At 41.6% G+C, this 144,179-nt stretch overlaps 2 protein-coding genes across 4 annotated transcripts; both read left to right on the top strand.

The window, feature by feature from the left end:
- The first annotated feature begins 6,541 nt into the window (after nucleotides 1–6,541).
- LOC121330132 (tau-tubulin kinase 2-like) lies at nucleotides 6,542–109,558 on the top strand. Of its 2 annotated transcripts, none has more exons than XM_041276421.1 (15): nucleotides 6,542–6,793; nucleotides 27,876–28,029; nucleotides 39,128–39,275; nucleotides 55,007–55,080; nucleotides 55,426–55,566; nucleotides 56,835–56,939; nucleotides 74,329–74,394; nucleotides 75,155–75,247; nucleotides 76,724–76,849; nucleotides 88,143–88,300; nucleotides 89,651–89,852; nucleotides 94,688–94,902; nucleotides 95,814–96,330; nucleotides 106,250–107,331; nucleotides 107,832–109,558. In XM_041276421.1, the coding sequence occupies exons 2-15, from the start codon at nucleotides 27,961–27,963 to the stop codon at nucleotides 108,292–108,294; spliced, it is 3,459 nt and encodes a 1,152-aa protein (XP_041132355.1). In that variant the 5' UTR covers nucleotides 6,542–6,793; nucleotides 27,876–27,960; the 3' UTR covers nucleotides 108,295–109,558. The 2 variants fall into 2 exon arrangements, with proteins under 2 accessions (XP_041132355.1, XP_041132354.1); XM_041276420.1 differs by having other exon boundaries at nucleotides 6,542–6,772.
- Nucleotides 67,076–72,201, top strand: LOC121330133 (zinc finger protein 449-like). 2 transcript variants are annotated; one of them, XM_041276422.1, is made up of 3 exons: nucleotides 67,076–68,758; nucleotides 70,134–70,198; nucleotides 70,813–72,201. In XM_041276422.1, the coding sequence occupies exon 1, from the start codon at nucleotides 67,204–67,206 to the stop codon at nucleotides 68,107–68,109; it is 906 nt and encodes a 301-aa protein (XP_041132356.1). In that variant the 5' UTR covers nucleotides 67,076–67,203; the 3' UTR covers nucleotides 68,110–68,758; nucleotides 70,134–70,198; nucleotides 70,813–72,201. The 2 variants fall into 2 exon arrangements, with proteins under 2 accessions (XP_041132356.1, XP_041132357.1); XM_041276423.1 differs by lacking the exon at nucleotides 70,134–70,198.
- Nucleotides 109,559–144,179: the final 34,621 nt, after the last annotated feature.

Genomic DNA, 144,179 nt, shown 5'->3' on the forward strand with positions numbered 1-144,179 from the left:
CGTGTTCATAAAACAAAACTAATAACAATGCAATATGTCACCATGAAATATCATTTTTATGTAGGAGCTATAAACCATTATATGACGTAACCTACTGTATAATGTATAGTGAATATGTATGCTTAATTTGTTCATACCTAGAGATTACTAACTTGCAAATCAACGACACAAGGCTTACATTACTCCTTAACATGCCATCTATCATGAGGTGAAGTGGCATTGTATTGCGAGTTTTTATGTAGGAGCTAGGAACCATTATATGACGTAACCTACTGTAAAATGTAAGTGAGTATGAATGCGTATTTTTCATGTTCATAACAAGAGACTGTTAACTTGCAAATCAAGGAGACATGGCTTAAATTACTCCCTATCATGACATCTTTAATGCAGTGAAATAAGTTATTTGTGAGTTTTTATGTAGGAGCTATGAACCATTATATGATGTAATCTATTGTACAAGTAAGTGAATTCATATTTTTTCATGTTCATAAGTAGAGATTGCTTACTCGCAAATCAACGAGACATGGCTTAAATTACTCCTTAGCATAACATCTTTCATTGGGTGAAATATTAGTGTTTTGTGCGAATGTCAAATATCCACCCGAAAGTCCAATATCAACCTAACATCACCGGGTCAGTTATTTAGCTTTTCTGTTTGAATAGTCGCTACACACTCTTAAAGGTAAACGGAAGAGGAAGGAGGAAAACAATTTTACCTTAGTTTGACGATTTATATCTCTTTGTGTAAAACACGTATTTACGTTTTTTTCACATTTAATGTAACAAAGTTTCAGACTTTTGTTACTGGTACAGATGGTAATTCGAAGTGATGTAGTTTTGCCGCTGCCACATGGTGAAAACAGCGAAACTCTTGGAGCTGTATAGAAACTCACGGTAGTTTCAAACAAGTTTTTCTAACTTGTACGATGAACTACCATTCTTCTCAATAAGCAACTTGAACTCTGCAACTGTTGAGGAGCTGGGAACAATTAAAAGGGTCTAATTAAGCAAATTATTTGTTCAGATAAGGGTCTCGTTAAGTAATTGAGAGCTCAGTTGGAATGAAAACCAGAAGACACAGGGGGTCCCCATAAGGTTGCCACCCGTTGTGTATAAAACGGAATCGTCCCGTATTGGTAACTAACTTGCTTGATTTTTTTGAGGATGCAACTTCGGTAATGGATATTTGCAAAGCATATGACATGGTTTATTTAGATTTCCAGAAAGCTTTTGACAAAGTCCCACACAAAAGATTAATTCTCAAACTGAACGCAGTAGAGATTCAAGGAAACACATGTACATGGATTAGGGAGTGGTTAACATGTAGAAAACAGAAAGTACTGATTAGAGGAGAAACCTCAGAATGGAGTGTGGTAACCAGTGGAGTACCACAGGGATCAGTATTAGGTCCTCTGCTATTCCTAATCTACATTAATGACTTAGATTCTGGTATAGTAAGCAAACTTGTTAAATTTGCAGATGACACAAAAATAGGGGGAGTGGCAAACACTGTTGCAGCAGCAAAGGTCATTCAAAATGATCTAGACAAGATTCAGAACTGGGCAGACACATGGCAAGTGACATTTACTAGAGAAAACTGTAAGGTACTGCACCCAGGAAATAAAATGTGCATTATAAATATCATATGGGAGATACTGAAATTAAATAAGGACTCTATGAAAAAGACCTAGGAGTTTTTGTTGACTCAGAAATGTCTTCATCTAGACAATGTGGGGAAGCTATAAAAAAGGCCAACAAGATGCTCGGATACATTGTGAAAAGTGTTGAATTTAAATCAAGGGAAGTAATGTTAAAACTGTAGAATGCACTAGTAAGACTTGAATATTGTGTTCAGTTCTGGTCACCTCGCTATAAAAAAGATATTGCTGCTCTAGAAAGAGTGCAAAGAAGAGCGACTAGAATTATTCCGGGTTTGAAAGGCATGTCTTATGCAGACAGGCTAAAAGAATTGAATCTGTTCAGTCTTGAACAAACAAGAATAAGCGGCGACCTAATTCAAGCATTCATAATTGTAAAAGGTATTGACAGTGTCGACCCAAGGGACTTTTTCGACCTGAAAAAAGAAACAAGGACCAGTGGTCACAAATGGAGATTAGACAAAGGGGCATTCAGAACAGAAAATAGGAGGCACTTTTTTACACAGAGAATCGTGAGAGTCTGGAATCAACTCCCCAGTAATGTTGTTGAAGCTGACACCCTGGGATCCTTCAAGAAGCTGCTTGATGAGATTCTGGGATCAATAAGCTACAAACAACCAAGCAAGCAAGATGGGCCGAATGGCCTCCTCTCGTTTGTAAACTTTCTTATGTAAATAAAATGTTACGTTCCGTTTCAAATCGATACGGAACGCAATTTGTTCCGTATTTTGCAATACTGAGTCAAATGTATTTTTCAAGTAGAGGAAGTCAGAGATCTTCGTCTCTGGTGAAGCATCAACTTCCTACTGGAACCGGCTCCATCTCAGTTATCAGGTAATTATGGGAGATGTAGTTAATTTGATTAACAATTATTCACTTTACACATACTGCGCGAAAAAGATCGAGTAGCGCGAGGCAGTTCTAAATCCTATTGGGTGGTGTGTGCCGCTGTCAGCTATGTAGCCTTGAAAGATAACCTGGCTGACCGATTTCTGACACGATGGCAAATTCGGTAACACCTCAAAAAAAGACAAAACGGATGCAAAAATATAGAGACAAATGGGAGAAGGATTTTACATGGGTAAACAAAATTCATGACAATATTTTCAAAGCCCGGTGCACTGTGTGTAGAAAAGAATTTTCTATCTCTCTCGGCAGAGTTTGTGACCTTAGACAGCATGAAGCAGGAGAAGGCCATGCTCATAACTGTTGAACAAGGAGAACCAATCAGGCTATTCAATCCTTCTTTGTTCCAGAGAGATCACCTGAAGCTGATAAGGTAGGCAGGCTACTGTTTTTATCCTTGCATTATTTATTCCTCTAGTTAGAGCGATTACAATTATATTATCTAACATTAGATAGCTAATGTTACCCACCGCAAGCCATTCACAGACCTGAGCACGAAGTTATGATTTTCTTCTGTAATGCGGTCTCCGGTCTCTCTTTTTTTTGTTTTTTTGTGGACTTTAAGTGTAATTATTTTATTTAATTACACATTGGGCAGTGGTGTTCTTGTGTAGTTTTGACTTTTGATCGTTTACGAAATATATTTTCTGGGTCGCTCTCACCACTCAAAGCGCACCACCAATTAGTAGCTAACGTTACTCTTAACGTTTTAAATGGACTTTATACTTGCGTGCATGCACTCATAATCTGTTCATCATTCTAAGTGTATTTTCTTGATGTGTGATATGTAAATAGCGTTTTAATGTATCGATCATTTTCTGGATTCTTCCAAAGATGTAGCCAATTTATATATTTGCATTTTAATAGTATGCATTGAACGTGTTGCTGTTATTATTTGCATTACACAATTTCTATTTAAATATTGAAATAACTAGCTAGTAATGTACATAATGTAGCTAGAGTGAAGTTTTATTCCTTATTATATATATATATATATATATATATAAGGAATAAAACTTCACTCTAGCTACATTATGTAATACTAGCTAGTTATTTCAATATTTAAATAGAAATTGTGTAATGCAAATAATAACAGCAACACGTTCAATGCATACTATTAAAATGCAAATATATAAATTGGCTACATCTTTGGAAGAATCCAGAAAATGATCGATACATTAAAACGCTATTTACATATCACACATCAAGAAAATATATATATATATATATATATATATATATATATATATATATATATATATATATATATATAAAATTTAAAATGTATTGAAATAATATTTATATACTTACATATATTAATACTTAAGATAAAATAATTGCCAGATACAGATTTTAATACAGAATCAGTGTTTATTAGCCTATTTCGTGTTATTTCTATTAAGTTAAGTATTTAGTGTAAGAGGTTTTTTTTATAACATAGGCTACTTTATTAACAGGTCACAGCTGCTGAGTTGGCTAATGCATACCACACAGTGAAGCGTAACTTGAGCTACAACAGTTCAGACTGTGCTTTGAAACTGGCACAGAAAATGTTTAGTGATTCATACATCTCTAAAAGACTTGCCTGTGGGAGAACAAAATCAGAATCACTTGTGAAGGATGTGCTTGCCCCAAAAGCAGTAGCCAGTGTCATCCAGACCTTATCCACCAATGGGAATGAGAAGCCACTTTCCTTTTCCATACAAACGGATGCCTCAAACCGAGGGAACAGGAAAATGTTCCCTATTGCAGTCCAGTTCTTCACTTCTCAGGATGGTATAGCAAATAAAATGATGGATTTTGTGGAAAATCCAGATGAAACTGCATATGGCATTGTGAAATGCATCACCAGCTTACTGGAGAGGTTTGGATTATCTCTGAACTCAGTTTCAGCATTTAGTGGCGACAACACACGTGTCAACTACAGAGTAGTTAGAGAGAGTGGTTGAGAAACTCAATCTTGTCAATAGATTGCAAGTCAACATGGATGAGCTCTATGATGAGTTCACCACAGTCAAGGCTATTTTGGAGAAGCTTGACGGAACAGAAGACTGGAAGCTACAGAACACTGCTCTCAACTGGAAGACTGTGTTTCAGACTGACAGCATTCCAAGCATGTTATCTGTGCTGTCATTTGTCCTCAGCATACCTGTATCAACAGCATATGTGGAGCGCATATTTTCACACATGCAAAACAAATGGAGCGACAGCCAAAACAGGTGTTCAGTAGAGCTTATCAAAAGTGAGCTCCTTTTGAGCCTCAATTTTGATGTGGGGTGTGCAGCCTTCCACTCCTTGATCATAGAGGACAAACCTTGAGTGTGTGTGAAATCCTGACATTTGTTTAAATTGCCAAGAATCTACAAAAGTGCCCAGGAACTAACATTATATATATGTTTTTGGCCAATAGAAAAAAGGAAAAAGCCTATGATGCTTTCATTTGTCAAAATATCTTAAAATACATGAACTAACAATTATTTTTTGAGAGGTCTACTGTGTCTGTGAGAGTAAAACAATAAAAATTGGGGGGGTGGGGGGTTGCATGGTGATGCGTTAGGGTCTGTTCCTTATTTTTGAGGTCATGAGGTGAACCCTAGTTCCCCAGGACCCAGGTTGGGAAGTGCTGCATTACCGCGTACTGCGGGACAAACACTAAAGTACATGCTGGTAAAAGACAGGTAGTGGACAAAAAAATGGAAACACCAATGTAAAGTCACTTAATAGGGCGTTGGGCCACCACGTACACCCATTACAGCCTGTATGCGCCGTGGCATAGAGTCTATCAGACTCTGGAATTCTGCAGGGAGAGATGCGATCCAATTATGGTATCCCGCTTTGTGGAGTTCTCGACGGAGCGTTTTTAATGAAGATGGCTGCGCATGTACCAGGTTGAAATTTGCAGTCAACTGATCTGCAGTTGCTCGTCTGTTTTACCTTGCACTTCGAATGAATGCACTGATATCATTATCCTGGAGTATGCGCTTCCGCCCACTGTTGCCCTTTGCTGATGTGATGTCTTTCCCTCGGAGTTCCGTGCCGACGTCACTTTAGACACAGTTGCTCGTGAAACGTCAGCAAGTTGAGCTCCTGCCAAACGTGCCCCAATAATGATCCCTCTTTCAAAGTAACTGAGGTCTCCTCTTGCAGCCATGCTAGCCACAATTATAGGCAGCCAGACTTGTCCAGCATTTTTATACATGACCATAAGCATGCTGGGATATTTGCAAAATTAACGCGTGAGCCGCACCTGTGTGGAAGCCCTGTTCTCAATATACTTGGTGTCCCTCATTTACCCAGGTGTTTCCATTTTTTTGTCCACTACCTGTATGTAGAGTTATTTTGAATAGCTTTTATCAATACAAACAGATAAACTTTTTTTCATTCTATTCAATAATTTTTATGTAACAAACTCCACCGTACAAGCACTTGTAATAACAGGGTGTAAAAAACATAGTTTGTGCCTATTTGCTCGATTACACGGTACTGTGTATGATTTAAAAACTACAAGTCTCAGGGGGCTTTAGTGTGCACATGCGCATTTTGCGTAGGAAAAGAAAATCGCACTGTCGCCTTGGAAACAAGGTATTTATTACCATGTCAAATTGCCCAAGAAAAATAGTGATAGCTATCTCAGTACCCATGTCAGCAATACTTCCATTTGGAAAAGCAGACTTTACATTTTTTTTTACATCCTCACAGCTACAGCAAACTGTACAATAATAATTAAATCAAGCTTTGCTTTTTTCTGTAATGTGCGCGTACGTGTGAAGCGTGAACGAGCATTAGCAGCGTTCACAAGCCAACGCCTCTTACTGAAATTGAAAGTCTCAACTAACCAATCATTATGTAACCTCGGAACCTTCCCTCGTTTTCTATTGGTCAATAGAAAATGCGCGGCCACATTGGAATAGCGCGCGTGTAGGTGAAACGGCTGTTGCGACGGCGGTGGGAGGCAAGGGGCGCGCGCAGGCCGGCGGTTGCGAGTGTAGTCGCTGATGTCACCATGGAGCTGTGGGAGATGCTGATGTGACAGCGAGGAGGAGAAAAGCGATGCTTTTTTAAAACCAGCATAAGCAACAATAAGCATTTCATTGGAACTTAGCGCTCTGCGGAAAATTGTAATTCAAATTGAAATGATGGGGTTTTCACATTGTCAGCGGTTGTAAGGAAAAGATCGGCAAGGTTTACCACACCCGACTCCCAGAGAGGTAAGACGGAGCAGCGAATGGGTAAGAATTACTCAGAATTTCTGTTTGACAACAAATAAAATGGACTCTGATGGAAACCCGTCTGATTTAAAGGGGTACGGATTTGTTTTCAGATCTTCCAAGTTCGTCTGTGAAAGACAGAATGCAGAGAACAGAGTGACCAGTGTTCTTTTTTTAATTGACTACTGTACTGTAAATCTGGCGTCTGTAAGGTGACACATAGCGCAAGGGACAAATAATAATACAGTAATGTTACCCGTGACAGTGGAATTGTTACGCATGTGTGCAGAACTGCGTCTCTCGTCAGTACCCGCTTAATTAAGTAAAAAAAATACAAACGGGTTTGGATTGTGCTTTTGTTATGGAAGGCGATGTTTAACTATTTCACAATGGCAACCTATGACAGACAGCGCAGGTAAAAACATAGACAATACCATGGACTCGCGTTGTGCATAGACTGCATGCCACTGTAAAACGTGAACAGATGACGCATACAAAAAATATAACAATAATCACGGAATGGAGCTGTGGCATATGTTACAGTCTTTGTGCAAAACGAATGCATATGTCGTCCAAATTACCGGTGTGTTTGGTTACATAGTCCGGACTGGACTAGAAGACTAAAAGCCTGTCTTCGTTTTCCGCAGTAAGGCGTCTAAAATTACAAAACTGTGCCAGATAGCCAAGTGCCAGGTTTTTACGATAATACACCGAATACGTGTTAATCTGTCAAAATTATATATGTTTTTTTGACATTATTTTTGTATATAAACGTTGGCATGCAAACAGCTGCCCCTTTGTAAATTAGGTATATTCGTTTATTTATAAATCTTGCTAAGGGGACTTGTGAAATGGCTGTCAGAGTTCTTTGAAATAACTGTGTATTTTTAAATTTTTTTTTTTTTTTTTACTATGACCTCTATGCAGCTGGCTTGCATTTCCTGTCTGCTCTGCATATTAAATATTCAACCCCACCATCATGTTCAATTTGGCACTGAAATAACTCTTTGGATTGTTTCATTTTCCGTAGTTTATCGTTGTTTACTGTTGTTTTCGGTTTCTTTACATTCTTCAAATGTAGTTTGAGCTGGATGCCCCACCCCTTCACACCTGCTGCCATGCTGCTGTCACTGTTTGTCAAAAAGTTCTGCTTCAGTAGTTTATAAATTACATAGTCAAGTGCTAAAGGCACATTTTTAGTTTCTTTGAGTTTTACAGTGCTATAGAATTGTATGGGCTTTAATTCTGTTCACACCTATTGATATGAGTTTGGTGAACCTGTTACCTAGTGGACACTAGCAGCCAAATCACAAAACTGCAAGTGCCACTATTCTTTTAAGTCATATGAAATGTAGAATGAATGCATATTGTCACATGTTTAGCTTCCACAAATGTCATCACTTGGTGAGTTCATACTGTAGGCTTCAATGAGCAATAATGTAGAACTACCTTACCTAAGGTAACATTAGGTAGTGCAAGTTTAGTGCTAATTGGGATGTGTAAAACCAGCTACAAGTTTTCAATTTCATTTTTAATCTATTTCGAGGCAACCTTTGTATTTTCTGTGAGTTTCATTGATGCCAGCTGAGGAGCAGTGCTGAAGACTACAGGTAGAGGTGGGGCTGGGGCTCCTGACTATCTGCTCAGGATTGATTTAGAGGAATCGATTGTCAAGATGATTTTACAGGAATAGTTTGAAAAGAAGCATCTTGCATTGTATCTCAGTAAACAAGCAGTGGGTTGAATGGGTTTGTCTTGTAGCAGTGAATTGTATTCTTGTGTTTGAATGGGTTGGATTTCTAGATATACTGTACATTATAAAACGTCAATTTTGGCATGTTTTCATTATCAATGGTACAACAACAACAACAATAGCAAAAAGTACAGACAGACAATGCCAATTTCAAACTCTGGATCTAGTGTGTGTCAACAACTATCCATGAAGAACCTACAGTGCCTGTCTGTGAATGACAAGGATCATTCATCATGTTTAGCTCGTGGTTAGTGTAGACTAGGGTTTGCTCCAAGCTTCCAGGATCATTTCTTAAATCCCAGGATTGGCTGTAGGAAAAGTCCTCTAATTTGAGGTTACAGCATCGGGATACTTCCACACAACAGGCTACCTGGTTTTCAACTTAAGTAAGCGTGCTCCATCTGAACAGATCACAATGTTTCACAGTGCTCTGTATAAATATGAGAGATTCTATGAGTGCCTGCCTGCCTGCCCCCCACGAGCCCATTCACTTCTGTTTATTATGCCTCAGTGGTGCCCAGCTGTCAAGCAAATTAAAAACAAACCCCTGAGGTACAGAAGACAGAGCATCTAAGTTTAGCACAATCCGGGGAAAAACACACACATAGAAACATAAAAATATGAAACCACAAGGTGCTGCCAGAGCAAATATTTGTAATTTTTCTTCTTCGTTTTGTATGGTATTTCGGTAGGGTACCTGGTTAATTATAAACTTGTGCTTTTTTAGCAAAGTAAAAATTAAGCAGTTTAGATTTGTGAGAACATAAAAAATCCATGTTTGTCACTACGGTATGAACTGTGTTTACTGTGATACGGTATTGATAACAAAACATTCTTTTGGCTTACAGTATGCAGTTACATCTGAAAATATCTGAAATTAGTGGTACATGCTAGTGGACTGTCTGATTCTTTCAGCATTGTACTCTATCTGTGTTTAGTGTGTCTTGTTTTTCAGTCTGATCACTGCCCCTTTCTAAACTGAAGCACTGGTCATGCAGTGAGTATTACACAAATCCACATTAGACCTTCAGGGTGAATACATGAATAAAACAGTACAGTGAAAAACTCAGAGGATGGCTAATTCGACCTAGGCAAGAGTTACATGAGATAATGTTAAGATAATGAAGTCCCTGTGGAATGCTGTATACTGCACATTGTTATTTATATATCAGTTTGTATAAATAATACCCTCAAATAAACAATACACAGTTCTGCTTTTGAAACCTTTTTTTTCTGTACAAAATATATTTTTTTAACTTTTTATTTTTATTTTTTATATTTCAGTATGAAAAATCCATGTCCATCACACCTACAGCCTGAATCAATTAACTATAAAAAGCAGCTTTGGGGTAAAACTAATTCATGAAATAAAGAGTGCCTGTAGTTTACATTTTTATTTTGATTCATGTCATGTGAACCAAAATGATAGTTGCTCCGTCTGGTTTTTTCTATTGCATGATTTTTATTTTCCTGACTTACTTTTTCCCAGAAAAAATAAAGTAATTAGGCAAAAAAGACAACAACAAAATTCAGAAAAAATAAATGTTTTACTTATCAGTACTGGGTGACAGAACATTATGCAGTTTATAGCTCAAGGATGGATTTTGTGCCATTCTGTGAAACGTACAGTATCTGCCATGGAGTAAAATATCACTGGTGAAGGGAAATGTTTCACCTCAGTCCTTACATAGCTCACACATTTTGCTCATCCATTTGTGAGACAGAGAAGACGGTTCCTTGACAAAGTTGTTTGACTCAAACTTTTATTTTCATTTGACTCAAAATTTTATTTTCCATTTTTTTTATTTTTTCAAATGGGACATTAATACCACTTTATTAGCTGAACCAATGCTATAATGTGGTAACAGCTTCAATGTATTTATTTATTTAGGTCTCATTTACAAGGGGGTCCTGTCATACACAGAAACAATCATACATAAAACAACACAATTAAGATGTTGTGGTCCAGTCTTAGACAATAACAACAAATAAACAAAAGAGCACTAATACAGCATTTTTTTTTCTTTTCAGTGTGGACTAAAATAATTTTAAGCAAATCCCTAATACACTCTTTATGACCAAAAAATGAGAGGTTATCAAATTCCATCCTTAAACCATGTGAAAAAGTGTTCCAGGTTTTTGGGAGTCGATAAGAAAAAGCCAATTCTCCTAATCGTGTCCGTAACCTTCGGACTACCAAACTACCAGAATCATGAGATCGCAAACTGTAGCCAGTATTGACCTTTGTCATGAGATTTTGTTTTGCTAGTCTGTGAGTGAAGGCTATAGTTACACTGACACCTGTATGTTATTTATGTCCTTGGCAGTGGATTTCGTAACCATGCAGTTGTGTCACTCGAATGACGTAGATAATCTTAGTGACTGCATGAGCTGTTTTCCCCCACAGGACATGAGCTCTGTAGGAGGCAGCTGTACATAAAAATGTTATACTTTTACATAGTATAGCTATATCATGTACAGCACATAATGTACCAACACCACAATTGTGATACAACAGTGAATTTGTTGTCTTTTTTATTTTGCATGTCCATTTATTACTTTTTTTTTGTTTTCAACACACCACATTTAGCTTAATCTGGCAAATATACAGAATATTTAATACACATTTGTGAACGGGCTGGCTGTAGGGTGACGTCAGGCCAGAAAGGAGTACACAGAGAAAAGCAGTACTGGGATGGAAACTGAGACGCTGTGGCACTCAGTGCGTTTATTGATTTAAACAAATAAAAGATTTAAACAAAAAAACAGGACACAGCACTTGAGACCAAAATAAATAGACAAACAAAACGGATTAACACTAAACAAACATTGGCCGTACACAAACAAACACTGTGAGTCCGAACAAACACATCAGTATCATGCTGGCCCTTCCAGCACGAATTAGCAATTATGTGCTTTAATTTACTTTACTTTTTTACTTTCTCTCACACCCATTCTCCACTCACCGAACACACAACCCTGAGTGAGTGAAAACATGCTGCTTTTATGAAGCTGTACCGAGTCTAGATTGCTAATCAGTCATTCAATTGAAGTCTTGGTACAACTGCACGTGAACTAATGAAGTGCCAATTTCCCGTGCTAACATATTATTACGTTTTACCTGCATGTGAAGTGCTGTGCAATCCTCGTGCCTAAATATAAATAAACATTTTAAATTCACTCGTGTTACACAGACCCATTTATATCCCATGCACCAATACCTATGCACAGGGGTGGACTGGAACCAAAAATTGGCCGGGAAGTTTGGGTCCACCGGCCCACATTTATGTCAGAATCAACATACCGAAATAATAATGTCAGCGCATGCAGCGCGCCATCATGATGAAGTATCGGTAAAAAATTGTTTTCATGATATAGAAGTCACTAATAATAAGCTATCCTGTTGAAAATATAATAGATTTTTTCCGTCTACAAAATATTTTTCTATTCATTATTCTTTGTCTTCGCACGTCTCTCTGTCTGCCACCGCTTTGCGGTCAGTGAATGCAACATTGTATTGGAGCTAAATTCTTTCGCCAGTTTGTCTAGTTTACGCACCACAGATTATATATCATTGATGGCTCTGCTCTGTCAAATTACAATTTTCTGTTTACAGTAATCAGTGGTCTAAGATCTAATTGCATATCAGATTATTTTAAACACAAGATTGCCGACAGTTGGTAGGCTATTATTTAGTATTGGTATTTACTGTAAGCAAATAATAAACATGGGTAGCTGTGGCAAAGTGCCCCACCCCTGGGCTATTTATTTGTGTTGTATGTTACGTGTAGTGTGTTAATGTTGGTGTATAGTCACTGGTACACGGGATATAAATGGGTTTGTGTAACACAAGTGATTTAAAATATATATTTGTATTTAGGTACGAGGATTGCACAGCACTTCACGTGCAGGTAAAATGTAATAATATGCGAGCACAGGGAATTGCACTTTATTAATTCACGTGCAGTTGTACCGAGACTCCAGTTGAATGATTGATTAGCAATAGAGTCTCGGTACAGCTGCATAAAAGCAGCATGTTTTCAGGGTTGTGTGTTCGGTGAGTGGAGAACAGTTGTGTAGACGGAGGTAATAAGAATAGTTAAAATAATACGTTAAAATATCAGCTCACTGTGTTTGTCTGTGTAGTTCGTTTTGTTTGTCTCTTTATTTTGGCTAAAGTGTCGTGTCCTGTATTTACAACCTTTTATTTTCTGCTTGTTCATTTATTAAATGCTGAGTGCAACCCCAAGCGCTCAGCTTCACCAAACTCCACCTCTCTGTTGTTTATTTGTTGATTTCTGGTTCTAGTCTGATGTCGCCCACTACAGCCGTCTTCGTGACAGTAGCCCACAGTGACGGGCTGGTGAGGTCTGTGGCAGGGGAGGCGGGAGCACGAGTGGAGAATCAGCACTCTAACTCAAAGTTAAAAAAGCAGACAATTTGAAGAATAATAATAATAATAAAAAAAACAAAAAACTAAGGAACTCCTCTCCTACCTAATTACTAAGGCTTCCTCCAAATATATTAATATGTCCTAATTGGTGTAACTGCGATAATTAAAATTGTCAAGTTCAAAATTCTAATTGCATCTAGCTCGCTCTGTATCTCTCAGTTTCTGTCATGCTCTCCCACTGTTCCGCACTCTCTCTCACACGCTCTCTCACTGTTTTCAATCCTCACTGTCTTGCACATGTGCAATACAGGGTCGGTGGCGTTGTCTTCCTGAAATAAAAAAAAAATTACTGTGCTTAATCCAATAAGAGAACGCTTTCAAGCACCACGTGTCTTATACAATTTCAATGGGAAGAAACCGAGATAGGCAAAACCCATGGAGGAAGCGCCACCATTAGAATTGCACCTGCAGAGGGGGATATATTGCTTGCAATCTCTATTTTTGTACTGTTAACACACACATACACACAGAGACTTATACTTGTATTGTTAATTGTACTATACATTTTGTGGTCAATTTTATTTATATATATATATATATATATATATATATATATATATATATATATATATATAATATATATATATATATATATATATATATATACATATATATAGTACATATATACGGAGGGACCTCCGCGGAGAAGACTACCTAATTGACTAGCCCATTTATTACCGGTCATCTTTCTTAGGTCATGTGTGGTTATACCATTCTCCACACACCAATACCAACCTCAGTAGGCCTAATAATAAACCATAAACTAAAACTAATAAATTATAAACACATATCTTATTTGTCAATTCTAGAAACCATCACCGACCTCACACAGATTGTGGTCTCTCAATAGGCCTAATAAAAAAAAAAAAAAAAAAAAAACCTGTAAATTCTAACACATTGGCTCATATTTAGCAATTTTAGAAACCATTAGCAGCACTCGGCGCCAGTACCAACCCAAAATTAAAATAGGGTTTCAGAACCCCAAGTTATATCTCAAAGTACAGTCAACTACTTCACCCAAATCCAAAGTAAATTAGTCTGTCCTACCTTACACCGCCAGCATTCGTCGCAGTAGTGCACACTTCTCCGCAATCCTGTCAATAACTCCATCACTGTCTATGTCCGGCCATGTATCTCTTTCTCTGTAGACATTAGCATGAACCCTTCCAAGTGGTCTTGGGATGTAGTGCTTCTCAGTCTATTCTTGACAAACTTCAGAGTGGAGAAACACCTTTCACATGCTACTTGTGTTACTGACAAAGCGAGGAGGAATTTGTAGCCCAAACCAATTACATGATAGGCATCAGTCAATAAATTGTATCGGGATAGAATGAAATAGCAATGAATTACAGTTTTTGCATGAAGTGCAAGTTTTGTTCTCTAGCTCCAGCTCTTCTTCACATGGTCCACTGTTTCCATCCTCCTAAGGCATCTTACTTGTTGTTTTTGACCCTTTATCCATCCAAAGCTGACATCTTCAGTCTGTCTCACTGTGTTACAAGGCTTGTCAACTCAGCCTGTAGAGTCTCAACAGTGGCTCTGTCGTCAAATTTATGCAATGCCGCTGCTTGAAGCCCTTTATCCCTTTGAGGGAAGTTTCTTGGATCAAGACATGCAAAATCTGAACAGGGTGCTCCATTTGCTACAAAACGACACTGCTTTTAGTGACAGTGTCCAGAATCAGATTGTGTGCCTTTGTCTTGTATTCTGAGTCTGGATCTGGTAAGGGCTCATCCTCTGCCAACTCACCCGGCATGGCTCTCTTCTTCCTGACCCATTTTTCAGGGAGGGCGGCCTGGACCTCAGCCTTACCATCCTGCTCCTGCAGCTTCTCATTGGCCCACTCCACAAACTTGTCAGCTGCTCTCTTAACACCATCAAAGTCCCTTACACACTTTTTCAGGCTTTCTTGGGTTCCCATAACGAACCATTGAGCAGTTAGGATGTCCATGCCACTTGTATGAAGGTTCTTGGAGGGGGTGATGTCCGCTCAAATATACGCAAGAAAATTTGAGCAGTGAGTATGGTCTCATATTTGAGGAGAGCCTCTTTGTATCCTTTTTCTTCACTCGCACAGTGGGCTTCATACTGGTATCTTCTTCAGTCTTAGTTAATGTGAGAACCAGGTCAATGAAAAACGCATGTTGTGGATTGCTAAAAGATCCAAATACCTTCCTCAGAGCTTGATCCTTGGCCCACCACCCCTATTGGAGACAGGCGTCAGTGGTATGTGTCTTCACTCACATCATTCCAGGTATCCATGCTTTTGTATGATTCACGAATGAATACTGCAGCATCATTTAATAGTGAAAAACATTAGTTTACCTACCGTAAACCTGGTTCCTTGAAAGAGAAGATGGCCACCAAAATATTGTTATGGCAAATGTGTACCAGAGCTGTCGCGAGGGAGAAAAGAACGGCAGCATATGAGGGGACGCATAGCCCCTGCCTGGGCTGCGATGGTGGAGTCTACAGGGGGAAACCCAGCCAGGCCCAGCTTCTCCGCCCCCTCCAGCGAAGCCAGTGGAGAACTGTGTCTCAACTGAACTGGCGCTGTGGGTGGGTGGTTCCAAGAGGAGCGCACTTCCTCCATAAAATCAGGAAAAGCTGGGAATGGTTGAGCTCGCGGAGCCACGTCATGCGGTCAAAAGATGGAACGGCGTCGCTCTGCCTGCACTGTCCAGGGGACCTGCAGGCACGTGCTAGTGATCGAGGCAACCTCAGAACTAGGGGCCGTTTCAGCAGGGAATTCAAGCTCTGCCTCGACCTCCATATCCGGAGGGAAAGCGGACTTCTCCCACGAGGCGGCGATGGAGAGCATGTCCTCGTCCGAGCAAAGCGCCTGGTCGATCCTGGAGAGGTCAGGGGGCGGTACAGTGACTGCGACTGGCACAGGGGGTGAAGGGGCGTAACATGGGGCCCCAAGTCCGGAGCTGGTGGGGCCTGTTGCCGCCACAAAAGCTCCATGATCCGGCCGATCTGAGCTTTCATGTCCATAATATCCCGCGCCTGCCGGGATTTCTTCACCTGTCTAGCCATAGGTGACGGGGAGCGGCTGCGGATAGCCCCCGTGCGACTCTCTCCAGGTGATTGTCGAGCACCGCGTGCACCGAGTGCCATGCAGCACCGGGTCTAAAGCGCACTGAGTACCGCATGCACTAAGTACGGGGCAATAGATACTGCGCACACCGTGCGCATCGTGTGTACCGAGCACCGCCTGCAGCACCAAGTAAAATGTGCACGCCATTAACAGTGAAGTCTATCCATTGATTTTTTATTTCCGAGCAGACTTAAAGGCAGCTTGAGTTTTTAGAAAATGAAGAACACAAGGCAATGCTCATGAAGTAGCAAGGTGGAGAGGAGGTGGAGGTGGGGAATTCGTTGTTCTATTTTGACAGAACCATTGCTATCTGGAAGCAGTTCTTAATATTCAGGATTAAGAGGAATGGTAGTTCCTCGTACAAGTTAGAAAAACTTGTTTGAAACTACGATGATGTTGAGTCTCTATACAACTCCAAGAGTTTCTGTTTCCACCAAGTTGCAGTGGCAAAACTAAATCACTTAAAATTACCATATGTACCAGGACCAAAAATCTGAAACTTTCTTACATCAGATGTGAAAAAAATACCTCTTTTACACAATGAGATATAAGTCGTCAAACTAAGGTAAAATTGTTATTCTCCTTCCTCTTCCGTTTACTTTTTTAAGAGTGTGTAGCAACTATTACAGCTAAATAACTGGACATCTACCAATCATGTGATTCCACATGTTGGTCAATGTCAAAATAAACCAGGGAACAGTTTGATATCCACACCATTTATATTAAACAAGCTATTTATGTTTTAAACATCACAGATCACAGGAAAAAAATTAATAAAAATTACCGTGGTTTGAACTTGCAATGTGATGTCCTTGAAGAGCACACGGCCTTAGCCTGCTGCTCCACTGGCATTTGTTGAAATGCATTAATTTTTTAAGCTTACATCCATGCCTGATCAGCTTTTGCTGAAAACGAAGGTTCTGCTCGATTCTAGAAATGCTCTATTTCCTGTTTGAAAATATCTGGTTTCCTGTTTGGTAGAATGTAGTGCTCCAGGCAGATTGTTCCCCCAAGTACTGATTTAGGATCAGTGAGAAAAACAAACGAAAAATACCTTGTCATTAAGTCCAGATAACGGGAAGGGAAACTGTACCTAACCATACCCTAACTCTAACCTTAACCTTAGCCATAACCTTGTGTGTGTGTGTATATGCTATTAGCACCAAAACTGAGCTAAAAGCAGGATCATTCATCTCACAGTGCCTACTTTCTGATGTTCAGTATCTTTTTTCCACAAAACACTATATACACCACGTTAAATACTCAAATGAGTTTCTTTCCAGAACTCGCTATACACCAGGCTTCTAATTTAGCAAAATCCAACATATCCACTGAGCCAATTGGTGTATAGTATCATAGTCGTGTGACCCTATTATGGCAGAGCCCAGAAGGAGTATAGTAACGTATTTAATCTTGTAAATTGTGATTTTATGATTAAACGATGAATAATTTGAAAAAATGCAGGGAAGTCAGTTTTTTAACAGGGTGCAGCAATGGTGAACAAGCATTCACAAATAATGCTTAGAAAACTGTCACTCGATTGGAACTGTGAAACCTCCTGTCATCTCCGTTACAATGCCAACCCCATTTAATAGTGTTTTCTTTTGTGTTCTCCTGTGTGGGATGTGAAGTTTATCGTTTTGAATTTACTGAAACACATTGCATCATTAGAAATAAGTGTAAAGTCATTTTACAAAAATGTGGAGATTTATACTTGGTTATGACCCTGACTGAAGATATCGTTAGCAAAGGGGGCCGGTTGTAGTAAGGATGTCAAACAATAGATCACATTTTACTAAAGATTTTAAAACTAACAAACAAACAATTACCATAATGAACACTATCATAGTATGTTGTTTAAAACATAATGTCACAATATTCATGATAAAGTTGAGTTCTTATTTATAAACAGTAACACATTTAAAGCTTGGGACTCCCTGTCTGTAGTTTGCTGTTGTTTACATTATCTTCAGCATATTTTAAGTGATTGAAAGCTGAATTTTTTTTTTTTAAATAGACATTTCTTATACCAATACAGTATTGGTAGTCGATAATCAGTTTTTTTGAAAACCAGGCTTTAATCACTGATAATAAGTGCACAGGCGGTGATTCCGTGAGTGCTGCGGGGCTCAAGCATTAATGGGGGAAAATAAGGTCCTGCACTGTGCAAATAAATTACCTGTTCTGTCAAATTATAGTGTGGATGCTGCAGAACTGTTATTACAGCATTTAAAAAGATAAAATCCATTTGTACAAAGACTCCCAGCTTTCTTGAAAAGATCTGCGTTTCCCTTGTTTTTCTTTTGTATTTGTTTTGCTCTCATTAGTATCTATAGTAGACACAGCATCCGTCAGTTCTGGCAGATTCTACTGTACTTGCTGAAGTTGTTTTCTCCCACTGCTAATTAAAAAAAATAGCCACCTAGCTATTTCATCCCGAGGGCTCAACCTGCGTCATACCTGCTGTAGATGCCTGTAACCAGATCCAGACTGCCATGCTTGATCGTATGTCTGGAGAGGACATTCATCTTATGGACTGTGGACTGCCCTTGTAACTTCCAGAGAAATGTACTGAAAAAAATGAACACCTACAAGGCTGACTGTAGTCGTACAGCTGGACTGGAAACTACCATACGATTCAAAATAGGCTGCAAACTGATGCTTCGCAAGAACATTGACATTGCCACTGGTCTCATCAATGGGGCAATAGGGAAGCTTCAAGCTGTTTCCTACTATCTGGAAAACACAAGTATGGTCAAAACCATAACCATCTAATTTAACAATAGAGTCACCCATACCTTTGAACTTTTACGCGCAAACTTTGAAATCATGGAAATTTGGAGAATACGTTGTTCGAGAGCAGTTCCCAGTCATTGGTGCTCATTCAATCGCCTTTCACAAATGCCAGGGTAAGACTCTAGAAACAGTTAGCATAGATCTTGATAACTCCATTTCCTCCTATGGACAAAGTTTTGTTGCACTTTCCAGAGTTACTTCCTTAAGCTGTGTCCACCTTATCAACTTTTTGACACCACCTGCATTAACCCTTTGCAGTCCATTTATTAAGCGCTCGTCAGGTACGTCAGGTCCAATTTATTTTCACATGCGCTGTTTATTTTACACGCTCTGTTTAAAATATTTTTTTCTGAGTAAAACAGGTTCAAAAGGCATTGAATCACAAAAAAAACACTCGGTACTCTATCTATAGCCACGTCCTACCCCTTGTTGTATTTTTCACATACCTCTTTATAGACGTGCATACTGATAAATCCTCTCCTGATCACTAATTTTATCACCAAACTCCTCAATAATGCGAACCAAGTCATTATTTTATTACTATAACATCTCAAAAAGCTCTGAAATTTTCTGTGATATTCTTTGAGCGCTGGATGCAGAAGCAGCTACCTCCTTTCTTATATCCATGTTATCTCTGTAATGCATAGAGCTATGAGATACGGTTTCGGTTTCATTCGGCTCCTATCGGTCTCACTTGGCCATTGAAAGGTTTTCTCTGCTTTTTCTGGAGAAAAGCAACCTGTGCCGTACGCCTTTTTGATGATGTCGGACAGGGTCCAACATATGACCGCAAAGGGTTAAGGCACTCAAACTGCAGTTGCAGAGTACAGTAGGCACAGAGAGATTTATTGCCCTAAGTTGATAAGCTTGAAGGAGACCAACAGGCACAAGGGACACAAGGTAAAAGATTGAGTGCATTTGATTCACTGAGCCATCACTAATGTTTAGGAACAGCAAAAGCCTCAATCTTCTAAGAGAACACTTGGAAGTTACACATGCATTCAGAGGCTTGAGCAACCCAAATTGCACCTCATGCTATGCAACATTGCAATTACTTCTTCACTTGCAGCCTGTAAAGGATTCATTAAATCACAGTCAACAAGAGGCTATCAGTAGCTTTGTTCACAACCATGAACACTTGCCATTCACTGCATCTCTAACTACTGTGGATGTTTATCACTTCTTAGGAGAACCCTTCAATAGAGGTAAGCAGCAAGATGTTGCAGGGTTTCTCACTAAATTGTCTGAAATTTGTCCTCAAGTATCTCGCATGGTTTCAGCCACCAATAAGTCATGACAGTCTATGTACTAGATGTTAGATGTACTGCTCATCAAACCTACAGGTCTTGCATGTTTACCCTCTACATGTACCTCTTGGTACAGATTCCATGTGTTTGAAAGAACTCATTTATAGAAATGATTGGTAAAATGTAGGTAATGCAAAACTTCTCCAAACATGAAACGTGAACTTATTCAGTCAGCAGGAAGAATAATTGCAATCCAAACCAGACAGGACCGTGACAAAGCGACACAATGCCAAGTTTACTGCTGTGCAGAAGAGCAAAATTACTCTGGACAACATCAATGACCAGTTTTCTTCCATTATCATACACCAACAAATGCAAAGGACATGGGTATGGCCTTTATCAAGAGATCTAATGCTTTACAGATGCCTTACATTGGCCTAACTTCATAACACCTCTATAACAAGGAGAATAATGGATGTTAGTATACTACCCTTTTTGCACTGACATGCTGTGGCGGAGTGTCCCGCCCCTTTATGTTTATAAATGTTTTCTGTTGTATGTAGTGAGTTTAATGTTGGTGTTTATGTATAAAATACACAGGATGTAAATATGGGTTGCAAGCACAAGTGTTTAAAATGTATATTTTAATATACCCACTCATGGATGTACATTTGCAACTAAAACAGTACAATATTTACACTTTTAATACTGTCCAAAAGTCCCTTCTACCATTATTTTATTTTCAAGTCTTTCCTCATTTCTCTTATATTACTCTACTTATTACTCTCTTGTCTTGTCTGTCTATTTACCATACACATTCTCGAATAGCTTTCCCTTTCTTTATTCATTATTTGATCAAGTAAAAAAAGAAGTGATATCTATAACATAAACGTAAAAAAACAAGTTAGAAAAACGCAACAGCCGTTTAAAGTGGTGATATCAAACACAAAAGCCCAAGTTAGGAGAAGCAATTGGGGCAACCTTGTGCAAAAATCAAGCAAATAGGCACAATTGGAAAGGTGCTGGGGCCCAACATTCACACAATTGTTGCTTCTAACTTGGCTTCTTATTTTCATCGCTCCACTTTACATTGAAATTCTCTTTGTACAACTTCAAGGGGATTGTGACCATTCCGCTATAAGCTCAAAAGTCACGTCTGCAACAAAAAACATTGACAATGCACAACCAGAAAAAAGGCTCCAACACCCCAGCCCTGGATCTGCAGTGCCTGCCCCATCAACTGTCACTTCCCACACACTTACCTTGCATTCTGATTATCCCTTGAACTCGTTGCCATTATTGGTCTTGTTCATCATTTTTATTGTTGGATATATATATATTGCTTCATGCTCTTTCACGTATTCTTGTATGTATGGGCTAAATGTCTGTCCATGTGTGCCCTCGTCTACCTGTGCCTTACCTGCATGTTGTCTGTGTGTCTTCCCAAAGCATACTTGTTTGTGTCTGTGATATCACTTCTCCCATTCCCTGTCTGTCTTTCTCTCTGTAGTAGTGCTTGTAAGGATAACGTTAGGTTATTACCATAACCCTGGTTCCCTGAAAAGAGAGTGACAACCATTACCGAATGGGAAGAGCCTCTCTGACTGTCAATCTCTGAGCAAATATACAAAAGCTACCCTATCAGGGCCCTACTGTGAGGGGGGAAGTCCCGCCCCCCTCCTATTGAAGAGGGACGTCCTAACAGTAGCACATCGCCATTTTCTTTTGAAAACAGAGGTCATCAGGGGACACGACCTCAAAGGGTAATGGTTGTCATTCTCTTTTCAGGGAACCAAGGTTATGGTTCCCTTTCAATTCAAATGACAACTATTACCGAATGGGAAAGCTGTACCAAAGCTGTCGTGGCTCCAGATTACTGACAGTAAAGCCCGACGGCGATAGCCTCAAATAATGGTAGGTAATGGGGAGTCTGTCTGTTTATACGCCAAGCATATTGCATCTGTCACCCAGTGCGCTAGACGTTGCTTCGATAGGGCCTAACCTCTAGAGCGGGACCCGTAGCAGACAAACAGCTGGTTGGACTGTCTCCAGGACACCGTATTATCCAGATAACAGCGCAGAGCCGGAACTGGGCATAGCGTATGTTGTCTGCGGTCCTCCTCTGACTTGAGCGGGGTAGGTCTGAAAGTTTCCAAAACCACTGATTGGTTAATATGGAATGAGGATACTACTTTTGGCAAAAAGGCAGGATTTGTTCTTAATGTTACCCGCGAGTCACTTCCAGTGAAAGCCATACATCTTTGTCAAAGAGGACCACTCTTGCCAGTCGAAACCTCTCCCAAATCTGTTTCACCACTTGAGGATGCAGCCTCCACTCCAAGCTGTCTGGAGCTCCTCTGGACAGGAGGTCAGCTGCCTTGTTGTCCACACCGGGGAGGTGAACTGCCCTGATTGAATGCAAGTTTCTGTGCGTCCAGGACAGGAGTCTGTGCGCTGTGTGGTGAAGGTCCGGTGAGCGCAGGCTGCCTTGGTAATTGATGTAGGCTACCACTGTGGTGTTGTCTGTACGGACCAGCACATGTTTGTGCAGTAATTGCTGGCGAAAATCTGATAATGCCAGGCTCACTGCTTGCAGCTCTTGTGCATTTATGTGCGCTTGCTGCCAGTGTTCTTTCCACTGACCTCTTATTCCTCTTCCGTTCCAGACCGCTCTGCAGCCCAGACTGGAGGCGTCTTTAGTGATCACTTCCCTTCTGTGAGGGGATCCGAGGGGAGATCCGAGGCGCAGGTTGCCGGGATGGAGCCACCACTCCAGTGTCTTCCGGCATTGTGTGGACACTCACACCAGCCGGTACCGACTTCGGACCGGGTGCACCTTGAGCGTATTCTCAGCAGCCCTAGTGGAAGGATTCTCGAGGCGGCTGCCATCACCCCAACAACCTTTGATATTGTTTGACCTGTAGGAGAGCATCCCCTCTGAGTAGGGAGTGGCCTCCAACGGCCCAATCCTGTCTTCTGACAGTGAGGCAAGCATGCTCACAGAGTTCAGTTTGATCCCCAGGAACACTGGACTGAGACGGTAAAGTTGCTCTTCTGTTGATGTATTGAGAGCCCTAACTTCGCCACATGACCTGACCTGTTTTGTGTGTGCCTCTATGCGTGATTTTGATTGCGCGCAAATCAACCAATCGTCCAGATTGTTTGGGATCTGAATACCCCGCAACCTGAGTGGAGTCAGTGCTGCATCCATGCACTTTGAAAATGTGCGGGGTGCCAGCGAGAGGCCAAATGGCAGCACGTGGAATTCGTACGCGTTGCCTTGAAAGGCGAAGCGCAGATATTTTCTGTGCGCGGGACGGATTGGGACGTGAAAATAGGCGTCTTGCAGGTCGATCGATGTGAACCAGTCGCCCAGTTGGACGGACTGGAGGACTGGCGATCTCCTGTCTCCTTGGTGAGGAGCCCACCCTTGAAGGGTGGCGGATCTATGCGGAATTGTAGAGCATATCCGTGTGTCATATTTGATAGCACTCAGGAGTCCTGGGTGCAGCCTTGCCATGGATCGTTGGATCGTTGGATCGTTGACGTTGGTCAGTCCTGTTGTGAGGGGGGGTTTGGTGGCAGCCGGGGACTTTAATAGGGTCTCCAGCATAGTTTGCTGAGCCCTTACAGTCTCTGCCAGCTCTGCGAAGCGCCGCTCGGCCGAGCTTGGGCGCCTTCGAGGCAACTGCAATGGCGAACGTCTGCGCCTGCTTGGGGAAGGGGAGCGGTGCCTGCGTGGCGACCTCTTGTCTCCTGGGGAAGGGGAGCGGTGCCTGCCCGGCGACCGTCTGTCTCCTGGTGAGCGTCCCCTTGAGTGGTACCACCTCGGCGGTGACCATCTCGCCTTCCCTGAGAGGTGCCTGCGCCTCTGTACCGGTGGTGGAGAGGGGGAGGGTGACCCGGTTGTGCGGGAGAGTTCCCTGTTCACTGTAGCAGTGGGGGTCCTGTCGACCTCTGCGGAGGCTCTTGGACCACTGATCTTATTCTCCCATAACTTGAGGAGAGAGACACTGCGGGGGATAGGGCTGCTCTCCATCGCTTTGTTCTCCTCGAACTTCCGACAGTAGAGCAGTCCAGTTCACCTGCCGTGCCTTGGCCACGTGTTCTGGCCCTAGGCACCTGGCGCAGGATCTGTTTGTCCTGCCTGGGCAGCTTAGCTAAGCACCTGACACACTGATGGAAACCAGCTGAAGACCCATTTGACTGCACCGACGTGTTTCCAGTTCTTGTTTGTTTTTTTTATTAAACTGCTGTGCTCACTGAGCAGCCTGCAGATGCGTTTTTAAAACTATTCACCCGTGCTGAATCAATCGGCACCGAGGCCGATGCTGATGTGTAGTGTGGTCGGTGCTGGGCTGTAGACGACCTCGAAGCTATTCCCCACTGCCGAATCAATCGGAACTGGGATCAGCGTCGAAAAGAGCGCTGTTGGTACCGGGAGGTCTGTGCCGAGTCAATCGGCGCCTAGGTCGATGCAGACGTGTATCGCCGTCGGAGCTGGGCTATAGACGGCCTCGAAGAGGTTCACCAGTTAAATGATTAAATCGGGGTCTCCTTACAGCTGCTTACAGCACCACAACAGCTCTCACACGGTGTGTCAACTACACAAAGCCTGATGAGGTGAGAGAGTAATGGCCGCTCGCTAATCCCTGGAGAGGGGTCGAAACCAGCTCTAGCCAGAAAACTGACGTGGGAATTATAACGAGAGCCAATTTACCAACGCTCAAGAGTGTGATTACCCTGGATTTATATTTTAATTTATTTTGAAACCAAATAAATCAGCTAAATTTGGAAAGTAAAAGCAGAAGCAATCTACGACCTGTCTCAGAGAGATGACAGATAAAATGGCGTTTTGCTACTGTGAGGACGTCCCTCTTCAACGGGAGGTGGGCGGGACTTCCCTCCTCACAGCAGGGCCCTGATGGGGCAGCTTTTGTATATTTGCACAGAGATTGATGGTCAGAGAGGCTCTTCCCATTCGGTAATGGTTGTCATTCGAATTGAAAGGGAACCAAGAACACTTCAGTCTGTGTTGAGCACTTACCTTGGCACATATGTGTCTCAGCATCTTTATTCTGGTTACAACCCAGCTGATAAGGGAATGAGCATTTCAATGGAAACTGGGGCAATCAAAAAAAGAAGCCAAATTAGAAGCAACAATTGTGTGTATGCTGGGCCCCATCACCTTTGCAATTGTGCCTATTTGCTTGATGCTTGACAAGGTTGCCCCAATTGCTTTTCCTAACTCAGGCTTTTGTGTTTGATATCACCACTTTAAACGGCTGTTGCATTTTTCTAGCTTGTTTTTTTACATTGACAATGTTTTTGTTATAGGTATAACTGTAACAAATCAAACCTGGTATTAGCAAGTGTGCTTTTTATTACAGAAATACATTGTACACCATCCAAATATTGGGATTTAAGGCAGAATGACTGGGGATGGGGAATTTGTTGTCTGTTTTGCCCAACTCAACCCTCTGTGTCCTACAAATCTATCAAATAGACAGAGTACAGACTGCAGTCTTAATATTTGGAACATGGATATGTTCTATTATTCTCTCAATAAAGTTCCATTACCTGTGCTTTTTAGTAAAAATTAATCGTTTTGACTTTTTTTTTTTTTTTAACCCTCTGGCCATATCCGAATGGTCGTTGAACAGGCGTTTGGGTTATTGCAAGGGAGGGGGCGGATACTACTGAAGCATACTGAAGTGAACCACAAGCTTGTTCCCCAAATTATTATAGCCTGCTGTATCCTCCACAATTTGTGCCAGGACCGTAAGGAGATGTTTAGGCAAGCAGAGGAACAGCTACCTCAGCCTCCAGCAAGAATTGCACAACAGAGCTATGAAGAGGGTCCTGCTATTAGAGATGCATTGCTGTCTTTATCTTTGTAGCCTGACAATGTAATTTTATTTTCTAACATTTTTGTTTCATTATCTTATTTTGTATCTCTCTTTATACCAATAGCATCCTCATTTGTGATGTACTTGCATGACTGCTTCTGCTTAATAAATAATTGGAATATTGAGTAGTATTGTTGATTTCCAAGAAATAAGTCGCGAAATATTCCACAACACATTTTATTTTGAGAGTGGGTTAAACAATGTTCGTGTTGTGCATTGTATGAAGCTGCCTCATCATATCCTCTTCCCTTATGGATATTAACACCAGAGTCTCTTCATTGCTCCAAGTGGAGGATGGACACAGGTTTTGCTCAGACATAAGTAACTAGAAGAAATTGCTTTGGAGTATAGTTATACACATTTAAACATTTTACTTAGTAGTACTTTACAATAAAGACGTTTTGACAGTTGTTTGGAAATCTATTTGCAAGTGTATTCTGAAGTACTGTACAGTAGCTGTAACCACCTGAATTCACAAGCCCATGATGCAGTTTATCAAACAATTTTAGTGATAGGTTTAAACAGAAACTTGGGTACAATCTGTACGATACTTTACAAACACATTTAGATCTGTGTGTGGTTAGCATTATGCAAAGGAATAGGGAAGAAAGAGAAAAAATTGGGGTTATCTGCAACATCAATCTAATAAAGGAAATACTGCAAACAAAACATTAATTTCCCTATCATCTTTGGACCATGGTAACTTACGTATTCATATATGACTTTTATAGCAGCTTTAGGAAAGGAATGAGCTAATTAACATTTTCACGAGAAAATTTGTGTTTACATGTGCAAGTGGGCTTTGATTTCACAGGCATTGGCTTTATCGCACAAGAAATTTTGACTTTCAAGGTAAAATACTGAGACTGTTTTTTGGGCTTACCCTGCAAAGTTTCACGCGCATTGTCCATTCACGTGAAACAAACCAACATGTAAACTGGCGTATTGAGACGTCCCATTAAAGATAACAAAACAGCATTGTTGTTTGTTGTATTCCTATTTTTTGAGTTGGTGTGCATTATATCAGAACCCCCTTTCTGAGCAGCATTATCACTCAATTACAACTCAAATGAACAGAGCACAGAGCAATCTGGGAGGAAAGGCTGCTTTGTTCCTGTAAACCCAGATACAAAGCAGGTTGTTGTCATTTGGAAGCCTGCCAGCAATCTGTGTGCTCCGACTACAAGACTACTATCTAAATTATACCCCAAGTAGCCTGCATATTATCTCTAAAGTCATTAAAAGAATAAGCTTTCACATATTATGCTTGCTTCGGAAAAGTTTTCTGCACCCTTTTCTTCCAATGAGACAACATTTAACATTTGGAAGTGAAGCTCGTCAGTATTTCTAGGTGTGTAAAGATAAATGGCTCATTCATCTCCAATGCGGTTATCGTGAGTGTGACATGAGGCTGAACGTTTCCAGTTTTCAAATGTTTTTTTAATGTCTGCGGTGCAGAGAATCAATAACTTAAACAACATATTGTTAACACCAAATGTCATGACAGTTGGATAAGTGGTTTTCCAGATACAGTATATGCAAACATGTAGGTGTTCCACACAGACAGATGCATGCATAGACAGAAAGACACCCCCCTATATCCCCAGAATATGATATTCTCAAGAACTTGAGATAAATAACATTAATAACAAGTTTCATGACAATCGGATAAGCGGTTCTGCAGATATATGAAAACCGGTGAAGTGTAACGGCTGACCGCCTCCACTATATCCCCTTTGCATGGCATTTCATCCCCAGTAGGGGATAGTGAATACATAAATACATGAAGAAACGGTGTCATATTTAACAAAGGAAACAGTGCTTATATATGTGTTTTCTCCACAGTGAGTGGCGGTTGGCTGACAGGCGCCCCCTAGAGCCCAATGCTGGGATCTTTATCTGGACAGCGCCTAAGGGAAGTGGTGACAGGATGAGTGGGGGAGAGGAGCAGGTTGACATCCTCACCGGCGGCGTCCTGGTCAAGGAGCGATGGAAAGTGGTAAGGAGACAGATATCATTTTCATTGATAAAAGCCTTTACTGAAGTTCAGTTTCTGCTCTCCCTTTAGATAACTTTCAAGTAGATTTTCAAAATGAAAGCAAAATGAAACATTTACAACTGGTCCTCTCTTCATAGTGATAATGAAAGAATAGAAATATTAAATAGATGATGAGATACCAGATAGGTAATGATAGCGAAATATTTTAATTCAAACTTGTATGTGCAGTAAATTCTACCCTCTACTGTAACTGCCCCGGGGATAGACATTAATCAACCCACAATAACCCAGTCTCTTCAGCACAATCCAGTTGCATTAATTTTATCTGTATAAAGATAATTTGACAATGTTTTAATTTACTGATGCAGTACACGCCAGAAAGCGAAATTGCATGAGAACATAAGAAAACTGAGTAAATAGCCCAACGGCATTCACCCAGTTCCTCGTATATGACTAATCTCGAACGTCAAGTCCGGTCTTAATCATCCCAATGATTCAGCATCAACAGCTAGATAACCCATTCTATCCCCTCCCCACTCTGTGTAAACATAAGAACATAAGAACATAAGAAAGTTTACAAAGGAGAGGAGGCCATTCGGCCCATCTTGCTCGTTTGGTTGTTAGTAGCTTATTGATCCCAAAATCTCATCAAGCAGCTTCTTGAAGGATCCCAGGGTGTCAGCTTCAACAACATTACTGGGGAGTTGATTCCAGACCCTCACAATTCTCTGTGTAAAAAAGTGCCTCCTATTTTCTGTTCTGAATGCCCCTTTGTCTAAACTCCATTTGTGACCCCTGGTCCTTGTTTCTTTTTTCAGGCTGAAAAAGTCCCTTGGGTCGACACTGTCAATACCTTTTAGAGTTTTGAATGCTTGAATTAGGTCGCCACGTAGTCTTCTTTGTTCAAGACTGAACAGATTCAATTCTTTTAGCCTGTCTGCATATGACATGCCTTTTAAGCCCGGAATAATTCTGGTCGCCCTTCTTTGCACTCTTTCTAGAGCAGCAATATCTTTTTTATAGCGAGGTGACCAGAACTGAACACAATATTCAAGATGAGGTCTTACTAGTGCATTGTACAGTTTTAACATTACTTCCCTTGATTTAAATTCAACACTTTTCACAATGTATCCGAGCATCTTGTTAGCCTTTTTTATAGCTTCCCCACATTGTCTAGATGAAGACATTTCTGAGTCAACAAAAACTCCTAGGTCTTTTTCATAGATTCCTTCTCCAATTTCAATATCTCCCATATGATATTTATAATGTACATTTTTATTTCCTGCGTGCAGTACCTTACACTTTTCTCTATTAAATGTCATTTGCCATGTGTCTGCCCAGTTCTGAATCTTGTCTAGATCATTTTGAATGACCTTTGCTGCTGCAACAGTGTTTGCCACTCCTCCTACTTTTGTGTCGTCTGCAAATTTAACAAGTTTGCTTACTATACCAGAATCTAAATCATTAATGTAGATTAGGAATAGCAGAGGACCTAATACTGATCCCTGTGGTACACCGCTGGTTACCACACTCCATTCTGAGGTTTTTCCTCTAATCAGTACTTTCTGTTTTCTACATGTTAACCACTCCCTAATCCATGTACATGTGTTTCCTTGAATCCCAACTGCGTTCAGTTTGAGAATTAATCTTTTGTGCGGGACTTTGTCAAAAGCTTTTTGGAAATCTAAATAAACCATGTCATATGCTTTGCAATTATCCATTATCGATGTTGCATCCTCAAAAAAATCAAGCAAGTTAGTTAGACACGATCTCCCTTTCCTAAAACCATGTTGACTGTCTCCCAGTACCCTGTTACCATATAGGTAATTTTCCATTTTGGATCTTATTATAGTTTCCATAAGTTTGCATATAATAGAAGTCAGGCTTACTGGTCTGTAGTTACCTGGTTCAGTTTTGTTTCCCTTTTTGTGGATCGGTATTACGTTTGCAATTTTCCAGTCTGTCGGTACCACCCCTGTGTCAAGAGACTGCTGCATGATCTTGGTTAGCGGTTTGTAAATTACTTCTTTCATTTCTTTGAGTACTACTGGGAGGATCTCATCCGGCCCAGGGGATTTGTTTATTTTAAGAGCTCCTAGTCCCTTTAACACTTCTGCCTCAGTTATGCTAAAGTTATTTAAAACTGGATAGGAACTGGATGACATGTGGGGCATGTTGTCAGTATCTTCCTTTGTAAAAACTTGTGAAAAGTAATCATTTAACATATTTGCTATTTTTTTTTTCTTCCTCTACGATTTTGCCATTTGTATCTCTTAAACATTTAATCTCCTCTTTGAATGTTCTCTTGCTGTTGTAATATTGGAAAAACATTTTGGAATTGGTTTTAGCTCCCTTAGCAATGTTCATTTCTATTTCTCTCTTGGCCTTTCTAACTTCCTTTTTGACTTGCGTTTGCAGTTCTGTGTACTCTTTCTGCGTACTTTCTTTTTGGTCCTTTTTTAATGCTCTGTAAAGTGCCTTTTTTCGCTGAATATTTTTTTTAATTGATCTATTAAACCATTTTGGCAATTTAGTTTTACATTTAGATTTGTCTACTTTAGGGATATAATTGTATTGCGCCTCTAGTACTACATTTTTGAAGAACAACCATCCTTCTTCTGTGGGTGTTTTCTCTATTTTACTCCAATCTACTTCTGTTAGTCTCTGTTTCATACCTTCATAGTTTGCTTTTCTAAAATTGTAAACCTTAGCTTTAGTCTTTACTTTTGGGGATTTAAAAAACACTTCAAATGAGACCATGTTGTGGTCTGAGTTTGCCAGTGGTTCTCTGACCTCTGTTGTAGTTATTCTATCTTCGTTATTTGAAAAGACTAAATCAAGGCATGCCTCCCCTCTAGTGGGTGCCTTCACAAATTGTTGTGTTAGGAAGCAGTCATTTGTCATTTCCACCATTTCTATTTCATCCTTCGCGCTACCCACCGGGTTTTCCCATTTTATTTGGGGGAAGTTGAAATCCCCCATTAGTATGGCTTCTCCTTTGCTACACACATTTCTAATGTCATTGTATAACAGATTATTGTGCTCATCGTCTCCTGGCGATTACGCCATGGCTGCCTTTCTTCCTCCCGTCCCTTTTTTTTTTTTTTTTTTTAAATGAATTTTCCACCCGCAGTTTCCATGGTCTGACGCTTGGAGGCGCTGTTGTCCTGGTTCTGACACCACGTGTCACAAAGACGGCCAGAGTGCTTGGCGTCAGTCCGGAGCCAGGAAATAAACAACGAGAGGGGTGGAGTTTGGTGGAGCTGAGCAAATGGTTTCGCTCAGCATTTAATAAACAGAACAGAAAATAAAAAGGTTGTAACAAACAAAAACACAAGACACGGCACTTTCGCCAAAATAAATAAACAAACAGAACGGACTACACAGACAAACCTGGTGAGCTGCTATTTTTCTTACAATTATCACAATTACCGCCATCTCCAATCCCGTTCTCCACTCACTGAACACACAACCCTGAGTGGGTGAAAACATGCAGCTTTTATGCAGCTGTACTGTGACTCGATTGCTAATCAATCATTCAATTGGGGTCGCGGTACAAATTAATAAAGTGCAATTCCCCATGCTCACATATTGTTATGTTTTACTTGCACATGAAGTGCTGTGCAATCCTCGTGCCTAAATACAAATATGCATTTTAAACACTCGTGTTACACAGACCCGTTTATATCCCGTGTACGGATGACTATACACCAACATTAAAACACAACACATAACACAAAGTACACACAGGGGTGGGCAGTTGAACTATTTGGCCTAAATGCAAAGTGTAATGTCTGGCACAAACCCAACACAGCACATCACCCAGGTAACACCATCCCTACTGTGAAGCATGGTGGTAGCAGCATCATGCTATGGGGATGCTTTTCATTGGCAGGGACTGGGAATCTTGTCAGGGTTTAGGGCAAAATGGATGGAGCTAAATACAGGCGAATCCTTGAGGAAAACCTGCTTTAATCTGCAAAAGACCTAAGACTGGGACGGAGATTCATCTTTCAGCAGGACAATGACCCCAAGCACACACCCAAAGTGACACTGTAGTGGCTTAAAAACAAGAAAGTGAATGTCCTAGAGCAGTGGTTTTCAAACTTTTTTTCTCACGACCGAGTGGAGGAGAAACATTTAATCCCGCAACCCAAAACAATAATATCTTCTGACTAGTTTTCATAAAATTACAATAAAACCTGGGCAATAGATACATGCTAGCTTTAACCGCTTCACTTTAAATAATAATTAAAATTAGTTGTTGATGTTACTTGTGTTGCATTTTTTAAATTCAGCAAAAAAATAATAAAAAAAAGACGATCAGGTAAGTTTTACTTACCTAATGTGATGGGTGGGCCTGCCAGCTGTTCATGATCTCACTCCAATCTGGATCACAGGATGAAAGCGATACTCGCATGTCAGGTGCGCTGTTGAGTCAGTTTCTTTCTTTTGTTTTTAACCTTGTCAAAGTTGAAAATCCAAGTTCGCACGTGTAGGTTGTTGTGAATGGCAGCAACAATAGAACACTAATCTTACTTAACAGTGGTGTGGCAAAGTGCCCACCCCTGTGCTATTTTGTGTTATATGTTTTGTGTTAATGTTGGTGTGTAGTCATTGGTACACGGGATATAAACGGGTTTGTGTAACACAAGTGTTTAAAATGCATATTTGTATTTAGGCACGAGGATTGCACAGCACTTCATGTGCAAGTAAAAAGTAATATGTGAGCACGGGGAATTGCACTTTATTAATTCACGTACAGGTACCGCAACTCCAATTGAATGACTGATTAGCAATCGAGTCACGGTACAGCTGCATAAATGCAGCATGCTTTCACCCACTCATGGTTGTGTGTTCGGTGAGTGGAGAACGGGATAGGAGACGGAGGTAATAATTGTGATAATTGTAATAGTATTAACTAAATATCTGCTCACCGTGTTTGTCTTTAAAGTCTGTTTTGTTTGTCTTTTTGTTTTGGCGACGAGTGCCGTGTCCTGTGTTTTTGTTTGTTGCAAACCTTTTATTTACTGTCTGTTCATTCATTAAATGCTGAGCGAGACCATTCTCTCAGCTCCACCAAACTCCATCTCGCTTTCTGTTTATTTCCTGGTTCCTGTTTCTGGTCTGACGTCCCCCACTCCGGCCGTCTTTGTGACACATGGTGTCAGAACCGGGACTACCAGTGCCTCCTAGACTCAGACCAGAGCAGGGACCGCAGTTTTTTGGAAAAAAAAAAAAAAAGGACGGTTGTTTTTTTTTTTTGTGTGTGGGGGAAAAAAAAAAACAAACAAACAAAAAAGTGTTTTTGGATTACAAAAAAAAAATAATAATAATAATAAAAAGAAATGGTGAGAAGCAGGAGAGGAAAGCGGCAGCAACGACTGCAGGAGGAGGAGGAACTAGAGCCCAGGAGGGAGGAAACGAAGCCTTTACCATCCTCTGAAGAGATAGACTGGGTGTTGGACCTGGAGTGGAGCTGGGAGGACCTCCCACTGGTTGCTGACCTGCTGTAGGCCAGAGATGGGGAACTCTGGGAACGCTGGGAACAACATTTCTACCCAGTGCCCTTCATGAACCCGGCAGCCGTGGTGATTAACTATTTGGCTGCCGATATGGGACTGCCCCAGCAGGTTGTATTCCAAGTGGGAGCCATGCCTACCTGCATCCTGATTGGGCTGAAGGGAGACTTGCAGTTCCCATCTCCACCAGCAGAGGAAGAATGCCTGCTGGTTTTGCCTCCAGAGCCAGAGGGAGAGGAGCCGTTGCTGCCGTCTCCAGCGTCAGAGGGTGAGGTCCCACCGCTGTCTCCAGAGCAGGAGGGAGAGCCGCACCAGTCCCTTGCAAGTGAGGGAGAGCCGCACCAGTCCCCTGCAAGTGATGGAGAGCCGCACCAGTCCCCTGTAACAAGGGTAGACTACAAGCCGCTCCCACCTCCGTCGCCAGGAGACTGCACCCCGCTCCCACCTCTGTCGCCAGGAGACTACACGCCTCCGTCACGTCCATCGGCAGGAGCAGAGCAGCAGGAGCTGCCTCTTCCTCCGCCACCTCCACCAGCAGGAGCTGCCTCTGCCTCCACCGGCAGGAGCAGAGCTGCAGGAGCTACCTCTGCCTCCGCCACCTCCACCGCCGGGAGCAGAGCAGCAGGAGCTGCTTCTGCCTCCGCCACCTCCACCGCCAAGAGCAGAGCAGCAGGACCTGCCTCTGCCTCCGCCACCTCCACCAGCCGAGGGTGAATGCCTGCTGGGTCCCCGTCCACCAGCAGAGGATGAATGCCTGCTGGTATCACTTCCTCCACCATCAAGGGAAGAGGAGCAGGAGCTGCCTCTCACTGCACCAGAAGGACCAGGAGTAGATGCTGGCGGTCCTCAGCAGCCCTTGCGTAGGCTGCTGAGGGAAGCACGGGGAAGAACCGCCCGGCCGCAGTGGCCGAGAAGAGGGCCAACATCCGCACTGACTGTCCTGACTCCCTGCCTCACTTTGCCCAAGGATGCCTGCCTCGCTTCGCCCAAGGATGCCTGCCTGGCATCGCCTGGGGTTGCCTGCCACTCCGCATCGCCTGGGGTTACCAGCCACTCAGCATCGCCTGGGGTTGCCAGCCGCTCCGCATCGCCTGGGGTTGCCAGTCAGCTCTGCTTGGCCGCAGGGGTCAGTGTGGCCGGAGCCCCAGCAGAGGGAGCTGCCGGCTATGAAAAAGGGGGGAGAGGTCAGGAGACCACCTTCCACCGCAGCAATTTCGCAGCAGGAGTTCTTGGGGCTGGAGCCCCCCCAGAGGGAGCTGCCTGCTATAAAGGGGGGAGAGGTCAGGAGACCACCTTCCCCCGCAGCAGTTTCGCTGCCGGAGATCTTTGGGGAGGTCTGGAGACCACCAACACCAGCAGCTTTTCCACTGCTGGACTTGCCCCGGCTGAAGGAGTCAGTCTGGGAGCTGTCAGCACATCTGCTGACAGCCACACCATTGGCAGCATTTCCGCTGCCGGTGGTACAGCGGGATGAGAGATTCGCCCCACTGTCAGCACATTTGCTGACAGCATGGCCAGTAGCAGCCTGGCTACTGGCAACATTGCCGCCTATCAACCCCTTAAAGTCCCTGTTCTTGGATTTTAAGGGGGGAGGTGGCCATTGAGGTCATGTGTGCTTTGCACAAGGGGGGGTATATGTGGCAAAGTTCCCGCCCCTGTGTGTATTTTGTGTTATATGTTGAGTGTTAATGTTGGTACACGGAATATAAACGGGTCTGTGTAACACAAGTGTTTAAAATGTGTATATTTAGGCACGAGGATTGCATAGCACTTCACATGCAAGTAAAAAGTAATATGTGAGCATGGGGAATTGCACTTTATTAATTCACGTGCAGTTGTAGCGCGACTCCAATTGAATGATTGATTAGCAATCCAGCCTCGGTACAGCTGCATAAATGCAGCATGTTTTCACCTACTCGTGGTTGTGTGTTTGTTACAAACCTTTTATTTACTGTCTGTTCATTAAATGCTGAGTAAGACCATTCGCTCAGCTCCACCATACTCGACCTCTTCTCTCTCTGTTTATTTCCGAGTTCCTGTTTCTGGTCTGACCTCCCCCCCACTCCGGCCGTCTTTGTGACAAGTGGATATTCTTTGAAAACACTGATCCAAAACAATTACAAATGTAATGACTTGTGGCGTGTTTTCAGTGTGCTATAAGAGGTGAGTTGCAGCAACTCGTTTTCTAGCTCGGGCATCAAGTTTAACTCCATTATCGATTCAGGATTTTTGAAAGCAAAAGGATCTTTCACCCAAAGCTTTTCCTTCAGATTTTCAAACCCTTTTAAAGAAAAGTAGCGACTAAAACTGTCAGACAGAGCAACGAGATGTAACTCTATGACACTTTTAATGTCATTCACTTTTTCTTCACTGATGCTGTTCTCAGTGTGTTGTAACAGTGTTGGGAGCATGTAGTAGCTGGGACGATTACTTTTTAGTCGTGCTTGCCACAGTACTAACGACTTTTGGAATGCTTGTATATGCCCGCAGTGTCAGAATAAATCATTGCCTCTTTCTTGTAACTTCAAATCGAGTTTGTTTAAAATTGAGAAAATGTCAGCAAGATATGACAACTTTACTAACCAATTGGCATCGTCAAACAATTTTGCCAAGTTAGACTGTTTCTCTACCAGAAAAATGTGAATTTCATTCCTGAGTTCGTACACCCTTGTTAATACTCTGCCCCTCGACGGCCATCGTACTTCAATGTGAAACAGTAAATGACTGTGCGCGGCTCCCATTTCTGAGCATAACGCTTCAAAAAGCATTCTTTTCAGCGAGCTTCCTTTAATTAAATTAACAATTTTCACTACTTCCTTCAGTACTGCCATAAGATCAGGGGAAACACCCTTGGGTGCCTGTGACGGAAAGATGAGTTCTGGTGATGAATCTTCCTCCCGACCTGTGAGGGCGCTAAAGAACGGGAGGAGAAGTATCTGGAAGGGCTGGCCTGACAGTTCGTTTCCGGGTCAGGGAAGTGGGTCAGCCTGGAGAGGAGCGCGACTCTGTTGTAAGACCGTATTGATTTGAAAGGTAAACGAGAGGCAGCTGCAAGTAATAAGGCAGCTGCAACCATTTACCTCGATATCATGCGGGATTACATATAGGGGCCAGGGTAACGCTATTTTTCTCCTTCGTTTGGGTTAACGTTAGGAGAGAAGGACGGAGAGAGGAGCTCTCAGAGAGTATTTGTGAAGAGTGTTGTACGTGCTGTGTGTTATTTTCTGTCTGTCTGCAATTGTCTGTCTTTGTCGAACTAATAGACAGTTAACGCACATTTCCGGAGCTGTCGAAAGGAGAGCACTATCCGGAGCACCACTGCACTGAGCACCTGCACGTTTTCGATCACCCAGGACTGGTGACCGTACCGTTGTTTTTGTTCGGGACTGTGCCCTTGTTTTCATTATCCCCGTGCTTTACACATTGTTGTGTATTGCCGGGGATTTATTATTTTTGACGGTCGCCAGACCTGGAAAAGAGCAATAAAGCACTTATTCACTGAATCACTGTTGTCTGTTCATCACTCCTGCACCGCATCACCGCGACATCTGTTCCCCTTACCAACCACTTTGCCACAGTGCCAAAGCTTCACGGTGAATGAAACAGTGATTCCAGACAACATCATTACCAGCTGCCTCAGATATTCTTTTCACAACTCTGCTATTTCTACCTGTCTTATTTGCTGCACCATCACTTGTTATTCCTTTTCAATTAGCCCAATTCAATTTGTATTTGCTCCTGTTATATTTGTTGGTAAAGTCAGACAACACAGCAGATCTTCCATAAAGTCATCTTGCCACACATACCTCACATAAACTAACAGTGTTGCACAATTTGAAACATCAGTAATCTCGTCAGTTGGATAGCAAAATCCCCAGCTGACTGTAACCGGGTAATAAGCTGGGCTTCCAGATGCTCTCCAATGTCGCATATTCACAGAGACATTGTGTCATTGTTGAGGAATGCTTCTCAATTTTTCTGCAGAAGTGTCATCAAAAATTGTACACACCATATCCAGAGATGCTGGATGAATAAGTTTTTCTGCCACTGTATGAGACATTTTCTCTTTTGCCACATGGTATGCAACCAAGTATGAAGCCAGTTGTGCATTGTCATTCAAGGTAGTTGGACGATTAAGAACTTGAGCCGATAACTTTAACTCACGTTGCTTCTGTTGAAAATACATGATTGTCCACGAGTTCACCGTGTTTCATTTCTCAATGTCTTTTTCAGTTTTTCGTTAGCAAGCACCTCGCTGCACACAACAAATTTACACAACAAAACCAAATTTAAAAAAGGAATCATTATACTGTCGCGTCCTTGGTTTCTTTTTCTTTTTACTTGGTGGTTCAGACGATAAATTTACAGTATAATCGTAAATCTTGAAAAACTACTCACTGCTGAATCTTTTGTAGGCATTTTTGTATTACTTTAGTATAAATACATGTTAATTTGGATTCATATGTTGTTTTTTTCTGACTTTATGTGAACAAAAAGACACAAATTCTCCCATTTTCTCATTGGAGATAGTGCTATTTTGAAATTTTGTGGGGAATAGTAGCCATTTTCTAAACTTTTGAGGCATAAGCAATTAGGAAATAACACTTTACTACCCAGAAACAAAAAAAACTAAAAAATTTGTTACATGGTGTAATCGTCTTTATATTGCTCCAAGGGATATTCAAGGCCTTTGATATTTTTTTATCCCCATCCCCTGATCTGTGCCTTTCAACAACTTTGTCTCTGAGTTCTTTTGAAAGCGCCTTGGTGCTCATGGTTGAGTCTTTGCTTTGAAATGTACTACCCAGCAGAGGGAACCTACAGGAACTGCTGAATTTATCCTGAAATCATGTGAATCACTACAATTTAACACAGACAGAGGCCACTTAACTTGGTGTGTGATTTTGAAGGCGATTGGTTACACCTGAGCTAATTTAGCATTGCTATTACAAGGGGAGTGGACACTTATCCAACCAAGCTATTTCAGTTTTTATTTTTAATTAATATCTATCTATCTATATATATATATATATAAAATCAGTTTCTGTGTTGATTTGCTCACAGACATATTGTTTGTGGTCAATAAAGCAAATATAGGAATTTTGGTTTTTATCGTAAGACCATGTTTGTGTACAGTATTCAAAGTAACATTACGTTTAAAAGGTAAGGCTTTAGTTAATGCATACCCAATAAGTTAGAAATAAAGTATGTACAGTATTTATTGAAAGAACTCATGACTTCCAAAACCTTATCTGGAGCACTAGTAATAGATGGATTAACTGGAATTATTATGTAAGCTATATGTATTTCAACAGCCCCTTGATAGATGGAGCCCCTAACTCTACCTGAATCTGTACTCCTCTATAGTGTAAGAGAACCCTCAACTCTTCCTACTATTTCTTAAAAATCATTAAAGGTCAAACTGAAATACGTATTGTCTACTATATTAAACTCAGGCAGAGCAAATCTTAAATTAAGTAGGCTCTTTTTGCATCCGTGGAGAGCTGCTAACATGCATATTTAAAACAGTCCATGCACAAAGGTCAGTTCTAACCCCCCCCCCCCACGTTCTGCAGCTCAAGAAGATTGGCGGCGGTGGGTTTGGAGAGATCTACGAGGCTGTGGACCTGCTGACCCGCGAGAGCTTGGCTTTGAAAGTGGAGTCAGCACAGCAGCCAAAACAGGTCCTCAAGATGGAGGTGGCCGTGCTGAAGAAGCTGCAAGGTGAGCACTTCCATGAAAGCCGTTCCCTTTAGGACTTCAGAGTCTGGGCCACAGTTACCATAGTTATACGTGTTCCACCTTATAATGAGCATGAAAGTGGTAGTGGAAATGGGAGCCACGATCATGATAGCTTATAACTGGTTCCGTGGTATAAAGAGCTGCCTTATAAAGGTTGTGCACTCAGATTCCAAAACAGCTCACCTGAATGGGGTGTTCATCTTTATATAATCTTCTAGTTGAAAAACCAGCATCCATACTTTTGTTCTTAAATGTGATATTGTTTGTGATGTCATCTCTGTGCCCACTGTTTGACTAACACGTACACTAACTGCACTTTGCTGGATTAATCGTTTGGAAATGAGTGTAAAAATCAAAGCATCTTTGAAAAATTCATATCAGCTCTTGTCCAGTGTTTGTGATTTACAGAATAGGTATGTGGCAATGTGAAAGGCAACTCATTTCAAGTAAATATTAATGATCTTAAAAAAACAACCAGGTGTTTTCAAAGAAAGCTCTTAGACATATTGAGTAGTGTGGATTTGTAATATATCATTTTATTGCAACTTACAAGGGAATTAAACCAATTTCCATTCCCATTCCAATCCAATATATCTCTTTACAGTGCCCATGATGAGCCAGCTGTGGTGATGCTAAGTACTTTTCCACATGCCTAAATCAGCAGAATAAATTCACCTCTTTTTTATGGCTTTTGGTTTGATGAAAGGTCAGGGTGGGGTTATGGTATTCAATTCATTATCAGTATTACAGGTAGTGGCAGATGTTGTGCTACAGCAGCAAGCAGAGACCCAGCACTCGGCTCACTCACATTGTGCAGGGATGGAGATGTGCTTCACTCTCTGTGGAGATATCAGTTGACCTGTTTGGTTTTATAGTTCCCCTCATTTCAGGGTCATCATTCATTTAAATGGGATGTGAGTGGTGGTGCTGGTGAAAGTCAATCAGTGCGTTTACATGAGCATAAGAATTCCGATATCAAAATTCATGCAAACACAGTTTTCGGAAAATGTATCAGAATATTCCGAAAGTCAGTTTTTTGGAAAACAGCACCTAGAAATTTTCCCAAAATTTATATCCTGTAAACATCCTTTTCGGAAAACTTATTGAAATAGCATGCTGCGCATTACACATTTTGACTCTTTTCTCCTGCACGTGGTTTTAGAAAACAGAGAAAATAATAATAATAAAAAATAATAATCTGTAGTCAGTCTGCATACATCCATTTGTCTAGTTAGGGTTAAAGTAATACATTTAATTCTGTATGTATTTGTCGATAGCCCATACTGAAGCAGCAAATGTTTTCCTGTTTTACAAAAAAATTGTATTTATTGGTTTCATAATGTCTGCAAAATAAACTGGTAATATAGAACAGGATGAGCAGTTGGAAAGGCTGATTGCACATTGTGGGGAATCTGAACAGAGGTACATGATAGTAATCTTTGAATTTAAGACCTGACACTTCGATAAAGCACTTTAGTTATTGGATTGCTCTCCTAACTGTCGCAGAAATGTCCGGTCTTCAAATCGTACTTGGGCTACTACAGTATTTTGCATGCGAAAATATCCTGCGTTTTCCGAAAACTTCAATCCATGTATACAGTTGAATTCTAATTTTCTATCATTAATTATGTAAACACAGAAAAGTGATGTTTTAAGAAAATCAGTTTTCTGATTCAGTTTTCCAAAAACATTAGTTTTCTGAAAACGCTTTGTCATGTAAACGTACTGAATGTCCACAAAGGCAGTATAATAGTAAAACAGTCCAGTTTATTTTAAAAGGCTATCCCTTTCACCATCAGTGGTATTGGGGAGATAAACGATGGGCTTACAGACAAAAAGGATACACAAAAATAAACAATACTGTGATCCACAAGATTGAATGGAAGCTGCTCCAGGGTGCAGCTCCAGCTTGCGGTGGTGCGACAGTGCAGGTGCTTCCGGGTGTGTGTGCTGGCTTGTCAGCCTCAGGTCCCAAAAACGATCTCTGACTGCCAACAACAAAAACAGTAACATAAAGCACAGCACTCCGGCTGCACTAACGTTTCAGCATGAGGGGCCACACTCACGTCGCTGCATCCCCCTTGTACTGCTAAACTCTTCCCTGTGATCAGTGTGGCACCACGCTCTCTCCAATCGCTACACTCAACACAGCTGATCACAATAGAGTTGTCTAGCAGTCTTTAGAGTTGTCTAGCAGTCTTACAGCAACGGCCAAAATGGCTGACTTCTGGTTCTGTCTAACATCAGGCCAGCCCATCCCTGTGACAGCATACCATCAATCTTACCTAGTGCCCATCCTACCAGTGGGTATTGATGGCTGCTATTAGAAAGGGCAAAATTGTTAATTTGCTCCTATGTGATTCATCCTAAACTCTCTACCAATCAAAGTAAAATAAAGTATCCAATGCAGTTTTCACCTTGTCTGTCTGGTCGTTTTCTCTAGTCCGGAATCTTTGCAGTCCTAATAAAGATGCAGGAAGGCCCCATTCCAGTACAGTACAGTGTGCGTGTAAAGTACACAGTGAAGGCGTAGTATGTGTTCACTTCTTGTATTGAGTTCCAGAAGCACTTCTAACAGGAGAGGCCCACAGATCATCCCTGAGCACTCCCCAGGACACATTTTATAGGCTCATAAATACATAGATTGTATAGCTTGATTTTAGCCTAATTGGATCATGCTCTTTTAATTGCATTAGGGATCCTGCTTGATCCCAGTATTGCAGCTGGGTTCGGAAAGCATAACTAAGAGGCTTTTTTTTTTTTTTTTTTTTTTATCTCTGTGTACATTACATTACATTGTGCAAAAGAGCTCTTTTTACCTTCATTAAGGCAATTTGTAATGATAGAAATTAGATTTTTAATAAAAATACACTTGACAACAGTGAGAAAGTAACGTGTATTATATTGACTAATAATTATATTGGTAACCAATTAAAACAAAAATAGAAGGAAAACAGTATAAACAAGGTAGTATTTAAGAACATAAGAACATAAGAACATAAGAAAGTTTACAAACGAGAGGAGGCCATTCGGCCCATCTTGCTCGTTTGGTTGTTAGTAGCTTATTGATCCCAAAATCTCATCAAGCAGCTTCTTGAAGGATCCCAGGGTGTCAGCTTCAACAACATTACTGGGGAGTTGATTCCAGACCCTCACAATTCTCTGTGTAAAAAAGTGCCTCCTATTTTCTGTTCTGAATGCCCCTTTGTCTAAACTCCATTTGTGACCCCTGGTCCTTGTTTCTTTTTTCAGGCTGAAAAAGTCCCTTGGGTCAACACTGTCAATACCTTTTAGAATTTTGAATGCTTGAATTAGGTCGCCACGTAGTCTTCTTTGTTCAAGACTGAACAGATTCAATTCTTTTAGCCTGTCTGCATATGACATGCCTTTTAAGCCCGGAATAATTCTGGTCGCTCTTCTTTGCACTCTTTCAAGAGCAGCAATATCTTTTTTATAGCGAGGTGACCAGAACTGCACACAATATTCAAGATGAGGTCTTACTAGTGCATTGTACAGTTTTAACATTAATTCCCTTGATTTAAATTCAACACTTTTCACAATGTATCCGAGCATCTTGTTAGTCTTTTTTATAGCTTCCCCACATTGTCTAGATGAAGACATTTCTGAGTCAACAAAAACACCTAGGTCTTTTTCATAGATTATGCACTAAAACAGTCATTCTAATAGGACACTTACGAGAGATGTGGGTACACTACTCTTCGTTATGCTTGTTGAATGGTAGTTTTTATGTTAGGATTCCAAGGAGAAATACAATCCAAATGCAGAAAGCTGGTCAAGTTCAGCTCCACCTGTGATGCAGATATTTATCTATATTTTATCTGTATTTCATGCCCAGAATCTAGATTCAACTGTACATCCCAGCAAGTGAAAGAAATACCCTTTGCTTTTACTCAGATGGGCTTCTTGAAAAACTACATTACTGGATCACAATGGACTTCCAAATCAGCAAGCAAACATGTATTTCATAGCTTTTCAATTCAGTTTAACATATTTTAACATATATCAAATACTAATCTAACACAGATAATATGCACACAACAGAAACAATCTTCTTTTGTGTGAAACATACAACAGCTTCACTTGCCAAAGAAATGTATATAATGTGACATCCCAGAGCCGAGTGCCACCCCGCACATGGAGAGAGATGTAATCACTCTAAAATTATCTGAAACCGGAATCTGATGATATTTCTTCATGGGCTTTAGTTTTAAAATAGCAATTAGGAGGATATTTCCTGTGAGTGGAAAGAAGGCATTTCAGTCTTTGTGACACATCGCTCAGGAAAATCAGTGACCCAAGATCAGGTTTACTGTATAATAGCTCTAATTAGCTTGGATTAGGCTCCACTGCATGTCATTTCCAGATAGCATTTTGCCCCATGGCTTTACCAAAGTAATTCAGTCTAAATAACCTGACCTGCCACATTTCTTCTCTTCATAAGCAAAAAACATTCGTTAAGACGTCAGTGCATAGTGTTAACATAATGCAACCAAGTGTTTATATTAGACAGTATATACAGTATATTTAGTGTGTGTGTGTTTATGAGTACAGGGTTTAAAAAGTCCCTACAAAACTTACCTCATGATAACATAGGCCATGTTTTAAAAAAATACTTAATTGCAGGAAAATGTACTTTAGCCCCAACTAGCAGTATTACACCGTGTAACAAATTATTATTTTTTTGTTCCTGGGTAATAAGTGTTATTTCGTAATTGCTTATGCCTCAAAAGTACAGAAAATGGCTATTATTCCCCACAAACTTTGCTTTTGTGACCAAGACAGTGATATTTCAAAATATCACTATTTCCAATGGGAAAACGGGCAAATGTGTGCCTTTTCGTTCACATAAAGTCAGAAAAAAACAACATATGAATCCAAATTAACATGTATTTATACTAAAGTAATACAAAAATGACTACAAAATATTTAGAAGTGAGTAGTTTTTCGTGATGTACGATTATACTGTATTTACAGTATATATATATAAATCTAAACTATAGGCGAGTCAATGCGACTGTAGCAGGGGGAGATCTGTACTGACTCTGCTGGCGTGTTCATAGTGCTGCAGGAAGAGGGCAGCAGTCGTCCAATACCCGCCTGTGGGTCATGGCAGTGACACGGGGAGGTGGGAAAGGGGGTGTGTGGGCTTTTCCTTTCTCTGAGTGGCTGAGAAGCGGGTCTTGGGGAGATTGTTAGCCCTATAAAATAACGCTCTACTGTTTCCTCAGGTCTGCCCTTTTAGACTCGCCGAGCGAGCGGAAGCGCTGTTCCAGGTCTGAGAACAAGCCAAGAGAAAGAAAGCGAAAGAGCCTAGTGTAGGTCGGTGACTTGGGTTGTGTGGGTAGTGATGAACGGGGTAACGCTGCCAAGTGCAGCACCTTTTATTTGTAGTTTTATTGCTGTTTTATTTTTCCTTTTTTTCTTTTGCCTTCTGTTTTGATTATTCTGTTGAGCACCTGTAAGTGCTCCTCCACTTTGAACTGTGTACCGCCTTTGGTATTTCTGTGGTTCTGTCTACCATCGTTGGTAGGCAGACCATGGACAACAGCGCCCTCTGCGGGTTAAAAGAAAGCACTACCACCAAATAAAACTGGACACCTGTGCGGTGTTTCAAGTACACCTATTCTGTCTCCCGTGTCAGTGAATTACCCACCACCCTTCCACAGCAACACTGACAAAAACAAGATAATTACATCAAAATAAAATTTCCTTCAAATCATTAGAGGAGGCTGTAAGCAGGCTGTCTTGAAAAACTTTGTGTTATTCATTGGTATAGCGCTGCCTGAGAGGGCGCTGAGTAATGTGAGCTCTGAAGGAGAGCACTGCAGGTCTGAGTGCTGAGGCAGTGTGAGAGACAGCCAGGGCTGAAGCATAGCATACCTGCTTCACTGCCTTGGCTTTAGATTAACACTTTCCGCTGCCTGAAGCAGGTCTGCAGCTCCTCGTCAGAGTTGCTGTCCTGTTTCTATGGTGCCATGTCTTTAGATGAACACTTTCCAATGCCTGAAGCAGGTCTGCAGCTCCTTGTCAGAGGTGCTGCCCTGTTTCTATGGTGCCAAGTTGTGCCCTTGAGGTTAGTACAGCTAGACTGGAAAATTATTTGTTACACTCCTTTATATCAAAATTAGTAGTAAGTGGTTCTGTATTCTCATTAAATTAATTATCATTATACAAATTCCTTGCTATTTTGATAGACAAGTTTTATTAATTCTGGTACGATGGTATCTTCATTGGAAGAATCAGTTTTGATACGTGACATACAGATGAGCCCAGTACAGGCAGGTTTGGGCATGCTCATGCTTAAAAAAGTGAAATAGCAAATAAAGGATACTATCATTATGTGTCAGTGATCGAATGGATCTTGGTGTTAGATCTCCTTCCCGACCTGTGAGGACACTAGGTAAAAGGAACGGAGTACCCTTAACTAAATGGCATGACAATTTATTCTTTAGGGCAGGTGGAAGTTGGTCCTTTAGGAAGGGGGCGGAGCTACAGCACCCAGGCTCAGGGACCTGGATGTGAGACGGCGTAGCATCCGAGGATTGGAGAAGCAGATGCGCTCGTTAGCCTTGCGGTCATGGGTGAGGTTATAAATAGCGGGCTAGCATAAGCAATCTGTTCCTTTATATATGGTTAGCAACAACCTAGAAGGAGTCCCATTATCTGTGAGAGAAACTGTGAGTGTTCTTTTAGTTTGTCTTGTAACGCTGTTTGTTTGAATTGTCTGGTTCAAGATTACTAACATGATCCGGAGCTGCAACCACAGGCCAGCATCAGACCAGGACACAAACATTCACCTTTCACTGAGGAACTGTCTTTGCACCACAAACACTTAATTCACGCACTGTAGGAACTGTGTCTGTGTTTTGTGTTTTGTGTGAGTGTGAAAAGACTGGACTTTTGGTTGCGGGTCAAACCCGTGGAAGTTTACAAAACAGATGTGATACTTCCATCATTATTATGATTTACAGGTTTGCCATAAGGCTCTGGACATTATAGTTATTAATAAACACACTTGCACCTTTTAATCACTGTCTGTGTGATTAATCCGCTCTGCACTGCACTCACCTGCAGACACTCACCACTTTGCCATGCATTATTATTGTTGTCGTTATTGTTATTGAAATAATGACATGGATGTTACTAAATAATTTCTCTGCAAACAAACAAATTATTTTATTTATTAGTTTAATACTATGTGTCTCCTTATAATTAAGAACCTTTTTTTATTGTTAGGTTTTTTCAACATTTAAGTTTTGGGGACTCACAAAATATTTTAATAAATCACTCAGTACATATTTGACTGGATTTCTTCATTAGAACACCATGAAACCTGTTAATTCTACCACAGGTTTCACCACTTTCAGTTAAGGAGTCATTTCTAACCAGCTGAGCTGACACCCCTTTCATTGGCTGTGATTTTCCTTAGCTTGGATATCTCCACCCTGGCTGCATTTTAGTCAGCTGCTGGTCAGAATCAAGGAATACATTGAAATTGATCCGCAGAGCCCCTTTAACAGGTTTTATGATGTTTCAACACTTATCTTAAGTAAGCTTACAAAAATCTAAACGCTATGCACAATTGTGACCAGGATGACTCTAGTGGTGACGTCAGACCCGGAAAGACGCAGAAACCAAAACAGGTAATGGCGGTGAACCTGAGAGCTACAGCGTCCAGTGTTTTATTAAATAATAAACAAACACAAGATTTAAACAAAACAGCACACGGCACTTGACGCCAAATAAAATAGATGACAAAAACTATAAGAAAAATAGACAAATAAAACGAGAAAAACTGTAATAAGATCCAAAATAGAAAATTACCTATATGGTAACAGTGTCCTGGGAGACAGTCAACATGGTTTTAGGAAAGGGAGATCGTGTCTAACTAACCTGCCAGATTTTTTTGAGGATGCAACATCGATAGTGGATAATTGCAAAGCATATGACATGGTTTATTTAGAATTCCAGAAAGCTTTTGACAAAGTCCCGCATAAAAGATTAATTCTCAAACTGAATGCAGTAGGAATTCAAGGAAACACAGGTACATGGATTAGGGAGTGGTTAACATGTAGAAAACAGAAAGTACTGATTAGAGGAAAAACCTCAGAATGGAGTGTGGTAACCTGTGGAGTACCACGGGGATCAGTATTAGGTCCTCTGCTATTCCTAATCTACTAATGATTTAGATTCTGGTATAGTAAGCCAACTTGTTAAATTTGCAGACGACACAAAAATAGGAGGAGTGGCAAACACTGTTGCAGCAGCAAAGGTCATTCAAAATGATCTAGACAAGATTCAGAACTGGGCAGACACATGACAAATTACATTTAATAGAGAAAGTGTAAGCTACTGCACGCAGGAAATAAAAATGTGCATTATAAATATCATATGGGAGATACTGAAATGCGAGAAGGAATCTATGAAAAAGACCTAGGAGTTTTTGTTGACTCAGAAATGTCTTCATCTAGACAATGTGGGGAAGCTATAAAAAAGGCCAACAAGATGCTCGGATACATTGTTAAAAGTGTTGAATTTAAATCAAGGGAAGTAATGTTAAAACTGTACAATGCACTAATAAGACCTCATCTTGAATATTGTGTGCAGTTCTGGTCACCTCGCTTTAAAAAAGATATTGCTGCTCTAGAAAGAGTGCAAAGAAGAGCGACCAGAATTATTCCAGGTTTAAAAGATATGTCATATGCAGACAGGCTAAAGTAATTGAATCTGTTCAGTCTTGAACAAAGAAGACTACACGGCGACCTAATTCAAGCATTCAAAATTCTAAAAGGTATTGACAATGTCGACCCAAGGGACTTTTTCAACCTGAAAAAAGAAACAAGGACCAGGGGTCACAAATGGAGATTAGACAAAGGGGCATTCAGAACAGAAAATAGGAGGCACTTTTTACACAGAGAATCGTGAGGGTCTGGAATCAACTCCCCAGTAATGTTGTTGAATGTGACACCCTGGGATCCTTCAAGAAGCTGCTTGATGAGATTGTGGGATCAATAAGCTACTCTTATGTTCTTAAAACTGTAAACAAACAGTAGATGAACAGACAAACACGGTGAGTGAAATCAATTAATTACTTTTCCTTCTCTTTGTTTTTAATTCTCTCCACACCCATTCTCCACTCACCGAACACTCAGCCCTGAGTGAGTGAAAACATGCTGCTTTTATGCAGCTGTACTGAGACTTGATTGCTAATCAATCATTCAATAGGAGTCTCGGTACAACTGCACATGAATTAATGCAATTATCTGTGCTCACATATTACATTTTACCTGCACGTGAAGTGTTGTGCGATCCTTCTGCCTAAATACAAATCTACAGTACTGTGCAAAAGTTTTAGGCAGGTGTGAAAAAATGTTGTAAAGTAAGAAGGCTTTCAAAAATAGACATGTTAATAGATTATATTTATCAATTAACTAAATGCAAAGTGAGTGAACAGAAGAAAAATCTAAATCAAATCCATATTTGGTGTGACCACCCTTTGCCTTCAAAACAGCATCAGTTCTTCTAGGTACACTTGCACAAAGTCAGGGATTCTGTAGGCATATAATCAGGTGTATGATTAAACAATTATGCCAAACAGGTGCTAATGATCATCAATTCAATATGTAGGTTGAAACACAATCATTAACTGAAACAGAAACAGCTGTGTAGGAGGAATAAAACTGGGTGAGGAACAGCCAAACTCAGCTAACAAGGTGAGGTTGATGAAGACAGTTTACTGTCAAAAGTCATACACCATGGCAAGACTGAGCACAGCAACAGGACACAAGGTAGTTATACTGCATCAGCAAGGTCTCTCCCAGGCAGAAATTTCAAGGCAGACAGGGGTTTCCAGATGTGCTGTCCAAGCTCTTTTGAAGAAACAGAAAGAAACAGGCAACATTGAGGACCGTAGACACAGTGGTTGGCCAAGGAAACTTACTGCAGCATATGAAAGACACATCATGCTTACTTCCCTTCGCAATCGGAAGATGTCCAGCAGTGCCATCAGCTCAGAATTGGCAGAAAACAGTGGGACCCTGGTACACCCATCTACTGTCCGGAGAAGTCTGGTCAGAAGTGGCCTTCATGGAAGACTTGCGGCCAAAAAGCCATACCTCCGACGTGGAAACAAGGCCAAGCGACTCAACTATGCACGAAAACACAGGAACTGGGGTGCAGAAAAATGGCAGCAGGTGCTCTGGACTGATGAGTCAAAATTTGAAATATTTGGCTGTAGCAGAAGGCACTTTGTTTGCCGAAGGGCTGGAGAGCAGTACACGAATGAGTGTCTGCAGGCAACAGTAAAGCATGGTGGAGGTTCCTTGCAAGTCTGGGGATGCATTTCTGCAAATGGAGTTGGGGATTTGGTCAGAATTAATGGTCTCCTCAATGCTGAGAAGTACAGGCAGATACTTATCCATCATGCAATACCATCAGGGAGGCATCTGATTGGCCCCAAATTTATTGTGCAGCATGACAATGACCCCAAACATACAGCGAAAGTCATTAAGAACTATCTTCAGTGTAAAGAAGAACAAGGAGTCTTGGAAGTGATGGTATGGCCCCCACAGAGCCCTGATCTCGAAGTCATCGAGTCTGTCTGGGATTACATTGGGAAGCAACTGAGGCTGCCTAAATCCACAGAACTGTGGTTAGTTCTCCAAGATGTTTGGGCCAACCTACCTGCCGAGTTCCTTCAAAAACTGTGTGCAAGTGTACCTAGAAGAATTGATGCTGTTTTGAAGGCAAAGGGTGGTCACACCAAATATTGATTTAATGTAGATTTTTCTTCTGTTCACTCACTTTGCATTTTGTTAATTGATAAATATAAACTGTTAACATGTCTATTTTTGAAAGCATTCTAACTTTATAGCATTTTTTCACACCTGCCTAAAACTTTTGCACAGTACTGTACATTTTAAACACTTGTGCTCGTAACCCATATTTATGACCCGTGTATTTTATACATAAACACCAACATTAACACACTACATACAACATAAAACACTTAATAAACATAAAGGGGCAGGACACTCCGCCACATATGCCCACCCTTGTGCGCAGCACACCTGGCCCGTTAGTCCCAAAGTCCCGGTCTTAGTCCTTGCCCAAGAACAGGGGCAGCAACGAGCCAAAGGTGGCGGCCACGATAGGAGATCCTCCTCCCACCCCAACAGCTGTAGCGGCCAGGCCAACTGTACACAGGCCGGCTCCTTCTTCCCAGGCAATCCTGGCCGCCACCCGGCTGTCTGGGGGTGGTCCCCTGACCTTCTCCCCCTTCTCTGTAGCCGGCAGCTCCCTCTTGTGTGGCTCCGGCCACCAAATTCCTTGCAACGAAAGTGCTGCGGAGGGAGGTGGTCTCCTGACCCATCCCCCCTTCTTCATAGTCGGCAGCTCCCCCTTGTTGGGCTCCGGCCACAGTAGTTCCAGCGGAAAAACAGGGCTGACACTAACCCCAGGCGACGGTAGCAGCAGTGGACCCTCGGAAGGCAATTTCGGGAGGGGAGACCCTGGCCAAGGAAATGGCAGTGATGGCTCCTCTCCCTCTGGTGCTGGAAAGAGTAGTGGGGCCCCTCCCATATCCGCAGCCAGGTAGTTCAGCACCATGGCTGCGATGTCTGGGAGGGATGCTGGGTGGTGTTGCTGTTCGCAGAAGTACTGTGGCCGGAACCCCACCAAGGGGGGCTGCTGGCCACGAAGAAGGGGGAGGAGGTCTGGAGACCACCAACCCCAGCAGCAGTTTCACTGCCGGAGATTGTGGGGGAGGTCAGGAGACCTGCTCCAACTGCAGCAGTTTCACTGCCCGAGATTGTGGGGGAGGTCAGGAGACCTGCTCCCACTGCAGCAGTTTCGCTGCCAGAGATCTGGGAGGAGGTCAGGAGACCTGCTCCCACTGCAGTTTCTTCGCTGCCGGAAGTACTGTGGTCGGAGCCCCACCAAGGGGAGCTGCCGGCTCGAAGAAGGGGGAAGGTCAGGAGACCACCCCCCAAGCAGCCTTTCCGCTGCCAGGACTACCCTGGCAGGAGTATGCCAACCTGCTGTCAGCCTTACGACCTGTGGGCCCCTTGAAGCCTCCGGACTTTGTGCTGGACTTTTGGGCTTTTAAGGGGGGAGGTGGCCATTGAGGCCATGTGTGCTTTGCACAGGGGGGGTATATGTAACAAAGTGCCCGCCCCCTTGTGTATTTTGTGTTATATGTTGCGTGTGGTGTGTTAAATGTTGGTGTATAGTCATTGGTACACGGGATATAAATGGGTCTGTGTAACACAAGTGTTTAAAATGTATATTTGTATTTAGGCATGAGGATTGCACAGCACTTCACGTGCAAGTAAAAAGTAATAATATGTGAGCACGGGGAATTGCACTTTATTAATTCACGTACAGATGTACCGCGACCCCAATTGAATGATTGATTAGCAATCGAGTCTTGGTACAGCTGCATAAAAGCAGCATGTTTTCACCCACTCGGGGTTGGGTGTTCGGTGAGTGGAGAACGGGAGAGAGAGGAGGAGAATTAGAAGTAAATATCAATTGCTATTGCATGCTGGTGGGACCAGCACGATACTTGTTTATTTATCTACTCATCGTGTTTGTTAGTGTGTCTGTCTGTGCACCGTGTTTGTCTGTATAGTCCGTTTTGTTTGTCTTTTTGTTTTGGCGTAGAGTGCCGTGTCCTGTTTTCTGTTTGTTTAAACCCTTCTATTTTGCAATAAACTGGCGCAAGCCATCATCATTTCACATTCATCTGTTCTGTCTTTGTGTATTTCATTCCTTCCTGGTTCTGACGCCGCCCACTTCGGCCGTCTCTGTGACAGCCCCGTCTGATTTTCTGCATTTTTGCACATTTTTCACATTGAATTTGGTCAGATCTTTTTGTGGGTTGTAGTAGTATATAGAGGGAGTCTGAGAAAAGAAATGACACCAAATTTTGGTGCTTCTTTCATTTGTTTGGTGTGCAAGGTAATCAAATATACAGTCTTCAGGTGTGAAAAAGTTATTGCCCCCCTAGTTAACATAACCAAATTAAAGGGATAATTAGGGTCAGATGTTTGAATACTTTAGTTAACAATCAGGCCTTATTTGGGCCAGCCCTGCCCCATATAAATCTGACTAGCTGGCCCTTACCAACAGAGTGAAGTTGTCAGCACATAGGTTCTAGAGGCACAATATCAAAATAAATTTCTGAAGACCTCTGGGGGGGTGGAGGTTGTTGATGCCTATCGGTGTAGAAAGAGTTACAAAGCCATTTTTAAGACTCTGGGGCTCCACCAAACCACAGTCTGAGCCATATTGTCCAAATGGAGAAAGTTTGGGACAGTAGTAAATCTTCCCATGAGTGGCTGTCCTGCCTAAATCTCTCCAAGAGCAAGGCGTAATATCGACCAGGAAGTCACAAAGAACCCTAGAACAACATCCAGGGATCTGCAGGCCTCTCTCACCTCGGCTAAGGTCAGTGTTCATGACTCCACCCTCAGAAAGACACTGGGCAAAAATTGGTTTCATGGCAGAGTAGCAAGGCGGCAACCACTGCTCACTAAGAAGAACATGAATACTCGTCTCAAGTTTGCCAAAAAGCACCTGGATGATCCTCAGGAGTTCAGAAACCATGTTCTATGGACAGAGGAGTCAAAAATTGAACTTTTTGGCCAACATGGGCCCTGTTATGTCTGGCGAAAACCAAACACTGCATTCCACAGTAAGAACCTCATATCAACGGTCAAGCATGGTGGTGGTAGTGTCATGATTTAGGGATGCTTTGCTGCATCAGGACCTGGACGACTTTCCATCATTGAAGGAACCATGAATTCTGCTCTGTATCAGAGAATTCTACAGGACAATGTCAGGCCATCCGTCCATGAGCTGAAGCTTAAGCACAGCTGGGTCATGCAGCAAGACAATGATTTGAAACAAACAAGCAAGTCTACATCAGAATGGTTGAACAACAAGAAATTTAAAGTTTTGGAATGGCCTAGTCAGAGTCCAAACCTAAACCCCATTGAGATATTGTGGCAGGACCTGAAACAAACAGTTTATGCTCAAAAACCCTTCACTGAGTTGAAGCAGTTCTGCATGAAGCAGTGGGCCAAAATTCCTCCACGGTGCTGTAAGAGACTGATCAATAACTAGAGGAGCGTTTGGTTGCAGTTATTGCTGCTAAAGGTGGCATAACCAGTTATTGAGTCTAAGGGGCGATTACTTTTTCACACAGATGCATTGGATGTAGCATAACTTCCTTTAATAAATAAAAGAAATAAGATAAAAATGGGTAAAAATCAAACAGGGGGCAAATACTTTTTCATGGCACTATAACTTGTGTGTATATGTTTCATAAGACATTGTTACAAGTATTAATTAGTTAAAACCTCTGCTTTGTATAACTAGTTTGGGTGGGGTCTTGTGTGCTGAGAATGTGTACTTTTAGTTGTACTATGTGTTACATAATAATTTGAATAAAAACATAAACCAAAATGAAATAATTATTGCAGTGAGTAAGAACGAATTATCATATAGTAAAATCCAACAGGGCTCCAATGCAGACTCCAGTCAGCTCTCAGTCACTGTTTGGAATTTGCTTGGTTTTGAGTACCGCGATTGAGAATACTTCTATACTGCAAGGCTCCTCTTTTATCAGTTTTCAGTGTCAGTTTATTTTTGTTTCCTCATGTTCTGACAGCAATGTAGAAAAACTGAAAAGCTCTGTTCTATGCAAAAACAGCCACTAGGTTATTTCAGGTCAACCATAACTGTTTTCAAGAAAATTATAGTTGACCTGGCTGATTTGCTTAAAAAAATAGAAACCAGTGCATGCATATACAGATGGTCCTCGTTCTATCTTAATAACAGCAGCACAGTACCTGGAAGTTACAAAATATTTGTATAAACAAATGCAAAGTCAAGGCTGTTATTGGGTTCACTATGTAGAGTGTGATAAGTGAACTCGCACATAATAAGTGTATCAGGGTCCCCATTTTTAAAATTAGTTTTTTTTTATATAAATTTATTTTTTATTATTTTTCTCCCCAATTTAGTCTCAGCTCACCGCTACCACCCCTGTGGAGGAGGACAGCACAGCCCTGGGCAGCTTACAGGCAAGCCTGCAGGCGTCCGGCCAGACCACAGGGATCGCTGATGCGCGGTGAGCTGAGGACACCCTGGCCGACCTAGCCCTCCATCCCCTCGGGCGGCGTTTGGCCAATTGAGCGCCACCCCCTAGAAACTCCCGGTCACGGTCGGCAGTGATATAGCCTGGATTTGAACTTGCGATCTCCAGTCTATAGGGCACATCCCATCTCCAGGAGGTCAGATATCCCGTGTAGGTCATTTCCGCGAGACGCGCACTACGCAGTGAGTCCGTCGGCCATTTTTTTTAAAAAAATTACTTCCAGAACATCCAATTGTACGGTAACTAAAGCTTTACCATTCGAAATGGCCCGTTCAAGACGTCAACTCTCGACTTGTCTCACAGACTAAGTATAGGCTTTTCTGACGGTCTACTTATACCTTCTAACAAGACACTAACAAGACTTTTGGAGTTACCCAACACGAGTGTGGTGTGTGTGTGTGTGTGTGTGTGTGTGTGTGTGTGTGTGTGTGTGTGTGTGTGTGTGTGTGTGTGTGTGTATAATATATATATATATATATATATATATATATATTTTTTTTTTTTTTTTTTTTTTTTTTTTTCATTGCAGGTAGAGACCACGTGTGCCGATTTATCGGGTGCGGACGGAATGACAGATTTAACTACGTGGTCATGGAGCTGCAGGTGAGTTACGGTTTGAGAGCAACACAGATAGGAGGGTTTAAGACATCTTAACATTTTCATACCTCTTATTTGCACAACAATACTATCCCAAGTGTTTCTTCCGTACTTTCTCCACCATTTCCATTTTGACTAAATCTGCCTCTGTTTTATTTGATATCTAGATAAAAGATCTGTTTTGCTTGCCTGTTTCTGAAGTAGTAGCCTGGCATGCTTAATGAAGGGCTCTTGATTGCCTGCTAAAAATGTAAAACGAAACCTGTATTGAACTATGGGTAGATGCAGCAGCTCTTTCTGTTAGGGTCCTGAGTCTCAGGCTGTCAGTGTTATCCTGGAGCTTCTCCGCAGGGGAGGAACCTGGCAGACCTGCGGCGCAGCATGTCCCGGGGCACCTTCACCATCAGCACCACCCTGCGGCTTGGCCGACAGATCCTGGAGTCCATCGAGAGCATCCACTCTGTGGGCTTCCTGCACAGAGACATCAAACCGGTACGGGCAAAACCCAGACTAGGATTGACAGCCACTGACTGATCTTGGGTGGTAAACCCAATTGTATCAAGGGCCATAATGTATATTTAATGCATCATACAACTTCAAATTAAGAAATTTAAAAACCTTCCTTTCAACTCCCCTGATGGCCTGTTCCAGACCCCGGCACCTGTGTTTGACACTCCTGGTCTAGGCTTTATATGCAGGTGACATCAGATCTGGTAGATACTAGTAGGCATGGTCAGTTAAGGCACTCACACTTCAGTGAACTCCAAGGACTGGATGTTAAGCATGTAAAGCATAGTGGGGAAGCTGTGGAATATGCATCTTCTCTGTAGGGGCCCCTGTAGGTGATTTACCCCTAGGGACAAAGACCTCCCAAGGGAAATGGGAGACGAGAACTTAACTTCTTCTTTGTAGGCGTGTAGGGAGTGAGCTAGCAAGGAACATTGCTGAATAAGCATGTCTCCAGGTATGGATTACCTAAATAACTGTTGTAAAGTTATTTTATTGATTTAAATATGTGTAGTGTTTTAAAGTTTCTGGCCTGTTTGAGAATCCAGGTCAAAAGCTGTTTTTACATATTTTTCATCCATAGATTCAAAACACTGGGTAGATGTACTAATATGGGCCAGTCGCAGCACAAACATACTGTAATTAGCATTTTCTTTGCCACAATTCACAAAGTATACATTTTGTCATATGTACCAAGAGAAAATATGTTAATGAAAAGAGCCGCAATTTTGTAATTTAAATATTTGTTGTGTCGTCTTAGCGAAATCTCTAGCATTATACATTGCGAGAGTCATGCAACATTGTTCAAATATATAGCAGAGCTGAGCTGTGGTTTGCTGCAGCAGAGACTGCTCGAAGGATAACGTCTGTACATGCAAGGGTGCAAGAATCAAAACAACATTGTTTTTGTTAAATGTAATCATCGAAAGGTTGAACCGCAAAGAATAACTGCTGCCGCAAAGCATTCTATAAAAAGTCACAAACAGCATTGTGCTTGTTTAGTACATTTCACCCAGACTTCCGACTCATTTGCGACTGGCACAACACTTTAGTACATCTACCCCTATATCAGAATTCTAATAGTAAAACAGTAAGTCAAGTAGACACATGTGACTTCTACTACACTAGATGGACATGACAGATCTATGACCTGTGCACATCACAATTGTACTTCTTTAACTGGGATCTTGACCATGGCCCTACTCGGTGTGTTAACATGCAAAGTTCACTGATTGCCCTGGGTTTGTCCACAGTCCAACTTCGCAATGGGCCGTTTCCCCAGTACCTGCAGGAAGTGCTACATGCTGGACTTCGGTCTCGCTCGACAGTTCACCAATTCCAGCATGGAAGTCAGACAGGTTAGTCCTTTTCTAAATTCCAATATTCAGTTTTTAGTGACATTTTCCTCAGACAGTTTCATGTATTATAATGGAAAGAACCATTTACACTGAACCGGAACTGCATTGTTCTTAAAGTGATGGTTGTAACTAACAAAATCTAAAATTCTTCCACGCCATTTACATCCATTCACAAAATTGGTCTCAGATGGGTAGTATTGAAAGAAACTTATGTTTAGCTGGCATTTTTTTAAAATATTAACCTGGTACTACGCTAGGTTAAATACATCTCTTGTTTGTAGGCCTTGCATTCAGAAGTCTCGCACTTTCCTCATCATTTCACCTGGAGAGTGAAATTGTCCCCACCCTCTCAGCGCCTTCTGTACTGCTAGTAATCGAACAACTGCTTCCCTATTGACTGGCATACTTTCAGCGAGTAAGGTTGACACTGAAGACACACGTCTTCAGAACTAGGCAGACACATGGCAAATGACATTTAATAGAGAAAAGTGTAAGGTACTGAACGCAGGAAATAAAAATGTACATTATAATCAGGGATCAGTATTAGGTCCTCTGCTATTCCTAATCTACATTAATGATTTAGATTCTGGTATAGTAAGCACACTTGTTAAATTTGCAGAGAACACAAAAGTAGGAGGAGTGGCAAACACTGTTGCAGCAGCAAAGGTCATTCAAAATGATCTAGACAAGATTCAGAACTGGGCAGACACATGACAAATGACATTTAATAGAGAAAAGTGTAAGGTATTGTACGCAGGAAATAAAAATGTACATTATAAATATCATATGGGAGATATTGAAATTGGAGAAGGAATCTATGAAAAAGACCTAGGAGTTTTTGTTGACTCAGAAATGTCTTCATCTAGACAATGTGGGGAAGCTATAAAAAGGCTAACAAGATGCTCGGATACATTGTGAAAAGTGTTGAATTTAAATCAAGGGAAGTAATGTTAAAACCCGTCATACATATTTTTCTCATAAAGCACTTTCTACAGTTGTGTTTTTTGTATCTTATGCAAAGATAAAACATGTTTAAATATGGAAAAAATAAATAAATCATAAACTGACATGACAAGAATATCAGGTTTGAAAATACAGCTTTATTATTTTATTAAATGTAAGGAAAACGTAATGTAATTTCAGTCAATGTAGTCATCTGCCTTTTCTGTAATCACCCTCTGCTACCTTGGTGGAAGTCGCAGGTTTAAACATAACTACGGTTGTTTTATATGCTCGAAAGAACTCCTTTATTGTTTTCCCGCATTGGTCTGTTCACTCTTTTTGTAGTTGTTTGGTCGGCACTGGTACCTGAGCAGGGCGTGTCATGTCTGCTGACGGAACGCAGACAGTCCTCAGGGACAGACTTTACATAAGAACATAAGAACATAAGAAAGTTTACAAACGAGAGGAGGCCATTCGGCCCATCTTGCTCGTTTGGTTGTTAGTAGCTTATTGATCCCAAAATCTCATCAAGCAGCTTCTTGAAGGATCCCAGGGTGTCAGCTTCAACAACATTACTGGGGAGTTGATTCCAGACCCTCACAATTCTCTGTGTAAAAAAATGTCTCCTATTTTCTGTTCTGAATGCCCCTTTGTCTAAACTCCATTTGTGACCCCTGGTCCTTGTTTCTTTTTTCAGGCTGAAAAAGTCCCTTGGGTCGACACTGTCAATACCTTTTAGAATTTTGAATGCTTGAATTAGGTCGCCACGTAGTCTTCTTTGTTCAAGACTGAACAGATTCAATTCTTTTAGCCTGTCTGCATATGACATGCCTTTTAAGCCCGGAATAATTCTGGTCACCCTTCTTTGCACTCTTTCAAGAGCAGCAATATCTTTTTTATAGCGAGGTGACCAGAACTGCACACAATATTCAAGATGAGGTCTTACTAGTGCATTGTACAGTTTTAACATTACTTCCCTTGATTTAAATTCAACACTTTTCACAATGTATCCGAGCATCTTGTTAGTCTTTTTTATAGCTTCCCCACATTGTCTAGATGAAGACATTTCTGAGTCAACAAAAACTCCTAGGTCTTTTTCATAGATTCCTTCTCCAATTTCAGTATCTCCCATATGATATTTATAATGTACATTTTTATTTCCTGCGTGCAGTACCTTACACTTTTCTCTATTAAATGTCATTTGCCATGTGTCTGCCCAGTTCTGAATCTTGTCTAGATCATTTTGAATGACCTTTGCTGCTGCAACAGTGTTTGCCACTCCTCCTACTTTTGTGTCGTCTGCAAATTTAACAAGTTTGCTTACTATACCAGAATCTAAATCATTAATGTAGATTAGGAATAGCAGAGGACCTAATACTGATCCCTGTGGTACACCGCTGGTTACCACACTCCATTCTGAGGTTTTTCCTCTAATCAGTACTTTCTGTTTTCTACATGTTAACCACTCCCTAATCCATGTACATGTGTTTCCTTGAATCCCAACTGCGTTCAGTTTGAGAATTAATCTTTTGTGCGGGACTTTGTCAAAAGCTTTCTGGAAATCTAAATAAACCATGTCATATGCTTTGCAATTATCCATTATCGATGTTGCATCCTCAAAAAAATCAAGCAAGTTAGTTAGACACGATCTCCCTTTCCTAAAACCATGTTGACTGTCTCCCAGGACCCTGTTACCATATAGGTAATTTTCCATTTTGGATCTTATTATAGTTTCCATAAGTTTGCATATAATAGAAGTCAGGCTTACTGGTCTGTAGTTACCTGGTTCAGTTTTGTTTCCCTTTTTGTGGATCGGTATTACGTTTGCAATTTTCCAGTCTGTCGGTACCACCCCTGTGTCAAGAGACTGCTGCATGATCTTGGTTAGCGGTTTGTAAATTACTTCTTTCATTTCTTTGAGTACTACTGGGAGGATCTCATCCGGCCCAGGGGATTTGTTTATTTTAAGAGCTCCTAGTCCCTTTAACACTTCTGCCTCAGTTATGCTAAAGTTATTTAAAACTGGATAGGAACTGGATGACATGTGGGGCATGTTGTCAGTATCTTCCTTTGTAAAAACTTGTGAAAAGTAATCATTTAATATATTTGCTATTTTTTTTTCTTCATCTACGATTTTGCCATTTGTATCTCTTAAACATTTAATCTCCTCTTTGAATGTTCGCTTGCTGTTGTAATATTGGAAAAACATTTTGGAATTGGTTTTAGCTCCCTTAGCAATGTTCATTTCTATTTCTCTCTTGGCCTTTCTAACTTCCTTTTTGACTTGCGTTTGCAGTTCTGTGTACTCTTTCTGCGTACTTTCTTTTTGGTCCTTTTTTAATGCTCTGTAAAGTGCCTTTTTTCGCTGAATATTTTTTTTAATTGATCTATTAAACCATTTTGGCAATTTAGTTTTACATTTAGATTTGTCTACTTTAGGGATATAATTGTTTTGTGCCTCTAGTACTACATTTTTGAAGAACAACCATCCTTCTTCTGTGGGTGTTTTCTCTATTTTACTCCAATCTACTTCTGTTAGTCTCTGTTTCATACCTTCATAGTTTGCTTTTCTAAAATTGTAAACCTTAGCTTTAGTCATTACTTTTGGGGATTTAAAAAACACTTCAAATGAGACCATGTTGTGGTCTGAGTTTGCCAGTGGTTCTCTGACCTCTGTTTTAGTTATTCTGTCTTCATTATTTGAAAAGACTAAATCAAGGCATGCCTCCCCTCTAGTCGGTGCCTTGACAAATTGTGTTAGGAAGCAGTCATTTGTCATTTCCACCATTTCTATTTCATCCTTCGTGCTACCCACCGGGTTTTCCCATTTTATATGGGGGAAGTTGAAATCCCCCATTAGTATGGCTTCTCCTTTGCTACACGCATTTCTAATGTCATTGTATAACAGATTATTGTGCTCACCGTCTGAATCTGGCGGTCTATAGCATGCTCCTATTATTATGCCCTTTGAATTTTTGTCCGTTATTCTGACCCATATTGATTCGGTTTTATTTTCTTTGTCCAGGTTTAACACCTGGGCTTCAAGACTGTTTCTTATGTATAGCGCTACCCCTCCTCCTCTTCTGTCCTGCCTGTCTTTCCTATACAGTGTATACCCACAAATATTATATTCGTCCCCATCACTCTCAGACAACCAAGTTTCTGTAACACCTATCACATCATAGTTACCTGTTAGTGCAGTAGCTTCAAGTTCTAGAATTTTGTTTCTGATACTTCTAGCATTTAGATAAATACATTTAATGGTTGTCTTACCTGAGTTGTTGTTCTTGTTTTGATGCGGTCTCCCTTCTGTTTTTTTGTTGATTTCTCCCCCCTTCCTTTCTAGTTTAAATGCTTCTGAACCTGCTCGAGGATCTTTTCTCCAAGTAGACTGGTTCCCTTGTTATTTAAATGCAGTCCATCCCGTCTATACAGATAGTCCTCGTTGTAGAATGTGGTCCAATGATCAAGATAGGTGAAGCCTTCCCGTGTGCACCACGTCTTCAGCCATGCGTTTTGATTAATTATTTCCAGCTGTCCATATGGTCCTTTGCAAGGTGCCGGTAGTATCCCAGAAAATACCACAGTTTTGGTTTTCTCTTTTAATTTCTTTCCTAGCTTTCTGAATTTGTTTTGCAGGGATTTTGGTCTATCTCTTCCAATGTTGTTTGTACCGATGTGGACAACTACTACTGGGTCGTCTCCTGTTCGTTCTAGGAGCCTGTCCATGTTCTCAGTGATGTGCTTGACCGAGGCTCCCGGAAGGCAGCACACTGTTGTAGTAAGGGGGTCCAAACTGCGAATTGAACTTGCTATGTTTCTCAATATGGAGTCCCCAACAATCATGACCTCCCTTCTTTTTGCTGTCTGGTCACCACTGTCAATGGGGTCCTGGATGTTGTTCCTTTCATTCTCTTGTTGTTGGTTCTGCTCCTCAAAATTCTGAAGTGACTCAAATCTGTTGGTTGTTTTGATTTCTGGTGGTTGTGTTTGACAAAGTTTCTTTTTTCCCCTGCTTCTGCCTACCTGAACCCAGCTGTTCTGACCTTCCATCTCCCTGGTGGCTTTCAGTCTGTTAGGGGTGATGCAGACTTCCATGAATTGTGGGTGTGCCAGTTCCTCAAGATCCTGTTGCTGTCTCACTTCTTCCAGCTCCATTTCTAGCATACTTACTAGTTTATGCAAGTCCTGGATCGCGCGGCACTTTACGCACACTTGGTTTAGCTCCGCTTGGTTTTCTCAGATTTCCCACATCAAGCAGGTGTCACAGATTACTGGCTTGAAGACCATGTTGAGGGTTTTTTTTTAAGTTTAGTTTCTTCTGCAGTTGTCAACCTGCTTTCAAACTGCTGTGCTGTTGGTTCCTCCCCTTGCCAGTGTCTCAGAACGGCACTGAATTTGAATCAGCTGCTCCGAGTTTCAGCTTGTTTGTTATCAGAAAAACACACATGGCTGTTTGACTTTGAGCTGCTGCTGCGTTTCCCCAATGTTCTCTGTTTTCTGATTAAGCAATTCCAGATGCAATTTCTCCTTTCTGCTTCTAAACTGCTCTGTACTTTCCACGCCTGTACTTCTCCCACTCGCTGTCGCTTCCACTCGTTGTCGCTGGGAAGACTGCCTTGTTTAACTGCGTTGTTCTGCTGTGCTGTTGGCTCCTCCCCTCGCCAGTGTCTCAGAACGGCGCTGAATTTGAATCAGCTGCTCCGAGTTTCAGCTTGTTTGTTATCAGAAAAACACACGCGGCTGTTTGACTTTGAGCTGCTGCTGTGTTTCCCCAATGTCCTCTGTTTTCTGATTAAAGCAATTCCAGATGCAATTTCTCCTTTCTGCTTCTAAACTGCTCTGTACTTTTCCACGCCTGTACTTCTCCCACTCGCTGTCGCTTCCACTCGCTTTGTCGCAGGTCTGCACAGATCTGGAATAATCTGCATGACTAGAAAGCACTTTTAAAATAATCTAGGAAGTGAAGCAGTAACGGATTTCTTGGCAGCAAGTCAAGAAAACAGAGTGCTTTTTTTACCTTGTTTAATACCATGTATCATATTTTAAATGGAAATAAGTTGCCCTATAAAAAAACTGCACATCTGAGACCTACAGAATGGCATTAAGTGACAGGTAAGATTTATGAAATGATTTTGTCGACAGTCGATATAAATGCTAACCTATTTTTTTGGATCCTTAAGCACATATGCAGTTTGATGATGTTTATCTTCTTGTTTGTATTGGGGATTGATAGTTTCGAAGATGAAACCTATCAATAGTGGTCAGGCTTTGTTCTAATTTTTATCCCCTGGTGCATTGCAGCATGTCACACTTCAAAGAACTCCTTCACAGTTATATCTAGAGAAATACGTATCCAATTGTGATCAAATTGTGATCAAGCATAGCTAAAATCCAATAGAGGACAATACATCTCTGTCCTGGTGTCACAAAGACGGCCAGAGTGGGGGACGTCAGACCAGAAACAGGAACCCGGAAATAAACAGAGAAAGAGGTGGAGTTTGGTGGAGCTGAGTAAATGGTTTCGCTCAGCATTTAATGAATTAACAGAACAGTAAATAAAAAGGTTGTAACAAACATAAACACAGGACACAGCACTCGTCTCCAAAACAAAAGACAAACAAAACAGACTATATAGACAATACGGTGAGCAGATATTTAACTTAATATTATTGCAATTATCACAATTATTACCTGTGTCTCTATCCCGTTCTCCACTCACCAAACACACAACCCAAAGTATGTGAAAACATGCTGCTTATGCAGCTGTACCGAGACTCAACTGCTAATCAGTCATTCAATTGGAGTCACGGTACAACTGCATGTGAATTAATAAAGTGCAATTCCCCGTGCTCACATATTACATTTTACTTGCACGTGAAGTGCTGTGCAATCCGCGTGCCTAAATACAAATATACATTTTAAACACTCGTGTTACACAGACCCGTTTATATCCCGTGTACCAATGACTGTACGCCAACATTTTAACACACCACACGCAACATATAACAGAAAATACACACGGGGGCAGGCACTTTGTCACACCTGGATAAACTAAATGTCCTCCATCCTTGATAATTATTGCATATTTCCTTAGTTCTCCTGATTTTCTAAAGTCAGCTATGAATGAGAACCTACCTTTTAAGAGAGATTTGAATGAATGATTGATTGAATGCGCAGCATGACTGATTGTGAATGCAGCCCGACTCACTGAAATTAAAGGTCCTGTGTCAACCTACATGTGTTGCCTCAATCTCCGGGAAATTACTGTAGATTAGGCTAGCCAGAAGAGAAAATCACATTGTAGAGTTAACTTATAATTACACAAAGAATGGGCCACGATGGGGCATCTAGAAGTTCAAGAGGTCGTCAAAAAAAGGAGTTCACTGGAGCAGATCTGCTGACAAGCCCACAAGGTTTGTGAGTCTGCTTAAGAAGCAAATAATTACTATTATACCCCCTCTTTGAGCACTGGTTTATCTCCAAAGCTATGAGAGAGACCACCAAGGGAGTGGTGTTGGTGGCTCAGTAAAGAGAAGCAGTCTCTGTGTTGTAGTACTCTCAAAATGTCAGAAAAAAGAAAAATCAATAAGGAAGGCAGATTGTTTCAGGAAAGGTGGGACTCTGAATATTTATTATAGAGCAGCAAGAAAATCCCATTTGCTTGGTATGTAAGGGAAGTATTGCGGTGATGAAAGAATTCGATTTAAGGCGCCACAACGAAAAAAAATATTGCGAGTTTGAAGGTTTTCCAATGTCAGTCTTTCAAGAAATACCATGGCTGAAAGAGTGGATGACCTGGCTACTGATCTTAAGATTAGCTCACTGGAAAAGCAAGCTATTTCGTAGCCTTTTCTCTTGCTGTTGATGAGAGCACAGATATTACTGATACTGCTGCTTTATCTATTTTTATCCAGGGTGTTGATGCAAACTTCACTATTACCCAAGAGCTTTTAGATGTTGCAGCTGTGCACAGCACTACCACAGCAAATATTTATTTCAACAACTTGAGAAGTGTGTACTCAACATAAAATTACAGTGGGAGAAATTAGCTGGATTGACAACAACAGACGACGCAAAAAAAAAATGGCCTTGTTGCTTTGGGGTGCAAAAAACTACAGGAGGTGAATTGTCCTACGACTCTTATAACGTACCACTGTATTCTACACCAGCAAGCGCTGTGTGAAAAGATGCTAAAAATGTATCACATAATGGTCACGGTTGTGAAAACGATAAATTTCATCAGGACGAAAGGTTTGAATCACTGGCAATTCCAAAAGTTGCTTGACAAGCTTAATGCTCAATATGTTGGTTTGCCACACAACACCGAAGTTCGCTGGCTTAGCCGCGGTGCAGTACTTACAAAGTTCTTTGAATTCCATCAAGAATAGAAATTGTCAAGCACAATAGAGAAAGAAATTCAAGAGCTTTCAGATGCAAAGTGGTTGTGTGATTTGGGATTTCTCTGCAATATAACCAAACAGCTCAACAATTTAAATGAGAAACTGCAAGGCTGTAAACAAGTCATAACTGAAATGTATGACGGTTTTGAGATGCTTGAGCTAAAGTTACACGTGTGGGAAAAACACGTGCAGCAAGGAAAGCTTTCCCATTTCCTAACGTGCCAAGCTGTATGTGATTCTGTGGTAGATTTTACTTTTCCTGGTAGTGCGTTTGTGGCAAAACTAAACGTGTTGCGTGTGGAATTTGAGTACCATTTTTCAGATTTTCTCAAGTAGCAGTTCCAGTTCCAGCTTTTTTCAAACCCGTTTGGTGTACATGTGGAAACTGCACCAGAAGACATCCAGGTGGAATTTATTGAATTGCAGTGCAATATTCTCAACTGAGCAGTTTTAGCCGTTCCTTCCAGCCACATTCCCACAGCTTCGCATTCAGGCTGCATGCGTCATGTCAATGTTTGGCAGTATGTACTTTTGCAAACAGCTATTTTCACTGATGAAGATTAATAAATCCACTCAAGATCTCACCTGAATGACAAGCATCTACAGTCCGTGCTAAAGATAACTTCAGCACAAAACATGAATCCCAATATTGACAAGCTTGTCTCACGAAAAAGGTGCCAGATTTCGTAAGTAAATGAGAACGCACAGGGCAGCAACTAGATAAGATAGATAACATGTGTTTTAAATTAACAAGTCATAATAAAGTACATGTGTATGTAAAGATAGATAACATGTGTTTTAAATTAACAAGTCATAATAAAGTACATGTGTATGTATTAAAAACTGTGAATGTAAACATGAGTTTTCTATATCACCTATTAAAGTGCATGTGTATATTTAAGAGGTGTGCATTTTGTGGCCTGCGAATCAAACGTTAAATTAAGACATGACCCTTGGTAAAATTGAGTTTGACACCCCTGGTCTTATGTATTATAGTCTTCTAGTTTAATTTTTAAATTGAATAGGAATGCTTTTCTATATACATATAATAATCTGAAACATGAAATACAAAAAACTATATTACTGACTGTGGCAAAGAAAGAATTGTTTTAGATCTCCCTCCCGACCGGTGAGGGTGTTAGGGAGGAGGAGCAGTCATCCCCAGGGGAGGTGGAAGTCGGCCACCTGGAAAGGGGACGGAGCCGCGGTGCGCAACGTCATCGACCCAGTCGGAAAGCGTGGTGGCAATTGCGTATTGGTTGACGGCGGTTGCCCTCGCTGACCAATGGGAACGGGACGGAGCGCACAAAAGGGGGCGTAGCCCAGGGTTCTGCTCCTGCTGGCAAGGTACTGTGAGAGAGAGAGAGAGAGAGCGAAAACGAAAACAAACAACGAATGGAGAAACAAAGCAAGGGAGTTGAAAGACGGGTTGTCTGTGTTTTGGGCTGACCTGTTAATCCCTTCTTCTTTTTGTATTTTATAGAGCACTAACGGGACGCTCCGGGAGTACATCAGAGGAGCGACAACCCGGAAGTGCTGGGTTTATTATTCCCCGTGTTTTTCCCGTTCCCCGACTCACGGAAGGAAGACAGATTGTTTTTCTGTTTATTATTCGGACTGCAAACCCCCGTTTCTCTTTGCTTTGTCAGGTTACACATCGTTGTGTATCCCGGCAGCTCTATTGTTTATTATTATTATTATTATTATTATTATTATTATTATTATTATTATTATTATTATTATTATTTGTTTAAATGCGTATTTGGTGACCTGGGTTTTTTGGAAATAAAACCAAGCGCATTAATTGGAAAACTGGACTGGAGTCTTTTGTCTTACACCATACGTTCATCTTGTCACACGTGGAGGCTGAGGAACGGAGGAGGGATGAGTGATATACGGCTCTCATCGAGAGGGTCAGGATGGGGGTGACGTCAACAGCGGGCCCCGTGATGGTGGCCTTGAAGGCCCGGGCCCAGAAAATGACGGGGAAGGTTGACCCGGAAGCTTACCTTGTGGCCTTTGATCGACTGGCCAACACTGCAGCATGGCCCCGGGAGTACTGGGCGAGCCAACTTGGCCCCTGCTTAATTGGGGAAGCGCAAGCAGCGTACCGGGCCATGACAGATGACGACGCTGCCCAGTACGACCTGGTGAAACAGGCTATCCTCCGCCGTCTTAACATCACAGGGGAGACTCACCGGGTCAGGTTCCGAGAGTTCCGGTGGCCACCGAACACCCAGCCCAGGGTGGTGGCCCAGCGGTTATGCAACAACATGGCGCAATGGCTGAACACTACCCAAAAGACCGGGGTTCAGATGGGGGAGGCCATTGTTATGGAGCAGTTCTACCATGTGGTCGGGGCTGAAACGCAGGCCTGGATTCACCAGCGCAACCCAGCTACCCTGGACCAGGCCGTGGCGTTGGCCGAAAATTTTGAGGACGCCCTCATGTCCTCCCAATCCACCCTGATGAACTGCCCTCCCCCAGGGACCACCATCAAAACACCCCCCGGACCAAGACCTGCCAGATCACCGACCCCGTCGGGCCATCCAGCCCCCTTGCCATGGCGGCAGAGGTTGGCCCCCAGCTGGGGTAGAATGGTTTCCCCTGCCTCGCTGTCATATCAACAGCGGGACAAATATGTATCGGCCCTGCCCTCTGCCCCACCAGTCTGTTTTAGGTGCCAGCAGCCAGGACACATCGCCAGGTACTGCCCGGCTGCGTCTGCGACTTGGCTGTATGTCACCTGGCATCGGAGACAGGTAGGAAATGGGGAAATGGTCGGGAGGGCCCGTGTATGGTTGATGTTATGCTGGGAAATGTGAAGACCCACACGTTAGTGGACACAGGGTGTGAGCAAACTTTGATTCGGACAGCTCTCCTCGGCGGTGTGTCATGGCAGCCACAAGATCAGGTGTCGATCTCCTGTATCCATGGAGACACGGCGACATACCCCACCCTAAAACTGTATTTAGCGGTAGGCCCGATAAAGCGCCACCTGGTAGTAGGGGTGGCCGAAAAATTACCACACCCAATTATTCTGGGTCGAGACTGGCTGCAATATAAGGATTTGGTAAAAATATCGGCAGCCTCGACCACACGTGTAGACACGGCAGACCCCCCGAGGAAAGGAAGTAATTGGCACCATTTTTCCTTTCCATGCAGAACTGTTTTCTCCACTTTTTCGTCCTAGGAAAACACACAAGGAGAGACGGAGGGAAAAGTGGGAAGGTGCCTTGATCAGACACGGTTGGGGCCTGGCGGGGGAAGGGTCTGATGGTCCCAAACGACAATCGAAGGGAGTGGGTACACAGTGTGACCGGGCGGGCGAGGCTACTTGACCCTTGAGGGTGGAGACTGCTCCAGCCCCTGTCAATATCCCGGACGTGTGGGCCTCAAGCGCAGACCTAGTGTGGGAGCAGAACAACGATCCCACACTGGTGCACGCTTGGGAACAGGCTCGGTCTATTGAGGGTAAGGATGTTGACGTCATCAGGACGCTGGTATATCCCCACTTTTTTGTAGAGGGACACTTACTATATAGGGTAAATCTAGCCCCGGGCACAGGACAGCCTGTCAAACAGTTGTTGGTTCCCCCGTCCTGTCGACCAGAGGTCATGAGGCTGGCGCATGACGTCCCCTTTGCAGGACACCTTGGTGTTGACAAGACGAGGGACCGAATACTGGCTCGATTTTATTGGGTAGGACTCTACACTGAGGTGGCGAAATATGTAGCTACATGCCCGGAATGCCAGAGAGTAGCGCCAGGTTGAGAGCACCCCGCCCCTTTGGTCCCATTGCCTATTTTCTCCACTCCCTTCAAACTCATTGCAATGGACATAATTGGGCCGGTGTTGCCTTCTGATTCCGGGTACACGCACATATTAGTAATGGTGGATTATGCAACGTGGTACCCGGAAGCAGTTTATTTGCGGTCCACTAGTGTCACTGCAATTGCGAAAGAGTTAAGTCAGATGATGGCTAGAGTAGGGATTCCCAAAGAAACATTAACTGATCGCGGAACAAGCTTCTTGTCAAAAACGCTACAGCAGGTGTACAAAATTCTAAAGATATGTCCCATCAGGATGTCTGTTTATCATCCCCAAACGGATGGTTTGATGGAACGTTTCAACCAAACATTGAAGAAAATGTTGAGACGGTTTGTGAGTCAGGAGCAGAAACACTGGGCTACTCTTCTGCCTTACTTACTCTTCGCTGTGAGGGAGGTGCCTCAGAGCTCAATGGGATTTTCCCCCTTTGAGTTGTTATATGGCCGGCAGCCACGGGGCATCCTCGACCTGTTGAGAGAAGGTTGGGAAGAACATAAAAGCTCCTCTAAAAATGTAGTGCAGCATGTGCTCCTACTAAGGGAACGTCTTGATTTAATTGGTCACTTAGCTCAAGACAATCTTAGATCGGCTCAACATCGGCAACAGCAGCATTACAATACTAATGCACAAATTCGAACCTTTCGACTAAGAGATAAAGTAATGCTGCTTCTTCCATCTTTGGAATCGAAACTGTGTGCTAAATGGCAGGGGCCGTATGAGGTGATACGGGCTGTAGGACTAATAAATTATGAAATTAGGCAACCCGACCGGCAAAACAAAACATAAATTTACCATATCAACTTATTAAAGCCCTGGAAGGCAAGGGAGGTCTTATTCCTAGCCCCAGGCAAGATGGATGATGACCTAGGCCCCTAGCCCCAGTCAGATTTCAATGGGGGAACAGTTACTTCCGGATCAGCGGGTGGAATTGCGTAAGTTGATCAGGAAATTTGGGGATGTGTTTTCTGACGTGCCCGGCAGAACAAACCTTACCAAATATGCTGTTATTACTCCGCCAGGGATCACTGTTCGGGAGAGGCCCTACCGGATCCCAGAAAGCCGGCGGAGTGGCGTCCAGAACGAGGTGAGGGCGATGCTCGAACTCGGGGTCATTGAGCCTTCCAGAAGCGAATGGTGCAGTCCCATTGTTATAGTGGCTAAGAAGGATGGCACTAATCGCTTCTGTGTTGACTTTCGAAAGGTCAATGCTATCGTCAAGTTCGACGCCTATCCCATGCCTCGGATCGACGAACTCCTCGACCGACTGGCCAGGTTTATCTCAACTCTGGACCTGACGAAGGGATATTGGCAGATCCCTTTGACCTGCAATTCATGTGGAAAAATGGCATTTTCAACTCCAGATGGACTGTTCCATTTTAAAACACAGTCATCCCCAGGGGAGGTGGAAGTCGGCCACCTGGAAAGGGGACGGAGCCGCGGTGCGCAACGTCATCGACCCAGTCGGAAAGCGTGGTGGCAATTGCGTATTGGTTGACGGCGGTTGCCCTCGCTGACCAATGGGAACGGGATGGAGCGCACAAAAGGGGGCGTAGCCCAGGGTTCTGCTCCTGCTGGCAATGTACTGTGAGAGAGAGAGAGAGAAAACGAGAACGGAGAAACAAAGCAAGGGAGTTGAAAGACGGGTTGTCTGTGTTCTGGGCTGACCTGTTAATCCCTTCTCCTTTTTGTATTTTATAGAGCACTAACGGGACGCTCCGGGAGTACGTCTGAGGAGCGACAACCCGGAAGTGCTGGGTTTATTATTCCCCGTGTTTTTCCCATTCCCAGACTCATGGAAGGAAGACAGATTGTTTTTCTGTTTATTATTCGGACTGCAAACCCCCGTTTCTCTTTGCTTTGTCAGGTTACACATTGTTGTGTATCCCAGTGGCTCTGTTGTTTATTATTATTATTATTATTATTATTATTATTATTATTATTATTATTATTATTATTTGTTTAAATGCGTATTTGGTGACCTGGGTTTTTTGGAAATAAAACCAAGGGCATTAATTGGGAAACTGGACTGGAGTCTGTTGTCTTACACCACCATCCTGTCACACTGACACAACGTTAACCTAATAAAATCAATATTCCAGATACATTTTTAATAAGGTGGGTTTGTTAGTGCATGTTCATCTGTTTTTCTGACCTAAATAAATAAATAAATACATTGTGAAGTTTGAAATCTTTGAAACTTTTTTTTTTGTTTTAAATGCTAAAATTGCTAAAAAGTTATCCTACTTCTGTGGGGGCAAAATATATTGCTGCCACTTTTGTAACCTGACAAACTGTAAAGATAACTTCGTATTTGAACCTCAGTAACCTGGCGTTGCTGTAAATTCTAATTGTATACAGTCACCTGTGCTACTGATTTGTGTAACGATATCAGAATACGTTTCAAAGGCAAATTCAAAATTGCCACGTAAGAGATTTGTCACCTTGAAAAACAGACCTGCACAAACTGACACTTCACAGTTAGGCTGAAGCTAGCAGTATTCTGCTGGCTTCTGTTTTAATGTTCTATCTAGAAAAAGTGAGACTGTGTTGATTTATTTGTGAACATGTTGTAGAAGCATTGACCTTGCCTGCTCTTGTTTCTTTCTACACTGTTGGAGAAACCAAGATTGTAATTTATTGTATTTGGTAATATATTTCAGGGAAATTGAAATTGCTATTGACTCATATTGCATGGCAGTTTCACCCCTTCCAGGTGTTAGTACGAGCTTGATTAACCACAATGTATAGGTAACAAGATCAAGTGTGTCTTATTAAACTCATAGTAAAACCAAGAACCGGAGTGTATTAAACTGCCATGCAATAGGAGTCTTATTTCCATCCCTTTATTTTATAGTGTTTTTCTGTATGTTTTGACTGTATGTAGCCTGTCTGAACCACAGGGGACATTATTTTGGATTCTTTATAACTTTGCAGAATAGAAAACAAATGTAACCAAATAGATTCCCAAATACTGTCTTGTGATTCTGTGCATCCAAAGACTTGGTACTCTGTCCTAAACCACTAGTTTGTCAGTCCCAGACTGTTGTGACATAAATGATAAATAAAAAAAAGAATTTTTTTATCGGATTATTCTGCCTTTTACTGCAACTGTGGTACCATTCAGTAGAGCGAAAATTGTAAATTGGTACTTGAGTTGAAACCTCCAGACAGAAGGGGTAGAGTTTTAATCAAAGGTTGGAAACCTCTCTTCTAGTACATCATGAAAATGAGCAGCACTCTAATGGAGGGCTTCTTCTGATGGCTTTTCTGATAGAGCTCAAAAATGCCCAAAAACATTTAAACATAATTCATCTTAAAGTTTAAACTTTCAAGATATAAACACAATCTAACACCCAAAATAGATTTTTACTAAATGCAGCTCAATGCAGTGGTGAGGTTTACAGATGCTGTCTAAACAGGTGTGTCTCGAGGAGGCGTCTGAGCAGCTCTGGTATCCATGGATAGGTTGCTCCACCACTGAAGGGGCAAGGGTGGAGAAAGGAGCAGGCTGTGGAAGCGGGGGAGCAGAGGGGGGGTACAGCTAATCTACTGGTGGTGAAGGAGTGTAGGGGGTAGGGAGAAAAAATACCAGGGTAGGAGGGAGCAGAAAGGTCAGTACAGCAATAGGTGAGTACAGGAGTTTTAAATTGGATGCGAGCAGCGATAGGGAGCCAGTGGAGGGAGCGGAGCAGCGGGATCCAATTCAAGTTACACTAGCCTTAAGTAGCATCTATCATCGGTACTGACTGAGAACAAAAATAGTCAAGTTTATCTCCTATATATATTATATCAGTGGGCCTGAGCGTCTGTGTATAGAGTTGAAGTAAAAATGTCTTAAACCTAATTGATGGGGCAAGAACCGTTTCACAAGAATGACAACATGAAAAAAAAACTGTTGTTCCTTAAATTTGTTCAAAAATACAAATATGGGGCTTAATATCAGCTTTATGCAGGACTTACAAAACAAAAGTTACAAAAATATCCAAGTGGATTAGCATCTACTGAGGAATTTGTTGAATTCTTATTGGCTACTGGTATACTGGCTCCCCAGCAACAAAATGTAACCACATTCTACTGGCGAGAACCTTGTTCTGTCCCTGCAGAATTCAGATTCAGGTATATATTTTTATTATTACTGTATTATTATGTTGTGGGAAATGGGGGAGAATAAGTTGGCCTACTATACTACCAGTATTTTGAAAACATACTCTACCAAACATTTTGACTGGATATTTTTTTTAGTTATTAATATAAAGTGCTGGAGTGTAGCTCTGTTTGTAGACTACGTATGGATACGGAATAAATATATATATATATATATATATATATATATATATAATGTAAACGAGCCCTGCGGGCTCGGCTCATTTAGCCCTTTAAAATACAGACCCAGACACAAAATGAAAGATTTAAAGCGCGAGTGCGCTATTTTTAATAACAAAAACAAAAACAAAATAAAATAAAAACAAACACATAGCTCTTACGAGCACGAATAAACATACGTTGCAGGTTCCTGACTAGCTCTCAGGGTGGCTACACCGTTTACCTGCAACACAAAACTTACTTTCTGACTGCTCGGGAACAAAGCGCACCTTGTGCTCCATTCTGTTCAGAGCCTCGAGTAGGCTGGCTCCTGACTATTTATACCCTGTACCCGGTCCTAATTTGCAATGAACCCCAGGTGCAGGTGATAATTAAACAATCAAATAATTAACTAAAATGTGCATACATCTCCATATTTTATGCAGGGAGGATATTAACCCCCTCCCTGCTGTGTTACATATATATATATATATATATATATTATATATAATTTACCTCCGCGATAACGCTAAATGTGCGATGTCTGGGTTTTTGTTTTTTTCCCCTGTGCTTTTTTTATGACATTTTTTTGGTGGCCAAATGAGGCAGGCTGCACCTGCCGTGCTTCAAAACAACCTGAAAGCTTGGTGGAAACCCAGTTTAAGAAAGCTGCACAATATCATTAATCCTCAAGGCGAAACTAGAACTCAGACAGAAACATTTAAGTATGCCCTCCTGTATTTTAATATTAATTGGCTAGTTTGCATTTGGAAGAACAATTTCTCTCCCTAAAAGAACTACCAAATTGCCCAAAAGGTACTACTAAAATAGCATGACACTAAGTAAGACTTATTTTTATTTGTTCATGTACATTCAACCAAGCTAATGTCTCCTTGTTGTTTTTCTTCACAGCCTCGGCCTGTGGCTGGATTCAGAGGCACGGTACGGTATGCATCCGTCAATGCGCACAAAAACAAGGTAAGAAGGGGTTCACAAATCAAACATTTACACAATGACAGAGCGTAGGCAGTAAGACATGATCAAACTAGCAAGGTGTTGGCCTAACCTCAATGTGTGCTTATAAATGACAAGGCTAGTAGTACTGTGTAAATCAGTGGTGGGATTTTTTAGGTGTTTTGTCTGTTTTGTTCCCCTATCATCTACCCTGTTTTATATGCAAAATTGAATTGGATTATAGCTACCGATTTGAGGAATTGATTCTAAAATCCTCTATATGTCGTATACATAACCAGTTTGAGCTGTAATCGAATTTGGGTTTTAATCTGAATCACGTGTACACAGGTTTTGAAGCATCAATTCCACCAAGCTATTTGAGTTTGGCATGTAGACTCTATACATTTGTGTTCATATTCAAAAGAACCAGTTGCTAAATTGATTAATTCCTTGTGCATGTAAAAGTTGTAATTCTGAAGCTGTTGACAAATTTTCAAATCAGTTAAACAAGGCTTTCAGATGTTTATAAGCCTCACACATTTTTTTTATAAACAAACATCCAACAGCTCACACACACATTTAAAAAAAATAAAAAAACAACATGCTATTGAACTGATATTGAGGCTCTGTCGTGTCAGGTTGGCTCTTTTTTTATGTTCATAATTTTTTTTATAAAAACTGCAAAGGATGCTGTTAGGCTTCCTGTGTGCCTGCACTCAGTGCCGCTCTGTGTCTCAGTGAAGATCTGTGTGCCTGTGCTCAGTGCCGCTCTGTGTTTGTGCAGGAGATGGGTCGGCACGATGATCTCTGGTCCCTGTTCTACATGCTGGTGGAATTCATGGTTGGACAGCTGCCTTGGAGGAAAATAAAGGATAAGGTAAATTCTGTTCCATGGTACCTGAGATTAACTGTTGCAATGCAGTTATATTGATGGAAATAAGACTCCCATTGTATGGGAGTCCATTCATAGATTTGCTGTGCCTTTTATAATACTCACCTGAACTTGTTACTTATACACTATGGCTAATCAAACTAATAGTATAACCTGGAATGGGTGCAAGTGCTATGCAATAGTACTTTCCATCCCTGTGATGCCTAGTGCTCTGAGTTTTAAAAATAGTTTTCATTAGACTTGTGTTACCTGATCAGCACAAGGTTAAAATATTAAAATACGCTTGACTGTGCAAAGAGCTCACTGGACACCTGGCCAGCAGGGTTCGCTGTGGAGCGATGAGGGGAAACAGTCTCTGCCAGCCAGGCTCCCAGTGAGCTCAGAGCAGACACCTGCAGGGCTGGCTTTTGTCCTCCAGAGGTCGATAGTTCGCTGACATCCGCTCTCAAGTTCCTGGTTGAAAAAGGAAGCTGGCTTGGTCGTGGGATCGGAGGACGCCCACTGAACCTTCGGGTCTCCTGAGCCATGTGAGGAGTTGCTTCGGTGAGGGGAAAAGCGATTGGGCATTCCAAAACGGGGGGAAAAAAAACTGGATGCACTAAATTTAAAAAATAAATTAATAAATATTAGGTGATAGATTATTCCTATTAAATGAAGGCTAAACTTAAATATAACACTTTTCAATTTGTGTAAAATTTAACCAGATTGTATAGGGGTATGTGGCAGAGCAAAGCTCTGCCCTTTTTAAATTGGCAGGGATGGGGTTAATTTCCCCTACCTGTGGGTTTATTATGTTCAGGTGGCTGGGGTTGATTAGTTGATTAGGTTAATTAACGATCAATCAGCGCCCAGCCACCTGACATAAAAGGAGGCCTCTGCTTCTCATTTGGAAAGAGGGAGCTGAGGAAGCAGGTTGGTGTTTGTGGGTTTTTGTATTTGTGAATCTAGTGAAGGCATTGCCCAGCCTGGAAACCTTAATTTTGCAAGTTTTGTTTTTATATTGCTTTATTTGTGTTTAAATCCCTTTATTTTGCCCTTGTGCACGTTTATTTTGTGTTTATTTATAATAAAATAGTTATTTTTTTGAACTGCAGTCTCTGGGCCTCTATACACTCACCAGCCTGCCACAGGGTGTAACAATTCATTGTGCATCAATGAATCACAGTCTACTATATCTTGACCAAAAGCATTAAGTAACTATTTGTAGGCCACCAAATGATTCTTGAATGGCAAATACTCATGATTAATTATTGGCATGGATACCTGCTCCCTTAATTTGTGTCCTATAAAAACAGTCCATCGGGGAGAGGCGCGAGACTAATTGTAGTAGCTGGTCCCAACTAAGGGTTGAAATCAAAGGTGTTTGGGGTTGGTGGAGCTGACCCAAAAGGATCAACCTGAGAGCTGTTTGATAACTCTCTGTTTCCACCCCCCTTCCCCCACCCCCTCCCCCTCACCCAGGAGCAAGTGGGGAAGCTGAAGGACACCTACGACCACCGGCTCATGCTGAAGCACCTTCCTCCTGAGTTCACTGTCTTCCTCGATCACGTCCTCAGCTTGGACTACTTCACAAAGCCCAACTACATGGTAAAGTGCAATGATCTTTTGCACACAGAGAAGCTGCTTGCTCTTTGTCTCTGCTATTGACAGGACTGCAGTATAAACTATATTGAAAGCAGCCGTGACTATATTGTATTCATTTTTGGAGGATTCTGGAGCTGAAATTTTCCAAATGGCTATAGAGTATGTGTGTCCATTCTCAAAACAGGGATGGAAACACATGATTTAGGCTGTATTTCATGGTTATCACAGATTATACATTTTCCTGTAAATGTACACATTGCTGTGTAATATGTAGTTCCCTGTGAAAAGTCCAATTTCTGAAAGAATAGTGTAAATATACATATCTTTATCACTTAAAAATAATTACAGCAAATGTCTGCCTTATTGATGCACCTGTTACCTGTTACACTGCATTTTGGAACCTAGCAGCCAGTTTAGTTTGCTTCCGGTAAATGATTGAACACACTGCATAGAGATGCAAGATTTCTTTAAAATGTCTTCAACAAAAAAAGACACCAGCTGCGTCAAAGATATTCTGCTAAAGATTGCTCTGTCCAGTACAAGAAGGGGACATTTCATGGGTATTTTGTTATTTTTATATTTTTTTATGTTTTTATTTTGTTTGATAATCCACTAATGGTGAAAATGCAATGTCTTTAAAAGGTGGACATTGAAAATGAAATATTGAACAATTTACCATGAAAAAAACAGCACTACACATAACCCACAGGTAGTAGACAAAAAAATTGAAACACCCGGGTAAATGAGGGACACCAAGTATTGAAAACAAGGGCTTCCACAGAGGTGTGGCTCATGCGTTAAGCAAATAACATCCCAGCATGCTTAGGGTCATGTATAAAAATGCTAGACAGGTCTGGTTGCCTATAATTGTGGCTAGCATGGCAGCAAGCGGAGACCTCAGTGACTTTGAAAGGGGGGTGGTTGTTGGGACACGTTTGGCAGGACCTTCAGTAACCAACACAGCTCAGCTTGCTGATGTTTCACGAGCAACTGTTTGTAAGGTGATTTGGCCATGGAACTCCGAGGGAAAGACATCATCAGCAAAGGATAACCGTGGGCGGAAGCGCATATTCCAGGATCATGATATCTGTGCATTAATTCGAAGTGCAAGGCAAAACGGGCGAGCAACTGCTGATCGATTGACTGCAAATTTCAACCTGTGACACGAGCAGCCAGTTTCATCAAAAACGCTCCGCCAAGAACTCCACAGAGCGGGGGATACCATAGTCGGGTTGCAGTGCACAAACCACTAATCACACCTGGCAATGCAAGTTTGCGAAGTCCAGTCCAGTGTTGCAAAGCACACAGAAAATGAACTACCAAGTAGTGGAGAAATGTGATATGGTCAGATGAATCATCCTTCACCATGTTCTCGACAAATGGACAGTGCATGTGTCGTGCCAACCTAAAGAACTCCACAGCCCTGAGTACTTGGTTCCAGCTGTGAAGGGTTCTGGTTGTTCCGGGACGTTGTGGGGCGCATTTTCCTGGCATAGTTTGGGTGCACTCATTCCCTTAGAAGGCAAGGTCAAAGCTAATCACTACTTAATAGTACTGAGTGATCATCTTCACCCCATGTTGCAGCATTTTTTTCTTGCCGGTCTTCCAGGATGACAATGCCCCCATCCACAGAGCATGTGTGGTCGCCCAATGGTTTGACACTGATGTTTTCCATATGTATGGCCTTCTCAGTCACCAGATCTGAACCCAATCACGCATTTATGGGATATTCTAGAACAATGCCTGAGACAGCGTTTTCCACCTCCATCAACCAGGCGTGAGTTGATTGACTTTCTTGTGAAAGAATGGTGCTGCATCCCTCCTGCAGAATTCCAGAGGCTGGTAGCCTCTATGCCACGCCACATACAAGCCATACTGGCCCAACACCCTATTAAATTAAGTGACTTTACATTGGTGTTTCAACTTTTTTGTCCACTACCTGTATACCAACCACTGTATTTGATTAACTGTACATACTGTACAAACAATTTAAAATATAAGAACATAAGAAAATTTACAAACGAGAGGAAGCCATTCGGCCTATCTTGCTCATTTGGTTTTTAGTAGCTTATTGATACCAGAATCTCATCAAGCAGCTTCTTGAAGGATCCCAGGGTGTTAGCTTCAACAACATTACTGGGGAGTTGATTCCAGACCCTCACAATTCTCTGTGTAAAAAAGTGTCTCCTATTTTCTGTTCTGAATGCCCCTTTGTCTAATCTCCATTTGTGACCCCTGGTCCTTGTTTCTTTTTTCAGGCTGAAAAAGTCCCTTGGGTCGACACTGTCAATACCTTTTAGAATTTTGAATGCTTGAATTAGGTTGCCGCGTAGTCTTCTTTGTTCAAGACTGAACAGATTCAGTTCTTTTAGCCTGTCTGCATACAACATGCCTTTTAGCCCGGAATAATTCTGGTCGCTCTTCTTTGCACTTTTTCTAGAGCAGCAATATCTTTTTTATAGCGAGGTGACCAGAAATGAACACAATATTCAAGATGAGGTCTTACTAATGCATTGTACAGTTTTAACATTACTTCCCTTGATTTAAATTCAACACTTTTCACAATGTATCCGAGCATCTTGTTAGCCTTTTTTATAGCTTCTCCACATTGCCTAGATGAAGACATTTCTGAGTCAACAAAAACTCCTAGGTCTTTTTCATAGATTCCTTCTCCAATTTTATCTCCCATATGATATTTATAATGTACATTTTTATTTCCTGCGTGCAGTACCTTACACTTTTCTCTATTAAATGTCATTTGCCATGTGTCTGCCCAGTTCTGAATCTTGTCTAGATCATTTTGAATGACCTTTGCTGCTGCAACAGTGTTTGCCACTCCTCCTACTTTTGTGTCGTCTGCAAATTTAACAAGTTTGCTTACTATACCAGAATCTAAATCATTAATGTAGATTAGGAATAGCAGAGGACCTAATACTGATCCCTGTGGTACACCGCTGGTTACCACACTCCATTCTGAGGTTTTTCCTCTAATCAGTACTTTCTGTTTTCTAACCACTCCCTAATCCATGTACATGTGTTTCCTTGAATCCCAACTGCGTTCAGTTTGAGAATTTATCTTTTGTGCGGGACTTTGTCAAAAGCTTTTTGGAAATCTAAATAAACCATGTCATATGCTTTGCAATTATCCATTATCGATGTTGCATCCTCAAAAAAATCAAGCAAGTTAGTTAGACACGATCTCCCTTTCCTAAAACCATGTTGACTGTCTCCCAAGACCCTGTTACCATATAGGTAATTTTCCATTTTGGATCTTATTATAGTTTCCATAAGTTTGCATATAATAGAAGTCAGGCTTACTGGTCTGTAGTTACCTGTTTCAGTTTTGTTTCCCTTTTTGTGGATCGGTATTACGTTTGCAATTTTCCAGTCTGTCGGTACCACCCCTGTGTCAAGAGACTGCTGCATGATCTTGGTTAGCGGTTTGTAAATTACTTCTTTCATTTCTTTGAGTACTATTGGGAGGATCTCATCCGGCCCAGGGGATTTGTTTATTTTAAGAGCTCCTAGTCCCTTTAACACTTCTGCCTCGGTTATGCTAAAATTATTTAAAACTGGATAGGAACTGGATGACATGTGGGGCATGTTGTCAGTATCTTCCTTTGTAAAAACTTGTGAAAAGTAATCATTTAATATATTTGCTATTTTTTTCTTCATCTACGATTTTGCCATTTGTATCTCTTAAACATTTAACCTCCTCTTTGAATGTTCTCTTGCTGTTGTAATATTGGAAAAACATTTTGGAATTGGTTTTAGCTCCCTTAGCAATGTTCATTTCTATTTCTCTCTTGGCCTTTCTAACTTCCTTTTTGACTTGCGTTTGCAGTTCCATGTACTTTCTTTTTGGTCCTTTTTCAATGCTTTGTAAAGTGCCTTTTTTGCTGAATATTTTTTTTTTAATTGATCTATTAAACCATTTTGGCCATTTAGTTTTACATTTAGATTTGTCTACTTTAGGGATGTAATTGTTTTGCGCCTCTAGTGCTACATTTTTGAAGACCAACCATTCTATTTCTGTGGGTGTTTTCTCTATTTTACTCCAAAATACTTCTGTTAGTCTCTGTTTCATACCTTCATAGTTTGCTTTTCTAAAATTGTAAACCTTGGCTTTGAGAGATTAACCCAATTAAAATTGGGTTGCCTGAAACGCACACATGATTCTAGAATTGTTTTCTCTCTTTGTCTCTGACTGGCATAAGGGTTATCCATAAATAATTTGTTTATGGTAATAGTATTATAAAATACAAATAGTATCACACAGGAACAGAACAGAACAGAACAGACCTGGAAATTGGTTGTTTCATAAAAATAAAAAAAGAAATATTGATCTTTGTGCAGTTTTATAACTCTGTCAGTTGTCATTATATGGATACATACGTTGATAAAGTAAATTATTTTGTAATAATTGACCATTAAATCCCATAAATTATCATCTTCACTGTCTTACTGTACCTGCATTTCTCTCAAGTGAAATTCTCCCATTTAGGTGCTCAGTCAATTAAGAAGATGGGTGAACACTGAGATCTCCTGCAATATCTATCTTTCCAATAGAAAAACAGCTCAGATCAGTAATAGCCTGTGTCATTATCCCCCCTTAAAACAAATGATAAAGCCACAGTCTTTCTGAGTTGCCTGCCTGTGAAGTTCAGCATTCAGATGTTCTATTCTGCCTCCCATGACCAGCAACTGGGAGAGACAGGAATTAAGTGCTGTGTAGCTGCTGTACCAATGCAAGTGTGTCATGCCCAGCTGGATTCCTTTGAGTCTGGGTTGAAAAGCCATTGGCTTTCATTATCTTGAAGAATTGAAATAATAATGTTAACTTACACAATTACAGTCAGTTCTCCATAAAACAAACTCAGTTAAACGAGGCAGTCTTCCCAGCGACAGCGAGTGGGAGAAGTACAGGCGTGAAAAAGTACAGAGCAGTTTAGAAGCAGTAAGGAGAAATTGCATCTTTAATTGCTTTAATCAGAAAACACAGGACATTGGGGAAACACAGCAGCAGCTCAAAGTCAAACAGCCGCGTGTGTTTTTCTGATAACAAACAAGCTGAAACTCGGAGATGCTGATTCAAATTCAGCGCCGTTCTGAGACACGGGCGAGGGGAGGAGCCAACAGCACAGCAGAACAACGCAGTTAAACGAGGCAGTCTTCCCAGCGACAGCGAATGGGAGAAGTACAGGCGTGGAAAAGTACAGAGCAGTTTAGAAGCAGTTTGAAAGCAGGCAGACAGCTGCAGAAGAAACTAAACTTAAAAAAAAAAAAAAAAAAACCTCAACATGGTCTTCAAGCCAGTAATCTGTGACACCTGCTTGATGTGGGAAATCCAAGAAAACCCAGTGGAGCTAAACCAAGTGTGCGTAAAGTGCCGCACGATCCAGGACTTGCATAAACTAGTAAGAATGCTAGAAATGGAGCTGGAAGAAGTGAGACAGCAACAGGATCTTGAGGAACTGGCACACCCACAATTCATGGAAGTCACCTCTTTCACCCCTAACAGACTGAAAGCCACCAGGGAGATAGAAGGTCAGAACAGCTGGGTTCAGGTAGGCAGAAGCAGGGAAAAAAAGAAACTTCGTCAAACACAACCACCAGAAATCAAAACAACCAACAAATTTGAGTCACTTCAGAATTTTGATGAGCAGAACCAACAACAAGAGAACGAAAGGAACAACATCCAGCACCCCAATGACACTGATGACCAGACAGCAATAAGAATGGAGGTCATGATTGTTGGGGACTCCATATTGAGAAACACAGCAAGTTCAATTCGCAGTTTGGACCCCCTTACTACAACAGTGTGCTGCCTTCCGGGAGCCTCGGTCAAGCACATCACTGAGAACGTGGACAGGCTCCTGGAACGAACAGGAGAGGACCCGGTAGTAGTCGTCCACATCGGTACAAACAACATTGGAAGAGACAGACCAAAATCCCTGCAAAACAAATTCAGAGAGCTAGGAAGGAAATTAAAAGAGAAAACCAAAACAAAACTGTGGTATTTTCTGGTATACTACCGGCACCTTGCAAAGGGACCATATGGACAGCTGGAAATAATTAATCAAAACGCATGGCTGAAGACGTGGTGCACACAGGAAGGCTTCACCTATCTTGATCATTGGACCACATTCTACAACGAGGACTGTCTGTATAGACGGGACGGACTGCACTTAAATAACAAGGGAACCAGTCTACTTGAAGAAAAGATCCTCGAGCAGGTTCAGAAGCATTTAAACTAGAAAGGAAGGGGGGAGAAATCAACAAAAAAACAGAAGGGAGACCGCATCAAAACAAGAACAACAACTCAGGTAAGACAACCGTTAAATGTATTTATCTAAATGCTAGAAGTATCAGAAACAAAATTCTAGAACTTGAAGCTACTGCACTAACAGGTAACTATGATGTGATAGCTGTTACAGAAACTTGGTTGTCTGAGAGTGATGGGGACGAATATAATATTTGTGGGTATACACTGTATAGGAAAGACAGGCAGGACAGAAGAGGAGGAGGGGTAGCGCTATACATAAGAAACAGTCTTGAAGCCCAGGTGTTAAACCTGGACAAAGAAAATAAAACCGAATCAATATGGGTCAGAATAACGGACAAAAATTCAAAGGGCATAATAATAGGAGCATGCTATAGACCGCCAGATTCAGACGGTGAGCAAAATAATCTTTTATACAATGACATTAGAAATGCGTGTAGCAAAGGAGAAGCCATACTAATGGGGGATTTCAACTTCCCCCAAATAAAATGGGAAAACCCGGTGGGTAGCACGAAGGATGAAATAGAAATGGTGGAAATGACAAATGACTGCTTCCTAACACAATTTGTCAAGGCACCGACTAGAGGGGAGGCATGCCTTGATTTAGTCTTTTCAAATAACGAAGACAGAATAACTAAAACAGAGGTCAGAGAACCACTGGCAAACTCAGACCACAACATGGTCTCATTTGAAGTGTTTTTTTAAATCCCCAAAAGTAATGACTAAAGCTAAGGTTTACAATTTTAGAAAAGCAAACTATGAAGGTATGAAACAGAGACTAACAGAAGTAGATTGGAGTAAAATAGAGAAAACACCCACAGAAGAAGGATGGTTGTTCTTCAAAAATGTAGTACTAGAGGCGCAAAACAATTATATCCCTAAAGTAGACAAATCTAAATGTAAAACTAAATTGCCAAAATGGTTTAATAGATCAATTAAAAAAAATATTCAGCGAAAAAAGGCACTTTACAGAGCATTAAAAAGGACCAAAAAGAAAGTACGCAGAAAGAGTACACAGAACTGCAAATGCAAGTCAAAAAGGAAGTTAGAAAGGCCAAGAGAGATATAGAAATGAACATTGCTAAGGGAGCTAAAACCAATTCCAAAATGTTTTTCCAATATTACAACAGCAAGAGAACATTCAAAGAGGAGGTTAAATGTTTAAGAGATACAAATGGCAAAATCGTAGATGAAGAAAAAAAAAATAGCAAATATATTAAATGATTACTTTTCACAAGTTTTTACAAAGGAAGATACTGACAACATGCCCCACATTTCACCCAGTTCCTATCCAGTTTTAAATAACTTTAGCATAACTGAGGCAGAAGTGTTAAAGGGACTAGGAGCTCTTAAAATAAACAAATCCCCTGGGCCGGATGAGATCCTCCAAGTAGTACTCAAAGAAATGAAAGAAGTAATTTACAAACCGCTAACCAAGATCATGCAGCAGTCTCTTGACACAGGGGTGGTACCGACAGACTGGAAAATTGCAAACGTAATACCGATCCACAAAAAGGGAAACAAAACTGAACCAGGTAACTACAGACCAGTAAGCCTGACTTCTATTATATGCAAACTTATGGAAACTATAATAAGATCCAAAATGGAAAATTACCTATATGGTAACAGGGTACTGGGAGACAGTCAACATGGTTTTAGGAAAGGGAGTTCGTGTCTAATTAACTTGCTTGATTCTTTTGAGGATGCAACATCGATAATGGATAATTGCAAAGCATATGACATGGTTTATTTAGATTTCCAGAAAGCTTTTGACAAAGTCCCGCACAAAAGATTAATTCTCAAACTGAACGCAGTAGGGATTCAAGGAAACACATGTACATGGATTAGGGAGTGGTTAACATGTAGAAAACAGAAAGTATTGATTAGAGGAAAAACCTCAGAATGGAGTGTGGTAACCAGCGGTGTACCACAGGGATCAGTATTAGGTCCTCTGCTATTCCTAATCTACATTAATGATTTAGATTCTGGTATGGTAAGCAAACTTGTTAAATTTGCAGACGACACAAAAGTAGGAGGAGTGGCAAACACTGTTGCAGCAGCAAAGGTCATTCAAAATGATCTAGACAAGATTCAGAACTGGGCAGACACATGGCAAATGACATTTAATAGAGAAAAGTGTAAGGTACTGCAACAGGAAATAAAAATGTACATTATAAATATCATATGGGAGATACTGAAATTGGAGAAGGAATCTATGAAAAAGACCTAGGAGTTTTTGTTGACTCAGAAATGTCTTCATCTAGACAATGTGGGGAAGCTTTAAAAAAGGCTAACTAGATGCTCGGATACATTGTGAAAATTGTTGAATTTAAATCAAGGGAAGTAATGTTAAAACTGTACAATGCATTAGTAAGACCTCATCTTGAATATTGTGTTCATTTCTGGTCACCTCGCTATAAAAAAGATATTGCTGCTCTAGAAAGAGTGCAAAGAAGAGCGACCAGAATTATTCCGGGCTTAAAAGGCATGTCATATGCAGACAAGCTAAAAGAATTGAATCTGTTCAGCCTTGAACAAAGAAGACTATGTGGCAACCTAATTCAAGCATTCAAAATTCTAAAAGGTATTGACAGTGTCGACCCAAGGGACTTTTTCAGCCTGAAAAAAGAAACAAGGACCAGGGGTCACAAATGGAGATTAGAGAAAGGGGCATTCAGAACAGAAAATAGGAGGCACTTTTTTACACAGAGAATTGTGAGGGTCTGGAATCAACTCCCCAGTAATGTTGTTGAAGCTGACACCCTGGGATCCTTCAAGAAGCTGCTTGATGAGATTCTGGGATCAATAAGCTACTAACAACCAAACGAGCAAGATGGACCGAATGGCCTCCTCTCGTTTGTAAACTTTCTTATGTTCTTATTACTGTGAATTTTCTTCACCGCCCTGGCCAAATTTAGCAGTCGCTTATTATTATAAATTACTACTTATAATTAGGGCTTCTGATTTTCGGTTTTCCCAACCACATTGTGGCAAAGTGGTTTGTAGTGCACAGGTTTAGCAGTGATGCAGTGATTAGAAACAACAGCCCAACCACAGTTCAAGCAGTGAAAATGAACCTTTATTAATTGCTTCAAGTAATAACACTGACTATACACAACTATGTTTAAAGTCAGTAAAACCGCCGGGTTCAATCCCGAAATAATAATAACAATAAAGACACACACTTTTAAATGCACGCACACGATCACAAGTCCAATAGTGAGTGCTCCTTGGTGTAGAGATGAATTATACAGCAACAGCGAAACAGTAGTGCAGTATAGTCCGGGTTTGATGTGGCTGATTAGCAACTAGCTTCCGGATTTCAGTCTTCTATTACAAAGTTGACAATGACTGACAGATGCAATGCAAAACACTCACAGTTTCCTTTTTACTCCTCCAGGTCATTTCCGTAAACATAACAGAGGAACAGATTGCTTTGCCATACCCCTTGATTCAGTCCCGCCCCCTTCGGTAGCTAGTTCAATCACATCTCCTCCAATCCGTGACTGTCACATCGATTACCGTATTAAGGCAATGACTTCTGGTATTATGGCTCCTTCCCCTTCTTGGATGGCCGGTTTCCGACTGATCCTGGAATGAACTGCCAGACCATCCAGTCTGGGGCATACTGTTCCTGTTATACCCTGCCCTCACAGGTCGGGAGGGAGATTGTTGACTCAGATTAATTCACTCTCTGTCACACCGATATAAACTGATAAAATTCCCCCAATACAAAAAATAAATAAATCGGTGTATATCCAATAAACACAGAAAAAGCAATAGAAATGGTTACTGAATTCACATTGACTTGACCCCTTTCCCTGTGAAAATAAATAAATAAATAACCTACCAATAAAAAAAAACCTTCCCAGTGCAGTTGGGCAATGTCCCTCCTTCCTGACTTGTAGCTATCATTGATTCACTCTGAATACTTTAAACCCACTGAATTTAAAACAGAATTGCAAATTGTGGCGAAATGTAAAGAAATGCGTTACAAAAAAACCCAGAAGAATGTGCCCGTACCATAAGGATTTTGTTGTGGAAGACAGGAAAGTAAGAAGGTACAATTGAAGTGTGCGAGTACTGTCTAGTTACTATACATATTGTGAAAGAAAAAATTTTGGAAAGTAACCGAAAACAATAATTTCATACAGTATATAATAAAGCCCCAGAAATTTTTTTTTTTTTTTATAAAACTCGAAAGTAGCTAAAAATAAGTACAGAAAAATGTAATTCGTAAAAACAGAAGCCCTACGTACAGTACAAATTCACTTAACACACATTTCTTGTTAGTGCAAATTCTATTGGAGCCCCCCCAGAGAAGAAAAATAGTTTGAACAGCTGAGTATAAAGGATATTGGGAAATGTATTAACTTGCATCCAGATTTGCATCTCAATTGTATTTTAGTGTTCTTTGGGACTCCAGATCTTATGATGCACTTTGAGTTGCCGTAGTTAAAAGCAGTGGATAATGCACCACCATACAGAAAAGAAAGATGTTGCTGCAGATTTCAACATTACCCTAAACACAGGATACAATAATACTGGCCTTTGAACAGCAAACTGTGGATGCAAGTCGTCAGTGTTTCTGCTTGGCTCAATGCCTGATGTTGCGGACAGATTGCAAGTGCAGTTAATTTGCAACATATACTTTTTTAATGTTCACGTAATGTTCAATAACATTCACAACGCTTTTAGTACTTTTCATTGTTCTGTATTTGAAATTTGATTTCAGTGTTACTGTAACTTCAGTAATAACTGACAGTATGCATTAGGCTTTGACTCCTGATACGAATACAATTTTATTTGGTCCCTTGAAATTCATTTTCCTGAGAATTGACTGTACTCACTGACGTGCTGTTCAGTGGCAGGTCTGCTGGCATATTTAGCTTCTTCCTTCCAAACAATATGTTTTAGTTTGATTATGTTTCTAAATGTATACAGGTCCTGGAAGCGGTTTCCATTAACACTATCAAAGTATTTATTATAGTAATATCTGTGCTGTCTGTGTAGCTGCTGATGTCGGTGTTTGAAAACAGCATGAAGACTTTCGGTGTGGTGGAGAATGACCCTTACGACTGGGAGAGAACCGGGACTGACGGCACACTGACCATCAATGCCACCTCCAACATCCCCCAGCTCCACACCAGACAGACCCCTGCAGCACTGGGGTAGGTACCGCATCCAGAACTGTGTAGACATACACTGACGCACGCTCGCACAGACACTCTGACACACACACACTCGCACAGACACACTGACGCACAGACACACTGACACACACACTCGCGCAGACACACTGAAACACACTCACACTGACACACACTCGCACAGACACACTGTCACACACTTGCACAGACACACTGACATACACACACACTTGCACAGACACAATTGCACAGACACTCTGAAACACACTGACACACTCGCACAGACACACTGAAACACACTGACACACTCGCACAGACACACTGACACACACACACATACTCGCACAGACACACTGACACACACACTCGCACAGACACTGAAACACACACACACACTCGCACAGACACACAGACACACACACACACACATACTCGCACAGACACACTGACACACACAGTGGCACAGACACACTGACATACACACACTTGCACAGATACACAGACACACATTCGCACAGACATTCTGAAACACACTAACACACACACACACACACACACACACTCGCACAGACACACTGAAGCACACTGACAGACACTCGCACAGAACACTGACACACATACACTCACACAGACACACTGAAACACTGACACACACTCGCACAGACACACTGACACACACACACACTCGCACAGGCACACTGACATACACACACACACTCTTTCACAAACACACAGGAACAACCCAGGCCAGACCCAGTACTCTATTTCAATTCTATTAGCCCAGTATCCTGGCTTTGACCTGAACATAATGATTCTGAAACTGTGGGTCACAGCAATGATTTAGGGGAGAAGCGATCATGTGATAAGCAGACAGACTGTTCTTTTTATGTGTTTAATGTATACCTGCCCTATTAACCAGGTACATCTCAAGCATACCTTTGTAATCAAATAGTCAATAATTAGGTCAATAACTGCTGCCCACTTCTTTAGAGAATGGACAAGACCAATATGTCCTGGCTACAGTGCATTGCACTCAGGATTTTGTAGAGTTTCTATGTAGAATAATACAAAAAGTAGTTATTTTTTTATGCATTTCTTGTTTATACTGTAAAAATTAACTATACTTGATGTATTTCAACAATACTTTAGTAATGGCTTTTTGTAGGGGGTCAGGGCAGACTTACATAGAGACACTATACGAGCACAGTTACTATAGGTGACACACTACATGTATTTTGAAGCTATTTATAACTCTCCTCCTGGGGTGGATATTATATTATATTATATTATATGACACAGCACCCTGTTCAATATTCTCTGTATAAATGTATGAGCCTACATGTGAATGTGTGTGCTGGTGTTTGACTGCAGGATGGCAAATGCCTCCCTGATGCCTGGAGACCTGTTAAGGGAGAATACTGACGAGGTGCTGCAGGACGAGCAGCTGAGCGATGGGGAGAACTGTCTAGAGAGACTGCCAGGCTCGCCAGGACACCGGCTCCGAAACCAGGAGAAAGACGTGTGGGAGGAAATGGACCACAACTGCAACCGCATCAGAGCCCCCTTCTGGAAGGTAGGGAGACTCGCCCTGCAGGTGCACAGGAATGGGGGGATCTGGGTATAGCAGGAAGTTAACACTGCTGGATTTAATAGAAGCCACTAGGGTACTTCATCTATAACTTCAACAAGGTCAATCAGAAGCTTATACGAAGTGAAGTTAACAGACATCTTGGCTTGTGCCTTATTCAGCCCTCCTTTTTGAACTTCAGAAAAATATGTTTGTTTCCAACAGTTTGTAAAGGTTATTTCATTCACTGCTGCAGGTAGCATAAACACTGCACTTACTGACTTGTTGAAGTTGAATTGACATGTGCTTGTACTGATGACTTCAATTACAAGCAGTGCTGCTACTACTACTGCTGTAATAGCCGGAATACAATGTGCACGGTATGATAACTGAATTTCCGCAGTTGATGCAGGGTTCCTAATAGCATCACTTCAGTCTTGTCACTGTTGAGCTGCAGAAAATTCTGTTTCAGTACCAGATATGCCGAGCATGTTCTCCAGCTGGGCAAGAAGCATATTGTGGTTCACAGTGTCAAAAGCAGCACTAAGATCCAATAATACCAAGATGGAGAGGGCCCCCAAGTCAGAAGACAACAACAAATCGTAAACAACCTTGACTAGAGCTGTTTCAGTGCTGTGCAACTGTTGAAAGCCTGACTGTAATGGTTCATAAAGTTTATTTACCAGAAGATGATTATTGAATTGTTGTGCTACGACACGTTCCAGAACTTTAGATAGGAAAGGGAGGTTTGAAATAGGCCTATAGCTGCCCAGATTATCAGTGGGAAGATTAGATTTTTTCAATACTGGTAAGATAGCGGCAGTTTTAAATGCAGAGGGTACAATTCCAGAACTCAAGGACTCTTTAATGATTATAGTCACAAACGGACCAAGAGTCTGGAAACAGGAGTGAATGAGGAAAGTAGGAATTGGGTCTAGCAGGCAGGTAGTCGGCTTCATTGTAAAAACCAATTTGGTAAGCCCAATGACAGTAACAGGAGTGAAATTAGCCAGTGGAGTGCCGGTAAAGACGTGTTGATGATAAAGTGAGGTAGGTGGCGCAAGGTCGTGGAATTGGCGTCTGATATTGTCAATCTTGGTAGTAAAAAATTCCTTGAAATTAGTGCAAAGACCTTGAGAGGCAGATAATGCAGAGGAGCTACTTGGCTCTAGCATTCTGCTTATTGTAGAAATAAAAGCCTGGGATTGCCATGGCCACTCTCATTAAGATTGGAGAAATAAGTAGATCTAGCAGAAATAGCATCCCTATACTCAAATAGTTGTTGTTTCCAGGCCTGAACATAAACAATTAGACAAGAGTCCCTCCACTTTCGCTCAAGTTTCTGGCAAACAGCCTTCATAGAGCGCAGCTGATCAGTGTACCAGGGTGAACAGCGAGTATAGGAGACAGTACAAGTTATTACAGGGGCAAAATTATTGAATGATAGATAAATTGCTATTATAAAGTTGAACCTTGTCATCCAAGGCCTTCCTTAACTCTTTAGTCTCGACAGGAGCCACGAGGGGGGATACCAGGGAGTGAAGCCGCTATTGTTTCCGACAGCCTATCATAGTCAATAGATCTCAAGTTGTGAAAAGTCACTATTCGTTTTGGATTTAGTGCAGAATGTGGCATTTCTAGATCAAATTTAATGGCCATATGATCCGAGATACCTAAATCTTGGATGAACAGGTCTAACACTGGGGCATTTCTGATGATTACTAAGTCTAAGATGTGACCCATATTATGCGTGGGGGCATTTAATAATTGAGAGAGGCCGAAACAGTCTAGGAGTGCTAGGAATTCACTTACCAGAGGAGACTTTAGAGAATCAATATGGATATTAAAGTCTCCCACAATTAAAATCCTGCTAAATTTCAGAGATAACACTGATAGTAATTCAGCAAATTCAGACAAAAATAAATTATTATTTAGGGAAACAGGAAATTAAAACCATAACCAGAGGTTGAGACACAGACATTATAAGAACTAAGTACTCAAATGACTGAAAATCATGAACAGGAAATAAACAAAGGTTAAACACAGAGTTATACACAACTGCCAAACCACCACCTCTTTGTTGTTTAAAGAATGGGAGTTAAATAAAGCCATTTTGAGGGGTCTGTAAGGAAGTGGATTAGCAATGTTAGAAAACATCTTGTTTCTCATATATGGCGAAGACAGAAGGCAGAGACATTTCGCAGACGAAACCATATAGTATGGACATTTGTAGTTAATGAAAATGAGAATCTGTGCCCCGAACTACGATGCAGATATCTTGGTCTGCGTAGAAGTCCAAAGTCACAGCAAGAGTTCAGAATAGAGTTTGACAGAGAACACCGGTGGTTGAATTGTCACAGCTGTAAAGCAGAGTACCTTAGGAACATACTCGGAATACCCCGGTCCATCCAGAGGGGAGGAGACCGCAGTGCACCCTATCTGAAGTAGACAGGCAGCTCTATCTCGGATAGGAGTAGCAGCCGTTCACGGCAGCAGCGGCAAACCGGTACAGAGGAGGAGGAGTCAGTGGCTCGGTCCTCAAGCTGAGTAAACACCTGATTTGAAGTAGACAGGCAGCCCTCTCTTAGGCAGGAGTAAGCATCCAAGGTACGCAGTAAACAGAATATCTGAAACAGCCAAACGGAATGTAGATATATAATTAAAAGATTGCCACAAAACTCAAAACTCAAAAGGCAAATAAAAATAAATAAAAATGATGATACTTAAAACAAAAGCATTAAGAGAATACAAGTTATAATATAATATAACTATTAATAAAAACACGTCGGAGAAGTGGCAGCTAAACGCACCAGCGTCCTCTCTAAAGCGTGTTCAATACATGCAGAGTTTGTACAAAAAAAAAAATTCTTCATTGACCTAAAAAAGTTGGAATGCTGTAATTATTGTAATAATAATTACTTATATAACAAGACTGCTTTGAGAATAAGGAGGCTATCCTGCCTCTTGTCTAATTTCAGTTGAGACACTGAAACCTGTATTGACAGTTTCTTTCAAAACCATGATCAAAATAAGTATCAGTTCACAAAAAGACATTCCTCAGACACTTTGCTAAGGCTGCAAGTAACATCACTTGATTCAGAAACATGTTTACAGTAGTAAAATGTTGATGTTTGCAGTTGTAAAATGCAAAGGCAGAATGGTGCGGATGATGGTGATTGACAGTAAAGTAGAAGTGGATGGAATGTTCCAGTGTCTTGATGAGAAAGCAGAGCAGTACTGAGTCTTGTTTTGTACAGGAGAGGGAATCAAAAGGTGTTCGTATGAAAATTGACTTTTCCTTTTCCTTTGCTTTGTTCACAGGAACATGAATATAGTCTTAATCATTCTGTACCGTAATTACAATAATTGCAGTGTAGAATAACAGGAACGGTATCAATACCGTAATGTACCTAAACCGGGGTAAACCACAAAACCTGTATACCGACTCTCCCCTAATAAGCACCACATATATAGAGAGAATTATTTGACATTCATGGTGGGTTCTTGTACTACAAATGAGAATGAGCCCCCAGAGGAAAAGAAGGGAGTGTGTTTGTTGCTATGTCTAGTGTGCAGAGGAATGTATTGTTAAAACCCCATACTGGGGTCTCTATGACAGTGCATGTTTTCCATAGGAATGTGTAGTACAACAAACCCATTACAGGAATGACAGTGTGTGGACTGCACCCGAGCGCCACTATATCCGAAACAGTGGCGGCTAGTGGCTAAAAATATGAGGAGGCAGAAAAAAGGCAGCGGTCTTGGGGTCCCCTTAAGCTCCCAGCAGCCAAATAAATGTATTCTTGTATTCTGAGTGACATCACTTTTCATGTCTTCTTAATGTTTTACCCCAATTCAAGGCTTTAAATGCATTTTCTCTACAAGCCAGCAGAGAAAAGAAAACAGTAGCCCATCATTTCTAATAAACATAACTGTTGCACACTGCCATTGTATGTTTAAAAATGTACTGCATACAACATTAGTGTAGCATTTACTTTAACATAATTTGCATAAAATATTTTCTAAACAAAGCAGGAGGAAGGCACATTCTATTGACTTAATTTGCTAAACTTAGTAAATGACCAACAAAATAATGATATACCGTTTTGTACATATGAAATGTAGGTATTTAAAAAAGGAAGCAATTCAGTCAAACATTAATGCCAGAGCAAGGTACATCACAATTTGAAGAAATAAACAGAAACAGTATTTCGCTACATCCTTCTAAATCGCACTTCATTCTTTTCACTCTCGTCAGTATTAGCATCCGAGGTCATCAATGTGGGAGGGCACACAGCCAGTGATTGGCTGAAACAGGCAAAAGGGGAGAGGAGGCATGCCACCTTTGGCTATTGTTTAGACAGGTTTACTCAGTGTTCCTTGCAAGCCATCAGAAGAAATGGAAGAATATGATTGGCTAATAACGTGCTAATCATAACTACAGAGGGGACAAGAGCGCGCCTGCTTCCTCCGAATGTACAGCATGGCTGAGTGGAGAATTTAGATAATTTGGCTGTATCAGTATAAAAGCTGTATATTTATTGTTCATATTCCACATAAATAAATAAAGTTACACCCTCTGTAGCATAGGATATGAAAAGTTATTAAAATAAATATTTGTGAGAACTTGCTGTATAATTAGCAGCATCCTGTCCTTTTTGGATTATACAACGTCAGACATGCCTAGTAATAACAGGTACATTCTTTGTCGTCTGTTATAGCTTCAGACAGACAGCTTCCTTTGGACAGGCAGGCAGACAGACAGACAAGGGGCTTTGGGGCTGCCAATCCCTTACATTTCCCTAACATTGCTTTTCTTCTCTGCTGTCTTTTCAACCCAGGCTGCCACAGAGGAGGAGCACAGTCAGAATCAGGGGAACAACAGCCCACTCGCGGGGCCCGGCATGGACTCTCCTATGCGGGTGTGCTCGGAGACCATGCAGTCAGACAAGGAAGCCCTCCTACTGAGGAAGTTACGCTCCATCCACAGCTTCGAGGTGGAGAGGAGGCTTTCCCTGGAGCCCAAGCCCAGCACAGAGTGCTTCCTGGAGGCATGGTGCGTTCCACACTGCTCCCTACACAGAGCTCCTGACACAGCCCCCACAGCTCCCCCCCACATAGCTCCTTCCACACACAGCTCCCCCCAACACACAGCTCCCCCCAACACACAGCTCCCCCCAACACACCGCTCCCCCCACACAGCTCCCGCACACTCAGTTCCCCCCAGCACACAGCTCCCCCCACCCAGCAGGAAGGTGTGTTTCGGGGGAGTGTGTGTCTCACGGGGGTTGTGTGTCGACACACAGTCGAGGGGGTGTGTCGAGGGCGGGGGTGTGTCGAGGGAGGTGTGTGCCGATAGAGGCGTCTGCCGAGGGAGTGTGTGTCATGGGGGGTGTCGAGGAAGTGTATGTCGGGGGATGTGTGGGGGGAGTGTGACTCGAGGGGGGTTGTGAGTCAGAGGTTGTGAGTCAACACTGTGTTTCTCCAACAGTGTGCTCCCCACACACCCCCCTGTACACAGCTCCCGGACATAGCTGCCTCCGATACAGCTCCCTCCCACACAGCTCCCTGCCACACGGCCCACCTGTTCGACTGCTCCCTCCCACACCCCCCCCCCCCCCCCCCCACACACACACACACACACACCCACACACACACACACACACACCACTTCCCTCCCCCGAGGGAGGGGGTACCAGGGTGTATGTGTGAGGGGTGCAACCCCATGCACTGCTCCCCCCTACGCAGCTCCCTCTCACACATCTCCCTCACACACAGCTCCCGCCACACAACTCCCCAAACACACAGCTCCCCCCAGTACCCCACACACAGCTCCCCGCACACACAGCTCCCCCCACATAGCCCCCTCACACACACCTCCCTCACTCACAGCATTCCTCATTTGCTCAGTTATTACCCTCATCTCTGATGACCCCCTCCCTCTCTTCCTTCCTTCTGTGTTAACAGTTCTGGAAAGCCACAAGAAGCCCTGGATAAGGAGGCGGCAGTGAAACTTCTTTGCCAGCAGGGTGGAGCCACAGGCACAGGCCGCTTAAACAGGTTGTGGCACTACGACGAGGAGCTCCTGCCTGAAAGATCCAAGCTGGGCTCCCCTGTGTCCAGCAGTGGCTTCGTGGCCCTCAACCTGAGCTCTGGCCGGCAAGACATGGAATCCCAAGAGTGGGTGCTAGTGGACCGGGAGCATGAACTTCAGGACTTCCGGGCCTCTGTACAGGGAGCCAAAGTAACCAGCAGCCCCTCAGATGAGGAGCCAGAGGTGCTGCAGCTGGCAGAGGAATCCCCATCCACAGAGCAGCCTGGAAATGCCCCAGGATCAGGGCGGGAGAGCGCCGAGGGGATGGGCCACGTGGTGCCTGGACTCATGCTCAGGACTGACCGGCTGGAGCTGAGCATGGGAGGCCAGCTTCCATCCATCACCCCTACTAGCCCTGCAGAGGCCCTGGCAGAGGGAGCCCTGATGCAGGTAAGGAGGGGTTGGTGGGGGGGGGGGGTTAAGTTTAGAAAGGTGGGATAAATGGGGCTGCACAGATTTTACATTCACTCCTATAACGATTTTTCAGTTCTTAAGCCAAAACTCTAAATATAATTATGTTTAGAATATTAATTTAACTTCTTCCTGTAATTCTTCTTTGCCTTTGCATGCACATAAAACATCTTGACTTTCTCTGGGTTTGAGAACATGTTGAATTATAATTATTATATTGTGTCAATTAAACGACCTATCTTCTCTGCACGTGAGATGCCCTGCACAAATTCAAACATGTCCTACTCTTCCATTCTTTCATGCTCCTGAACAGTAGTAATACATTAATAGTAATACATTCACAGGAATTATCCTCCAGGTGCTGGCACTTTCAACAATGATCTGATTTCTATGAGTAATTAAAGTAATGGGCAAGTGTTTGTGTGTTCCATTCACAGAATAGCTGGCGAGTGCTCCTCATGAACCCTTTGGCCAGTTGACTTGATTTTGGGGTATACGTTATCTATGTACTGTCTTCTAAAAAAGTTATTCAGGAAAAGTTGTTACATGAAACAATATGGCCACCATGAGCCAATCAGTATGGATGACATGCCAGTTTTGTCCATTTTTACATTGTGACGCATTTTCAACACTGGGTAAATGCAATTACACATCCCGACCACCGGGGTCAGCTGTGCCATTGAAAACAGTAAAAAAGAAATCTTTAAATCCGCCATTGTTAGTGGCTGACTAAGCTAACTAGCTAACACAGTAATTACAGTGGAAACGGTGATATTATTTTACAATAACACACAGTATACAAAGACAACTAGCCTACTTTAAAGTAACATCTTTTTTTTTTGGGAAGCTTTATGATTGAAAGTGTCCTTTATAGTAATAGTAGTACTTAACTGCAACTTGGCTTTTAAAAAAAAAAAAAAAACAGAACTGCATAGAACAATACTTATATATAGGAGTTTATATTGTAAGTTGAAGCCCAAACACCATGGGTCCGATCTTCGAAAGGTTTGCGCACCACGCAGAGGGGTATGCGCATCACAAATGGCCATTGTGCCAAGTTGCCATATTCGAAAAGTCCTTTTTGGCGTCACAATCCATTCTGCGTTGTGGAGAAATAAAATGTATGCTTCGCGCAACATGGGGGGAGTGGCCGACAATGTGCGTGATCCTGGTATATTCGAAGGTATGCGCCAAGCACAAAACTACCATTCCAGCACTGACTACAAACAGGCAACAATGGGAAAAATGGGTAGCATGCAGCGTGTCCGTCGACATGTGGATGTGAATGATGCAAGGCACACCCAGGAACAGCAACCCCGACATAGGCGAAGATATGCTGAAAGGGTGCACCAGCCTTGGCACACATATGAGGAGCTCAGCAATGAGCAAATTGTGTTCAGGTATCGTCTCGACTCATCTATGCCACATGCTTAATGATGACCTGGCCAGAACAAACCTGCACAGTCATGCCTTGTCTGAGCAATTGGTAGTGTCTGTCTGTGTGTCTGTCTTCCCAGCGACAGCGAGTGGAAGCGACAGCGAGTGGGAGAAGTACAGACGTGGAAAAGTACAGAGCAGTTTAGAAGCAGTAAGGAGAAATTGCATCTTTAATTGCTTTAATCAGAAAACAGAGGACATTGGGGAAACACAGCAGCAGCTCAAAGTCAAACAGCCGCATGTGTTTTCCTGATAACAAACAAGCTGAAACTCGGAGATGCTGATTCAAATTCAGTGCCGTTCTGAGACGCGGGCGAGGGGAGGAGCCAACAGCACAGCAGAACAACGCAGTTAAACGAGGCAGTCTTCCTAGCGACAGCGAGTGGAAGCGACAGCGAGTGGGAGAAGTACAGGCGTGGAAAAGTACAGAGCAGTTTAGAAGCAGTTTGAAAGCAGGTTGACAACTGCAGAAGAAACTAAACTTAAAAAAAAAAACCTCAACATGGTCTTCAAGCCAGTAATCTGTGACACCTGTTGATGTGGGAAATCCGAGAAAACCCAGCGGAGCTAAACCAAGTGTGCGTAAAGTGCCGCGCGATCCAGGATTTGCATAAACTAGTAAGTATGCTAGAAATGGAGCTGGAAGAAGTGAGACAGCAACAGGATCTTGAGGAACTGGCACACCCACAATTCATGGAAGTCTGCATCACCCCTAACAGACTGAAAGCCACCAGGGAGATGGAAGGTCAGAACAGCTGGGTTCAGGTAGGCAGAAGCAGGGAAAAAAAGAAACTTCGTCAAACACAACCACCAGAAATCAAAACAACCAACAGATTTGAGTCACTTCAGAATTTTGATGAGCAGAACCAACAACAAGAGAATGAAAGGAACAACATCCAGGATCCCATTGACAGTGGTGACCAGACAGCAAAAAGAAGGGAGGTCATGATTGTTGGGGACTCCATATTGAGAAACACAGCAAGTTCAATTAGCAGTTTGGACCCCCTTACTAAAACAGTGTGCTGCCTTCCGGGAGCCTCGGTCAAGCACATCACTGAGAACGTGGACAGGCTCCTGGAACGAACAGGAGACGACCCGGTAGTAGTCGTCCACATCGGTACAAACAACATTGGAAGAGACAGACCAAAATCCCTGCAAAACAAATTCAGAGAGCTAGGAAGGAAATTAAAAGAGAAAACCAAAACTGTGGTATTTTCTGGTATACTACCGGCACCTTGCAAAGGACCATATGGACAGCTGGAAATAATTAATCAAAACGCATGGCTGAAGACGTGGTGCACACGGGAAGGCTTCACCTATCTTGATCATTGGACCACATTCTACAACGAGGACTATCTGTATAGACGGGATGGACTGCACTTAAATAACAAGGGAACCAGTCTACTCGGAGAAAAGATCCTCGAGCAGGTTCAGAAGCATTTAAACTAGAAAGGAAGGGGGGAGAAATCAACAAAAAAACAGAAGGGAGACCGCATCAAAACAAGAACAACAACTCAGGTAAGACAACCATTAAATGTATTTATCTAAATGCTAGAAGTATCAGAAACAAAATTCTAGAACTTGAAGCTACTGCACTAACAGGTAACTATGATGTGATAGGTGTTACAGAAACGTGGTTGTCTGAGAGTGATGGGGACGAATATAATATTTGTGGGTATACACTGTATAGGAAAGACAGGCAGGACAGAAGAGGAGGAGGGGTAGCACTATACATAAGAAACAGTCTTGAAGCCCAGGTGTTAAACCTGGACAAAGAAAATAAAACCGAATCAATATGGGTCAGAATAACGGACAAAAATTCAAAGGGCATAATAGGAGCATGCTATAGACCGCCAGATTCAGACGGTGAGCAAAATAATCTGTTATACAATGACATTAGAAATGCGTGTAGCAAAGGAGAAGCCATACTAATGGGGGATTTCAACTTCCCCCAAATAAAATGGGAAAACCCGGTGGGTAGCGTGAAGGATGAAATAGAAATGGTGGAAATGACAAATGACTGCTTCCTAACACAATTTGTGAAGGCACCCACTAGAGGGGAGGCATGCCTTGATTTAGTCTTTTCAAATAACGAAGATAGAATAACTAAAACAGAGGTCAGAGAACCACTGGCAAACTCAGACCACAACATGGTCTCATTTGAAGTGTTTTTTAAATCCCCAAAAGTAATGACTAAAGCTAAGGTTTACAATTTTAGAAAAGCAAACTATGAAGGTATGAAACAGAGACTAACAGAAGTAGATTGGAGTAAAATAGAGAAAACACCCACAGAAGAAGGATGGTTGTTCTTCAAAAATGTAGTACTAGAGGCGCAAAACAATTATATCCCTAAAGTAGACAAATCTAAATGTAAAACTAAATTGCCAAAATGGTTTAATAGATCAATTAAAAAAAATATTCAGCGAAAAAAGGCACTTTACAGAGCATTAAAAAAGGACCAAAAAGAAAGTACGCAGAAAGAGTACACAGAACTGCAAACGCAAGTCAAAAAGGAAGTTAGAAAGGCCAAGAGAGATATAGAAATGAACATTGCTAAGAGAGCTAAAACCAATTCCAAAATGTTTTTCCAATATTACAACAGCAAGTGAACATTCAAAGAGGAGATTAAATGTTTAAGAGATACAAATGGCAAAATCGTAGATGAAGAAAAAAAAATAGCAAATATATTAAATGATTACTTTTCACAAGTTTTTACAAAGGAAGATACTGACAACATGCCCCACATGTCACCCAGTTCCTATCCAGTTTTAAATAACTTTAGCATAACTGAGGCAGAAGTGTTAAAGGGACTAGGAGCTCTTAAAATAAACAAATCCCCTGGGCCGGATGAGATCCTCCCAGTAGTACTCAAAGAAATGAAAGAAGTAATTTACAAACCGCTAACCAAGATCATGCAGCAGTCTCTTGACACAGGGGTGGTACCGACAGACTGGAAAATTGCAAACGTAATACCGATCCACAAAAATGGAAACAAAACTGAACCAGGTAACTACAGACCAGTAAGCCTGACTTCTATTATATGCAAACTTATGGAAACTATAATAAGATCCAAAATGGAAAATTACCTATATGGTAACAGGGTCCTGGGAGACAGTCAACATGGTTTTAGGAAAGGGAGATCGTGCCTAACTAACTTGCTTGATTTTTTTGAGGATGCAACATCCATAATGGATAATTGCAAAGCATATGACATGGTTTATTTAGATTTCCAGAAAGCTTTTGACAAAGTCCCGCACAAAAGATTAATTCTCAAACTGAACACAGTTGGGATTCAAGGAAACACATGTACATGGATTAGGGAGTGGTTAACATGTAGAAAACAGAAAGTACTGATTAGAGGAAAAACCTCAGAATGGAGTGTGGTAACCAGCGGTGTACCACAGGGATCAGTATTAGGTCCTCTGCTATTCCTAATCTACATTAATGATTTAGATTCTGGTATAGTAAGCAAACTTGTTAAATTTGCAGACGACACAAAAGTAGGAGGAGTGGCAAACACTGTTGCAGCAGCAAAGGTCATTCAAAATGATCTAGACAAGATTCAGAACTGGGCAGACACATGGCAAATGACATTTAATAGAGAAAAGTGTAAGGTACTGCACGCAGGAAATAAAAATGTACATTATAAATATCATATGGGAGATACTGAAATTGGAGAAGGAATCTATGAAAAAGACCTAGGAGTTTTTGTTGACTCAGAAATGTCTTCATCTAGATAATGTGGGGAAGCTATAAAAAAGGCTAACAAGATGCTCAGATACATTGTGAAAAGTGTTGAATTTAAATCAAGGGAAGTAATGTTAAAACTGTACAATGCACTAGTAAGACCTCATCTTGAATATTGTGTGCAGTTCTGGTCATCTCGCTATAAAAAAGATATTGCTGCTCTAGAAAGAGTGCAAAGAAGAGCGACCAGAATTATTCTGGGCTTAAAAGGCATGTCATATGCAGACAGGCTAAAAGAATTGAATCTGTTCAGTCTTGAACAAAGAAGACTACGTGGCGACCTAATTCAAGCATTCAAAATTCTAAAAGGTATTGACAGTGTCGACCCAAGGGACTTTTTCAGCCTGAAAAAAGAAACAAGGACCAGGGGTCACAAATGGAGTTTAGAGAAAGGGGCATTCAGAACAGAAAATAGGATGCACTTTTTTACACAGAGAATTGTGAGGGTCTGGAATCAACTCCCCAGTAATGTTGTTGAAGCTGACACCCTGGGATCCTTCAAGAAGCTGCTTGATGAGATTTTGGGATCAATAAGCTACTAACAACCAAACGAGCAAGATGGGCCGAATGGCCTCCTCTCGTTTGTAAACTTTCTTATGTTCTTATGTATGTGTATCCTGGCTACTAGGACCAAGGTAGCAGGTGATACAGTGGGGATCACCCAGTCAGCCGTGTCCGCCACCTCGACCGGTTCATAACCGCGTTGCTGCGATGTGCTGAGGAACATATTAAATTCCCCAGTACCAGAGCAAACGGTGAGGAGATAATGCAGGGTTTTTATGAGGTCGCGCACCTGCCGCCCGTGGTAGGTGCAATTGACTGCACCCATATTGTTATCCGGGCGCCTGTTCCAGTTGTCCTGTTCTATCAGGATTCCTGTTGTATTCAGAATATTGGGAAATTTGAATAGCTATTCCATGCCATGTAAACAGGGTATTCCGAATGCCTCCGTCCGTATTCTGGATACTAGTATTCCGAAAACGTGATACCAAATAACCACTTAGAATTAGGATACTATCAGAATGCTAGCCCTTCTAAACACTATTCAGAAAACCAGTTTTTTTTCTAGACACGAGTCATCGTGTTATAACACCATGTAACAATTTTTTTTTTTTTTTTTTTTTTGGTTCCTGGGTAGTAAATGTTATTTCCTAATTGCTTATGCCTCAAAAGTATAGAAAATGGCTATTATTCCCTACAAACTTTGCTTTTGTGACCAGGACAGTGATATTTTGAAATTTACCTATTTTCCAGAACATTCCAGATAGATTCAGTGCTGAGTAAACTTTCCAGTAATATAAATAGTAGTATAAATACAGGGGCCTTAAGCCCACCAGTTCAGTTTAGTTCCAGCTGCCTAAGTGGATACATATCTGCATTTTTCTGAGATGGCATCAAGAGGTTGCAATGGTGGCATTCCTGATGGGTCTCCAATGCGGTTTTACCAAGTTTCCCTGCTATCTTTGCCTTTGGGACAGCAGGGACACCAAGGCGCACTACCACAGGCGGGACTGGCCACAGAGGACCGAGTTCTCTGTGGGGAGGAACAACGTCAAGTGGGAGCCACTGGTGGACCCCCGGAAGGTGCTGATGCCACCACTGCACATCAAATTGGGCCTTATGAAACAATTTGTCAGAGCTCTAGATAAGGAGTCTGCAACCTTCAAGTACCTTCAAGACTTCTTCCCTAAGCTGTCTGAGGCAAAGGTCAAAGCCGTTGTCTTCGTTGGACCACAGATAAAGAAGATCCTGGAGTGCAATGAATTCCCCAAGAAGCTCACTAGTAAGGAGAAACCGGCTTGGAACAGCTTTGTCGCAGTGGTTCGGGGCTTCCTGGGCAGTCACAAGGCCGAAAACTATGTGGAGCTGGTTGAGACTCTGGTGAAGAACTACGGCACAGTGGGCTGTAGGATGTCCCTCAAAATCCATATCCTTGATGCTCGTCTTGATAAATTCAAGGAGAACATGGGAGCGTACTCGGAGGAGCAAGGCGAGCGCTTCCACCAGGATATACTGGACTTTGAACACCGCTGCCAAGGACAGTATAACGAGAACATGATGGGAGACTACATTTGGGGGCTGATTCATGAAAGTGATTTACAGTATAATCATAAATCTCGAAAAACTACTCACTTCTAAATCTTTTGTAGTCATTTTTGTATTACTTTAGTATAAATACATGTTAATTTGGATTCATATGTTGTTTTTTTTTCATGTGAACAAAAAGACACAAATTTGCCCGTTTTCTCATTGGAAATAGGTAAATTTCAAAATATCACTGTCCTGGTCACAAAAGCAAAGTTTGTGGGGAATAATAGCCATTTTCTATACTTTTGAGGCATAAGCAATTAAGAATTAACAATTACTACCCAGGAACCAAAAAAAAAAATTTGTTGCACAGTGTAATTCTATGTTTCAGTGTGCAATTCAGCTGGTCAAGACTACTCCGTAATGATAGCCAGTGTTAGTAACCAAGCATTAAAAATGCCAATAATGTATTTTTGTATTGGCTTCTCCAGGTCAGCCTGCTTTTCTGTATCTTTTCATTATCAACAAAAATAGATGATTGGCGTTTTTAAATGCTTGGTCACTAACATAGGCTGTTAGGATAACATTGTGGGTTATGTCAGCTCTTTTTACAGAGCGATTGAGACCAGCACAGATGCTTCATTCATTTTAATTAATTACAATAAATGAAAACGTTGAAAACCTCCAGTTTTTAATGTTTACAACAAATAGAACCTTGTTTGAGAGACTGTTTTTATTTTATTCATTTTATAAGCAGGATAACACTCCAGGGCTTGTGCATTATGCTGCATTAACATAGGGCTTTGAAGGTTGAACCCAACTACAGCAGTATGTTAGTGCACACAACACCTGCCCTGTCGCGTGTTATCCTTTACAAGCTGCAGTTTTGAGTGCATGTGAGCGCAATACACAAAAACTCCAGTAAAGAATTCATTTTAGACACTCCAAAACTATGGGACGGAGAGTTTAGACCTTTTTTCAACTTGGAGATATTCTCAATGTATGCATTTTCTTCCTGCTTCTGTAGCCGAGTTTTTAAGGTCTGAAATTTTGGGTTTGCAATGGGATCTGTTAATTATGCTGCTGCTTCCTTTCCGTAATTATTTAACCTTTCTACAGACCACCTGAAGGGAGCCAGCGGACCACAGATTGAGAAACACTGGTCTGAAGGGGTTTTACTATGTGATTTGAGCAGAAAACACTTCTAGCAGCCCTTGTCAAAGTTGTAAATTACCTACTGATAAGCGCTCACTTGGGCTTTCTATCAGTTTAAATCACTTGAGAAACATAGTCAAACTGAGACCTATTATCTCATTATCTGACACAGAGAGACTAACACATGCCTTTGTTTCTTTAAGAATAAATTACTATAATGCATTCCTCTCTGGCATCCCAAAATGTGCGGTATCCCGCCTACAGCTTGTTCAGAATACTGCCACTAGAATTTTGATAAAAACTAAAAAAATGAGCATATCACCCCTGTTTTAGCCTCCTTTCACTGGCTTCCTGAACAATACAGAATTGATTTGAAAGTCTTATTATTGACCTATAAAGCCTTGAATGGAGCAGCACCTAGTTATTTGCTGGAGCTACTGACCGCGTATCTCTTCGATCACAGGACGCGGGGCTGCTTGTTGTTCCCAGGGTCAATAAAATCAATACAGGAAGTAGGGATTTTTCTTTTAGAGCCTCTAAACTATGGGATGCTGTACCGCCATGTGTTAGGGAAGCTGGGTCTGTGGGTCTTTAAGTCTAAACTTAAAACATGTTTCTATAAAGTTGCATTTTTATCTTAGTGGGTTTAATGCAACAGACTTGCTAGCTTTTAATGATTTGTTTTATTGTTATTGTTTGTATATTTTGTATTGTTGTATTTTTATGTATTTATGTATAGTGCCTTGTGATACTTTGGTATGAAAGGTGCAAAATGAAGAAAGAAAATAAACACTACTTCTAGGAAGTAATGAGACAGATGAATAAATGCCAAACAAATATTTATTTCACTCCACTTCAATCCCTTGGGAGCCTTGAGCTGATGTGCATTTCAACAGCGCCCTCTGCTGTCGAAATCTATGATTCCACCCAGTGTACAGTGCGTCTGGAAATAGAGCTTTAGAGAACGGTGCAGTAAGAACGCCTCCCAAAGAAAATGTAGAAAATGAAAAAGAGCAACCCGATATAGTCAATGAAGAGAAACTTGTAGAAAGAGAATTGGAAGAACCGCAGGAGGGGCCAGCGCATAAAAAAAAAAAAAAAGGAAAGAAACATTGTGATAGTGGGCATGTTATGTGAGGAAAAAATAGAAATGTCTTTTTTACAGCAAGGAATTGGGTGGTATGATGGGCAAGCTCTGCCAGAAACACAAACAAGATGGCAAAGAATCAGGGGGTAAATGGAGCAGTGCAGGCTGGGTATGAATTAGGGTAGATTATTATTCATTATTATTATAATTCTTTGTCTTATTATATATTTAAGGCAAGGCTGTTTTATTTGTGTTAAAAGTGTGCCCAGCTATAATGCTCTGCCAAAAACTGTACAAAATTCCTGAGGAGAATAATTCCTGATTTCTGCACTTTCATTTTAAAGCTGACTGCACCTGACTGTGATGACAATTGTACCCAGCAGTTCAGTCCCATGGTCTGTGAATGTAATTGCTATTCTTTTTTGTTCTGTTTTTATTTTACAGCTCACTGCCCCCCGACCATCCATACAATCTATGCAGTCTGCTAGTGAGAGTGAGCCACAGTGCCTCCTGCTGGAGAGGAGGGATGGGGACTGCCAGCTGAGAGACAGGACAGTCGAGCTTGACTCTCCACAGGAAAGGCCTGGAAAAACGGCACTCCAAGGGGCAGAGTCGGAGGGACAGAATGCGGTGAAGGACGAGGGAACAGAGGAAGCAGGAGAGGAGAGGGTGAAGCTGCCCACTCCCCTCCCTCCCGAGTCCTCTGAAGGCCAGCAAGTTCCCACAACTGATTCCCTGGGAGACCAGGATCTGAGCCCAAAGACTTCCAGCCCTGTGCCAAACCTCATCCCAACACATGACTCTGCCAGCGCCTTCGCCAATGGAAACGCCTCCCAGCCTACAGATAGTTCGCAAAGCCCAATGCCCCAAATCGGGGAGTACAGCACTTACCAGGAGCTGATGGACCCTGAGAGTGACTCCAGGTACCCCGACAGATCCACAGAACCGCATTTTCTCCGTTTTGCTCAGCCCGATGGGAGCCTAGGGAATATGAAGAGGGTCTGGAAAGAAAATGGAGCCGGTGGTTCAAAGACAGCCCCGGACAAATCCGCTACGAACGAGGCAGCGACGGAGGGCAGGAGGGATCCGTTTAGAAGGGTAAGCCGTATCCCTGTGCTGGCGCCGGAGGTGGACCCGGTTCTGGATTTGTTGACGGCCCTCTCTGCAAAAGAGAAGCTGCTGCAGAAGAAGGTTTATCAGACCGAATCCTGGCGGCCTCCACCAGACAAGAGGCAGACAGCAGGCGTACTGGGGGAGCAGTCCTCAGCCTCAGAGCGCTCCCAGGATGATCGGGCTCCACTCTCTGACGATGAGTCCTGCCTGGGCTCCCAGTCCGAGCTGCAGTCAAGCAGGCAGGGGGAGGAGCCTGGCTCTATGTCTTCCTCCACCAGCCCCATCTCCCGCAAGAGCAAGATCCCCCGGCCAGTGTCCATCCCCAGCACCGAGCAGCTCGTCCACACCTCTGCACCATTCCTGCCACACCCGCCCCCTGGGAAACCCTCTAGCCATTCCTCCATCGACGGCAGGTAGGAGGCGCCACAGAGTCCATTTCTCATGTCTATTCTGATATATCATCTCTCCTCGCAGGCATCCCTGGCATCCAGTGGGAGAATCTAATCCATACACTTTTGGGAAGACCCCTAACAAGGCAAACGTTAAACAGATATATATTTTTTTTATTTAATGATAAATAAATATCTGGAATCAAAGTTTAAGTAATACTTCATATTGTTTGCGTGTTCCTCTTACTCATTTGCTTTCACTAGTATCTTATTGTGTTTGCATAAGTCATCATTTGCATTAATGTGATATAAAGTATTATTTATTTAAGATTACAGTTTTTTTCTAAATAGTAACATTATAGCTTAAGTTTAAAGGTTTTATTTTTTTAGGTTAAGATGAACAGAAATCAGCAGCAGGCTAAAGTTCCTAATATAGTGTGTATTTATGTGTGCAATGAGAGTCATAGCAGTGTGTCTGTTTGTGTGCATTGAAGGTCTTCATCTTCTTTGACATTTGTTTGCAGGTTGCGCCGATACCGGATCCTAAGCAGCAGCAGCACTGATTCGGACCTGTTCTCCTGCCTGGCTCAGATCATCCAGAATGGCAGCATTCCCAAGAGCAGGGCCTCCACACAGTCCAGGAGCCCCTGCTCCCAGCGCAACACCAAAATCCCTCCCAACATCCCTTCTACCCCCCACCGGAGCACCAGCGCCTCCCCCCGCAGCGCCTCCCCCCGCAGCGCCTCCCTGCAGCGATCTCTCAGCTCCTCTCCATCTCGCAGCGGCTGCAGCAGCTGTCTGGAGCACCGCAATGGAGGCCTTGGCTGCAGCCGCTCCCCTCCAAGTTCCTCGGGCTCCCCCCCGCCTCGCCGATCCTACCCCCAGGAGACTTGCTGTGGCAGGCAGGCCCGCTCCAGCTCCTTCCATGCAACCTGCGGCAAGAGTTCCAACAGGGAGAGCAAAGCCTCCAGTAAAGTCAGTAGATAATAACTTCTTAAGACCTGGGTCCTCTATTACTGCTTCACTGACCTGTCACATTGCACATTATTTCGGGGATGAGGGGGGGGTATCTCCTTCAATATTTTTTTTATTCTAACTTTAACGAATGGTGCCCTGAGGGTCCAGGATCTACTGAAGGAGAATCAAACACACCATGAAAAAAGATCCCACAAAAGCAAAGATGCCTACACTGTAGGTCTATCCATAATAAAGGGTTAAAGGGGCAGTGTCTCACTGGTTTTTCAAAATACTTTTCATTCTTTCCAGCCTGTGCAAAACCATGTGGAGTATGAACAACCCCCCACACCCCTCACCCCCCCACATTTATGTTGTAGCGCAGCATTGAGATTGTAGATGTCATTCATAGATCCTCCCCTTGCTGCTGTGGGTGGGGCTTGCCTGCGAGACCTCACAGAGGGAAGAAGGAGAGTGAGTACATCAATACCTTTGTGGAATGTAAACCAACTGGACAAGGCCTTTCCCCTGCTCTCAAACTATGGAAGAATGTAGTAAACAAACACCAAGGAATATTACTTTAAAGTCTGAACACAATTGTGGAACACTACAGCTTTAAACACCATTTAATCTTGGTAATGGTTGCTGTGGTCTTACTTACTGAAATATTGTTGTCTTTCACTCTATTTTATTAATGCTATGGTACCCCTAACACTGCTAGGTGTCTTTTGAGTACCATGATTCACTTGAATACTAAACACAGGCAGTGGTGAAATGTGAACGGTAATGAATTAGCCAAAGCCCTACTTGACTTACTTTCTTATAGTTGAGTCTTTAGTATTTTAAATCTAGCCTTAATAACATTGTCTTAAAGGAAGAACAAATACAAAGCTACAATGGGAATTATCCTGTATAACTAAATTAAATAGAGCCCAATTATAAACCCAGAGGCGAGCAAAACCTAAAAGCTTTTTAAGAAGCTGTTGCACTCGTGTCTAGGGGGTGTTGTTGTCTTGTGACAGAGCCCTGTGAATCAAGGTAAACTTGGAACAGAACGAAAAGCAACCCCGACCCACAGATTGTGCTTGAGAGCCACATAGCATCAGCGCCTGCTTTTACACAGGGAGAACTACATAGCAGCAGGTGCAGATGAGATCAGTGTTCATGGAAACATAGTGCCACCTACTGTCCTCGCTGTGATTGTGTTCATCTATTCTGCTTGTTTCAGTTCCAAAGTCTATTGCACTTTGCTGTCTGTAGAGTGGCTAAAATTATTTAGCAGAATTTTTTTAATGTATACAGTGTGTGTGTGTGTATATATATATATATATATATATATATATATATATATATATATATATATATATATATATATATATTTTTAAATGTATACAAAGTGTATGTGTCCATCTAATCACACAAATACTTGCACAGTGTGAATAGGGATTTCTCCTCTTTGTCAGTATATGTGTGTATATATCAGCTTAGCTGGTTCAATGAAGTAACCCTTTATTGGCAGTGAACACGCCCCTCATCCAGAAACCTAGAGTGGCACCTGCTTAAATAACATATCAGTCAACAAATAGCACAGCTGCCAAAGAATAACTTTTAAATAGGTCAGTCCACAGCAATTATATCATGGTTTCTGCCTGTCTGTTTTTGAAGCTGCATCTAGCCAACAAATAGCATCACAGGTACCAGCCCATTTCAACTCATTTCTACAAGCCTTTTTAAGCAGTGAGGGGATGAGTCATGCTGCCTATAGGGGCATCTGAAAATTACTAGCAAGAGTAAAGATTTGTCTACAAACTACCAATTGAGGAAAAAACTTTTGAGTGAAACTTATTGACAATATATTTACTTATTGACAATATTTACTGTTGTATTATTCTCTTTCAGTGCATTGTAGGCTCTCTTGTCATAGAGAGTCATACTGGCTTTGAGGAGGAGTGTTTAAAACTCCAATGCTTTTCAGTGCATGAAAAATCTGAAATGCTAGAAGCTGTCCTGTGTTACCAGTGTATCTGTATGGATACATGTTTTCTGGGAGACATGGGCTGACTTTCTACTTGCTGCATGTCTGATTGAAATGAGTAGTCTTTCCCTTAAGCACTCGCTGTGTACTTTGTCGGCTCCTCAGTGAAGGAATGTCTTTGTGTCTAAACGATACGGTGTAGGGAGACACAATGCATATCACGGTTTGTATCTTTCATTTTAATGTAAGGGATTTATACAACACGGTTATTGAAGACAACATACCTTCCCATTGCCCTATCTGTAATTGTATTTTTATTGCGGTCAAGACAATTTCTTGATGGCTCTTTAATCTTTATTAGCTGCGTAGTCCAGTGTCGTAGGTACTTCAGAAAGCTATAGTATATTTCTTATCTGTATTCTGAATACTTATTGAGATACTGTAACCATAATGTTTTTTCTCTTTTTAAGTTGTACGATAGTGTAATATAGGGGCTATCGATAATACCTGCATGCACTACATAAACAAATGATATATGTACATGTATGCTTCATTCGTTATGATATGATTGTATACTAAGGACCACTAAAACTGTAGATCTCTCGTCTGGTTTTTGCCAGTTCCATTCGTCCTGAGCTACCTGGCATGTAAAGCTACATACCTTTAACATGCAGAGAGCGGCGGGGAAAGGACGGGGAATCTGAAAGCTGCTGCTTTGGTGGCTTGATTACTACTAATTCTTTAAAAACAGTTTACAAAACTTGAATAACAAGATATTGGCCATTTAGGCAGCCTTGCTTAGATAAGGGTTCTACAAGCTTTTGTGGCTTCTTCATAATCCTTAATACAGGTACTGTATACTTTATCCAGCCCTTTGTGTCTGATTAATTGAGAGTTTCAGATCATCAATGCTTTAATGAATATAGTATATGGGGCAACATCAAGTTTGTTTGGATAATCTTATTTTAATGGCAGCTCATACAGTCCAAACTATATTGTTTTGAGTGTTTAATGTATAAAGGATCATCAAATATTACAAGCAGTATGCTGCACCAGCCATTTTTCTCTATAATCCTAGAAAAAGGTACTAGTAAATCAATGTATTAACATACAGTGTCAAAGCACAGACCGGTAACTTTTAGGAACATTTCTGTGTTTTGACTAAAATACTTTTCTTGGTAATGAGTTAACCATTGATATAGCCTTGGTGTTGGCTCCTCTTCTATCCAATAGAAAAGCTCTAAACAGACATGAACACCCATTGGACCAAACCATAAGATTTTTCAGCCACATATAGCAAACAGGTTTTAACATATGTAATGTAAAACTATGTTTAATCAAAATGATTTTAAGACCTGTTTTAGCTACTGTAAATATCAATTCCATCATTCTGTGTTATTTTATGTATGATCTTCACTACACTCATTTGCGGTGCGTACTTTCAATACATTGACTCCAGTCTTTAATTAAGTCAGAGAAAGACTCCTGCTTAGATCCAAACAGTGCAGTAATATAATATAAGCTTTGATAAGAATCTGCAAGTGCACAGTACTGTACTCTTTTTTTTTTTTTTTTTTATTATTGTGATGTTGAAACAGATCTCCAGACCCGTGTGTTTATTCAGCATAGACTGACAAAAGGGAATGGCACTGGTGCACCTTGTATCTGTATGTTGAAGCACCTGCTTTCTTGGTTAACCCTTGAATCTCCAGAGCTCCTGTCTGTGCCTGTATTCCATTTCTGTGACTTAATAGAGCTCTAACCAAGGGTTTCTATTTCAATTCTTACCTCGTAATTAGCGTTATCACTGGTCCCTGTATTGTTGTACTGAAGATTATTTTGTTCTTTGCTTGATTTACTTTTGAATTTGTTTTTATTTCTTGTGGATGTTTTAGAACATTTAAATTGCAGTTTCTGGGTATCTTATTACTGCATGCTGCAGAGTGAGGCCAGACCACTGAGCACATGAAGTAATGTGGTCACAGGAAGTAGCAGTTTAAACTTTTGAAAGCTGCTGTCGTACTTGAAGCATGTGCATGCCCAAATTAAAATTTAAAAAAAAGCTTAAGAGGTTTCAACTCAATTAAAGGGGATTTGTGATAATGCTGCTAATCATATTGGGCCTTGATTAGCATTCTTTAGGAAAGGTGCAACATTTTTACTCATAAATAATTTTGTTTATTCAAGGTGTTTCTCGAATAAACTAGGGTTTTTAACGGGTATACAAAACAAGTTCAGGAAATTCAGCAGTGATCCGACTTTCAGTACTGGGATATAGAAACAGGTATTATTACATGTTTCTATCAGCTCCATGAAAGCAGTCCGGTTCCATCTGCAGTGTAGAATTGTTCTGCAATCCACGGTTTAAAACGTTAAGTTATTACCATAACTCTGTCACTGAGCATATATAAAAAAAGCTGCCCTATCATGGCCTTGCTGTGAGGGGGAAGCCCCTCCCACCTCCTGTTGAAGAGGTATGTCCTCAAAGTAGCACATCACCATTTTCTTTTGAAAACAGAGGTCAGCTGGGGACACAACCTCAAAGGGTAGTGGTTGTCATTCTCTTTCAGATAACCAGGGTTATGGTTATAACCTAACGTTCCCTTTCAATTCAAATGACAACCATTACCGAATGGGAAAGCTGTACCAAAGCTGTCGTGGCTCCATATTACCGACAGTACAGCCCCACGGCGATAGCAACAGAGCCCTCATGACGCTTAAGGGCATGCCGCCTGCAAAACTCTAGAGCCCAGAGAGTGTCTCCTTCGGTTTGTAACATCAAGGCGGTAAAAACACACAAATGTCTGACTACCAGTCCATGTAGCAGCATTGCATAACTCATCTAAGGAGGTGCCATGAAGGAAAGCCCATGAAGTTGCCTGGCTGCTTGTAGAATGGGCCATAATGTCCCTCGGTAACGGGGAGTCCGTCTGTTCATACGCCAAGCGTATCACATCTGTCACCCAGTGCGCTAGACATTGCTTTGATAGGGCCTGACCTCTAGAGCGGGACCCATAGCAAACAAACAACTGGTTGGACTGTCTCCAGGACGCCGTCCTATCCATAACAGCGCAGAGCCCGAACTGGGAATATCGTGTGTTATATACGGTCCTCCTCTGACTCGTGCGGGGGAGATCTGAAAGTTTCCAAAAACATTGTTTGGTTAATATGGAATGAGGATAGCACCTTTGGCAGAAAGGATAGATTTGTTCTTAATGTTACCCACAAGTCACTTCCAGTGAAAGCCATACATGTGTCATCGATGGAAAGCACATGAAGCTCACTTACTCGTCTGGCAGACGTAATGGCTATTAAAAATGCCACTTTCAGTGAAATGGCGCAGTTCTGCTGGCGCCATGGGCTCAAATGGAGGACCCATAAGGGCCTGCAGTACCAGTTCTAGATCCCACTTGGGGACTATACTTTTCATGGGAAGACGAAGCCCCCGAGCCCCTTTAAGAAATTGCACTGCCAGGAAATGCCCCAGGGCGCACCTAGTCAATTTTGTCATGGCACACTGATATTTCTGCCAGGTATACCTTCAAAGTGGACGCTGATTTTCCTGCATCAAACGAGTATTGTAAGAAGGTTAATATCGTCTCAATCGGGCAAGTCACACGATCATGACCTTCGGCAAGGCACCAGTCTTGGAAAACTTTCCATTTATGCGAGTACTGGGCTGTAGTGCTCGCCGCCCTAGCAGACTGTTGTGTCTTTACTACTGCATCTGGCAAACCTCGTCTAAATAGATAGTTCTGTTCAAAGGCCAGACCCAGAGTTGGAGCTGAGCTGGGTTCAGGTGCCATAATAGCCCCTCTGCTTGGCTCAGGAGGTCCTTGTGCGGCGGGAGCTGCCACGGCTGATCCGACAACATGTCAGAGAGGAGAGCAAACCGGGGGCGTCTCGACCATCTAGGTGCAACCAGCAAAACCTGTGCTCTCTCCACCCTGATCCTCTCTAGTGTCAGGGGTAATAATGTTAGTGGAGGGAACACATACAATAGCCCCTGTGGCCAGGGGTGAGCTAGCGCATCTACTCCCAGGGGGCCTCCGTCTCTCTCCACAGAGAACCATAGGGGGCAATGAGTGGACTCGGCTGTGGCAAAGAAGTCAACTTGTGCTGGTCGAAACCTCTCCCAAATCTGTTTCACAATTTGAGGATGCAGCCTCCACTCCAAGCTGTCTGGAGCTCTTCTGGACAGGATGTCTGCTGCCTTGTTGTCCACACCGGGGAGGTGAACTGCCCTGATGGAACACAAGTTTCTGTGCTTCCAGGACAGGAGTCTGTGCACTGCGTGGTGAAGGCCTGGCGAGCACAGGCCGCTTTGGTGGTTTATGTAGGCTACCACTGTAGTATTGTCTGTCCAGACCAGCACATGTTTGTGCACTAACTGCTGGCGAAAATTAGATGACGCCAGGTTCATTGCTTGCAGCTCTTGGGCATTTATGTGCGCTTGCTACCAATGTCCCTTCCACTGACCTCTTATTCCCCTCCCATTCCAGACCGCTCCCCAGCCCAGGCTGGAGGTGTCTGTAGTGATTACTTCCCTTCTGTGAGGGGATCCGAGGGGAGACCCGAGGCGTAGATTGCCAGAACGGAGACACCACTCCAATGTCTTCCGGCATTGTCTGGACACTCGCACCAGCCAGTACCGATCTCAGACCGGGTTCACCTTGAGCATATTTACGCAGGCTTGCAGCGGGCGCATTCTCAGCAGCCCTAGTGGAAGGATTCTCGAGACGGCTGCCATCAGCCCCAACAACCTTTGATATACCTTGACCTGTAGGAGAGCGTCCTCTCTGAATAGGGACAGTGTGACCTTCAACGGCCGAATCCTGTCTTCCAACAGAGAGGCAAGCATGCTCTCAGAGTTCAGTTTGATCCCCAGACTGTATGAAGTTGCTCTTCTGTTGATATATTGAGAGCCTTAACTTTGTCACATGATCTGTGACCTGTTTTGTGTGCGCCTCTGTGAATGGCTAATTTGCGCGCATTCAAAAGCAATCGTCCAGATAGTTCAGGATCCGAATACGCTGCAGCCTGAGTGGAGCCAGTGCTGCATCCATGCACTTTGAAAAAGTGCAGGGTGCCAGCAAGAGGCCAAAAGGCAGCACGAAGAATTCATACACGTTGCCTTGAAAGGCGAAGCACTGATATTTTCTGTGCGCAGGACGGATCGGGACGTGAAAGTAGGTGTCTTGCAGGTCGATTGATCTGAACCAGTCTCCTGGTTGGACGGACTGGATGATACGCTGTGCTGTCAACATGTTGAACTTCCTCTGTTTGAGGAACAAGTTGAGGACCCTGAGACCCATAATTGGTCTGAAACCACCATCCATTTTGGGCACCAGGAAGTACCTGGAGTAAAAACCGCTGAGGGCATCGCTTGGGCTTACCAAGCGTACAGCGTTCTTCCTTCAAAGATTGGAGATCTCCTGTTGAAGGAGTATCGCCCTCGCTGGTTCGACTGTGGTGGGAGCACACCCTTGAAGGATGGCGGACCTATGCGGAATTGTAGAGCGTATCCGTGTCTTATTGGTCGATAGCACCCAGGATTCCTGGGTGCAGCCTTGCCATGGGCTTGGCATGGGTCTCCCTTGGGCTTGGGAGGGGGCGGGTCTTTCTTAGGCCCCGGCCTCTGTCTCCAGCCAGAGAACTGGTTACCCCTGGCCTGCGGTGGTCCCCTGCCGCTGGCGCTACCTCTGCCTCTGCCTCTGCCTGCTTGTCTACTGTGGTGTGGAGGGCGATGTTCAGGCCCTTTCACCCAGCAGGCTGCGCATGCCACTTTGGGCGCCGACAGTAAACCGGAAGTCGTGAAAACTTGGAGGTGACCTCCGTGGCCTTGTGGGACCTCTCAAGGCTCACATCAATGGACGCTCCAAAAGTCTGCCCTGGTGTACTGGGGGCGTCCAGCAGCACCACCTTCTCGGTTTCCACGACCTTGGCTTGCGTCAGACACAAATGCCGGCAGTGGGCCACCATCACAGCCAGTGACCTCCCTGATGCCTGACCTAACTCCCCTATAAGGACGGTCATCGCCTTAGCTACTGCCTGGAGCTCCCCCGTGTCCGCTTCTGCAGCTCTTTCCTGCATCCTCTCTGCCAGCTGGTTCTGGTAGAGTACCAGTATGGCCATGGCATTTGCTGCTCGGACCAACAGAGTTTTTGAGCATAGCATCCGTTGTCCTGGAAGGCTTGGACGGACAGGTCGGATCCTAATCCCCCTTCATGAAGGTGGAACCTTGCACCAAAACCATGACCGTGTCCCAGATAGTGGGGAATGTGCCTAGGCCCGCTTCTTGGGCTCCTGCAGTATGAAGCAGAGACTCTGCTGTTCTGGAGGCTGAGGGTGCAGATGCTGGGTTGCTCCAGGAGGAGCGCACCAACTCCAGGAAGTCCTGACATAAAGGGAGGGCATGCTGTGGGCGCCCTTTTTGTTGGAGGAAGCGGTTCCCCTTTACCTCTTGTTCTGCCGGCCAGGGGACGTCCGTGTCTGCAGCTGCACGCTGCATTAGGGCCTGGAACTCTTCCCTCTGCGAAACATGTAGCAAGGGCGGTAAGGAGCCCCCCACTTCCTGCCCGATGGAGATGGCTGGGTCCGAGACATCCGATCTGGACACCGTGAAGGACAACTCACCTGGGCTAGGGGGTCTAGGTCTAGGGCGAACGAGACTGTGGGGGCAGCCTGCCCTGTGACTTCAATAGGGTCTCCAACATGGTCTGCTGAGCCCTTACTCTCTCTTCCAGTTCCACGAAGCGCCGTTCGGCCGAGCTTGGGCACCTTCGAGGCGACTGACGCGGATCGCCTGTGCCTGTGTGGAGAAGGGGAGCGGTGCCTGAGCGGCGACCACCTGTCCCTTGGGGAAGGGGAGCATTGCCTGCGTGGCGACTGCCTGTCCCCTGGGTAGCCCCCCCTCGAGTAGTACCACCTCGGCGGTGGCCATCTCGCCTCCCATGAGAGGTGTCTGCTCCTCTGTACCGGTGGTGGGGAAGGGGAGGGTGACCCAGATGAGCGTGAGAGCTCCCTGGTCACTGTAGCAGGGGGGGTCCTGGATGACCTCTGCAGAAGCTCTTGGACCACTCATCTCATTCTCCCATGGCTGGAGGAGAGAGACTCTGCTGGGGATTCTGGCCCTAGGCATCTGGCGCAGGACTGGTGCTCATCCTGCCTTGGTAGCTGCACTGCGCACTGGTCGCAGTGGTGGAACCCAGCGGAGGACCCAGTTGATTTGACTGACATTGCTTTGCAGGTGAACTGCTGCGCTCGGTGCCAATAGTAGCGTGGTTGATGCCGAGCTGTATCGCTTTAGAGCAATTCACCGGTGCCGGTGCCGGGATCGTCGTCGAGGCGAGCATTGTTGGTGCTGAGTCTATTGGTGCCGAGGTCATTGCCGATGTGTAGTGCGTTCAGTGCCTGGCTGTAGACGGCCCCGAAGCTATTCACCGTTGCCAAATCAGTCGGTGCTGGGATCGTCGTCGAAAAGAGTTTGGTCGGTGCAGAATCAGTCGGTGCCGATGGTACACACAGTCGGTACCGGGCTGTAGGTGGCGCTGAAGATGTTTACACCGGTGCCGAGTCAATCAGGACCAGGTAGGCGCTGTTTTTCTCAACCTCGCAGTCGATGCCGGGGTATGCAGCCGATTCACAATATCTCAGCATAGATTTTAAACACAGAGTCAGAGAACCAGTGCTAATCATGCTGATGTAACTGCTGCAGATGGAAACAAACTGGGTTGATTTGAAATCACTTTCTACTTACAGTGATCTCAATGGTAAATGGAAACAAGGCATTGTTTGCCAGTAATGTGAGTATCCAGGGCCATGTTACTGTGATCACTCAGCAGATATTGGGTAGAAACTATTTCTGTTATCGGATTTCAGAGACTGTTTAACTGCCTATAGTAGACTAGACTTTGACCACTCTGGATGTATGCCTCGGTAACCACATCAGTATAGGGGATTTTGTCCATGCTGTATCTGGAAACGGTACACAGTGTTGAACCATGTACATTCAGTGCATTCATATACCACCTTGCAATTAAGATTAATATATACTGTAAAAAATAAAATATTTATAAAATAATATGTACAATGATGAAAGAAGTTAGTCATCCTGGCTTGAAGTAATTCACACTGCTGACAGTAGAAAGTGAACTTTTATTTATTTATTTTATTTTGTCAGATGACTTTTACCATTCTAACCTTTGCAGTGCTGGACAGACACCAGCTATCAATTCTCCTTTTTTGTTTGTCATTTAATTATTATTTGTATGTTCATGTTGCTTTCTGTTAGACTTCATGGGGCTCAGTGCTGGAAGAGAAGATGTTCTTTTTAAAATACATGCCACACTGAATTGATCTATTAAAACTCAGCTATAGAAAGATTCTAGTTACACCCTTCTGGCACTATCCCTGAATTAAGTTGCTTGTCATGCATTTGTTAGACAGGCACTGTTTGTAACCTGGCTTGCAGTACTGGTTTGCAAACAACCATTACCCTTCAGTTGACTGTGACAAGGTTATGTGGTTATGCACTGAAAATATCTTAAGAATTATCACATTATTAGTTCCAGTCTGTGTGCTCCTCACTGACCAGGAGGCGGTCCAGTCTGTGCTTCTTTCTGACCAATAGAGGGAGATCCAATCTGTTTGCTGCTCACATACCAGGAGGGGGAGGTCCAGTCTGTCCTTCTCACTAACCAGGAAGGAGAGGTCCAGTCTGTGCTTCTCACTGAGGGAGGGGGAGGTCCAGTCTGTGTGCTCCTCACAGTCAGGAGGGTGCGGTCCAGTCAGTGCTTCTCACTGACTGAGAAGGAGGGATGGGGGGGGGGGTATATTATATATTATATGTGCCTCAATTGATCTGTTACAGCAGGTTGAGAGATAACACAAAGTTGACACCCAATTTAATCACTCCTCCCAGAGATTTATTTATTGCTTGAATTAGGTCTCTAAATGTGATCTTGCACACACACGCACACATATTCACAACTGCTCACACATTCAAGCTGTATTTCTTCCTGAATCTCGCTTTTATTGATGTTACAATGTTCAAATGTATAGCAATGGAAAGGCTCTGTACAGCACCAAGTTGAGCAATGCAATGTACATACAGCTGTAATTATTTATGTTGCTTTCATTTGTACCATATCCATGCATTGTACAGTGTTTTATTGTGTTCTGTTTTAAAATTATTTTGTATTTTATTTTTATAAACCGGTTATGAATAAAATATTCATTCAGCATGCAGACATTATTCTCTGTGTCGTTTGTGAGGTTTGCAATTTCTGAACAGGGTAGCTGTGCAGTTACTTGAGGTAGTATTGTCACCCGCTATCTTGCTTTTATTTGCAGAACAGCCCAGTGTTCACCCTTTGAGATTGTTATGTCCTAAAACATCAGTGCTTTGTGCAGTCTTGGATATAGAAGCTCTTACCTTCAGACAGATATTTACAAGGTAGTACAATAAAGGTTAGGTGGAAAGGAGGGTTCGCCCTGATCAACCGATAAGCTGGAGCCATGTTCCTTTTGTCACACCACCCACTGTTTGGTTTTCAGCTACACGTACCTGCAGTTTAATACATTTACTTTATTTCTATAGACTTAATAGATCATAAACTCAAAATGCTTTAAAGCATATAACTCAGTGAATAATTGTAATACAGAGTAGCAACAAACAGGTACAGGAATGGTTCTATGCAATTATTCCCCTACAGTGGCTGCTGTTTGTCCCCAAATTCCATAATGCTACATTGATTGGCATCAGCATGCAGGCCCTGGCACAGCAGGTAAGCCTGTATGCCTTTATTATGCCAATGAGAGACGTGCTGCTGCAGCTTTAAGAACTCCTCGCTGCCAGGAAAGAAGAATTCCTGCAGGCTTGCAGTGATGAAGCTCCAGTCAGCTGCTTACAACATCCTGCCAGGAATGGATGCTGGAATTGAAGCAAATGGAAATCATATTGAACAGCATATGAGCAGAAACTTCTTTTGTGACTGCTTCACCAATCATCCATTAAACTTCAAGTTCTACCCAAGAGTTATTACCACAAAAAAAAAAAAAAAATGGTGTGTTTAGAACAGGGTAACAGTACTATGTGTACTAATAATAGTATGGGGTGCCATGTGAGAAAAAAAAAAAAGCATTGATATTTTAACGTCTTTGTTTTCCAGATTTAGCTTAAATCTTGTATTTTTTTTCCAGATTTAACTTAAATCTTGTATTTTTTCCTCAGATTTATAAAATAAATATATAGTTTTTAAATGTGTACATTCAGATATCATGTATAAATCTGGTTATAAGATTTAACATTTAGCTAAATATTTAACTAAATCTTAAATCCTTAACTACTTCTTCGCATTTTCCCACTTATGTGGGGTCTGCTTGTTTGCACAGATTTCTCCACTTCGTACGGTCTGCGGCGTCTTGGCAGGTGACTTTTGCAAGGCACATGTCCCCTTTCAGCCGATCCAGCCAGTGCGTCGTCCATGGGGCCGGCGGCCTTCCACAATCAATTCGAGGGCGGTCTTTGCCATTGATGTGTCATTGCTGCGGACCACGTGTCCATACCATCGCAGGCGCAATTCCCTCATTTTCTCAGTGATTGGGGTGACTTTGAGTGTTTTTCGCCTCTCTTCATTCACAACATGGTCTAGTCTTGTCAAGCTGAGGGTCCATCGCAGCATCTTCATTTCCATCGTATGGAGTGCCTGTTCATGTTTCTTTGTCGTTGGCCAGCATTCAGTTTTGTATAGGGCCACTGGTCTGACCACTGAGCAGTAGGCTTTGGATTTTAGGCGCAAAGGGATCTTCTTGTCATAGAGTATTCCAGTGACCTGCCACCATTTCATCCAAGCGGTGATGACTCTCTTCTTGGCGTCTTGGAGGGTAATGCAGTCGGAGTTGACACATGAGCCTAGGTCCTTGAACTGTGTCACTTTGTTCAGTTGGACCCCACCAGCTGCGATTGTGCCATCGGTTTGATCACCACATTCTAGGTACTCCGTCTTCTTGATGTTCAGTTTCATCCCAAATCGTTCAAGGCGCGTCTTCCATTCCTGTACTTGCTGTTCGAGGCCGTGTCGCGTTTCACTTGCTATCATAACATCGTCGGAATACAATAGCGTCCATGGATGTCTCGTTTCGATATCTTTGGTCACCGTATCCATGCAAAGTATGAAGAGCAGAGGAGACAAGGCTGAGCCTTGGTGGACGCCAACATTGATCGGGAAGGTGCCTGATGTTCCAGTTGCACAACGTACTAAGCTAGTGGCTTTGTCCAGCTGACATAGGCTTCGGGGACGTCGTGCTGTCACAGCGCCAGCCAGATGAGATCGTGTGGTACGCTGTCAATGCCTTTTCCACGTTGAGAAATGCCTTCTGGATCATTTTCCTCTTCTCGTGGTGCCTTTCCATCAGTAGGCGGGCTGCGTGTATGGCGTCTGTTGTTCCACAGTTTTTCACAAAGCCGCATTGGTTTGGCGAGATACCAACGATGGTTCTTAGTCGTGCGTCCAGCACACGCTCAAAAATCTTCATTGCATGGCACAGCAGCCGGATTGGCCTGTAATTGGAGCAGTCGTTAACGTCGCCTTTGCCTTTCCAAATTGGCACTCTGATGCTGGTTTGCCACGTTTCCGGGGGTGCCTTTTCCTCAATGATCTTGTTAAAGAGGTCGGTGAGCCATGCTGCTCCTTGTGCTCCATGGAGCTTCCATACTTCGGCTGGGACGTCGTCCTGGCCAGTTGCTTTGAAACTTTTCATTTTATTGATGGCGGTGGTTACTTCTGCGATTGTGATGGTGGGTACTGGGCCGGAGATGGTATCGGCTGCTGGTAGTGGAGGATGCAGGAATTCCTCGTTGCATATTTTCTCGAAGTAGTCCTTCCAGCACCAGAGGTTGTCTTTTGGCTTCTGCAGCATCTGCCCATTTTCATCTTTGATGTTGATGACGTGTCCTTGGTCTTGTGTGGCACAGTCGCATGCGCGAGCGATTTTGCAGATCTTCTTTGCCCCTCCAGTTGGTCATAGAGGTCCTGGTAGTGCGCCGCCTTTGCAGTCATAAGAACATAAGAACATAAGAACATAAGAAAGTTTACAAACGAGAGGAGGCCATTCGGCCCATCTTGCTCGTTTGGTTGTTAGTAGCTTATTGATCCCAAAATCTCATCAAGCAGCTTCTTGAAGGATCCCAGGGTGTCAGCTTCAACAACATTACTGGGGAGTTGATTCCAGACCCTCACAATTCTCTGTGTAAAAAAGTGTCTCCTATTTTCTGTTCTGAATGCCCCTTTTTCTAAACTCCATTTGTGACCCCTGGTCCTTGTTTCTTTTTTCAGGCTGAAAAAGTCCCTTGGGTCGACACTGTCAATACCTTTTAGAATTTTGAATGCTTGAATTAGGTCGCCACGTAGTCTTCTTTGTTCAAGACTGAACAGATTCAATTCTTTTAGCCTGTCTGCATATGACATGCCTTTTAAGCCCGGAATAATTCTGGTCGCTCTTCTTTGCACTCTTTCTAGAGCAGCAATATCTTTTTTATAGCGAGGTGACCAGAACTGCACACAATATTCAAGATGAGGTCTTACTAGTGCATTGTACAGTTTTAACATTACTTCCCTTGATTTAAATTCAACACTTTTCACAATGTATCCGAGCATCTTGTTAGCCTTTTTTATAGCTTCCCCACATTGTCTAGATGAAGACATTTCTGAGTCAACAAAAACTCCTAGGTCTTTTTCATAGATTCCTTCTCCAATTTCAATATCTCCCATATGATATTTATAATGTACATTTTTATTTCCTGCGTGCAGTACCTTACACTTTTCTCTATTAAATGTCATTTGCCATGTGTCTGCCCAGTTCTGAATCTTGTCTAGATCATTTTGAATGACCTTTGCTGCTGCAACAGTGTTTGCCACTCCTCCTACTTTTTGTGTCGTCTGCAAATTTAACAAGTTTGCTTACTATACCAGAATCTAAATCATTAATGTAGATTAGGAATAGCAGAGGACCTAATACTGATCCCTGTGGTACACCGCTGGTTACCACACTCCATTCTGAGGTTTTTCCTCTAATCAGTACTTTCTGTTTTCTACATGTTAACCACTCCCTAATCCATGTACATGTGTTTCCTTGAATCCCAACTGCGTTCAGTTTGAGAATTAATCTTTTGTGCGGGACTTTGTCAAAAGCTTTCTGGAAATCTAAATAAACCATGTCATATGCTTTGCAATTATCCATTATCGATGTTGCATCCTCAAAAAAATCAAGCAAGTTAGTTAGGCACGATCTCCCTTTCCTAAAACCATGTTGACTGTCTCCCAGTACCCTGTTACCATATAGGTAATTTTCCATTTTGGATCTTATTATAGTTTCCATAAGTTTGCATATAATAGAAGTCAGGCTTACTGGTCTGTAGTTACCTGGTTCAGTTTTGTTTCCCTTTTTGTGGATCGGTATTACGTTTGCAATTTTCCAGTCTGTCGGTACCACCCCTGTGTCAAGAGACTGTTGCATGATCTTGATTAGTGGTTTGTAAATAACTTCTTTCATTTCTTTGAGTACTACTGGGAGGATCTCATCCGGCCCAGGGGATTTGTTTATTTTAAGAGCTCCTAGTCCCTTTAACACTTCTGCCTCAGTTATGCTAAAGTTATTTAAAACTGGACAGGAACTGGATGACATGTGGGGCATGTTGTCAGTATCTTCCTTTGTAAAAACTTGTGAAAAGTAATCATTTAATATATTTGCTATTTTTTTTTCTTCATCTACGATTTTGCCATTTGTATCTCTTAAACATTTAATCTCCTCTTTGAATGTTCTCTTGCTGTTGTAATATTGGAAAAACATTTTGGAATTGGTTTTAGCTCCCTTAGCAATGTTCATTTCTATTTCTCTCTTGGCCTTTCTAACTTCCTTTTTGACTTGCGTTTGCAGTTCTGTGTACTCTTTCTGCGTACTTTCTTTTTGGTCCTTTTTTAATGCTCTGTAAAGTGCCTTTTTTCGCTGAATATTTTTTTTTAATTGATCTATTAAACCATTTTGGCAATTTAGTTTTACATTTAGATTTGTCTACTTTAGGGATATAATTGTTTTGTGCCTCTAGTACTACATTTTTGAAGAACAACCATCCTTCTTCTGTGGGTGTTTTCTCTATTTTACTCCAATCTACTTCTGTTAGTCTCTGTTTCATACCTTCATAGTTTGCTTTTCTAAAATTGTAAACCTTAGCTTTAGTCATTACTTTTGGGGTTTTAAAAAACACTTCAAATGAGACCATGTTGTGGTCTGAGTTTGCCAGTGGTTCTCTGACCTCTGTTTTAGTTATTCTGTCTTCGTTATTTGAAAAGACTAAATCAAGGCATGCCTCCCCTCTAGTCGGTGCCTTGACAAATTGTGTTAGGAAGCAGTCATTTGTCATTTCCACCATTTCAATTTCATCCTTCGTGCTACCCACCGGGTTTTCCCATTTTATATGGGGGAAGTTGAAATCCCCCATTAGTATGGTTTCTCCTTTGCTACACGCATTTCTAATGTCATTGTATAACAGATTATTTTGCTCACCGTCTGAATCTGGCAGTCTATAGCATGCTCCTATTATTATGCCCTTTGAATTTTTGTCCGTTATTCTGACCCATATTGATTCGGCTTTATTTTCTTTGTCCAGGTTTAACACCTGGGCTTCAAGACTGTTTCTTATGTATAGCACTACCCCTCCTCCTCTTCTGTCCTGCCTGTCTTTCCTATACAGTGTATACCCACAAATATTATATTCGTCCCCATCACTCTCAGACAACCACGTTTCTGTAACACCTATCACATCATAGTTACCTGTTAGTGCAGTAGCTTCAAGTTCTAGAATTTTGTTTCTGATACTTCTAGCATTTAGATAAATACATTTAATGGTTGTCTTACCTGAGTTGTTGTTCTTGTTTTGATGCGGTCTCCCTTCTGTTTTTTTGTTGATTTCTCCCCCCTTCCTTTCTAGTTTAAATGCTTCCGAACCTGCTCGAGGATCTTTTCTCCAAGTAGACTAGTTCCCTTGTTATTTAAATGCAGTCCATCCCGTCTATACAGATAGTCCTCGTTGTAGAATGTGGTCCAATGATCAAGATAGGTGAAGCCTTCCCGTGTGCACCACGTCTTCAGCCATGCGTTTTGATTAATTATTTCCAGCTGTCCATATGGTCCTTTGCAAGGTGCGGGTAGTATACCAGAAAATACCACAGTTTTGGTTTTCTCTTTTAATTTCCTTCCTAGCTCTCTGAATTTGTTTTGCAGGGATTTTGGTCTGTCTCTTCCAATGTTGTTTGTACCGATGTGGACGACTACTACCGGGTCGTCTCCTGTTCGTTCTAGGAGCCTGTCCACGTTTTCAGTGATGTGCTTGACCGAGGCTCCCGGAAGGCAGCACACTGTTGTAGTAAGGGGGTCCAAACTGCGAATTGAACTTGCTGTGTTTCTCAATATGGAGTCCCCAACAATCATGACCTCCCTTCTTTTTGCTGTCTGGTCACCACTGTCAATAGGGTCCTGGATGTTGTTCCTTTCATTCTCTTGTTGTTGGTTCTGCTCATCAAAATTCTGAAGTGACTCAAATCTGTTGGTTGTTTTGATTTCTGGTGGTTGTGTTTGACGAAGTTTCTTTTTTTCCCTGCTTCTGCCTACCTGAACCCAGCTGTTCTGACCTTCTATCTCCCTGGTGGCTTTCAGTCTGTTAGGGGTGATGCAGACTTCCATGAATTGTGGGTGTGCCAGTTCCTCAAGATCCTGTTGCTGTCTCACTTCTTCCAGCTCCATTTCTAGCATGCTTACTAGTTTATGCAAATCCTGGATCGCGTGGCACTTTACGCACACTTGGTTTAGCTCCGCTGGGTTTTCTCGGATTTCCCACATCAAGCAGGTGTCACAGATTACTGGCTTGAAGACCATGTTGAGGTTTTTTTTTTTTTTTTTGAAGTTTAGTTTCTTCTGCAGCCGTCAACCTGCTTTCAAACTGCTTCGAAACTGCTCTGTACTTTTCCACACCTGTACTTCTCCCACTCGCTGTCGCTTCCACTCGCTGTCGCTGGGAAGACTGCCTCGTTTAACTGCGTTGTTCTGCTGTGCTGTCGGCTCCTCCCCTCGCCCGTGTCTCAAAACGGCGCTGAATTTGAATCAGCTGCTCCGAGTTTCAGCTTGTTTGTTATCAGAAAAACACACGCAGCTGTTTGACTTTGAGCTGCTGCTGTGTTTCCCCAATGTCCTCTGTTTTCTGATTAAAGCAATTCAAGATGCAATTTCTCCTTTCTGCTTCGAAACTGCTCTGTACTTTTCCACGCCTGTACTTCTCCCACTCGCTGTCGCTTCCACTCGCTGTCGCTGGGAAGACTGCCTCGTTTAAGTCGCCACGGTTCGCTATGCAGTGGATTTCAGTGCGCGGTATCGTACAAGATAGTCTGAGCATTTTGTCTTCTGCCAGGTCTTGTAGGTGTCCTTTTTTGCCTTGGTTGCCTGCTGCACATCATTATTCCACCACCAGGTCTGTTTGTCGATAGCACCGGTTTGGTTTTGTGGTTCACAGGGTGGTTGCGGTGCATGTCTTGACACATTCAGCCAGGTCGTTCCAGTCTTCGCTGACTGTTTAAGCTAAATCTGGGGGAAAAAGTCATGTTCAAATATTAACGTATATTAAGTTTTTTTTTTTTTTTTTTTTTTTACACATGGCATCCCATATTATAGACTGTCTAGATACACACCATTCTAAGCGAATTTGGGATTTAGCTCCTAATATTACATAAGTAGTGGTCTACTTAAATAGCGGTAAATTTACGTATTTTTCACAGGTAGGTTAGGATTTTGCGGACCTGTTTAAACATTAAATAAACCTAAGTAAACAGTATTTCAGAACACTATAAAACCGAAAAATAGTGGTACGTGCTTCCTTATTAAAACTGCTGTCATTAGTTAAAGGCAAGCAAGCAGCATCCCCCTGCAGTTGACTTGCTCATACATTGAGACTGCACGATCTGCATCCATTGAATTGGTTGGAAGTGTAAGGCAAAGCTTTGCCAAGTTATACAGATGTGGGACTTGATTAGAAACAGACCCAAAACTCGGTTACCCGGGCATCTGGCATACTTCAATAACGGCAATGTATGCAGCACGTTTGTTGTGTTATTTGTCCAATCCAATAATTTATTTTATTAGTACCGAGTCAAAACAAAGAAAACGTGGCTACTCGAGTCTAAAATTCCAACTGCAAATAAGTAAGCAGCAGTTTGAAGCAAAGTGGCTGTGCTAGACCATTGTAGTAATGATTTAACTTGTAGACAGGAATAATTATTGTCTGGGATGTCTTTCCAGTTTGTTTTCTGAAAGTTGTTTATGTAACGTTCTGTCCAGCAGCCTCTGTAGTAGCCTTGTTTAATGTGTGATTCTGAAGCTAAATGGCGATCGATCGTATTTTCTCCAAAGACACATTAAGATATACCAAGCAATTACCTTAATCTGCATGTACAGTTTCTTTGGTAAATATCTTGAAACTATCATTGGCCGAAACATACTTTGCTTTTTCTGTCATCCATTTCTATTATTTTACCTCCAATGCTGAAAACTAGATTTTAGCAACATAAATGAAAACAATGCAGCACCAACTTTTTGTCCCACCCCTTACTGCACAGTACAGGTCACAGAAAAGCAGTAAAGACTCACTGATAGGCTGATTAATACTTTCTCATTTGAATAGTACACAACAGCGTTAATCGCTTTGGAGAATTTTTTTTTTTGTAAATGTTATTTGTGGATGTTTTTTGTTTGTTTGTTTTTTGCTTAAGTGCAATGCACACAGGACAGCGAAGGAATATAAAAAAGCTAGGGCTATCTACAGAAGGGGGATACGTAGTTTTCGTCTCTTGCGTTGTGCAGTAGTTCATTTAAACAAGTTTTTTTTTTTTTACTTGTCCATATGCATTGGTCCCCAATTGAGGTGAATTTCGCGATGATTCCCTCAAATTCACGATTTCCGGGAAGTCGCGATTTAGGTAGACCCGTACATATAATACATCTCTGGTGTTATGTGTACAGCATACGAATCAGTCATCAGAGGGTCAGCCCATTTTGAATAACAAATAGACAGTGATTGAATACATTTATTATAAATACAATTAATAATAAATAGCAAAAAAATACAATTTAACGGAGAAAGACGTTGTGTTGTTTGTATACTGTACTCTTGTACTGCTGTAACACTCGTCTTGATTACAAGACCGGATATTTGAGTTCAGGTAGCGAATGCGCTGCCGCCACCTTTGTCTACGGGAAGGTCTGGATGTGGAAGAGAGTGGGACAGGGAGGGGGTTCAATCACTCGTCAGACAAGAGAGTAAATTTAATAATAATCTTTATAAAAGGGCAATTTAATACATAAATACCAAATAGCATTCACAACACAATAATCACAATATCCACTAAAATGGAATATATAGTACCAGGCACAGTTGCATCAATATCAATAATAGAAGGGTGCAAGACAGACCACATTAGCAGCCAATGCTAGGGTAGGGTGTTATTGGTGTCTAAATAAGATCTAAACACACAATAATCACTGCAAACAAACATAAAAGATAAAGAACATAAAAGAACCAAACAGCAAAACACTCTGTTCAATCAATAAATACCACACTTAGCAATTTAAAACAGTAACGACAAATACTAATGTGACGTCACACACACCCACTAATCCCGTATACTGCACTTGCTGCAGTGTGTAACTTCCGCTCCGCTAGCTTTACTAATTGAGGTCTGTGGTAGCTGCCTAATAAAACTAATAGCTAATCAGATAAGGTTAATACTAAACTGCTTTAACTGAATAAAAGCAGTTAAAAATGGATAAGATTTACACGGAGGGCAAGCTGCTTAACACTACGCAAAAAGATGGGGTCTTGTCTGAGCTGGTATGCTGGCACGCCCCAACAATCTCGGTGGTAATCGAAAGGTCTTGATAGTGCGCGGTTCGTCTTGTTCTGATATTTCACCCAACGGTCTGTTATCTGTAATATTCTCTCTCTAGTGCAGCCTCTCTGTGTTGTCCCGCTTCACTCTCTCCCAGCCTCGCTGTTGTTCCTGTGGTTATTTTTAAAACATACGTCGGTCCAGTTTGCTCCAGACCCTGGCGATCCACACACCTATTGTTCTTCTCATACACACTCTTTCAGTGCACGAGTGGAAAAGCTTGCAGGCATTAAACATTGCCATCAGAGAGAGAAAAAGAGCGAGAGATCTGCTTTCCATAACCTTTCTATTAAAATATAACGTGGTATTTTGCTGTACTAATATAACAAACTATAGTTATTACGTTATATGAATTATCATGCACAAATTAAATAACTTTTTCTATATTGGTGTACTTATATATATATATATATATATATATATTATATATATATATATATATATATATATATATATATTATATATATACATATACACACACACACACACACTATTGCAGTTTTCTTACAAGATACATTAGTTTATCTCTAAGTTTATCTCTAATGTAATCACAGTTTTAAATATTGACTGCCCCTGTTTTCATTTACGTCCCAAATTATGTCGATTTGGTTTGCAGATAACGTCCTAAATTATGGGCTGCTTTGGTTTTTAGAATTTTCAAATTCAGCCCAGTTTTTGGGACTCAGCTGACAGTCATGCATGCGCAGTGTACCATAAACTGGACCTTGAATTCATTTAAGAGTAACCCTTAGTACACGAATCAAAGTTAATGTATTTTGTACTTGCCCCAGAAAACATTATTTTTTATGAAAAAACAGAAATAAAATGTAAATGTTAAAAAAGTGTATTTCTTATTACAATGAAGAAACTAAATTGCACTGAAGTAGATACATGCAAATTATTTAAATCAGTCGTTTTCCTTTATTAAAGGCTAATATTAAACACATTTTTGAGAACATGGTGTTCCAGAAAAAGGACATCTCATTTGCTTATGTAATGTCCATCAATATATTGTAGCATTTCAGGTTCTTTTTCGGACAGAAGTGAGACTGCAAACATGAGTAGCTGAAGGTTGTTTATTTTGACGATAATTAAATAATCACAAAATAAAATCATAAAGTGAGAAAAGGGGACTGGGAGTCAAAAGTGAAAATAAATGATTGTAGTAGTTTTTCTTTTACCCTACCTTTCCCAATCTTTTCCCCGCCCCCTCTTTTGCACCAAACCTACCCCCCCCCCCACATCCACCGCACCACAACCCCTGCACGCACACACCACCATGCAACCCCTGCATGCACACACCACCATGCAACCCCTGCACGCACACACCACCATGCAACTCTTGCACACTACACACCTAGCTATACATTCCTTGAACAAAACTGATCGCTTTACACTCACTGTAAAGAAGATGTAGTCACTACACTACACACTGCTTGTTTCATAAAATACATTCTGCCTGGAGAAGCACATAACAAATGCAGAATTATTAGGTGTTTTAATTAAATTAAATTATTAGGTGTTTCAATTAAAAAGGGTGCAATATAAATCTGGTGATAAGGAGCAATGAATCTGCTGCAAGGGTCTCCCATCCTGGTTGTGGAGGGCCGGTGTCCCTCCTGTTTTTTTTTTTTTACAGCTGTACCCTTAATTACTTAAGTAACACATGTGTGCGCTAGGCTGAATTGTTACAGAACACCTGTAGTACATGCAGATAATGAATCCAGAAGCACCTGTCCTTAGGTGGCACAAATCACACTATTGCCTTGTGCTTAAAGCCGTCACTTTTAGTGCATATTTGTGGAACAAAAGTACCTAGAACCACCATTCAAATTGTTCTAGACTCAGGGGACCAGCCTGAATATAACACGCCCAGTTTTGTAGCAATTCTTTGCAAAAAAAATCAGGGTGTTCAGCCCCATTCATGTCAATGGCAGTGTTAAAAAACACATTTTCAGTCATATCTCTCGACCCAGAGCACCTACAACCACCGTTCGAAGGGTTCTAGACCATCCTGAATGTAACATGCTATGAATTTGTAGCAATTCTTTGCAAAAAATATTTTCAGGATGTTCAGCCTCATTCATGTCTATGGCAGGGTTGGAAAACACATTTTCATGCATATCTCTCGAACCCGAGCATGTAGAACCACCATTGAAAGTTATATAGACTCAGGGGAGCACCTCAAACCACCTCAAAAAGGTCCAAAAATTACCCTTCTCAGCCGATTAAGTCCATTCAAAGTGTTTTATGATCACAATCTTGAGGTTTTATCTTGAGGTAAACATTTTAAAAGTCACACAATTATGCGGAGATGGCAAATGTTAACGTAAAAAAAAAAAAAAAAACATTTACAGTGCATACTAGTTTGTACTATTTATACTAACTTTGACGAACAGAAAGCAAATACGACCAAAGAGATTACCAAATACTTGTCTTTTTAATTCTGTGCATCCAAATACTTCTAACTAAAAGGTTTAAGAATTAAGGCTACTGTTTGTTATTCTGTCCTAAACCAGCAGTTTGTCACCGAAACTGTTGTGACATTAAATTATTTATTTAATGTCTGATAAACCCCTACGCAGGACTATATATATTGATGGATATTACATAAGCAAATCAAATGTCCTCTTTTTTTTTTTGGAATACCATGTTCCTTCTCAAAAGTGTTTTAATATTAGCCTTTAATAAAGGAAAATGACTGCTTTAATTGTCATATATTTATTTCAAGACTCTTCATGTAATAAGAAATACTTTTTTAACATTTACATTTTATTTGTTTCTTCATAAAAAAAAAAAAAAATCTTGGAAGAGTAAAAAATACATTAACTGTGATTCATGTACTAAGGGTTACTCTTAAATGAATTCACGATCCAGTTTATGGTAAACTGCGCATGCATGACTTAGAAACTTGGCTTCAGCTAAGCAGAATATCCCAAAACTGGGCTGAATTCGAAAATGCTGAATTTGGGACGTTATCTAAAAACCAAAGCGGCCAAGAATTTGGGACGTAAATGAAAACTTATATTTAAAAAAAATCTATATTTAAAACTGTGATCACATTAGAGATAAACTAATGTGGGGATTGGTATCCTTTTCAATGATGCGTGCCAGTTTCTGATTTCTAAAAAAAAGTTAACGACCCGTGTGCCATACATGAGTTTCACGTTATCAACTTTTTTCAAAATTTTTACACATTTCACCTTTGCATTCTATTGTAACGTGGTCTTTGGAATAATAATCAAGCTCAATATATATATATATATATATATACGGCTCTGGAAAAAATTTGAGACCACTGCAAAATTATCAGTTTCTCTGGTTTTACTATTTATAGGTATGTGTTTGGGTAAAATAAACATTTTTGTTTTATTCTATAAACTACTGACAACATTAATATAAAAAATACTTCAATATAAAAATATTGTCATTTAGAGCATTTATTTGCAGAAAATGACAACTGGTCAAAATAACAAAAAAGATGCAGTGTTGTCAGACCTCGAATAATGCAAAGAAAATAAGTTCATATTCATTTTTAAACAACACAATACTAATGTTTTAACTTAGGAAGAGTTCAGAAATCAATATTTGGTGGAATACCCTGATTTTCAATCACAGCTTTCATGCATCTTGGCATGCTCTCCACCAGTCTTTCACATTGATGTTGGGTGACTTTATGCCACTCCTGGCGCAAATATCCAAGCAGTTCGGCTTTGTTCGATGGCTTGTGACCATCCATCTTCCTCTTGATCACATTCCAGAGGTTTTCAATGGGGTTCAGGTCTGGAGATTGGGCTGGCCATGACAGGGTCTTGATCTGGTGGTCCTCCATCCACACCTTGATTGACCTGGCTGTGTGGCATGGAGCATTGTCCTGCTGGAAAAACCAATCCTCAGAGTTGGGGAACATTGTCAGAGCAGAAGGAAGCAAGTTTTCTTCCAGGACAACCTTGTACTTGGCTTGATTCATGCGTCCTTCACAAAGACAAATATGCCCGATTCCAGCCTTGCTGAAGCACCCCCAGATCATCACCGATCCTCCACCACATTTCACAGTGGGTGCGAGACATTGTGGCTTGTAGGCCTCTCCAGGTCTCCGTCTAAGCATTAGATGACCAGGTGTTGGGCAAAGCTGAAAATTGGACTCATCAGAGAAGATGACCTTGCTCCAGTCCTACGGTCCAATCCTTATGGTCTTTTGCAAACCTCAGCCTGGCTCTTCTTTGCTTCTCATTGATGAAGGGCTTTTTTCTAGCTTTGCACAACTTCAGCCCTGCCCCTAGGAGCCTGTTTCGAACCATCCTCGCTGTGCACTTCACCCCAGCTGCCGTTTGCCATTCTTTTTGTAGGTCAGTTGATGTCATCCTACGGTTGCTGAATGACATTCGAATGAGTTGGTGGTCATTCTGGTCAGTGGAGAGTCGTTTTCGTCCTCTGCCGGTCTGTAGCTTTGTTGTCCCCAATGTGTGCTGCTTGACCTTGCTCTTATGAACCGCCGTCTTTGAAATTTTAAGGATGGAAGCAACCCGACGCTCACTGTAACCCTGTAAGCCAGTAAAGCCAGAATTGAACCCTTCTTTTCCTCACTCAAAACTTTCCTTTTCAACTCTTTGGGCATGGTCAATAGTTATTTTTTGATTCCAATTACTTTTGAGGTACTACTAGCACTGTTTTGCAATCCAACTGGTCCTATTGCAAGAGGACAGTGATGACCAGAGGATGGTTTTTATACTTTTCCTCGTTAAATAAGATTTGGTTCAGGTGATCCCCTAATCAGTATCTCATTCAGTAGAATGAGGTGTGCCTGTGTTGGAATTCAACAGACACTGTAATGGAATGGCTGCCTGTGACGGAAAGATGAGTTCTGGTGATGAATCTTCCTCCCGACCTGTGAGGGCGCTAAAGAACGGGAGGAGAAGTAGCTGGAAGGGCTGGCCTGACAGTTCGTTACCGGGTCAGGGAAGTGGGTCAGACTGGAGAGGAGCGCGACTCTGTTGTAAGACCGTATTGATTTGAAAGGTAAACGAGAGGCAGCTGCAAGTAATAAGGCAGCTGCGACCGTTTATCTCTATCATGCGGGATTACATATAGGGGCCAGAGTAACGGTGATCTTCTCCTTCGTTTGGGTAACGTGAGGAGAGAAGGACTGAGAGAGGAGCTCTCAGAGTGTATTACGTGTTGTGTGTTGTCTTTGTTTAATTGTCTGTCTTTTTCGCACCACTAGACAGTTAACGCACACCTCCGGAGCTGTCGCCACGTAAAGCATTATCCGGAGCACCACTGCACTGAGCACCTGCACGTTTTCGATCACCCAGGAATGGTGACCGTACCGTTGTTTTTGTTCGGGACTGTGCCCTTGTTTTCATTATCCCCGTGCTTTACACATTGTTGTGTATTGCCAGGGATTTATTATTTTTGACGGTCGCCAGACCTGGAAAAGAGCAATAAAGCACTTATTCACTGAATCACTGTTGTCTGTTCATCACTCCTGCACCGCATCACCGTGACATCTGTTCCCCTTACCAACCACTTTGCCACACTGCCATACATGTAGAGATGCTGATTAAAGAAAAATTTGCAGCGGTCTCTTAATTTTTTCCAGAGCGCTATATATATATATATATATATATATATATATATATATATATATATATATATATATATATATATACACAGTACTGTGCAAAAGTTTTAGTAAGGTGTGAAAAAATGAGGTAAAGTAAGAATGCTTTCAAAAATAGACATGTTAATAGATTATATTTATCAATTAACTAAATGCAAAGTGAGTGAACAGAAGAAAAATCTAAATCAAATCCATATTTGGTGTGACCACCCTTTGCCTTAAAAAAGCATCAATTCTTCTAGGTACACTTGCACAAAGTCAGGGATTTTGTAGGCATATGGTGTATGATTAAATAATTATACCAAACAGATGCTAATGATCATCAATTCAATATGTAGGTTGAAACACAATCATTAGCTGAAACAGAAACAGCTGTGTAGAAGGAATAAAACTGGGTGAGGTCTCTTGTGCATTCAAATTGCCATCGATGAAATGCAATTGCGTTCATTGTCCGTAGCTTATGCCTGCCCATACCATAACTTTCCGAGTGTGATGTCAGTTAGAAACATGAGTTTAATGAGCCATTTCTTGTCCTCCAGCTCTGGGTAGTTTTGCCCCTTCTCTGTGAGAAAGGTCGTGATTGCAGCAAAACAGTTCACAAACTGCTCCAACACCTTCCTGCAACTTTGCCATCTGACACTGCTGTGAAGAGGGATATCCTTGTGTGTGCTGTCCATCTCCTCTGACTGTCTGTGTCAAAGAAGAGTGAGCAACGAGGAAATTGACTATTTTCAACACGGTAGCCATCACAGTGTTAAGATCAGAGTTAGAAAGCTTTGCGCAAAGATTTTCTTGGGGAATGATGCAGTAGAATTTCAGGATGGGGTGTTATCCTCAATAATCTTAGCAAACCCCTTCTGTTTTCCAACCATTGCAGGAGTGCCATCTGTTGTTACAGCAAATGTTTTGCCAATGTCAATCCCTCGCTCCTCAAAATGTTCAAAACAAACGCTGTGGCAACGTGCATAGACTTTAAGCAATACAGTTCCTCTTTTATCGTCTCCGAGTCACAGTATCTTGCAACAACTGCCATTGTGTCCTTGTTCAGTGAACCATCAAACAAAACCTCCGAACTACTGAGGAAAGCCTCCTTAATAAATTCCCCATTGGTCACTGGTTTTCCATGTTTAGCAATGCACTCAGAAACTTTATAACTTCCCTCTGTAGCTTGATTTTTGCTGACACTCAGATTCTTAATTACACTGCTTTGTTTTCCGTACCTAGCCACTGCCCTCTTAATAGACTCGGCCTTGTCTGCTTCATCCTTGAAATTTTTTTGACGTTTTGAAATGTTGGCGTACACTTGATGTTCTGCAAACAACGCTGAAGCAGAAAGCACACACAGCACGGTCCTTCTGCAAAATAAATCCTAACTCATTTGTCCAAGAGGGGTCGAATGAACATACATCCAACTTCGCTTCCTTAACAGATGCCATGGTCCGTTACAGATCAAACAAAAATGACTGCATTGATAGCTAATCACATCTGGGAAAGTATACCGTGGGAAATTGGGAAATGATGTGCGCATGAGGTTGAACTTGGTGATGCTAGATGCAACTGAACCAATGCGTGCCACCTATTGGCTAATTGTGATCGTGCATCTATTCCCGCCAGAAAGTTTTTTTTTTTTTTTTTTTTTACAGTTGTGCTCATTTTTCATTCCGTGTGCCAAGGATAACCACCCTGCGTGCCAGGGGTTGCCGACCCCTGAACTAATGTATCTTGTAACAAAACTGGAGTAATGTATATATTTGATATTAAAATACATCACACAAACAACTATAGATATATGCTATTTGAAAGAAAAAGTATAGTACACCACTATAAAAAAAAGAATTCTTACGTTCGTGCATAATATGATAATTCATCTGCAAACCAAATCGGCCCAGAATTTGGGACATTATCAAAAGCAAAACGGCCCAGTAATTGCGACATAAATGAAAATTATATTATATTAGAGATAAGCTAATGTATCCTATAACAAAACTGCAATAGTGTATATATTTGATATTAAAATACATCGCGCAAACAGAAAAAAAAATTCCTACATTCGTGCATAACATGATAACTCATAGTTTGTTATATTAGTATAGCAAAATACCTCGTTGTATTTTAATTGAAAGGTTATGGAAAGCAGATCTCTCGCTCTTGCTATCTCTGATCGCTATGTTAATTTTTTTTTTTTTTTTTTTTAAATGCTTTTATTAACAAAAAGTATACAATTGAAAGGATAGCAAATCCTATCAAAATAAACAAACAAATAAACTTTATGCATTGCCAGGTGTATTCCACTACTCCCAAAATAAACCAACAGATTAAAAAAAATGACAGTTTTTTTTTTTTTTGCTTTCTTATTTTTGCTTGTTTTAATGGTATTGATATAGTACATCATTTAATTTTTGGGGTATAATTGGACCATTTCATTTTATGAATATGATACTGTGACAGGAAATGGTGGCGTCAGGCCAGAAGACGGAAGAATAACAAACAGGCAGGTAAGTACTGCAGTTCAAAGGAACATGCTGCGGATGCAGTTCATTCAAACAACAAAAATAAATAAAATATTTAAATAAAAACAAAACACTTGCTCACAGAGCACAAAATTAAATAATTAAACAAAACAAAATCTCAAACACAAATAAACCGGTCAGGCAGGGCAATCGCCTTCACTGATCCTATGTTTATTTTTAAATTTCTCTCTCCTCTCGCTCTCCCGTTCTCCACTTCTGAACACACCCCCTGAGGGGAGCGAGTTGCAGGCTTTTATACATGTGACCATCTCCCGATTAGCAACAAATTAATCACTTAATTCGGGAGATAGGCTTCCCATCCTCGCTGCAACAAAATACAAAAACAAAACAAAAACATACAGCCCGCCGTCATTTATATAAACACATAGATAAATAAATCATAATAAACAAATATGACACATGAGACAGATGGGGAGACACTTTTCTAAAAATAAACAAACTGAACAGGGCTGCTCACCCTGTTACATATCCCCCCCACCTTGTGCAACGCACACATGGCTCCAACGGCCACCTGCCCCCTCAGTCTCAAAGTCCCGGAAGAGGGGAAGCATGGTGTCCATGGGGGTGGCCATGGTGGGAGTTCCTCCTTCCCCCATGTCTTCCTGGCTGGAAGCTCGCTCTTCCGTGGCTCTCGCCACACACTGTCCGGCAGTAAAAATGCTGCGGGGGGAAGAGAATCTCCAGACCTCTCCCCCCTTTATAGTCAGCAGCCCCCTTTTCTGAGGCGCCAGCCATGGTGCTTCCTGCGGTCCTGCAGGACCAGCAGTGGCCTCGGGCAGCGCAAGCCAGGCAGCGGCCCCAGTCGACGTAAGCTAGGCAGTGGCCCCAGGTGGCGCAAGCCAGGCAGCGGTCCAAGCCAGACAACAACCCCAGGCGAAGCAGAGCCCTCAGCGACCCCAGGCGAAGTAGGATTGGCAGCGACCCTAGGGGAGGCAAAGGAGTCAGGCAGCCTCAGGCGATGCAGGACCTTCAGCAACCCCAGTCGAAGAAGAAGGATCCTCAGTACCCCCAGGCGAAGTGGGACCCTCAGCAACCTTAGGGGATATAAAAAAGACAAATGCAGCCCCAGGTGATGCGGAGCAGCACGCAGCCCCAGGCGATGCAGTTGTGGCATCCCTGGGCTGTGCAAGGCAGGGCTGCAGCGGTCCCTCGGAAGGTGTCGGCGGCAGCAGACCCTTGGGAGATGACGGCAGCAGTGGACCCTCAGGAGACGACTGCAGGAGGAGAGCCAGGATTAGTAGTGGTGCTGGGGTTAGTCCTCTTCAGCAGCTGCGACCTGGCAGTTTTCAATAATAGGTTGTTAATGTACACCAATTTTTGTTCTACGTTTGTCTGTTTAAAATAAAACACAACATCAACACCACCAAAACGTACATTAATATCTAATCTCCTTAAAATAAAGTGCTGCATATCATTCTAAAATATTTTAGTGTAGATGCAATGGTAAAATAAATAATAAATAGCATCTGCCCTGTAACCCTCCCTGTATTCTCTTAAAGTAATAAAGTCCCTCTGGGAATTGCATCAAAAACTATTGCAAATTCTTTAGGATTATTTGGGATTTTGAATGTATTTAAAAATTCAGGGTAATTAAACAACTGTCCATATTTGTTTAGCAATTGTCTCACCAATACAATCTTATATTCATACCACTTTTTAATTTTAATTTTTATATCTTATATCTCTATTATTCCAAATATTATATCTGTGTGGCGAAAATTTATGTTTATATATTAATTTCCAGGTCAACATGACCTGTTTATGAACAGTAGAAGTTTAACAAGGATTTTATCCACATCAAAATTACATTTTAGTAAGAATTCAATGCCACCAACCTTCCGAAAAACAAATCTAGGGAATATATTCCATATACAATCTTTATTTTTAATATAACTTGATCCAATTAGTTCTAAAAATAATATTTCAAGTGTTACAATCCAACATGTTAATGCCACCTTGTTCTAGTGTGTTAGAAAGTATATCTTTCTTTATACAGTGAGGTTTGTTTTTCCATATGAAATTATATAACCTCCTGTCAAGCTCTTTTAATACATACTGATATGCATCTAGAGACAGTAAAGAGTATAAACCGATCTAGATATTCCTTTAGCCTTTAATAGTTGTACATGACCATATAAAGATAAATCCTTTAACAACCAAAAATGTAATTATTTTTATTTTTTCTATAATGGGCATAAAGTTCAACCTACTTCTTTCTTCCTGATCTTTACAAACTTTAATTCCAATATGTTATTATCTTTTTTAATAGGAATGTCACACATTTCACTTAACTCACAATCTTTTAAGGCAAATAATTCACATTTTTTAATTTTTAAAGATAATCCAGATACAGAAGAAAATATTTTTGTACTATCAATAGCCTTTTTAACTTACCCTTTGTCTTTCAAAAATAGTGTCATCTGCTAATTGACAACTTTTCAATTATTTGCCCAACACAGTTATACCTTTGAATGTATCATTAATATGCAAAGCCAAAGTTTGTGTTACTAAAAAAAACAAAAAAGGAGATAAGGCAACCTTGACGAATCCCTCTACCAATTAGAAATCTTGGGGATGTCCCACTAGACAATTTAATTGAGCTAATACATCTGTTATATAGTCTTAACAACATTTTGAAAATATTGACCAAAACTAAAAAACTGCAGTGTTTTAAACATGAACTCATATTCAACTGTGTCAAATACTTTATAGAAATCTACAAACAAAATCAAGCTATCTTCCTGAATAAGGCTGCTGTAGTCTATCAAATCCAAAATCAAACAAATATTATTACACATGTGCCTACCCCTCATAAAGCCAGATTGTGATTCATCAATAATTTGATCCGTTCCTTTCTTCAATCTATCTATTAAAGCTAACAGTTTTGCATCATTATTTATTAAAGTCATTGGTCTCCAATTTTCTAATATCTTTATTAGGTTTGGTATAAGGGCGATTAAACCTTGTTTTAGAAATATAGGTAATTCTCCTAATTCAGTAGCTTCACAAAATACAAAAAATAAAAATTCTACTAGTTTGTCTTGAAGTATCTTATAAAGTCACTAGTTAAGCCCTCTTTCCCAGGGGGTTTGTTGTCTTTAAGTGTAATACCCACCCTAACTTCATCAGTAGTAATTTCTTTATCACATAGTTGATAAAGAACTCAATTCCTCATTTATACATTTTGCATTTTCTTTTATAGAGTCTACATACGTAATCATGTTACAATGTTGTTGTATTGGAGTGTACAGTTTTTGATAATATTTTGTAGAGATCTGTAGAGATCTCGTGAATTTTGTTTAACATTATCATTAATATTTAATTTATTAAGTGAAGTATAATCAGTTACTTTTTTCTAAATTATAAAAATATTTAGTATTTTTTCTACTTCCAATTTCTTCTCGATCTTACAAATGCCCCTTTAGCCTTCTCCTCATACATTCTGTCTAAATCTAATTGTAATGACGAGAATGCGTCTTTCTCTTGATGACTTCTGTCTTGTTTTTCAGTGAGAATAACAATTTCTTTAATTACTTTCTTTTAACCTTTTCTTTTCAGCTATTTTTTCCCCTCTTCTTATTGTCGTTAGTCTTATCTTAAGCTTCATAAGTTCCCAATATTTCCCATACGTTTTCATTGAATTGGCTCGTCTCCAACAATGATTAATGATGACTTTAACATCCTTTTTAAATGTGTGGTCTTCTAAGAGTCTTTTATTAAGTTTCCAGTAACTTTTATTCATTTTCAACTACTATGGAATCAGATATATTAATTGATAAATATATAGCTTTATGATCAGTAAGAACAGAGGGTTCAATAAATATATCAGTAACCTGATTTTCTAAAAATGCCAGACATTAACCATAAATCAATTCTTGACTGTTTTGACAAATCTTTATTACACCAGGAAAATTGTATTTTGTCAGGGTTTTTACATCTCCAAATATCAATGATACCTAATCCCAAACACAAATTATTAAATTCAGGGGGATCTCCAATAGGTATATTTTTTGGGGGGTATCTATCTAAATTTTCATTGGGAACTGTGTGAAAATCCTTTATCCGATGAAGTTAAATCTTCGCTGAATCTCAACTTGTTTTTCAGAAATTCATTCCCCTTCGCCGTCTTCCACAGCAGGTCACTCACTGTTCTTGCAGAGAATTGGATGATTACCGTGCTAGGCTTCCAGCCGGTTTAATTCTTCCCAAGCAGTGGACAATATCCATTTAATTTTCTAGTGTCGTTTTTCAGTCTGGAAGAACTGTTTTACAAATGTCAATACCTTTCTGTTTAAGGTCCTCATTTGCCTGCTTGGGAATTCCATAAAGCCTAAGATTCCATCTCCGACTGTATCTTTTTGTCTCGTTAACTTTTTAACTCAAGTTCATATATATTCTTTTTGTAGTTCTTTTTTGTTTATCTTCTTTACCATCATTTTTCAAGTTCTGTACCTCTTTGAAAATGAAGCCTATTGATTTTTTAACGCCTCTATACTCACTGTGTTATTCCTGATCATTCCCTCCAGACTGTCTGCTCTTTCGTTGATTTTTGTTGTGAGTATTCCTATAATATTTTCCTGTAATTCTAGCAACGTTGTTTCCCTCTTGTGGGAGCAAGGCTTTTTAATGGATTTACAAACGAGAGGAGGCCATTCGGCCCATCTTGCTCGTTTGGTTGTTAGTAGCTTATTGATCCCAGAATCTCATCATGCAGCTTCTTGAAGGATCTCAGGGTGTCAGCTTCAACAACATTACTGGGGAGTTGATTCCAGACCCTTACGATTCTCTGTGTAAAACATTGCCTCCTATTTTCTGTTCTGAATTCCCCTTTGTCTAATCTCCATTTGTGACCCTGGTCGTTGTTTCTTTTTGCAGGTAGATTTCTGATGGTATCACTATACTATATGAATGGGGAGGTGATGAAATGAGTCTTTAATACCTAAGAATTGAACAATTTGACTTGATAATAAAAGTATTTGAGTGGACACATATAAAGCAGCTACAGTTTGAATCAAAGAACAATAGTCTGACTTGGGAACATATTATGCATAAACTATGGGGAGGAATATGTATAATGACTGAAAGAATTATGTGAATAGTAATGCATAGTGATCTGGTTTATCAATGATGCATCTAATATTGTGTATAAGAATATACAATATTAACCTCCTAGAGATGGAAAATTTAAACAGTTGGAAAAATTTGATAGACACGTGAGTGAGTAACTTTCACGTTCTGGAGTCACAATTGCACATATATAATTATTTAGAACAGAATTTTAGTATCATGCAAATTAAAATAATTAAGAATGTCATCAACTGTATTCCATGCTCAAAGAGAAAGTATCATTTTTGGACTAGAACATAAGATTGTTTTAAATGAAGTTGATATGTACTAACACATGTTATGTATAATGTTACTCACATTATTATGTTTGATTAGCTCTTCAGAATGTATGGATAGATATAGATATGGTTAAATCTATTGAAATAGAATAATATCTTGTTAGGAGGCAATGTAAATTGACATCTACATTAATTTTGAGGCAATACCAACAGTGTCTGAGAAGCCAGTGAAAAGTCTAGGGAGATGGTATGACTGGGATCTAAAGAACACAGTTCATGTGGGAGAAGTTAGACAACAAGGCTGCTGTGGCCACTTTATGTGGGACTTTATGGAAAAGGAATACCGAAGCTACCAGTCTCTGCTATAACCAAGGAGTTTAAGTGCACCAAAGTCTGACTGGAAATGACATTAGTAGATTTACGCGACAAATGCATAATGAAGGCAGTATCTGTGTTGAAAACTGGAAGAAAATGGGTGGCAAGGAAAGCTGTGGAAGATGCTAAGTCTGTCCTTCAAGTCAGTGATATTATGGGGCGAGTTCAGCATGGAAGAGGGGGTCTTGGTCTCAGATCAGCTCCAAGCACAAGGCAACCCCAGCTCAACGGCCAGAATCACTGTTGAGCCCTCTTGAGGTGTCGTGGGCTAGTCGATGAAACACCGAGGACAGAAGGTACCCACTTGAAGACCCCAGAGATGTATCCTACTTAGCTCAATCCAGACGGTTGTCATGCTGATGCGCAGGGGAGACCTCACTGTTGTTGATCCCCAGAGCCAGCATCGCAGCCGTTGTGTGTGCTGATGCGCTGGGGAGGCGAAATAAGATGATCCCTGGAGCCAGCATTACACTTCAGCCATCAATACCAGGCAGAAGGATATCTAAATCAACAGCTGGAAAGAAACACAAATGGATGGAGATGCAGATGGATCACATTAGTTTACTGTAAAGCTACGTCTTAGTTGGTGCTTGTCTTGGCAACAGCCAAGTTCAAATCAGCATGAAGTTTTTACATCTACTCTCATGTAATCATTTATATGGTAAGTATAGGTAAAAAAAAACATCCACTGATTTTCTGTTTTGCATTAGTGCACATTGTTCAGATGAAATACAGTAAGTTACCTACCCCAGAAGCAGGTGAAATTGAAATGAAAGCCTGATCTGATATCTACCTGGTGAATCCATTGTGTTTACAGACACCCACAGGTGAAGATGAGGAAAAAATTCTCTGGCAGAGAGCAAATTGAAGCTCCTTGAAAGCCAAAAGAGAAATGGGCGTGGCTCATATGAATGGCAAAAGTCCTGAAATAGGAGGTGTGATTAGACGCTAATAAGAATATTTTGGAATCAGATATTCATGGCAAATTAAGGGGACAATGGTAATTATTGGTCTCAGGAACCTAGTGAGTGTTGCTAGAGGAAATAGAAAAAAGATGGTTGGAATATTAATTGATAA

The sequence above is a fragment of the Polyodon spathula genome, chromosome 17, assembly GCF_017654505.1.
Source record: "Polyodon spathula isolate WHYD16114869_AA chromosome 17, ASM1765450v1, whole genome shotgun sequence".
NCBI classification, from domain to species: domain Eukaryota; kingdom Metazoa; phylum Chordata; class Actinopteri; order Acipenseriformes; family Polyodontidae; genus Polyodon; species Polyodon spathula.

Coding starts and splice junctions, on each gene's coding strand:
- LOC121330132 (XM_041276421.1), top strand. CDS start 27,961: ATGAGTGGGGGAGAGGAGCAGGTTGACATCCTCACCGGCGGCGTCCTG. Junction 55,081..55,425: donor ACGTGGTCATGGAGCTGCAG/GTGAGTTACGGT, acceptor GCTTCTCCGCAG/GGGAGGAACCTGGCAGACCT. Junction 107,332..107,831: donor CATTCCTCCATCGACGGCAG/GTAGGAGGCGCC, acceptor ATTTGTTTGCAG/GTTGCGCCGATACCGGATCC.
- LOC121330133 (XM_041276422.1), top strand. CDS start 67,204: ATGGGGGTGACGTCAACAGCGGGCCCCGTGATGGTGGCCTTGAAGGCC.